The sequence below is a fragment of the Dreissena polymorpha genome, chromosome 7 (assembly GCF_020536995.1).
Source record: "Dreissena polymorpha isolate Duluth1 chromosome 7, UMN_Dpol_1.0, whole genome shotgun sequence".
NCBI classification, from domain to species: domain Eukaryota; kingdom Metazoa; phylum Mollusca; class Bivalvia; order Myida; family Dreissenidae; genus Dreissena; species Dreissena polymorpha.
The window spans coordinates 103,148,677-103,274,979 of NC_068361.1; the positions used below are offsets into that span (position 1 = coordinate 103,148,677).

Sequence of the window (126,303 nt, forward strand, 5' to 3'; positions counted from 1 at the left end):
TACACCACGAGAAAGGTGTTATTTGTATGGTAGACAGCGGATAGATAAAATAGGTTAGTGGAAAATCTATGCACAAAAATAAAAAATAAAAACGAATGAGAAAAATAAACGCAAGCCAACGAAACGATAGAAAACAGATACATTGAAACTTCAGCTTCATCAGCAGGAGAAAAAATCCTTTTTAAATGTGTCTTGTTCTGAGAAAGCTGGTTATAATGCATGTGCGTAAAGTGTCGTCCCAGATTAGCCTGTGCAGTCCGCACAGGCTTATCACGGACGACACTTTCCGCTTAAACTAGATTTTCGGTAAAAAGGGAATTCCTTTAAACGGAAAATACCATTTAAGCGGAAAGTGTCGTCCCTGATTAGCCTGTGCGCACTGCACAGGCTAATCTTCGACGACACTTTACGCACATGTATTATGACCAGCTTTCACAGTACAAGACACACATAATGTGGTCGTTTATTAATGGCAAGGAGACAATCGCTAAAGCAAGAAACAAAACAAAACCACTAGTTTAAAACACATGTTCGCTCAAACAGGAACAAACCTGGGATCACCTGATTGAAACAGTCAATGCAAAACAATGGGGGTTTAAACCGGTTTAAAGGAACCTCACACTGGGACGAGAATTATTCATTTAACATTTGAGATTAGATAAACAGTAACCTAATCACATCACAATTCAAACAGCAATACAAAATAATGCATTTTAATATAATTACTATTTGTGTTCATGTGCGTAAAGTGTCGTTCCACATTAGCATGTGCAGTCATCACAGGCTTTTTAGAGACCACACTTTTATAGTATTTTTCGTTAAAAAGAAGTCTCTTTTACACGAAAATCCATTTAAGGCGGAAAGTGTCTTTCCTGATTAGCCTGTGCATACTGCACAGGCTAATCTGGGAGACTCTTTACGCACATGCATTAAACCCAGTTTTCTCAGAACGCGACTCATTTAATCACTCATGGGTTAAATACAGACCAGAGCACCAGAACGATAGCTTTCTAAGGCACAATGAAATGAGACCAAACAATAATCAACTACATCTCGACCTTTCTTAAGTCTAATAAAACTATGCAATTTAATAGTGTCAAATAAGTTTAATTGTTTTAAATAGATCAAATTATTACATTATACCGTTAAAAAAATCCTTTTAAACATGTTTCATTAATATAAGTCAAAGTCATAGAAACCATAAATTTGTATTGTTCGCGAACATGCTGCAGTAGGATAAGAAAGCGCACATGATCATCTATCGACTACGACCCTCAAAGTAATGCTTTACACCATATAAAATAATATTTAAACACCCGAAAACAAGTAATTTAAAGGTACGTATTCACACATGAATACCAAACTTGTAATGGTGAAAAACATTCGCTGCCAAAACCCAATAATGTAGTTTAATAGCAACACATTATATCCTCTAGATAATAAAGAATGTAACAAATCTTTAAGTATTTGTTCTGTATTCATTCTGACATGTTATCATTTTCGGACACGTAAAAGAACATTATTTTAAATTGTGGGTGTGACAAGATCAAGAAAACTTGTTTATTTGTTCTTAATATTGTTGTTTTTTACATTTTTCGTAAAGAAATGTCAGGGATTTCAATACAGACAAATTCATGCATTTTGATGCAAACTCATTGAAATTTTTTTCTTCATTGCATCATTCTGACCCAACACAATCCTGACCAGAGAGTCAGCTTCAATAGTACACATCACACGTACAATGGTATAGGTCGCCGCAGTTTAATGGATATGGTGTCCGCCTAGCGACCGGGAGGTCACGGGTTCGATCCCCACTGTGAGAGCCTTCTTCAGATCTCTCCCAAAGACACCAGGTACATCCAGGAAACGGACTCGAGAGCGTTTGAATAAGCCTACGGCTTTCGATGCAATCGAGCTAAAATAAAGAGGTTTAAACTAAACTAAGTGCAATGGTAATGGCCAAGAAATGCTACTAATTGACATCATTGAATTGTATTAAAATCACCTTCTATCGATTAAAAGGACCCCTGGTTTGTCGTTTATCTGATCTCAATTCCATTGATGTCACGGTAATAAATGTTTTAATGGGACACGCACAATAACAGCGCTGTTTACATATTCTCTTAACTATACTTACGTCACACAATTGGTTTAGCTGCTACGATCCTTAAAGTTGATAAAATTGTTTAACCAGGTTTAGTTCAAATGAAAAATTATTCTATTGTTCATGATAACGTAAGAAATCTAAACAAACTCAAAACCTGTGAATATCCCCAAGATGAAATTGTACTCCCCATTGACATCGTTTACGTTAAATGGTCCCGATCAAATAAAGACACGCTTTGGTATTCAAATATGTTTACTATCTACACCTACGTTGTCAAATAATATATCAAAATATATTTGAGAATGGTCGCTATAGGGTAATAACCATTTTTAATGACATTATAAGAACATGATAAAGTAATATATTTTCTTAACTGCCCTATATCTCTTTGTGCAAATGTCGTGTCAGGGAATTGAAATTGTAACCCGTTGTTATTGTTATATTGTCACTTTTCCGGGCTATAATTAAAAAATAAATAAGATTTGCATATAAGAAAATTCCCATAACAAGCAATGTCTCATTTTGTCACAATGCTTTCAATGTTGATCATTCATGAAAATGATACTATGTGCATTTTGTTGTCTGATGCAAACCCGAGCATTTTGTTTCTCGTTAAATCTATTTTACCAAACCGCATGTAGCGTTGAAAGTTTGGCTATTGCTATAAGGAGCACTGTTTTTATGGGTTAATTTTATTTTACGAACTATTTTGCGAAGTATAAGTAGATTTTAAGTATCAAAGCTGTTGCCGTGGTGATGATTAAGTTAATGAAATAAAAAAGAACGTAAATCATTAATTTCTTTAATGTAATGTATAAAATAAGACAACATTTAACGTATTTAGAATTGTATGCGCAAATGCAACCACCAAAAAAGGATTCGCACCGAAGAAACAAATATGAGAGTTATCGGTAACCTTGACATGCAAATGCTCTTGTTTCATCAGTTAAATAAATCGATTAAACCGCTTTCCTTATTCAGCATTCTTTTCATGGAACAACGTTAATGATGGTATTCAGTTACTTTTATCACATCAAATTCACGGACAATTGTTTATTTGTAATTATTTACGTAGCAAAGGGTATCATTTCAGTGCAATATTGGTCCAGGTTATCGTCAAAAGGGATGCAAAAAGCTGCCTTTGGGAATTTATGTGACATGGAGATAATGTGGACAGTAACCCGCCCAATAATTTAATAGTTCATACGTTTTGCAGATATTACCTATTAATATGAAAAGGAACGCCTGATTTCTTATCTTTAATAACATTTTCGTGAACTATTTTACTCTAACCATCCCTAAACATTTTAGTAACAGAAATTTCAGCAGCAACGTTAACAAAATCAGATCCTGTATACAAGTTGCACCGAAATCAGCAACACCTCTAACTAATCCATTCGCACCAAAAACATCATCATAACCGTGATATCGTCACAATTTCACCATAACGAACAAAAACACCACACCTCCTACACCGACATCGTCACAAGCATCACAGACACCAGAAAACGCAACAGCTTTTGTATGCATCATCGATAACATCGCCATTACCAGCACCACAAACATCATTATTGACGCTGTGGGAATCATAAACACCACCGACATCAGAAGCCAACATCATCATCATCACCACCGTCGGCATAGGGCTAACCATCATCGGCTTAAGCATAACAACCACTGACTCCTTCATCACCACGACTGACCCAATAACGTTACGATCAACATCATTACCACCGATATCAGTAACATACCAGAATTTGGGCAACATCTCGAACAACCACTGTCATAAACATGACCACCATCGACATCTGCATCACCCTTAACTAACGTGGAAGCAACATTTCAAGGTTAAGCGATTAATAACAGTTAATTTCATAAACAAATATTATTTTAGTAAATTGCAGTCGACTGTAGACGACGTTAAACGGGCATCCAGTGCCTATTGGCATTCAGTTTTAGCATATCGCAGGTCGGAATTGACTTGGTGAGGGTTTGTTTTTGTTTTATTTTAGTTTAATTTTGTTTCATTTCCATCCAACTTCAATTTTGTTTGCATTCAAGTCACGAAATAAAGTTGCGATTATAGCCACCTCACGAAATTATCAATATAGGTATATACATTTAAAGAACGACATACACTTACAAAAATGTAAAAAGTGAAAATCTGATAATAAATATTGGTTCACATAATTATTCATTTCACCACAACATTGTATATATAAAGGTACTGCAAACCTGTTTTGGGGAAATATGTTAACTGAAATAGAACTTTTAGACATTAATGTATTAACAGTCGAAATTTATCTCGAAACTTGATCCCCTATATACTTATTTAGAGTGAATGCAGCCGCTCCGCCCAATTATATTCAAGAGGTTGTAAAATAATCTTTAGGGAAAAAGTTTGTCAATCTAGTGAGAAATGACTCAGGATTACAAGTAAAATGATATATAATTTTCCTTATATAAGTTATTTACGCCGTGTAAAGTACATGAACATTTTGCATATTGAAAAATGTATATCCTTTTTCATGATCAAGTGTCGATTCTGATCGAAAAAAAAAGTTCGTGTCGCTGAATATTTATAGACACACATTTTCAGATAATTTTTGTGTAGATATGAAGTTAAGAAATTTCTATAATTTACAGATAAATAATTGTCAATCGTCGTTATTTTCAATTATGTGTAAATGTATGTACAAAAAGTGACCATACCATTTTTGAAATCTTATTCGATAATTACTTTCATACTTGACTTTACTTTTGAAGTAATCAAGCAAAATATTTTACGTTGGAGGAAACACGTGTGCACGAAACAGCCAAGAACCCTAAACGTTTGGTAAATGACGTTTCATAATAATTCGCTTCTATTCGAAAAAAGTGTTAAGTATAATCAGTGGAAGAACAAGATTTTGTTTTTACAGTTTTATTGAAAAACACACCGAATGGGACGCACTATTTTCTTGATATCTACTATGTTTAATAAGTGGTCGTACGGAAAACAATGTAATGATAATTCAATGTAATTCAATAAAGTGATTTCTGTGTGAAACATATTTTAATGTTATTGATGTTTTAATCAACTGTTGTAGCTTTAACTGAAAAAAAAAGTCCTGCATAAAAATGTTTTTAGATGTGAGTCCTGACAGCTACAAGGATTTTGAAACTCGACTCAGTGGCACCATTGTGCTAAAGGACCATTGGGAAAAGCCAGATGCTTATAGACCGTATTGTCACACCTTTTTGATTTGACTACAATTAGTAAAAATACATTTGATAGTAGTGTTTTGCTCTTTCAAGCTATCCGATAGGGCTTTCTAAAATATTTGTTAAAATTCTCTGTACCAATCGGCTTGCGGCGATCGTATGAAGAGCTACAACGTATGATTTAATGATACATTATATCATGCTGTATTTTGCATTTCGACGTTCAGCACAACTAACGTAAATAATATGTCATAGAAACACGTATAAAACATTCTCCCATAAGTTAGGGTAATACTATCTCGGCTTGACTCAATTCGATTCTCTTATCTCATTCACATTGCCTGAGTTTGAAACACAATTCGCCGAGTGTGTTATACGTCATACTCCATGTCCATCGGCCCGCCATAACCTTTTTCATTCTGTCTTTCTATTACTTAGTTTTTAATTGAATGGATCCATAACCTGCCGATTTGACTTTGAACCACGTGACCAAATGTTTGCCTTAACATGATGGAGTGTCTCCGCCGGAATCCAAATAGGTCTGGTCAAGAACTTTTTAAAGTGGCATTAACATGTTTTATCGTTATATAATATTAATGTTTCCATTCTTACTTACTGTATGTACTTAAGTGTGATAAAAGAAAACATATATCCAAACCTACTGAAATAAATAAATGTATCGTTATAAATTACTTGTAAAATCGACAAATGTAACACCAAACGTCAATTGTAGATGCATTTGCCATTTCCAATCAAAGGGGTTGCTTTACTAATTTAACATATTCATTAGTAAGGAGTAATATTTAGTAAGGCGAATTGATGTTGAATATTTTCGTCTGGAATTTGAGATAACAACTTAAAATAAATGTTTGATAAATAAGCGAGTATCCTCTTCTTAATATTGGGTGAAAAATAACACCCACGTATGGATTATTATTTTTTAAATTTTGCCCTCATATTATACAAAGAAAAACGTTGTCTGTATGAATAGGTATTGTACAATTAGTGATTTAGATAAAGAAATTTTATTTTTAACAATCTCGTCGACATAATTAAAGATTACACATATTATTAAGACGTTTCATTTACCACATATGTAAAGTGGATAAAGCTTGTTTGTTATTTGATTACATCCTGCCATTCGGATCAAACCGGGTGGGCGAAAAAAAAGTGTATTGGGGTAAAAAAACAGAGCTAGTTGCATTGCTTTTGAAGTATATTACCTTCCTTATTCGCGAAATAACCACAGACTTCCAACGTTTCTTTTTTGTTCCAAATATTTTCTTTGTTTGATCTCCTGTCTTCAGCGAAGCAAAATTTGCATATCTACCAAGAAGACGCACGTACATGCTGGTATTTTGTACTCTTATCCTACGTCCTCAATTACAATACAGGTAGTTTCGTTCTTATTCGGAATTTATTTTCATAAGGATATATCAACATCAACACGATTTTTTAATTATTTCGTCAAAGATTTCGTAGAATTACCGAATATTTCCGTATTGTAAAGAATGTTTTATAGTGGACTCAATACACAATTACTTTCCAGTAAGTCAAATAGTTTTTCAAAAAAAAATGAGTTTCTTATTACAATAAGGAAAATTCTAGATAGAGTGTTTTTTATGTTTGTGTTCATTTAATTTTTTATACATAGGCGATTTTATTCAATTTAATTTGTAGTTTTGATTATTTCATAGTTGGTTCTGGGAATCTGTGAATGAGATTAGGCATTTAAATTCCTGAACTGTTAATAGCTTTGTTTTTTTAATCTTAATCTGTGGCAGCTTTACATGACCCTCAAATAAAGCAATATAGCATGAATTTGTAGAACAAAATAATATTCTCTTTTGATTTCTTTTGTCATTTTTCTACATAAAAACGGTGTACCAAGTCTGTAAACAGATGCAATCGTCATAAAATGAGAAAACTAAGGAACACTTTACAACATATGCATACCTCGGTAAATTTTAATTTCAAACATACATGTTAAAGGAATAAACAATACAAAAAATGAGAACAAAATACATGGTAAAACGAACACGTTTTTTTTAAAGAAAGCAAGTTCATTTAGCACATGTATAGTGATTGAATGTCCAAATTAAGTTAATAAAAAGTGCTTTAATATGTGTATTAGTACATAATTTTATTTTTCTTTGTAATGCGTATTATTGCAAGTAAACTGATATCCGACCAATCATAATTTCTGAAAATCAATTCTGAAAAACAAGAGTAGCAAATGGAAACTATATTATACATGCATATTCATTTTTTATTCTTTGGCATAAGTTATTTTATTAATTTATTCCATTAAGTAAAACTTACAGCATGGTATTATGTTGTAAATAGGATATATTTTAAAAGCATGCACAATAGATATTTGAGGTTGACTGGTAATGCGAATAAACGAGTTTACGGTGTAAATAAATTTTTCTATTAAGATTTAAAATGTTTTGTTAAATACGCTTTAAGTTTAAATAAAATATATGTATGCATAATTGCAAACCGACTGTTATGACCTTTAGAGTACTAAGCGGGCATGTTTTAAGTAACTTTATATAAAACCTGCAGTCGAATGAGTGTTTAATGGTTCAACGGGTAATGAATATTAGGGTGCTTATTAAGCACTATCACTTTGGTTTCAAATAATTTCACAATATACACGCAGTTGAAAACAGCATAATCACACAAAGCGCTGTTTTAACCAAATTGTAGAAACCTTAGATTAATGGACTGCCTTTTAACGGCTCGAGTTTGTGGTTGTCGTGTGGGTCTTGGTGGTGCGTGATCCATCAGGATTAACGATTGTCTCTTCCACGTAGGTTGTGGTTACACCATCTGCACATAAAATAGTTACTTAGTTTAGCCGAAACTACCTGCATTAAGTCTTTAACCATACAGTTTAACAGGAACCACCTGTACTATGTCTTTAAAAATAAATGATTTACAGAAACCACCGACATTATGTCTTAAACAATAATGTTTTACAGAAACTATCTAGATTATACGTTAAGCAATGCAGTTTAACCGAATTACCTGCATTATGCATTTTGAAATAAAGGTTTAACAAAAACCACATGCATTGTGCATTTAACAATTTAGTGTAATCGAAACCAACTACATTGCTTATTTAACAATAGCGTTTGAAAGAAGTTATCATCATAGAAGTAACCTAAACTACCCGAATCCTTTATTTTACACTTAAATCGAAACCACCTTCGAAAGTGTTAAACAATAAAACATAAACGACTCCAACTGCAGTATGTATTTAACAATGAAGTTGTTTGGCCGTTATTCAATGTATCCGTTTGCTATAATGTTTATTTATGCTGAAAACGCACAATATCAGATTGCTATGCAGGACTTGTTTAATGAGAATACAATATGAATACCCATTGTAATGGGAACGTATGCTCAAGCTTTGCTGGCTTATTGTAATCACAAATACAGGATTGTCATAAGATGCATTGTATGCAGGGTAAATTCGGGTTCAATTGAAGGTTCAGTTATATTCAGGTTCTTTATGCACTGTCTATATGCATCTAGTCATCAATGTAAACATGATCTTTTATCAGTTAAATAACAGTTGGAAGTTATCTTATGTGTGTCAATTAGCTAAGTTGACAGAGAGCTCGACCTCTAATCCGTGGATTGCGAGTTCGATCACCGGACCGGTAAAGTCACGTGTGCGGGGCATTGGACATAGAATCCCTTTCACGGATATTATCTCCCCTTTCCCTGTTTCCAGTGTGACATTGTTATTACCTGGTATAAATATTTTTTAAAGTATGGAATACATAACCAGGACGTGTGTGAGGTGGCTAAATGCACGCCTTATTATGACTGAACTACTGTTGAAAATGGCAACAACATCAGTTAAAAAAACAACAACAGTTGAACTATATTTAGACTAATGCAACCTTTAGTTCTGGTGTAGGATTTGGTTTGTCTCCCTCCACCTCCACCATGATGTTGAGTATTGCGAGCGTTGTCAGTCATCTCTGGAACTAATATGAAATATGTGCTTGCTCAGATGTATTATAGGCAACTGGCCTATGATGCCAGAAAATCAAACCAACTAAGTTATACAAATGACATATGCAATAGCAGTAGAATGGTTTCAGACCTTTCTTTGCTGGAATAATTATCTTGCCGTCCTTAGGTGGAAGAACATTCCTGGCAAAATCCCCCATCATGTTTCCGGCTGACTACTGCAATCCATTTTCCTTTACCATCTGTGGCTCTTGCCGCGCCGATTTCCTGGCTTCCTTTCCAAACAACTTGTGTGAAATGGCCTAAAAGAACAACATAAATTATTTTGACAATGTTTGCATACTTCTGCATAATATAGCTTGTCGGTTATTCTCGCACAGTTTCAATTATGAGGTAAAAATATTGTCTGGTATTTTGTTTCGAAAATTGCAGTTAGTGTGCACAACTCCTTAAGATTATCTTATAATTTTTCAAAACTGTTCATCCATTTTATGGTAGTTTGCGTGTTTTTGCAAAAATGTACACATTGTGTGGTAAATTTAAGACAAAGACATTTTCAAAACATTCGCGAACAATTTTGTCTTGTTTCATGAAAGTATTATCTGGTAAATAATACAAAGAAAGTAGTTTGTGCCCACTACTGCATAATACTCTGTTTTTCAATTGTGTTCGCGAAAAGATTTCAGGATACTTCGCTAGTTTTCGCGAATTATAGGAATTTCTAGAAAAGTTGTTTTCATATATATAATGACATATTTGTTACTTGTTCATGATATCAAAAACGTTTCTCCAAAACATATATGTGCATTATCGTATCTCGGTTGGGGTATTACGCGATTTATTCGAACTGGCGTATTAATATTTTCGAATGGCGCCAAAACGACAAATGAAGCGAGTGCATCTATTTCAGCGAATTATCCCCATCCGCCCAATCATTTTTCTGAATCCTCGTCTGAAATGAGACAAGAAAATTTATTTCGTAAGTATTGTATTTTTGGCCGGTGGCCTTTAACTACGAAATAAATTTTATTTTCTTTCTTGACTTGCCTCGTTTGAAATGTGCCATTAAATTATCGTCGAAAGTAAGTGTAAAAGTACATAACTGTACCATGTTTAAAACTCGCCTCGTTGAAGTCATACTTCTAAAATCTTCTAAAGGAAAATGTTAAAAAGGACGTGGGAAAGCAGAAATCCCAGGCGGACGCCCACTGATTTCCTTAAGTACCCCGGGTTCTCTTACGTATACCACAAACTTCCAACGGTAAGGAAAATATACTTAAAAGTACCCCGTAGTATGACAGGGTAGCTTTAAGAGTATTTTCCGTACCCGAGGTATATTGTTGCATATTCCGAGTACTCGGGGTACTTTTAAGTAGTTTCTGAGCCGACAATGACAAATAGAGTTTTCATTACACGGGGTTGGAATTGGTATATTGTAACCTAAAGCTCTCCAGAAATTAGTGGTTGTTATGAAATTTACAAACATCGGCTGTGATGATACGATTTTTTAGAAATATATTGCAAGATATCATCCAGAATTTAATTGCAGTATTTTGAAACATTATTACAAAGTGAGGTAAAAAGAACAAACGATGAAAACACAAACGGATTACTGTCACGCAGAACATTTCGAATTGTGTAACTGTCAGCCTTAAATTGACAGAACATGTTTCGACCTGTAATATTACTTTATTGAGATGGTTTTTGTGCACAGCTTTTTTCCTTTCATTTGAGAAAGCGCACTTGTGCGTGGTATAGTTCTCTATTATGTGTGAAAATGATCATGCAATAATTGACTGTGCATGTGTATTAACCATTAACTTTTGATAAAAATGTATAGGTACATGTATTATTGAAACATTTATAACAATTTAAAAAGATGTGGACTTTCTTAATTGTTTTTAAAAGAGTGAATGTTGAATTCATGCAGTTGTAATAATCAAATAATCCAAATTGAATGAAATAGAGTAGTGATGCTGATGTCGTTTTTGGTGCTTCTGATGTCAGTGGTGGTGTGCTAATATCGCATGTATCGCTTGTAGTGCAATGATATCTGTTGATGTCGGTGGTGTTTATGATGGCCATGGCGCCAATAGCTATGCTGATGGTGATGTCGATGTCAGCGTCAATGATGCAAATGCTGCCGTGCTTTCTGATATTTCTGATGCTTGTGTCCTTTGGTTGTCGATGCGGTATTGGGTGTGCGATGTTTATGTGCGTTTTGGTAAATAGTTACAATATAATGGTGATGTTGATGTTTCTGGTGTTTATGCCATACGTTATGGGTTAGATTGCTGATTTTTGTGTTACTTCTTTAGATCTGCTTTTGTGTGTATGGATGGTTTTCGTGCAGCATTTCATAAAATTATTATCAGGATAAGAGATCGGTTGCCCCATATCGTAACAATAGATAATGTATTCAAAACATAATACATATTAAACTATTAGGTGTGAAACTGTCCATAACATAAACATATCACATTAATTCTCAAAACCTGTTTTACGTCGCTTTTACTGCACTTAAATATACAACGAAAAATAAAATACAAATAAAATTTTCCGTGAATTCAATATAAACAAGTAACTGAATACCATTATTCACGAAGTTAAACGAAAGGAACGCTGACTACTGATACCGATTTCACCGATTAACAAAACTGACGCAACTAGAGCTTGCTTGCGTCTGTGAAGTTTACCGATATTTTTATCTTTTTATGTCCTTCTGTGTAAATATTTTTTATTGCGTTGTGATGCATTCCCACATTGACTACTGAATACGTTATTTGCATTTTCTTATCCTACATTCAATAATGCAAACTAATGATTTGCGTTCTTTTTTCGTTCCATCACCTCAGTCATAGCAGACATCACCACGTCAACAACGTTCTGTATTTAAATTTAAAGCTTTAACAACGGTGGTTATTCAGCACCATTGACTTGTTATGAGGACGATAACTTCTTTCACAAAGACTGTCAACCTCCGCGCAGACATTTTACGGGAACTAGCATAGCTGGATCAAATCCCTGCCTTCATAACCAAACACGTGATGATAAGGTAAATATTTTTTTAATGAACCTAAACGTAAACACTATTTTAAAAATGTAAAAGAAGATGATACTACATTTTTTAATACATAAAGCAATACAATAAAATCCTAACAAATTTGATAGGATTTTCTTGTGATAAGAGAGATTGTATGTGAGAGCAAGGAAAGACAACTCCGCGTGGAGATTGAAAGATTGTCGTCACCATCATCACAACAACAATAACGCAAAAATAACACTAAACCAACTGCAATTGTGTGAGAAGTCTGCCCAAGTTCCATAACTCTGCCATGCAATTTAGCTTTATTATATTTAGCCCCCTTTCAGACATAGAAATCTGGTAAACGTATATGTGCAACTTCTTAGAATCAATGCTTCTACTATACGTAATCAATTAAAACTTAACACATTTGTTCGGGGCTATTCTGTGATTTAACTGAAAAATAGTCACTGACAAAGATTCATAACTCTGACCTGTAATCAAGCGAATTATATTCCCTTTTTATAAGTAGAAATTGTGTTAATGTTATCGTGCCCACACCCCTGTAAATCTGTTCCTGTATCGCCACAACCTTACAACGTAATTTCGCGATCTCACATCATATTATCTTAATCTCAGATCGTCTTTTTGAATCTCTAACCTCAATGCGAGATTACGGGAATAAGAAGCGTGATCGCAATCTCTATTCGGCAATGCAAATTAAATATCGCGATTTCGTATAATGTTTTCAATATTTCGCGTGAGCATCATTCATTCGAGATTGCGAGATCACAAGCTTTATTTTGGCGATCTCGCCTTCCGGTTGAAAAAGCACAATCATGTCATTTGAATAAACTAAATTTACCATATATCAAATATCATCATTATTTCTGCGAAAAATAAAATATTTGTCGGGTTTCTAGCCGGGTGTGCAACGTAAGAACTTAATTGTATAGGAGTAAAAAACATACCAAATGGCATGGCTCGAGGAAGTTAAATTAACTTCCTTATTTTCGAAATTACCGCACAGGTACATCTTTGGTTTATATTCTTTGTTGGTATCATCTATCAACATATCAGTGTCGATCAAGTTTTTGTGCGGTTTGACCTCCTGTCTTAAGCCAAGCCAAATTTGATTTTCTTCCAAGAAGACGCACCTAAATGCTAATACATGTATTTTGTTATTCTACGCTACGTTTACAATTACAATACAATTGCACAGTTTCGTTTCAATTCAGCATTTATCCTCATATGGTATATCCCTATAACCACGAAGTTTATTATTAAATCGTCAAAGTTTTTGCAGAATAAACCCATGCTAATATTTCCTCGTAATGAGGAATGTTTTATAGTGGACCTCATACATAAGAACTTTCAAGTAAAAAAATACCTGTGCAAAAAAAGAGTTTCTATATACAATAAGGAAACTCATAGTAAGTGCTTTTTTAATTTCATGTTTTCGAAACATAGGCAAGTGCGTTTATTTTTTTTTACAATTAAGTTTATCTCGTTATTGGTTCTGTTAATTTGAATCTTCGAGAGCGAGTATGCATTTGAATTCGTCAAAAGTCGAAAAGACTGTTGTCCGCATCTTAATCTTTGGCAAAACCACGCTCTCGGGTTGTCAAAATGCAATAGGACCTTCAAATAACAGAGCGCAGCATCAAGATCTAGAGCAAAATAACATAAATCTTTTATATATTTTCTATTGTCACATATCTGACATTAAAATGGTGTAGCAACGACGTTAACAGAAGGACTCGTCAAGAAAATGAAATCTATGAAATGAATGCATATTCATTACCGATTAATTGACATAAGTTATTATATTAATTAATTCAATTTAGTTATGTGTACACCTGGGTAACTATGTTATAAAAAGGCGTCAATAAAAAAAGATTCACAATGGTTATTTTGGGTTTACTAGTCGTTATAGAATCTTGCTATAAAGATTTAAAATTTTTAACACACTTCAATTCAAGTATAAAACATGTTTGGATAATTGTATTTATCAGTTTACACTTTGATATACTACATGTTCTCATTAAGATACAAACAAACCGATAGTCATGACCTTTAGAGTACTTATTGGGCAGTACAACCATGGTTTTAAGTAATTTTATATAAAACCTGCAGTCGATTGAGTGTTTTTATGGATCAACGTGTAATTAATATTTGGTTGCTTATAGAGCAATTTAACCCTGGTTTAAAATAAGTTCACAATATACATGCAGTTGAAAACAACATAATGACAAAAAGTGCCATTTTTAACCAAATCGTAAAACACTAAGATTAATGGACAGCCTGTAAACGTCTCAAGTTTGTGTTTGTCGTATGAGTCCTGGTAGTACGTGATCGATCAGGGTTAACGATCGTCTTTTCCACGTAGGCTGTGGTTACACCATATGCACATGAAATAGTAAAGTTCAGCCGAAACCACGTGCTTTATGTCTTTAATAATACAGTTTAACAGAAATCACCAGCATTATGCCTTTAAAAATAAATTTTAACATGAATCACCAGCATTATTTCTTAAATATTTAAGTTTTACAGAAAACATCTAGATTGCATGTTTAACTATAAAGTTTAAACGAATCACCTGCATTACGCATTTTGCAATAAATGTTGACACAAAATGCATCGTGCGTTTAACAATATAGATTAACCGAAACGCCTGCGTTGCGTATTAAATAATAGCGTTTAGCAGAAGTTATCATAAGTAACCGAATCCTTCATTTTACACTTTAACCGAAACCACTTTCGTAGGTTTTAAACAATAAAACATAAACGACTCCAACTGCAGTATGTATTTAAAATTAAGTTGTTTTGCCGTTATGCAATGTATCCGTTTACTATTATGTTTATTCATGCAGGGTTAATTCGGCTTAAATTTTAGGTTAAATTATATTCAAGTTGTTTATGCACTGTCTATATGCTTCTAGTTATCAATGTAAACATGATCTTTTATCAGTTAAATAACAGTTATAAGTTAACTCATTTGTCTATTAGTTAAGTTGGTAGAGAGCACGACTTCTAATCCGTGGATTGCGAGTTCGATCCCCGGCACGACCAAGTCACGTGTGCGGGGAATTGGACATAAAATCCTTTTCACGGATATTCTCTCCCCTTCCACTGTATCCAGTGTGGCGTTGTTAGTTACTGGTATAAATACTTGTTTAAGTATGGCATAAATAATCAGGACATGAGTGAGGTGGCAAAACGCACGTCGTGATATGACTGAACTACTTTTGAAAAAGGCCACACAATCAAAGTTAAAAAAGAAACAACAGTTGAACTGTATTTAGTCTTATGCACCCTGTAGTTCTGATATAGGATTTTGGGTTTCTCCCTCCACCTCCACAATGCTGTTGCATATCATCGACTCCTTTGTGACCTTTGATAGTCATCTCTGGAACGAATATGAAAAATGTGCTTGTTCAGATTTATTATCGGCCACTGGCCTATGAAGACAAAAAAGCAAACCCTCTAGAACAAATGGAAAATGTAGTAGTAGTAGTAGTAGTAGTAGTAGTAGTAGTAGTAGTAGTAGTAGTAGTAGTAGTAGTAGAAGTAGTAGTAGTAGTAGTAGTACAAGTAGTAGTAGTAGAAGTAGTAATAGCAGTGATAGTAGTAGTAGTAGTAGTAGTAGTAGAAGTAGTAGTAGTAGCATTAGTAGTAGCAGTAGTAGTAGTAGTAGTAGAAGTAGTAGTAGTAGTAGTAGTAGTAGTCGTCGTCGTCGTAGTAGTAGTAGTAGTAGTAGTAGTAGTAGTAGTAGTAGTAGTAGTAGTAGTAGTAGTAGTAGTAGTAGTAGTAGTAGTAGTAGTAGTAGTAGTAGAAGTAGTAGTAATAATAGTAGTAGTAGTAGTAGTAGCAGCAGACGAAAAGTAGTAGTATTGTTGTAGTAGAAGTAGTAGTAGTAGTAGAAGAAGAAGTAGTAGTAGTAGTAGTAGTAGTAGTAGTAGTAGTAGTAGTAGTAGTAGTAGTAGTAGTAGTAGTAGTAGTAGTAGTAGTAGTAGAAGTAGTCTGTATTATTTATTTATAATGAATTGTGTTGTGTTGAGCATAAAACTGTTCATTAGTTTAAAGGGTTTCAGACCTTTTTGCGCTTGAATCATTATCTTGACGTCCATAGAACATTCCTGGCAAAATCCCCCATCATGTTTCCGGCTGGCCTATAGCTGGCTACTGCAATCCATTTTCCTTTACCATCTGTGGCTCGTTTCGCCCCGATTTCCTGGCTTCCTTTCCAAATAACTAGTGTGAAATGGCCTAGAAGAACAACAACAGACTCTTTTTACAATGTTGGCATACATTGCATAACCTGTCGGTTATTCTCACAAAGTTTCAATGACTCGTCAAAATATTGGCTGTTATTGTATTACGCAAATTGCAGTTAGTGTGCACAACTCCAAAATATTATCTTATAATTTTTCAAAACTGTTCATCCTTTTCATGGTAATTTACCGTGTTTTTGCAAAATATATACGGTTTTTGAAGAAGCATATTTTTAGGCAGAATACGAATAATGTTCCAAAATGTGAAACTTTCGCGAAACTTTTGTCTTGTTTCATGAACATATTTTCTGACAATAAACACAATCAGTAAAGTTGATGCACAATACTTCATAAGATACTCTGTTTTTAAATATGTAATTGCAAAAAAAAAGATTTCATTATACTTCGCTATAGTTTTCGCGAATTATACGATTATCACTAAAAGTTGTTATAATTTATATAATTTAGTATCTTTGCTTTTTCATGATATCGAAAATGTTTCTCCAAAACAATTGCGCAAAATATGTGTATTTTCGTATGCAGGTAGGGGCATTAACGCGATTAATTCAAACTGACGTATTGGCATATTTGAATGGCTCCAAAACGACAAATGAAGCGACTAAACCTATCTCAGCGAATTAACTCCACCAGCCCAATCATTATTCTGAATTCTCGTCTGAAATGAGACAAGACAATTTATTTCTTTAGTATTGTATTTTTTGCCGTCGGCCTTTAACTACGAAATACGTTTTCTTTCGTGTCTTGTCTCGTCTGAAATGTGCCATTAAATTATCGTCGAAAGTAAGGGTACAAGTACATACCTGTAACGTGTTTAAAACTAGCGTCGTTTAAGTCATACTTCGCGATTTCAGAGTGCCATGAGTCCTTTGGCTCCTGCCCTAGAAATAAGGGAGACAACTTGAAGAATAAGGGAGCAAACATGATGAGATGACAAGAATAAGGGAGCCAACTTTATGTGATGACAAGAATAAGGGAGCCAACTTAATGTTGCGAGAATAATACTGGGTACGTAATGTTATTTAATAATCTTCTTGAACATACACTAACTCATTATTTTATGGATTGCTAAAGATAAAAAACTTTTGGACTCTATATTTACGAAAATATTGTTCTTCCATTTAGTTTTATATTATTGTTGCGCATAACTCTGGCGATTCCTGATTTATTGGAATCTACACATTGAAATATTTAGAGCTAGGTGTAAAACATCCAAAATAGTTATATTAAAAAAGTATGTGACAGCTAAGAACGATAACATCGTGGCTTTTACTTATATTTGAATAGTTTGCGTGTTTGTATTGTAACACTCGCATTTTATAAAGGAAATAACTTACCCTCTGCAAATACCAGTAATCGAAAACGTTTTTATATCCTTAAATATAATTTTCTGTGAATCCTTTTGAACTTCGTTTGTCATGTTTTTATATTATATGGATTGTAGTTAATTAAATGTAGATAACTATTTATTGGGACCAATCCAAGAAGGCATGTTATTGATGCAATTGGAAATAATAGACACATTTAAAAAATTTGATTCTCGAAACCATTTAATCTGAGGACTTTTTCAAAATCTTCTATAATTTATATGCATTTATCAATATTGTACTTGTATGAAAAGAAACCTCATATTGAGCTTGCGTTCTTCAAATGAGTGTTGTCTTCTGCTATGGACTATTTGAAAGAGTTACTTATGTTCAATCATTTATGAAATTGTTGATTTTCGTTTAAAACAATACTTAAATTGATTACTAGTTTAAGATTTTCCTGGTAATATAAAAACATTATTGGTAACGAAATATGTTACATCATACGCAGTGAACATCTGTGAAAATATCATAAACATGTATTTTAAATAAAAGCTAAGCAACATTTACCCCTTACGTCGGCAGTTTTGATTTGTGATGATGAAGGTGGTAGTCATTATGATAATGAAGGTGGTTGTCATTGTGACGATGAAGGTGGTAGTCATTGTGATGATGAAAGTGGTAGTCATTGTGATGAGGGAAGTCGTAGTCATTGTGATGATGAAGGTGGTAGTCATTGTGATGATGAAGGTAGTAGTGAATGTGATGATGAAGGTGGTTGTCATTGTGATGATGAAGGTGGAAGTCATTATGATGATGAAGGTGGTAGTCATTTTGATGATGAATGTGGTAAGCATTGTGATGATGGAGGTGGTAGTCATTGTGATGAGGGAAGTCGTAGTCATTGTGATGATGAAGGTGGTAATCATTGTGATGATGAAGGTGGTAGTGAATGTGACGATGAAGGTGGTTGTCATCGTGATGATGAAGGTGGTAGTCATTATAATGATGAAGGTGGTAGTCATTGTGATGATGAAGATGGTTGGCATTATGATGATGAAGGTGGTAGTCATTGTGATTATGAAGTTGGTAGTCATTGTGATGATGAAGGTGGTAGTCATAGTGATGATGAAGGTGGTAGTCATTGTGATGATAAAGGTGGTATTCATTGTGATGATGAAGGTGGTAGTCATTGTGATGATGAAGGTGGTAGTCATTGTTGTGATGAAGGAGGCGGAGGTCATGGTAATGATTTAGGTGGTACTTGTGGAAGAAGTAAAGTTGTTTTTCGTTGTTATAATGAAGTTATACTTGTGGTTATGATGGTGATGGTGATATAAGGTCAGGCCTGGTAACAATGGAGCTGATTGTATTCTTATCTATTAATGATCGATATGAACGTAATGGAAATAACGAAACAATTAAAGGTTATCGTGGTGATGATGTAGGTGATTGAATAAAAAAGAAACGCAAATCATTACTTTGTTAAACGTTTTCATAGAATAAGACCACAATTTACGTATTTAGTAGTGTATGCGCGAATGCAACAAATATGAGAGATATCGGTCACCTTTACATACGAATGCTCATGTTGCGTAAGATTCATACATCGATAAACCGTTATCCTTATTCAGCATATTTTCATGGAACAGTGTCAATGATGGTATTAAGTTACCTGTATCACATTTAATTCACGGAAAATTGTATTTTTTTCTATTTTAAAAAGCAAAGGGTATACTTTTAGTGCACTATTGGTTCATGTTATCGTCAAAAGGGATGTAAAAAGCTGTGTTTTGAGAATTTATGTGACATGGACATATTATTGACATTTACACGCCTAGTATTTTAATAGTTCATACGTTTTGCAGAGATAACCTGTTAATATGATAAGGAACGCCTGATTTCTTATCTTTAATAATAATTTCGTGAACTTTTTTACTCAAACTATCCCCAAACATTCAGTGACAGGAATTTCAGCAGCAATGTTAACAAAAGCAGGTCCTGTATAAAAGTAACACCGAAATCAGCAACACGTCTAAATAATCCATACGCACCAAAAACATCATCATAACCGTGATATCGTCACAATTTCACCATAACGAACATAAACACCACACCTCCTACACCGACATCGACACAAGCATCACAAACACCAGAAAGCGCAACAGCTCTTGTATGCATCATCGATAACATCGCCATCACCAGCACCACAAGCATCATTATTGACGCTGTGGGAATCATAAACACCACCAACATCAGAAGCCAACATCATCATTATCACCACCGTCGGCATAGGGATAACAATCATCGGCTTAAGCATAACAACCACTGATTCCTGCATCACCACGACTGACATCAGCACCAATAACGTTACGATCAACATCATTACCACCGATATCAGTAACATACCAGAATTTTGAGCAACATCTCGAACCACCACTGTCATAAACATTACCACCATCGACATCTGCATCACCCTTAACTAACGTGGAAGCAACATTTCAAGGTAAAGCGATTAAAACCAGTACATTTCATTAACAATTATTATTTTAGTAAATTGCAGTCGACTGTAGACGACGTTAAACGGACATCCAGTGCCTATTGACACTCAGTTTTAGCACATCGCAGGTCGGAATTGATTTGGTGAGGGTTTTTTTTCTATTTTAGTTTAATTTCGTTTCATTTTCATCCAACTTCATTTTTGTTTGTATTCAAGTCACGAAATAAAGATGCGATTATAGCAACCTCACAAAATTATTAATATAAGTATATACATTTAAGGAACGACATACACCTACAAAACTGTCAAAAGTGAGAATCTGATAATAAATGTTGTTTCACATCATTATTCACTTAACCACAACATTTTACATATAAAGTACTGCAAACCTGTTTTGGGTAAATATGTTAACTGAAATAGAACTTTTAGACATTAATTTATTAACAGTGGAAATTTACCTCGAAACTTGATCCCCTATATACTTTTTTAGAGTGAATGCAGCCGCTCCGCCAATTATATTCAAGAGGTTGTAAAATAATCTTTAGGGGAAAAGTTTGTCAATCTAGTGAGAAATGACTCAGGATTACAAGTAAAATGGTATATAATTTTCCTTATATAAGGTATTTACGCCGTGTAAAGTACATGAACATTTTGCATATTGAAAAATGTATATCCTTTTTCATGATCAAGTGTCGATTGAGATCGAAAAAAAAAGTTCGTGTCGCTGAATATTTATAGACACACATTTTCAGATAATTTTTGTGTAGATATGAAGTTAAGAAATTTCTATAATTTACAGATAAATAATTGTCAATCGTCGTTGTTTTCAATTATGTGTAAATATATGTACAAAAAGTGACCACACCATTTTTGAAATCTTATTCGATAATTACTTTCATACTTGACTTTACTTTTGAAGTAATCAAGCAAAATATTTTACGTTGGAGGAAACACTTGTGCACGAAACAGCCAATAACCCTAAACGTTTGGTAAATGACGTTTCATAATAATTCGCTCCTATTCGAAAAAAGTGTTAAGTATAATCAGTGGAAGAACACGTTTTTGTTTTTACAGTTTTATTGAAAAACACACCAAATGGGGCGCACTATCTTCTTGATATCTACTATGTTTAATAAGTGGTCGTACGGAAAACAATGTAATGACGTCACGCTGTATGTATACAATTATATACACATAATTAAGGACGCACACACATGCAAAAAAAAGAAGAAATTGGTTTAAAAACAACAACCTCGCCGATTTATGGTTGTTTGGCAACCCTTAACGTCAAGTAAATTTCCTCGATACGTGCTTCCGATATTCCACTCTTTATAGGGTATGGCTTCCGGCGTCCCAATTATGTAAGTTGAAACAATCCTTTTTTTCTTCAACATTTGTGAGCCAGTGTGTGTGTAACGCCGGAAGTCATAATAGGAGAAGGGGGAGGCATCAATCCTTACCGATCTAAATCAATTTAGCGGGGTATTTGGTACACTATGGGCATACCTGTCCGCATTTAAAAACAAGTAGATCCTCAATGCTCATAGCTAACGCCTCTTTATGAACACCGTCGTGCTACCCATTGCTCGATTTGACTCGGCACTTTACTGTGCTTTCTTGTACAAATTTATCGTATAGAACACATTCGCGTCAAGGCTTTGCCCAAGAATAGTGCTTAGGCACAGGAGAAAAGACTTGCAGTTGTGGTTTGTGTCGCTTGCTGATATGGTACCATATGCAATGTATTTGTGCTCGTTTGATACGAAAACAAGAAGTGAAACAGTACTTCGATAACAAAATCACAACAGATAATTTCATTTCAATAAAGGGATTTCTGTGTGAAACATATTTTAATGTTATTGATGTTTAAATCAAATATTGTAGCTTTAACTGAAAGAAAAGTCATGCATAAAAATCTTTAAAGATGTGAGTCCTGACAGCAACAAGGATTTTGAAACTCGGCTTAGTGGCACCATTGTGCTAAAGGACCATTTGGAAAGGCCAGATGCTTATAGACCGTATTGTCACACCTTTTTGATTTGACTACAATTAGTAAAAATACATTTGATAGTAGTGTTTTACTCTTTTAAGCTATCCGAGAAGGCTTTCTAAAATATTCGTTAAAATTCTCTGGACCAATCGGCTTGCGGCGATCGTATGAAGAGCTACGTATGAATTAATGATACATTATATCATGCTGTATTTTGCATTTTGACGTTCATCACGACTAACGTAAATAATATGTCATAGAAACACGTATAAAACATTCTCCCATAAGTTTGGGTAATACTATCTCGGCTTGACTCGATTCGATTCTCTTATCTTATTCACATTGCCTGAGTTTGAAACACAATTCGCCGAGTGTGTTTCACGTCATACTCCATGTCCATCGGCCAGCCATAACTTTTTTATTCTGTCTTTCTATTACTTATTTTTTAATTGAATGGATCCATATCCTGCCGATTTGACTTTGAATAACGTGACCCAATGTTTGCCTTAACATGATGGAGTGTCTCCGCCGGAATCCAAATAGGTCTGGTCAAGAACTCAGTTTGTTTTTAAAGTGGCATTAACAGGTTTTATCGTTATTTAATATTAATGTTTACATTCTTACTTACTATATGTACTTAAGTGTGATAAAAACAAAACATATATTAAAAGAAATCATGAATCCAAACCTACTAAAATAAATAAATGTATCGTTATAAATTAATAGCAAAATCGACAAATGTAACACCAAACGTCAATTGCAGATACATTTGCCATTTCCAATCAAAGGGGTTGCTTTATTAATTTTAACATATTCATTAGTAAGGAGTAATATTTAGTATGGAGAATTGATGTTGAATATTTTCGTTTGGAATTTGAGATAACAACTTAATATAAAACATGCATGCCCCACATGTGGGCTGTCCGTTGTAGTGGCAGCCATTGTGTGAATACGTTTTTTGTCACTGTGACCTTGACCTTTGACCTAGTGACCTGAAAATCAATAGGGGTCATCTGCGAGTCACGATCAATGTACCTATGAAGTGTCATGTTCCTAGGCAAAAGCATTCTTGAGTTATCAACCGAAAATCATTTTACTATTTCGGGTCACTGTGACCTTGACCTTTGACCTTGTGACCACAAAATCAATAGGGGTCATCTGCGAGTCATGATCAATCTACCTGTGAAGTTTCATGATCCTAGGCATATGCGTTCTTGAGTTATCATCCGAAAACCATTTTACTATTTCGGGTCACCGTGACCTTGACCTTTGACCTAGTGACCTCAAAATCAATAGGGGTCATCTGCGAGTCATGATCAATCTACCCATGAAGTTTCATGATCCTAGGCGTATGCATTCTTGAGTTATCATCCGGAAACCATTTTACTATTTCGGGTCACTGTGACCTTGACCTTTGACCTTGTGACCTTAAAATCAATAGGGATCATCTGCGAGTCATGATCAATCTACCTGTGAAGTTTCATGATCCTAGGCATATGCGTTCCTGAGTTATCATCCGAAAACCATTTTACTATTTCGGGTCACCGTGACCTTTGACCTAGTGACCTCAAAATCAATAGGGGTCATCTGCGAGACATGATCAATCTACCCATGACGTTTCATGATCCTAGGCGTATGCATTCTTGAGTTATCATCCGGAAACCATTTTACTATTTCGGGTCACCGTGACCTTGACCTTTGACCATGTGACCTCAAAATCAATAGGGATCATCTGCGAGTCATGATCAATCTACCCATGAAGTTTCATGATCCTAGGCGTATGCGTTCTTGAGTTATCATTCAAAAACCATTTTACTATTTCGGGTCACCGTGACCTTGACCTTTGACCTAGTGACCTCAAAATCAATAGGGGTCATCTGCGAGTCATGATCAATGTACCTATGAAGTTTCATGATCCTAGGCCCAAGCGTTCTTGAGTTATCGTCTGACAACCACTTGGTGGACGGACCGACAGACCGACCGACCGACATGAGCAAAGCAATATACCCCCTCTTCTTCGAAGGGGGGGCATAATAAATATTTGATAAATAAGCGAGTACCCTCTTTTTAAATATTGGGTGAAAAATAACATCCACGTATGGATTATTATTTTTTAAATTGTGCCCTCATATTATAAAAAGAAAAACGTTGTCTGTATGAATAGGTATCTACAATTAGTGATTTAAATAAGGACATTTTATTTTTAACAATCTCGTCGACATAATTAAAGATTACACATATTATTAAGATGTTTCATTCACCAAATATGTAAAGCTTGTTTGATATTTGATTACATCCTGCCATTGGATCAAACCGGGTGGGCGAAAAAAAATAAGTTTTTTGGGGTAAAAAAAAAAGAGCTAGTTGCATTGCTTTTGAAGTATATTACCTTCCTTATTTGCGAAATAACCACAGACTTCCAATGTTTCTTTTCTGTTCCAAATATTTCTTTGTTTGATCTCCTGTCTTCAGCGAAGCAAAATTTGCATTTTTACCAAGAAGACGCACGTACATTCTGGTATTTTGCACTCTTATCCTACGTCCTAAATGACATTACACTAAGGTAGTTCCGTTCTTATTCGGCATTTATTTTCATAAGGATATATCAACATAAACACGATTTTTTTTTATTTCGTCAAAGTTTTCGTAGAATTACCGAATATTTCCGTATTGTAAAGAATGTTTTATAGTGGACTCAATACACAATTACTTTCCAGCAAGTAAAATAGTTTTTCAAAAAAGAGTTTCTCATTACAACAAGAGATTGCCAAGCATAATGGTCCCCTACCGGTGAAACTCCACTATTGTCAGCAAAAAAACAACATTTTTTACATATATTTGTTGCCATAGCAACCAGAATTTTTGACGTAGGAACAAAATGAAATGACGTGCATAATCTCCATATTGCCATCTATCCATGTTTCAAGTTTCATGAAAAAATATGAAGAACTTTTAAAGTTATCGCAGGATCAAGAAAAGTGTGACGGACTGACAGACAAACAAACTGACAGACGGAGTGCAAACCATAAGTCCCCTCCGGTTTCACTGGTAGGGGACAATAAGGGAAATTCTAAATAGAGTGCTTTTTTATGTTTGTGTTTATTTCATTTTTTTATACATAGGCGATTTTATTCAATTTAATCGGTATTTTTTATTATTTCCTAGTTGGTTCTGGGAATATGGGAGAAAGATTATGCACTTAAATTCCTGAACTGTCAATAGCTCTGTTTTTTTGCATCTTAATCTGTGGCAGTTTTACATGACCCTCAAATAAAGCAATAAAGCATAAAGTTGTAGAACAAAATAATATTCTTTTTTAATTTCTTTTGTCATATTTTTGACATAAAAACGGTGTGCCAAGTCTGTAAACATATGCAATCGTCATACAATGAGAAAACTTTGCCAAAATAAGGAACAAGTTACAACATATGCATACCTCGGTTAATTTTAATTACAAACATACATGTTAAAGGCATAAACAATACAAAACATTTGAGAAAAAAATACATGGTAAAACGAACAATTTTTCTTAAAAAGAAAGCAAGTTCATGTAGCACATGTATAATAGTGATTGAATGTCCAAATTATGTTAATAAAAAGTGCATTAATATGTGTATGTGTACATAATTTTATTTTTCTTTGTAATGCGTATTATTGCAAGTAAACTGATATCCGACGAATCATAATTTCTGAAAATCAATTGCAAATATATTTTATCAAACAAGAGTAGCAAATGGAAACTATGTTATGCATACATATTCATTATTTATTCATTGGCATAAGTTATTTTATTAATTTATTCCATTAAGTAAAACTTACAGCATAGTATTATGTTGTAAAAAAGGATATATTTTAAAAGCCTACACAATAGATATTTGAGGTTGACTGGTAATGCGAATAAACGAGTTTACGGTGTAAATAAATATTTCTATTAAGATTTAAAATGTTTTGTGAAATACGCTTCAAGTTAAAATAAAATATGTATGAACAAGAGATTGCCAAGCAATATGGTCCCCTACCGGTGAAACTTCACCATTGTCAGTAAAAAAAATATTTTTTTATATATTTGTTGCCATAGCAACCATAATTTTTGACGTAGGCACAAAATGAAATGACGTGCATAATCTCCATATTGTCATCTATCCATGTTTCAAGTTTCATGAAAAAAATAATAAGAACTTTTAAAGTTATCGCAGGATCCAGAAAAGTGTGACGGACTGACTGGCTGACAGACAGACTGACAAACTGACAGACAGACGGAGTGCAAACCATAAATTCCCTCCGGTTTCACCGGTAGGGGACAATAATTGCAAACCGACTGTTATGACCTTTAGAGTACTAGGCGGGCATGTTTTAAGTAACTTAATATAAAACCTGCAGTCGATTGAGTATTATAATGGTTCAACGGATAATGAATATTAGGGTGTTTATTAAGCACTATCACTTTGGTTTCAAATAATTTCACAATATACACGCAGTTGAAAACAGCATAATCACACAAAGCGCTGTTTTTAACCAAATTGTAGAAACCTTAGGTTAATGGACTGCCTTTTAACGGCTCGAGTTTGTGGTTGTCGTGTGGGTCTTGGTTGTGCGTGATCCATCAGGATTAACGATTGTCTCTTCCACGTAGGTTGAGGTTACACCATCTGCACATGAAATAGTATAGTTCAGCCGAAACCAACTGCATTAAGTCTTTCACCATACAGTTTAACAGAAACAACCTGTATTATGTCTTTAAAAATAAAAGATTTACAGAAACCACCGACATTATGTCTTAAACAATAAAGTTTTACAGAAACTATCTAGATTGTACGTTCAACAATACAGTTTAACCGAATTACCTTCATTACGCATTTTGAAATTTTAAAGGTTTAACAAACAACACATGCATTGTGCATTTAACAATCAGTGTAATCGAAACCAACTGCATTGTTTATTTAACAATAGCGTTTGACAGAAGTTACCATCATAGAAGTAACCGAAACTACATGAATATTTCATTTAACACTTAAACCGAAACCACCGTCGCAGGTGTTAAACATTAAAGCATAAACGACTCCAACTGCAGTATATATTTAACAATTAAGTTGTTTGGCCGTTATGCAATGTATCCGTTTACTAGTATGTTTATTTAGGCGGAAAACGCACAATATCAGATTGCTTAAAAGGACTTGTTTAATGAGAATACAATATGAATACCCATTGTAATGGGAACGTATATTCAAGCTTTGTTGCCTTATTGTAATCAGAAATACAGGATGGTCATAAGAAGCATTGTATGCAGGGTAAATTCGGATTCAATTTAAGGTTAAATTATATTCAGGTTCTTTATGCACTGTCATATCAATCTATTGATCAATTTAAACATTATCTTTTATGTTATAAGTTAACTCATGTGTCTATTAGCTAAGTTGGTAGAGAGCTGGACTTCTAATCCGTGGATTGCGAGTTCGATCCCCGGCCCGGCCACATCACTTGTCCGGGGGATTGAACATGAAATCATTTCCACGGATATTCTCTCCCCTTTCCCTGATTCAAGTAGATCATGTTTAGTTGCTGGTATAAATATATTTAAAAGTATGGAATAAATAACCAGGAAATGTATGAGATTGTTAAATTCTCGCCGTGATAAGACTGAACTGCTGTTGAAAATGACAAAAAAAATAAAGTTAGCAAAAGCAACAACAATTGAACTGTATTTTGACTTATGCAACCTTTCGTTCTGGTGTAGGATTTGGTTTGTCTCCCTCCACCTCCACCATGATGCTGCATATTCTCCACTCCTGTGTGACCTGTGTTAGTCATCTCTGGAACGAAGGTGAAAAATATGCTTGTTCAGATTTATTATCAGCAACTGGCCTATGAAGCCAAAAAAGCAAGCAGTAGCAGTAGCAGCAGCAGTAGTAGTGATAGTAGTAGTAGCAGTAGTAGTATTAGTAGTAAAAGTAGTAGTAGTAGTAGTGGTGGTAGTGGTAGTAGTAGTAGTAGTAGTAGTAGTAGTAGTAGTAGTAGTAGTAGTAGTAGTAGTAGAAGTAGTAGTAGTAGAAGTAGTAGTAGTAGTAGTAGAAGTAGTAGTAGTAGCAGTTGTAGTAGTAGTAGTAGTAGAAGTAGTAGTAGTAGTAGTAGTAGTAGTAGTAGTAGTAGTAGTAGTAGTAGTAGTAGTAGTAGAAGTAGTAGCAGCAGAAGTAGTAGCAGCAGTAGTAGAAGTAGTAGTACACCTTTTTTCGCTGGAATCATTATCTTGCCGTCCTTAGGTGGCAGAACATTCCTGGCAAAATCCCCCATCATGTTTCCGGCTGGCCTATAGCTGGCTACTGCAATCCATTTTCCTTTACCATCTGTGGCGCTTGCCGCCCCGATTTCCTGACTTCCTTTCCAAACAACTTGTGTGAAATGGCCTATAAGAACAACATAATTATTTTTTACAATGTTGGCATAATTCTGCATAAGATAACCTGTCGGTTATTCTCACAAAGTTTCAACTACTTGTCAAAATACTGGCTGGTATTTTATTACGAAACTTGCAGATTATCTTATAATTTTTCAAAACTTGTCTTCCTTTTTATGGTAATTTGCGGTGTTTTTGCAAAATATATACGGTTTTTGTGGAAGCATATTCTTGGACAGAAGACAAATAATGTTCTAAATTTTTTAACTTTCGCGAACGATTTGTCTTGTTTCATGAACATATTTTCTGGCAATAAACACAAACAGTAAAGTTGATGCCTAATACGACATAAGATACTCTGTTTTAAGATTGTAATTGCAAAAAAAAAGATTTAATTATACTTCGCTAGTTTTCGCGAGTTATACGATTTTCACAAAAAGTCATATATATAATTTAGTATTTTTACTTTATCATGATATCGGAAACGTCTCTGGAAAATATGTGAGCAATATATATGTATTATATTATGCAGGTTGGGGCACTGTCGCGAGTTATTCGAACTGGAGTGTTGGCGACAAAACGACAAATGAAGCGCGTGCATCTATCTCAGCGAATAAACCCCACCCACACAATCATTATTCTGTTTCCTCGTCTGAAATAAGACAAGACAATTTATTTCGTAAGTATTGTATTCTTAGCCGGTGGCCTTTAACAACGAAATCAATTTTATTTTCTTTCTTGACTTGCCTCGTCTGAAATGTGCCATTGAATTATCGTTGAAAGTAAGGGTACACGTACATACCTGTACCATTTTTAAAACTCGCCTCGTTGAAGTCATACTTCGCGATTTCAGAGTACCACGAGTCCGTTGGCTCCTGCCCTAAAAATAAGGGAGACAACTTCATGTGTTGACAAGAATAAGGGAGAAAACTTCATTTGTTGATAAGAATAAGGGAGCCAACTTTATGTGATCACAAATATAAGGGAGCCAACTTCATGTGATGACAAGAATAAGGGAACCAACTTCATAGTGCGAGAAGAATACTGGGGTACATGGTCTGAAGTAATGTAACTGAATTAGCTTCTTGAACTTACACTAACTCATTATTTTACGGATTGCTAAATATTTACGAAAATATTGTTCTTCCTAGTAGTATTATTTTATTGTTGCACATAACTCTTGCGAATCCTGATGTATTGGAGTCTAGACATTGAATAATTAGAGCTAGGTGTAAAAACATCAAAAATAGTATATTTAAAAATGATGTGACAGTAAGAACGACAATATCGTGGCTTTTACTTATATTTGAATAGTTTGCATGTCTGTATTGTAACATTTGATAAAGAAAATAACTTACCCTCTTTAAATACCAGTAATCGAAAACGTTTTTATATCCTTTAATATCATTTTCAGTGAATCCTTTGGAACTTCGTTTGTTATGTTTTTATATTATATGGATTGTAGTCATTTAAATGTAAATAACTATTTATTGGAACCAATCCAAGAAGACATAATATCATGCTCTTGATGCAATTGGAAATAATAGACACATTTAAAAATGTTGAATCTTGAAACCTTTCAATTTGAGGACTTTTTCCAAATCTTTTATAATTTATGCATTTATCAATATTGAACTTGTATGTAAATAAAACTCATATTGAGCTTGTGTTCTTCAATTAAGTGTTGTCTTCTGCTATGGATTATTCGAAAGAGTTACCTATGTTAAATCATTTATTAATTTGTTGATTTTCATTTAAATCAATAGTTAAATTGATTACTAGTTTATGATTTTCCTTGTAATATAGAATTTTATTAGTAAAGAAGATTCGATTCCAGTGAAAAATGTTACATCATGCGCAGTGAACATCTGTCAAAATATCATATACATGTATTTTAAATAAAAGTTAAGCAACATTTACCCCTTACGTAGGCAGTGTTGATTTGTACATTAATATTATTACTGAAGAAATTTTCAAGACGGAGAGTCAAAGTTGACGATACCGCAAAATATCAAAAGATTTGTTTAATTTACTTAGAAATAGCGCATAATAAAATATTGATGTAAATGGCAGATTAATCAAAGGCAATAACGATCTAATGGCATTCAATTTACCACTATAATTTGGGGTAACATGCATGGCGTTGACGGACGCAAATGCCTCTATTGATGTCCTCGTTCTTCCTCTATTTTCTTACGGACAATGTCGAATGATGGACCAAAATCAATGAGGACCATGTTAAAATACTGATAATACTGGTTTATTGATGTTTACTTTGTTAATTGCCACTTTATATTTTCTGTTTACATTGCATTTTTTAAGAAGAAAATAGCATTAATCGACATTAGAGCGTTAGAAATGAAAAATGTATTACATTTAATTCTATTCGATGAAAATTCATTTAATTTTTTTTTAACGTTGAAGTTAACCTTTTGTATAAACCGGGTCACCGATCGCACGGTAGATTAACCGGGTAATAAGCATTTTGTTGGCTTTCGGTGAATTTTCGTAGTGGTAATACAAAAAAAATCACGCTCCGACACACGCGGATATTTTTCTTTCAGCATACGTGAAATAAATTCGACAATACAACGAAATCAATAAATAACCTTTATATATGTATGCACATCATATATAACCCATATACCACATATACGACTACATAACTTAGTTACTATTCGGCTTAAACCTACCCGTATAATCAGTAGGGCCGGAAGACCACTTTGAGGCGATATTTTCTCCCAATCTTTGACCATTGAGGTCACAATCGCTGTGCTCAAAGGAGTTTGTTGCAATCAGGTGATTGGCCCAGTTTTGGGCGTAATCAGACAAATCTTGAGCATGCTTCAATGGCGAAGCATGAAATCAAACCGGTTAAATCAGGTAATACTCGTTTTACACCCCGTATGCATTCACAACGCACGTGCTTGAACCTGCAGTAGCAGCAGTAGTATTAGCAGTAGTAGTAGCAGTAGTAGTAGCAGCAGTACAAATAGTAGTAGTTGCTGTAGCAGCAGCAGCCGTAGCAGCAGTAGTAGATAAACAGTAGAAGTAGTAGTAGTAGTAGTAGTAGTAGTAGTAGTAGTAGTAGTAGTAGTAGTAGTAGTAGTAGTAGTAGTAGTAGTAGTAGTATCTTTTGTATGAAGTAGTAATAATTATGGTAATAGTATAAATAGTAAACCTGGTGTTTAGCCCTATACTCGTTGTGGGCCTTAATCAATTCTTCTATGAACTTGCTATTTGACATTGTCCTCTGAAAAAAAATGTGGAAGACAGTTTGCATATCTTTATCTTACTTATCTCAATAGCATATTATTATCGATGCAACTTACTTCCAAAAGGAATGATTTAAAAAATGTTCCTATTTTTATTCCAATAATATACATTCCAAGTGTAATTCCTTCACTGTAAGAAAATTACATTTTCCAATCTGAATATCTTAAAATAGTAGCTAAAATATTTCTGAAAATAAACTTTTAAAATGACGCAGTAAGAGTTATACTATTTCGTACTAAAACCTTTCTAAAATTTCAACCTTTTGCTAGTATTCAATCCAAATATTATTTTTTTGACTGTTTATATTATTTTTAATGTCCGAGAACGATGTACAATTTTAACAACGTTGTCTACCAAATTTAAAATATAAACTGTAAACATATAGCCCTTACGACGCTCGTTTATAGCTTATCAAAAATGTCGGGTAAGGTTTCTTCTTAAAAGAAAATATAACAATGCTCTTCTTAGTATTCCACGAAGACACTCGGTATTAAGTTTCAGAATAGCGGAAAATTTCAATAGCATGATTTGTTAATAAATTGTGCATGCTATTTAAGAATGGTTAAACGTATCAATATTGAACAATATGTATGTTGAATTGAATCACCATGAACTTTTAAGTCAAAACAATTATACATGCAACATCAATTAGCGAAATTATAAGTAGGTTAACGACGGTGTGTCAGTTTTTCGCAGAACAAGTATAGATGGCGTGTTTGGAAAATGGACGGTTAAAATCGCAATATGATTTAAACACATTTAAATTTCTTATATCTTTGATTTTCTTCAAAGTAAATAGCACGTTATTTCCTAATTATGGCTCTTAAAATTAACTTGATAGTCGTGAACAAAACAGTTATTAAGAGGTATTCTTTTATCTGAATTGCTCTTTTCGATCTTAAAATAGCTGAAAAGCACATGTAACCAGATGTCTAAAAAATTAATTAATTGGTTAACTGACAATCGGACTTCATAAACATTTTGGCAGGGATTAAATTTACGAAAACGACATAAACTGGTACATTCTGATGAAAATTATTAAACGTTTGACATAAGATTTACACATTAACAATATAATTATACCCGTTATAAGAACGTAATAACTACGACATAAAAAAATTTAATCGAAAATTTGCATTGTCTCCCATTGTTCGCGCATATTGATAAATACCGAAAGAAATCAAGGTAAAGAAAATATATGGAGCTGTGTGTGTTGTTAATGTAATATTTGGGTTATCATATTAATGTTCATATAAACATGCTCTTTAAATTTAATTTACTTACTGACTTATTATAGTGGTACTCTGGAAATTTACCATTTGGTTATGATATATTTTTTTGGGAGGGGGGGAGGGGGTACGTGCTGTTCAGTGTTACAGGTCAGGTTAACCCATTTATGCCCAGTGGACTCTCCCATCCTTCTAAATTGGATCAATTTATTTTCAAAATTAGGGATGTCTTGTATATTTATTTCTATATTTAGAACAATTCTTACAGAAATTCCTTTAAGCAAACAGCGTAGACCCAGATGAGACGCCGCATCATGCGTGAATGGGTTAATATAGGCAATTGCCTAGTCAAGTCTTTTATGAGCTGCTGAGAGTAATTCATCCATCCACGTTCACTCTTTAACATAGTCCGACCAGCTTTCTTCTGACGGCCTCGACGGCGACCACCCTCTATTGTGCCCTTGCATAGAGAGTCGTGATTGATGACTTGTCCAATAATTTAACTGTCGCTAGGCGGGGCTCTTGTGGGCCAACACTTGTCGCAGACATATTCCGGGCATACTCGTTAGTCTTGTGCTCCATGTAGGACATGTGGAGCAGTCTTCGGAGACACTCGCGCTGAACGGCCGGTCTATTTGGGATATGTTTCCGCGTGAAGCATCCAGGTCTCGCAGCCGTACAGAAAGGTGGAGACTACGATGTGACTTGCAGAGCATGTACTTGATGGGGAATCATATAGAGCTGCGTGTCCACAACCTGCTCAGTCTGGCCATCTCTTCGGTCGCCAGGGCAATTCTTATTCTTACATCAGCGGTACCAGAAACATCTTTATACTTTTAAGCTGTTCACTTCTTTCAGCTTCTGGCCGTTCATGGTTATGTCTTTACTGGTGTTTGTCGTGCTGTTCACATTGATAGTCGACACCTCTGTGCTGCTCCCCGCATGCTCTTTCATATAGTCTGTTAGTTTATACCTATTTATTTTAGCTCGATTGCGTCGAAAGCCTATGGCTTATATAAACGCTCTCGAGTCCGTTTCCTGGGCCTAGAACCAGTACTTTATAGTCTGTTGGTAGGGTCTTGGAGTTCACTGCTGATACAAACCATGTGTTCCGTGTCATCAGCGAATCTCAAGTCGGAGATGGGTCTACCACCGATGGAGATCCTGCATTATCTTCTCAATGAAAATGTTGGGAGAGCAGACGTCCCAGTCGAACGCCTAGTGATGCCCTGAAGTACCCCGGGTTCTCTTAAATATACCACAAAATACCCGGGGTAAGAAAAATATACTAAAAAGTACACCAGAGTATGGCAGGGAAGCTTTAAGAGTATTTTTCGTACACGGGGTACATTGTTGCATATTAAGAGTACTCGGTGTACTTTTAAGTAGTACCTGAGCCGACAACGAACAATTGAGCTTTAAGTACACGGTGTAGGAATTGGTGTACTGTAACCTACAGCTCTTCAGAAATTGGTGGTTGTTATGAAAATTTACCAACATTAGCTTCAATACGGTTTTTAGAAAGATTATGCAAGACATCGACCAGCATTTCATTTCAGTATTTTGAAAAATTATTTAAGAGTGAGGTAAGAAGTACAAACGACGGAAATACAACCGGGTTACTGTTATGCTGAACATTTCGAATTTTGTAACTGTCAACCTAAAATTGACAGAACATGTTTCGACCTGTAGTGTAGGCTGTAATATTTGTTCATTTAGATGGTTTGTGTGCACAGCTTTTTTCCATTAATTGGGGAAAGTGCACATAAGGATTTTGCCTGGTGAGGTTCTCGATATTGGGGAAAATGATCACACAATAACTTTTATTGTTAATAATAAAGGACTGTCCATGTGCACAGTCAAGTTACCATTACCGGATCATTACCCATAGCAGATCACTTTGATGTTCAAGACTGCGTATCGCAATAAATAGTTCACATTTTTAGATGATATTTTGCACTCAGCATCTTCAAGGCCTGTTCTGTAAAGCACATTGAGTTGTTATCGGAGCTACTCTTTGTCAAACATTTCGCTATGTTTTACCGACATGTAGATCTATATACGACTTTGTTGACTTCCATCTCGTTTCCAAATCGAGGTTGAACATTTTTCGCAGCCACATGCGATAACTCTGTTGGAAAGTAAGATGTTTACACATTAATTTAAAGGTCATTTAGTAGTCTTTCTGATTGCAAAAGTCCATTTCAGTTTTGATTCGTGTTTAAGATTTTGCAACACCTTAAATAAAATGAAGAAATGGCAATAACAGATCAAGCGTGATAATATGCATATTGATAATATATTATATTAAGATATATGCAAATCTTGTTGATTCTTACAATAAATGATCTCAATCTTAATGTTTTATTTATGTTCCATGTTTTATATCGATGATTAGATATGATTCAAACAATTTACATGGTTTTGAAGATGCCCATATTGTTTCCATCTTTTGAGGATTTTCAACAGATAATTCACACAAGAACACCATGCGTAAAGTGTGGATACAAGATAATATATAGAAAACAATTAATAACATAAAAATGAATATAATAACTGGCAATAGAACTTGGTCATTGTAAACAACACACTTCATGTTTCGACAGTTCAAATAGCGTGTTAGATGCCCCCGAGTGGTTTCAGTCACGTGATCTGTTATAGCTACATGTACAACTGATCCGTTAATGCATGAATTCTGCGGCGATTTTTTTTTATCACAAAAACATTTTGCCTGCGTTTAAAAAAAGACTATGTGCTGAATCAGTAAGCAAAGGTAATATTTAATCAAACTGGTGTAAAAGAAGTCTCAAAACATTATTTGCTTTTAACCAGAACAACTTAATTACGCTACTGATCCAGAAATGGTTACTTGACTGTATTATCTGTAAATTTTTTAGCTATCAGTATCATTGAAACAAAAAAAAACAATTTAAGAAGACATGGAATTTCTAAATTGTTTTTGAAAGAGTGAACGTTGAATTGATGCAGGTGTTATTATAAAGTTATGCAGAGGGAATGACATTAAGTGTTTATATACTATGGACCATTTAATTGTTATTGTTTACATTCATGATTTTCTGCTTATGCGAACTGACTTGTTACAGCAACGTAAAACTTATGCATACATAAAAATCTAAGCATAACAGTAGTCTAACTGAGATTCATTTTATTACTGGCAGTCTGCAAAATTAACCCATCGCCTGATCGCCAAAGCAATGAAGTCTCAGCTCTGGCGATAGAAAAATTGAATAAAGATTGCCTGAAAACGATGAAAAAAATCAGAGAAAATAAACCAATAAATAATTAACACATTTCAGGTGTAAATTCTTACAGATGGTTTTTATCATTTAAGTATAATTAAAATGTGTGTTATTAATAGCTTTGAAATTACGAAATAACCGTAACAGTGTTTGTCATTGATAGGATTAAGATAGATACCCGTGAGCACTGGCTTTGTATTTTTACTGTAAATTAATTCAAATTTTTTCGGGCTATACATTTTTTTTCTGGCCATGACATTTTCAAAAGTTCATAGCCACATTGGCTATGAAGACAAAAAAGTTACTTTCGCAGACTGATTACTGGTTGATGTATAGATCCATTTGATCACTTCAAAGTTTTTGTCCCAAGACCATGAGTGTCAGCATTACTGGCATAACGAGTTTATGCATACATGACTATCATCTGTCTTTAGTATTGGTCCTTATATAGGCCCCTTTCAAGGGAATTTGTATCATGCAATATTCCCCATAATTGAAGGCTTTTGTTGAATTTTTTTTCCTCTTTATTTCCACTCAGTTTTGTTTCTAAAATATTCCCCAACACAAAATGGAAAGGCCCTTTTCCAAAAATAAACTAGAAATGGTGTGGCAGAGGCCCACGCGTATCCCCACGCCGCATGTTTGACCCAGGGTGCACCCCAGGGTTGATAATTGGGCCATGCATACATGTAGTTGAGATTGACCGTATTGTCATAAGATATGTTCAGTATCAATTTGAAGTAAATCGGTGTAGAAATGAAGAATTTATAGTAAAAGGCAATTTTGGGTGGGCGTGGTCTATGTGGGCGAGGGCGGCCCAGGATTGGTAATGGGGCCATGCATAGTTGCGATTGATCGTATCGTCATAAGAGATGCTCAGTATCAATTTGAAGTCAATCGGTGTAGAAATGAAGAAGTTATTGTAAAAGGCAATTTTGGGTGGGCGTGGTCTATGTGGGCGGGGGCGCCCCAGGGTTGGTAATGGGGCCATACATAGTTGAGATTGACCGTATTGTCATAAGAGATGTTCAGTATCAATTTGAAGTAAATCAGTGTAGAAATGAAGAAGTTATAGTAAAAGGCAATTTTGGATGGGCGTGGTCTATTTGGGCGGGGCGCCCCAGGGTTGGTAATGGGGCCATGCATAGTTGAGATTGACCGTGAAGTCATAACAGATGTTCAGTATCAGTTTGAAGTAAATCGGTGTAGAAATGAAGAAGTAAATGTAAAATAACAAAAAAATGAGTGATAATCTCTGACCTGGCCACACCCCAACCCCCATAACTTTTGACCCAGGGGTCAGATCAAAATTCCAAATAGTGCAGGGTCGCACATATGCTCATTGCTACCATGTGTGTAAGTTTCAAGGTTCTAGTGCTTATAGTGTAGGAGGAGATAGTGGCCAGGACGGACGGCGGAGATAACCACAATATCCCCACGCTTTTCAAAAAGCGTGGGAATAAAAAGTCCAGATATATATGGCAGTTGTAATATTGTAACATATTGAGGGCAGTACCATGTTAGTGATGCATGGGTCAGGCAGGTTACTGTACAACAATCATGTTCTTCTTATGCTGTGAGTGTGTCACTTACCATTTGTGATTTCAGAAACACCACCATGTCATTCATGAGCAGCGCCAGTGACCTGAGTGCTCCTGATGTACCACCGCTTTCACCTGGCAGCAGTGTGTCAACACGTCTCCAGGTACAAATAAATTTTAGATCTTCCCTTGGACACCAGAGTAGATACATACGCATACACTTTATCAGTGCTTTCCACAGGATTTTTTCAGACGCCAAGAAGCCGTTGCGGGTTGGTAAGAGAGGGAAGCCCCCTCCATACTATTTATGACATCATTTGGTGCGTTATGACTCTTCAAAAAAAAATCCAGCTATATAGAGAATATTATGTGAGTTTTGGATAAAGATCAAGTTTATCATGCGAGGCTTAGAACCATGTTAGCGCGAGGCTTGCCGAGTGCTACCATGGTTCGATCCGAGCATGATAAACTTGATCTTTATCCAAAACTCACATAATATTCTATTTATCCTATTATTTCCTCCATTTTTCCATTAATAATTATAAAATATTGAATTTGTTTATGATTTTATCTTTCCGTAGTTGACAAAAATATATTCAGATTCTCCATTTTTTTGAAAAACCCAAATCTGATCTAAAAATAGCGATAGTATAAAACTAAAGTTTATACGATTGTTGTTATACTATCGATTTTCATCTGGTAATTGGATAAAAAGTTGTTGATAATGACTTTTTTAGTTGTTAAACCCTTTCATGCAGATATGCATAATCCCCACTCGATTAATCCCCCAATACATCCGTATCAAACCAACTGTCACTTACTGCATACTTACTTCTTTCCCATGGCTATTCATTACCGGATAATCCTGAATTTTCCATTTGTAATAGCAAATTCTTGTAAATATTGAGGTTAAAAGTGCTCAAGAATTTCAAAGGCACAAACATTTGCCATTTTTCTCAAGTATCAAATAAATTTTTGCATTTGTGAAAATTTTAATACTTAAAAAAAAATGTCCAATCAGGACATGGTTTTGCAACTGAACATATACTTTGTCATGTAAATATAAATTTGTTGAAACCAGAAATACCTGTGTCCTTTCATGAGAATACTGTTGCTTAGAGGATATGGTGTCCATCTAGTGATCAGGAGGTCTCAGGTTCGACTCTGGGAACCTTCTAAATTTCTTAACCAAAGACACCAAGTACCGATTCTACCCAGGAAATGGACTCAGTAGTGTCTCAACAAACTGAAGCAATCAATGTAATCCAGCTAAAATAAATATCTTTAAACTTAACTCCTTGGCTAACCAACAAAGCCTTGTTTTTTATTTCTAAAATACTCTTAAAAAATGACTAGGGTAAGATACTGTTTAGTAATATTGTCCAATCTGTCACCCAGGACAAGTATTGTTATAGTAATATTGTCCAATCTGTCACCCAGGACGAGTATCGTTATAGTAATTTTGTCCAATCTGTCACCCAGGACGAGTATCGTTATAGTATTTTTGTCCAATCTGTCACCCAGGACGAGTATGATGAGTTGTTGAAGTTTGCGGTGGTTGTGCCAAAGTATGACCCTCGCCAGCTGCCGGCCACATTGACAGACACTCGAGAGTCGTTCCTACAGAGCAGTCAGCACTCGATGCCTCGCAGGCAGCCTGTCTCTCAGTCCTGGAGGAGAGAGGATGACGGTAATTGTGCTTGGTTAAGTCACCGGTAAATTTGTCGGGCCATGGTTATATAGACTTGATTGCCAGTAAAATTTTAAGGACATGGTTATATAAATTGGATCACCAGTTAATTTGTAAGGCCTTGGTTATGTACATTTGATGGCCAACACATTTTGTAAGGCCATTGTTATACAAGTTTGATTGCCAGTGAATTTGTAAGGCCTTGGTTATGTACATGTACATTGGATTGCCAACGCATTTTGTAAGGCCATTGTTATACAAGTTTGATCACCAGTTAATTTGTAAGGCATTGGTTGTGTACATTGGATTGCCAATGCATTTTGTAAGGCCATTGTTATACAAGTTTGATTGTAAGGCCATTGTTATACAAGTTTGATCACCAGTTAATTTGTAAGGCATTGGTTGTGCACATTGGATTGCCAATGCATTTTGTAAGGCCATTGTTATACAAGTTTGATTGCCAGTGAATTTGTAAGGCCATGATTATGTACATTGTCAACGCATTTTGTAAGGCCGTGGTTATACAAGTTTGATTGCCAGTGAATGTGTAAGCCCATGGTTATATAGATTTGATCTCAAGTGAATTTGTAAAACAATGGTTTTGTAAATTTAATTCCATATTTAGCTTCCACAAAACCCTCCAACTAAATAAAGAATGAAATGGGCCAAGCAAAAAAGTATTGGTAAAATACCAAATGCGGTGCGAATTATTGAACTTTTAAAATGATTTCAAGTTTATTTTTTACATTGCCACAAAAAAATTCTTTTTGTTGTGGCTTATGGAAACAAAACAAGCCAATAATGTGTGCTTAATAATCAAATAAGTATGACCCAAACTTTGGACCTATTTCACCAATCTTTAAATGGATCCGCCCATTAATTTGGCTGCATATTGTTTTACTGACAAATCCCATTGTTCTATTTTGTGGAATGAAGCTGTCAGCACAAAATAATCTAAGATTAATTTGTCTCCATATTTTGGTATAATTTGTTGTTTAAAACAGTTGTCAGTCAAAGTTGTCACTATATGGCCTGGTATCAGTATCTCATTTTAGGATGTTTCTACAGTTTTTTGTAAAATGACCTGGTTAAAGGTTTTTTTATTTACTGTTAATTAAACGTGTATACTTCATACATCTATACATGATAAAGTCATTGTTTTCTTTCAGAAGTCTCTGATGCTACAGATGTGACCCCTATCAACACGGACAGGTCCCCAAGGGCCGAACCTCTGCCAGACTTTGGGGGTCAAAGTCCCATCGGGGCCCAGGGCCCTCCCGCTGACCCGGACCGGTCAGAAGATCGACCCCATGGTATACTGGAGCTTTCTATAAAATCATAATATTATAAAATCAGGGATGTAATTTGGCAGGAACTATAAGTGTTGTGGGGCTAAATTGTGTTTTTGGTCCATATTGAAAAAATCTAGGTCCTCTTTACAAGACATACTGAATAAAAGAAATATGAGCTGCTGTGTTTAATAATAAATATCTGGTTAATACAATTATAAACATTGTTATCATTTATGAAAATGATATCAGCTTCTATGACAGACAAAGAAAAGAAATTGCCTGTAAGTGTTATTCATAACTATTGATAAAATTATAATTTCAGTGAAATAATAACTTAATTTTGATTTTTATGCCCCCGGATCCAAAGATCGGGTTATATTGTTTTTGGCCTGTCTGTCTGTCATTCATTCATTGTGTGTGTCCCAAAACTTAAACGTATTTTACTTTCCTAAAACTTTAACCTTCGTTAAAGTTTGGTCATAACTTATTTAATATTGAAGCTAGCAACTTGATATTTGGCATGCATATGTATCTCATGAAACTGCGTGTTTTGAGAGATGAAAGGTCAAGGTCATCCTTCAAGGTCAAAGGTCAAATTTATGGTTTCAAAGCGGCGCAATAGGGGGCATTGTGTTTCTGACAAACACATCTCTTGTTTAAAATTAAATATGGCTCAATTTCAAAACAAAGCGTATTAAAACACTTGAGTCTGTTTATTTGGTAGAGCCAGTACTTGATGTCCTCAAGAGATCTTGAGGAAGCTCCCAGACTGGGGATTAATCAGGGACTTCCTTCCCGATCTCAAGCCGTCAGCACAAGCTAATATGCAATGACACTTTCCGCCTAAACTTGATTTTTTCTTAGAAGAGATTTTCTTGAAACGAAAAATATCATAAAAGCGGAAAGTGTTGTCCCTGATTAGCCTGTGCGGACTGCACAGGCAAATCTGAGAAGGCACTTAACGCACGTGCATAAAATCCCCTTTTCACAGTGCACACCTCATATATTATATACTTAGCCAGCACAATCTTCTATTCTTGTTCTTGATCTTAAGCTCTAATCCTATTACACTTGCAGTGCGTTCAGTTACAGTGAACAATTGCCAAATACCGTTGTTCATTTTGCAATTATCCCTATTGAATGATACGACCTCAAGGAACATTTAAAGATGGCATCCTCAATATCATTAAAATTGATTATAATCTTTTTATTCAATTTGGTTAAAACAAAATGAACAGTTGGTGGCAACTATTCATAGTAAAACTGATTTCACTGCTAGTTTTCTAGGGTTGGAGCTTACCTCGTACCTTCCAAGTGTGTTCACTATTGATTGTGAATATTTGCAGCTAATCGCCCATTTTGGTAATGAACGTTCCTGAATTATTTCGACCCTTCACCTCAACTAAACGTACTATAGGTTGTTAAATTGTTTGCTAAGGTTGCCGTGGTGTAATGGATATGGTGTCTGCCTTGCGAAATCATGGGTTCGATCTCCCCAAAGACACCAAACTTTGGTTCTCAGCCCAAGAGAAGCACTCGAAAGCGTTTCAATTAGCCTGAGGGTTTCAATGCAATCAAGCTAAAATAAATAGGTTTAAACTCATTGTTTGCTATGAAATGTATGCATTATGTGAATAACATGATTATTTGCTGTTTGATTACTTTCAGACCCTATTCCAAGCCACTATCTGTCCTCTAGACATACATCCAGAAGTTCTGTGGTGGAAAACAGGGAAAGGTTTACCGAGGTAAAGCTGTAATTTTTAGCTCTGCTGTTTTCGGAGAAAACCCGAGGTTTGTCATAGCCAGCGCGTCGTACGCCGTCTGCCGTGATAAAACCTCAACATTGACTCTAAAATCAAAGTGCTTCCACCTACAACTTTGAAACTTCATATGTAGATGCACCTTGATGAGTTCTACACGCCACACCCATTTTTGGGTCACTAGGTCAAAGGTCAAGGTCACTGTAACCTCTAAAAAAAAAATAAAAAAATTCGGACAAGCTTTCATTTATTCAAAACTGCATCAGCAGCCGAGCGTTGGCACCCGTTATGTGGTGCTCTTGTTTTATCATTATGATGGATGATCTTTAAGTTTCAAAACTTGGTATAAACTGCACAATTGTGAAACCTCAAGCTGTAACTTGAAGGTGTAATGAATAAAAGTGTATCATGGTCATGCATTTTTGTACATTTAATACCAGCGATTATAAAGAACCGGAGAAGGGCACTTTCCCAATTGGGAAAAACTACATATTTCCCAACTGCTATTCAAAAAATTCCAAATTGAAGGTTTAAAAAACCCTCTTTTTAATAGAAATAAAATGCAACATTTAGTTAGTTTCCCTATGCAGCTTTATGGCTTGAACCTAAGTAAATATAATATTGACAACTTGACATCACTAAGTTATCAATTTTAAAGTATTTGATAGCAAAAAAATCTAATCTTCTAATTTCCCATTGTTAAGACTTCACAACGCAAATTTTCCCAATTTCAGGGGTGTTTGCTAATATTTTTCCCGATTTGGGCTGGTATCGGTAATTTTCCTAATTGGGAAAAAACGCTGAATACATATATTGACTATAAACACTCTCAAATAGTTTAATATTGATAAGTACATTATACATAAAAAGTGTCATTCCAAAATGATTTGAATGCATATTATAGTGTTATACCTCCCAATACAAATAGAATGGTGGTACATGTATACTGGAATCACCATGAATGTCTCTGTCCGTTGACGCAAATTCCTTTGCAATTATTCTCCTACATTTTCAACCTGCAAAATTAAAACTTGTTAGGATTGTGCCATGTGATATGTGGGATTTTTATTGTCCTTTGTAAAAAATAACAAGATTTTTTTTAACAATATTACGGTTAATATAAACTTCATTTTCAAAAATATGCATCTTTGAAGCTGTTATTTCCATATGTCGAATATTTTGTATGTTAACATTTTATGTAAAAATTATACTTCATGTATGATAGCGCGTCATGATCCTCGTAGAAAGCATGGGCTCTTATATTTGATTACTGAATAAAAACTTTGTAGCGCAGAAAACTTTGGGATCTTTACTTTGTTTAAATAATTTTCAGTGCACTTTTTGAAAATTCTATCAATACATGTTTTAATAATGGCCAACCGGTTGTTAGTTTAAATAGATATTTCGGGAAAAAACTGTCTGTATTACAAATTATAGCCAGACAGGGATGTATAATGCTTAAAGATCATGATATTTTAAAATTATGCAGACATTGGTGTATGGAAATTTAACACTGGAAAGTCATGTGAGGTGTGTACAACGTCTAGTCACTACTCTTTAATCTTATTTTACTTTTTATGCTATACATTTTCGTCATCTTGTGTTATAAAATGTTGTTGATGCCAGTTTTAATTTCACTTATATAGTGAAAAGTTTAATAGAACTACACAAATGTTTGATAACCACCTCAAACACATAGCAATAGTCAGTCATATAAGTTGATTTTACTTTAAATTTGTGGAGTATCATTTAAAGTCTTGCTTCTTATACATGTAATTATTATGGATAAAGTTTAAGGATTGTTTTTTTGCATTGTTGTTCACAGGAGCAGTGTGACTTATTAAGTAAATGTAAAGGACATGATTTGAAGTAAAACTGACCATCAACTGTTTACAATATACACTTCCAATCATCCCATTTAGTAAATGTAGATAGTGTTGATTTTTTTGTAAATGTAGATAGTTTTGATTGTTTTGTAAATGTAGATAGTGTTGATTGTTTTGTAAATGTAGATAGTGTTGATTGTTTTGTAAATGTAGATAGTGTTGATTGTTTTGTAAATGTAGATTGTGTTGATTGTTTTTCAAAGTCTGAGCTGTTATATGGCAACTTTCCCAGAGGAAAGTGTTTATATTATTAGTAAATATACTATAGAAAACATTTTTATTCTCAACTTCAGAGTATTAGTTAGCTAAAACAGCAACACTTATTTCCCTATTTTAGTCAAAACAACGACAATTTTCCCAATCCAAACGGATCTGGCCCCATACCCAAATTGGTGGAGAAAAAAAACACTGGCATCAAATGGTAGTTTTAAATGTCATTACTGTGTTTGCCAGGTGCAGGGAGAGTATGAGAGGGTCTACACAGCCACAGTGGACCCTGATGTGGGCAAGATGGAGACAGTCATGGATCAGTGGTGCCTTGACCTCAAACGTAATATCCTGGTAAGATGCGGGGCATCAGACTCTGTGTGCATAATTGGCTGTGACATTGAACAAGTTGCTAAATTATAACTCTTGTTCTGGGAAAACTGGGCTTAATGCATGTGCATAAATTGTCATCACATATTAGCCTGTGCATTCCTCTTATTTATATTCACTTTCTGCCTACACTGGATTTTTGCTAGGAAAAAACCTCCTTTACATGAAAATTACCAGAAAAGCGGAAAGTTTCTTCCCTGATTAACCTATGTGTCCTGCACATGATAATATGGGATGATGCTTTTGCAAATGCATTTAGCCCAGTTTTATCAGAGCAAGACTCTATTAATAGATCCGCAAAATTGTGTAATTCTGCATAAAATGCACTTTTTGTTACTACAAACAAATGGCGGTGATAAAGTCCTACCTGATTGGCGGATAAGTTGTATGATTGATGGCTGGAGAGGAGTCAAATGCATTTGTTTTTAATCATTGTAATTCAAAATCAGTGTAAATAATGCTTTAACAAGTGAGCGATAGTCAATTCAAGTAAAACGTCACTTCCTTGTACACTATGTTACAAAAATTGTGTTTTTGTGAGTGGTCTAAAATATTTACTTGAAAATTCATGGTTACAAAATTTAAATGAATATGATAACATTGGTATTCCTTCTTATTATCTCTCTGTTTTTTCCAGGCTGAATTCAGTCAGTCCAAAATCAGAATAGTAGAGCAAGGGCGACAACAACTTGTGAGGGAACAAGAAAGGTAAAAATTACCCCGCCAAAGAGGTCTTGTGTGAATTGTTTTTTATTTACATTAATAATGCTGCTTTAAGTTTTGTATAAGAACTTCCATTGGCCTGATTTGTATACCCCAAAAATAACATCCAATTCTATCATGTATTCTTGTAAATCTTATTTTATAATGCCCCCGGTAGGGTGGCATATAGCAGTTGAACTGTCCGTCAGTCAGTCTGTCCGGCCGAAAACTTTAACAGAAAACTTTAACATTGGCCATAACTTTTGCAATATTGAAGATAGAAACTTGATATTTGGAATGCATGCGTATCTCATGAAGCTGCACATTTTGAGTAGTGAAAGGACAAGGTCATCCTATATGGTCAAAGGTCAAAAAAAACAAATCCAAGGGAAGTAACAAGCTTTAAAAGGAGATAAGTGATATTTAGCATTAGGCAGGTACAGATCATTTAGGGAAGTAATAATTTTTAAAGGGATAAAATAAAAATAAATGTTTTAATCAAAGCGGCGCAGTAGGGGCCTTGTGTTTCTGACATTTAATTGGGAATCTGAATCAAAACATCAAAATACCTAACAGACTTTCAAAGTTGAACATTTTAAGGCTTTAAAGATCTGTTAAAAGATTTCATTATTTGAACCCCCTCCCTTCAAATCCTTATAATTACATGTCTAGCCCTTAACTTAACTGAAACTTAACACAAATATTAGCCAACATATGAACTTGTTCATCCGGCCCCCCCCCCCCCCTATAAAAAAAGATTTATTTTTTGAAACATGGTTGAACAATTAGAAAATCATGTTATTCAGCATCTGAACCTGCACATCTTGATATTTGGGGTCAGTTTTTTCTGATATAACGATCAAAGTGGAATATGAGGGCATCCTAGTGTACAGACTCATTTCTAGTTGCACAGTACTTTGGAAAGTCTTGGAAGTATCCAAACCTACCAAAAATTCTTTAGGATTTCAATATCCATCAGTTGGAAGTGAGAGCTTCAAACCTTTTTTCCTTTAGGATGTAAAATGCATGAATAGTGTAAGAAAATAATGGCTATACTAAAGAGCAGTTATATATTCTTTAAAAGTGGCTAGTGTTTATCTCATTAATTAATGTCTGAAAGTCCAAATACTTTCAAAAAAACCTTTAAATGTACAGACCAGTCAGGCCATTAAACTTTCAGTTTACAAAGGTTGATGAAAGTGCTGGACCAGACATCACTTAACCTTTTTCTGCTCAGAAACAAAGTGAAAATGGCTTTATGCAACCAGTGAGGCAGGGGCGTTGTGGATATGGTGCCGGCTTATTGATCGGGAGTTCATGGGTTCGATTCCCACTGCGGGAATGTTCTTGAGATCTCCACCATAGACAACAAGTTACTGGTTTCACCCAAGAAACGGACTTGAGAGCGTGTCAATAAGCCTTAGGCTTTTGATGCAATCAAGCTAAAATATATTGGTTCAAACTTAATCTACCTGAAGCTCACCATTTAATCACATTGACATATGACATTTCTACAGACACGCCTCAGAGAAGATGAAGCTCCTGGACGAGATGAACAGCCTGAAGGAGCTGCTAGCAACTTATGAGAGGTCGATAGAGCGCAAGGACCAGGTGATCAGCAATCTGACAAACGCACTCCAGAAACAGAAGGATCGCACAGAGGTCGTGAAGACGTTCTGTGAGTGGAAGATGAGGCATAACGACCTGAAGAGAGAGGTGTGTTTGAAAAAGAAATCACATTCAATCATTTCTGAAGTCCTTAAACTTTATTCTGTTGCCTAATTGAAAAATGTCTGCATCTTGTTTATATTGTGATTTTGCTGAATTTATCATGAATCTTTTTATGATTATCTGAAACTATTATTAATCATCCTTGAATTTCCTACTAATTACACACTGACAATAGCCATTGGCAGACATAATTTTTGCAGTTGCACAATAATTTTAAAATGATGTACCTAGTTCTTCCATTACATGTCCACCATGTGACTGTAATGTCCCAGGTTTGATCCTATTGTTATAAGCCAGGGCTTACTCTGCCATTCGCAAAATTAGCCAATTGCTACAAATATGGAAATTTGGCTACAAAAAATACCATTTGGCTTCAAGGCTTTCTACATTATCACCCATAAAATATGCAAAATAATAAGAATTAAGACATAAAAAGGTAAATTTGGCTACAGAAAAATTTGAACCAGAGGGACCCTTTAAAGGGGCCTTTTCACAGATTTTGGCATTTTTTAACTTATTCATTAAATGCTTTATATTGATAAATGTAAACATTGGATCGTAAAAGCTCCAGTAAAAAATCAAGAATAAAATTTAAAAAAGGAAAAGAACATTGCCCGGAGCATGTTTCGAACCAGTGACCCCTGGAGTCCTGCCAGAGTCCTGAAGTAAAAACGCTTTAGCCTACTGAGCTATTCCGCCGAGTACACATATTTGAAGTATTTTATACCTTATATAAGCAATCTTCGTAGTTTCACAAAATTTAACGACAAAAACAGAACTCTCCAAATTATTCAATCGTTTCGCGTTGCAACGCTTTATAATTTTTAGGTTTTAAAATCGTCAAAAGATGCATATAATGGCTATATTAGACCATATTAAATGTTCAGTATTACTGTTTCCTCACAAATATCATAACTAAAACGAAAATGTGCGAATCTGAAACAACTTTTTTCAATTTTGTCAATTTACCAAAGCGTGAAAAGATCTCTTTAAGCCTTCTTAACAACTTCCCTTGGTGCTGGTACCAACTATACCCTGGAAGCTCAACAGTGCCTCAATAACCTCCCTAATTTATATGCACAAGGCTTTCAATACAATCAAGTGATCATTAATTAGTTTATAATTTGGTTTCAGATTTTTTGCATGATACTGAAAAACTAATATTTTAAGCAACACCATGTCGATGCTCAAAAGGCTTTTGTTTCTTAATGCTAAGGAGATGCAATAAAATTGATTTTAGTTAATACCTATCTTAAACTGAGTTTGTTTACAGGGAGAACTAAAAAATATTTGAAATATTTGTATATTAATATAGTTTTGTTTTAGAATTGCTTCATGATACACAATCAATTGAAGTTTGGTACAATGCAGATAATTGGATTAATTTAGTTTCAGAATGTCTGCAAAATGTAATCATAATGATATTAGATTTTTTGCACAACACTTTTTATGGGAGCATTTTTATCCCTCGCCATAGGCGGAGGGATATTGTTTTGGTGTAGTCCGTCCGTCCATCTTTCTTTCCGTCCGGCACTTTTGTGTCCGGAGCCATATCTTGGAAGTGCTTTGGCTGATTTCATTGAAACTTGGTATGAGTATATATATGGATAAGAGGATGATGCACACCAAATGGCATTGTACATCATCGGATAAGAACAGTGTTATGACCCTTTGTATCTTGGAAAATGCTTTTTTGTGTGTCCAGAGCCATATCTTTGACGGATTTCATTGAACCTTGGTATGAGTATATATATGGATAAGAGGATGATGCACATTTGCGTTGTCCATCCCTCCAGAAAACTTTTGTGTCCAGAAGTATAATGGCGGGGGATATCAATTCAACGAATTTGCTTGTTTATGAATTTTTGAAAGATAGAAAAAATATTTGAATGTTGCACAATACTGATAATGGGATTAATATTGTTTCAGAATTTCTGCACCAAGCTGGCCAAGAAGCACCATGAGCGCTGCCTGTCCCGGCGGGTGTGGGACGCCTGGCACTCTGTGATAGAGACCAAGTGGAGAGTGCGCATCGAGAAGGCGTGTCAGGCCAAGGCACAGGAGGTGTGTGTGCAGCTCACCGAGGACTACGAGGGCAGAATCTCAGCGGTAAGGACCTGGCTACAAACTAACAGGGCCAGAATTTACTAGCTGATTACATGTACCTTTTACCCCTCGTATACGCAGTTTTAGTCACTTAAAAAAACAAATTAAATTTAAGACCCTTCAGTAGAGTTAAATTTTAGAGCCTTCTTTTCAATACCTAAGACACTGATACAAAATTTAAAGGCTTCATTTCCAACCCTTAAATATTGATGAGCAGCAAAGAGTAGAAAACCTGACTATACTACGCCGTAATTGCAGGCTGTTCTACTTTAATGCTGGTTTGACAGAACCATTTTCACTTGGCTTCTGGGCACGAAAAGGTTTGGTCTATCTGTTGTAGGGGTATGATTTCACATTTTTTAGCTGATTACATCCTTTTGAATGTAATTATCATTTTAAAATTACTTGTATGCTTTACTACCTGATCTATTTACAAGTGGTTGTGTGAACCCAGTTAGGGTAGTTTGGTATATCTTTTGCTTGAGGTGTTTTCAAAATCATAACTCTTGCTCTGTATATCTATCTTTCATTGTACAAGTATTCAGTATCTCTTATTTAAGAATTGTTGAGAATATTAACATAAGTTTTAAACTTCAATGTATGTATGCACATTCAGAAGTCATGATGCCTCCCTGGAAGGAAGAGGGGGGTGGGGGGGTATTTTGCCTTTGTTGATTGGTAGGTTGGTAAGTCAGTGGGCAGAAAGACTTTCATTTTTCCATGACATCTAGAGAATACTTGGACATACAACCATGCCAAGTGGTGTAATTGTTACTTTGGAGGAAAGGAAGATGCCCACTGTATTGATTTTCAGGTCAAAGTCATAGGGGTTGTCACAGTTAATTTGTTTCCGCATACATTCTGGACAATGATTTTACCTAGGATCATGTTAATAAGTTTATTGATCTGATGTCACCAGGACTGTCAAAGGTCAAGATCGTTGGGCCTGTTACTGTGAATGTGTGTTCACCCTTTATTTAGAACACTTTTACTGACATTCATGCAAATATGTATAGCTTTATAAGCATTCATAGAAAACTCCTAAATTATTCTAAGGATCATTTATATAAATTCTTTCATCAATCTTGACAAAAGATGACCTCTAATGATTTTCATATTGAGAGATCTTAGATCACGGCGACAAGTTTATCTGAAAGTTTGGGGCATACCTGTTTTAAAAACGTCTCTTGTTTTCATTGAGTCAAATATGCATTCCTTGTTCTGAAGTTTGAACAATAAGTATGTTAAGTCTAGTGTTTTGGCATAATTCAGAAAAATGATGTTTGTGATTTAATTTGTTTTAATGACCCTTTTCATTAGCTTTCTAAATTAACCTTTTACTAATTAGTGATTTGCATGATTTAGCAGCTTTTTCTGGTTAAAAAAGTTCACTTTCATCTTGATGCAGGGTTGATTTACACACAAAAAAGTCACTAAACAAGTTACATTATGCAGTCAAGATTTAAGAAAGCCATGTAATTCTCACATTTTAATCACACTCAGGCTTTGACCCATATTTGGGGGCGTCTTTTAAGGACTTCAAGAAGGTCTACAATAAGTAGTGTGTGATTTTTCCTCAAAAATTAGTTCCTCTACTTGATCTATTAAATTGAAGATTTTTTTTATGAAGTAGTGCTGGGTATTTTCTGTTTGGGGGTGTCTGTGTATTTTATGGACTTCAGAAAGGTCTACAATTAGGAGTGTGAGATTTTTCACCAAAAATTTGTTCCTAACTTTACTTGATCTATTAAAGTGAAGATTTTTTATGAAGTAATGCAGGGTATTTTCTTACCCATGTAATTGGCCCATGCTGTATGAAAAAGGGGTGTAATGCATGTGCGTAAATTGTTGTCCCAGTCTGCACAGGCTAATAAGGGACAACACTTCACGCCAAAACTGGATTTTTGCTAAGAAGAGACATATAGTAAACAAAAAATTCCTTAGAAGCGGAAAGTGTCCTGCCTGATTAGCTTGTGCAGACTGCACAGGCTAATCTGGATGACACTTAACGCTCATGCATTGAACCCCCTGTCAGCTTTGCAAGGCCAAATTCTATTTTTTAGCTCATCTATTTTTTGAAAAAAAAAATGAGCTATTGTCATCACCTTGGCGTCGGCGTCCGGTTAAGTTTTGCGTTTAGGTCCAATTTTCTCATAAAGTATCAATGCTATTGCATTCAAACTTGGTACACTTACTAACTATCATGAGGGGACTGGGCAGGCAGAGTTAGATAATTCTGGCTTGCATTTTGACAGAATTATGTGCCCTTTTTATACTTAGAAAATTGAAAATTTTGCTTAAGTTTTGTGTTTAGGTCCATTTTATTCCTTAAGTATCAAAGCTATTGCTTTCATACTTGCAACACTTACTAACTATCATAAGGGGACTGTGCAGGCAAAGTAATGTAACTCTGACTGGCATTTTGACGGAATTATGCGCCCTTTTTATACTTAAAAAATTGAAAATTTGGTTAAGTTTTGTGTTTAGGTCCACTTTTTTCCTAAAGTATCAAAGACATTGCTTTCATACTTGCAACACTTACTAAATATCGTAAGGGGACTGTGCAGGCAAAGTTATGTAACTCTGACTGGGATTTTGACAGAATTATGTGCCCTTTTCATACTTAGAAAATTGAAAATTTGGTTAAGTTTTTGTGTTTAGGTCCACTTTTTTCCTAAAGTATCAAAGCCATTGCTTTCATACTTGCAACACTTACTAAATATCATAAGGGGACTGTGCAGGCAAAGTTATGTAACTCTGACTGGCATTTAGACGGAATTATGGGCCCTTTATACTTGAAAATTTGGTTACGTTTTGTGTTTTGGTCCACTTTACCCCTAAAGTATCATAGATATTGCTTTCATACTTGGAACACTCGCAAACTATCATAAGGGGACAGTAAAGGACAAGTTGCATAACTCTGGTTGTCATTTTTACGGAATTATGGCATTTTTTTGACTTAGTTACTTTGAATATATGGTTACTTTTTGTGTTTAGATCCACTGAACTTCTAAAGTATCAAGGCTATTGCTTTTAAACTTTAAATACTTTCATTCTATCATGAGGGTACTGTACCTGGCAAGTTGAATTTTACCTTGACCTTTGAATGACATTGACTCTCAAGGTCAAATTATTAAATTTTGCTAAAATTGCCATAACTTCTTTATTTATGATAAGATTCGATTGATACTTTGACAAAACAACTCTTACCTGACATACCACTCCTTCCAAACCATCCCCCATACCAACCCCATCCCCCCCGAATCCCCCCTCAATCCCTCCCATTTTTCTATTAAAGATCATCTAATAAATGACTACCACACCCTTACACTATACCCCCCACCCCCACCCCAAATTTTTTTTATGCCCACCGGAAGGGTGGCATATAGCAGTTGAACTGTCAGTCAATGTCAGTCAGTCTGTCTGTCCGTTCGAATAAAACTTTAACATTGGCCATAACCTTTTCGCTTTTTAAGATAGCAACTTGATATTTGGCATGCATGTGTATCTCATGGAGCTGCACATTTTGAGTGGTGAAAGGTCAAGGTCATCCTTCAAGGTCAAATGTCAAATTTATGGTGTCTTTGTCTGAAAACTTTAACATTGGCCATAACTTTTTCAATATTGAAGATAGCAACTTGATATTTGGCATGCATGTGTATCTCATGGAGCTGAACGTTTTGAGTGGTGAAAGGTCAAGGTGAAGGTCATCCTTCAAGGTCAAATGTCAAATATATGGCGTCTGTCCGTCCGAAAACTTTAACATTGGCCATAACTTTTTTAATATTGAAGATAGCAACTTGATATTTGGCATGCATGTGTATCTCATGAAGCTGCACATTTTGAGTGGTGGAAGTTTAAGGTCAAGGTCATCCTTCAAGGTCAAAAAATATAAAATTCAAAGTGGTGTTCTCATGAAGTTGCACATTTTGAGTGGTGGAAGTTCATGGTCATCCTTCAAGGTCAAGGTCATCCTTCAAGGTCAAAGGTCAAAAAATAAATAACAAATTTCAAAGCGGCATTATCATGAAGCTGCACATGTTGAGTGGTGGAAGTTCAAGGTCAAGGTCATTATTCAAGGTCAAGGTCATCCTTCAAGGTCAACGGTCAAAAAATAATAATTCAAAGCGGTGTTATCATGAAGCTGCACATTTTGAGTAAGGTAGGTTCAAGGTCAAGGTCATCCTTCAAGGTCAAGGTCATCCTTCAAGGTCAAAGGTCAAACAAAATAAAAAAAAAATAATAAGTGGCGTTATCATGAAGCTGCACATTTTGAGTGGTGGAAGTTGAAGGTGAAGGTCATCCTTCAAGGTAAAAAAAACTTTCTAAGTGGCGTTAACATGAAGCTGCACATTTTGAGTGGTGGAAGTTCAAGGTCAAGGTCATCCTTCAAGGTCAAGGTAATCCTTCAAGGTCAAAGGTCAATTTTTTTCATAAAAATTCAAAGCGGCGTTCACATGAAGCTGCACATTTTGAGTGGTGGAAGTTCAAGGTCAAGGTCATCCTTCAAGGTCAAAGGTAAAAAAAAAAAAAAAAAAAAAATCAAAGCGGCACAATAGGGGGCATTGTGTTTCTGACAAACACATCCCTTGTTTTTTTCAAACATGGTTAAAAAATCACAAATATTTATTTTTATTATTTTATTTTTGAAATACCGTCCAACCATCCCACCCAAGAATCCCCCCCCAAAAAAAAATAATATTTATATAATTTTGTTTGCATTTGTTTGGCATGTTTGGAAGAAAATGTAATAAATGACCACACCCCCACACTATACACCCCTCTCCACTCCACCCCTCCCTCCTTTGTGATTGAAATTGAGATAGGTCCCTACACCTTTAAAAAGAAAAATAGATCAGCGGTCTGCACCCGCAAGGCGGTGCTCTTGTATAATTCTAGCCCTACTCTTGCTTTAAAACATTTTCAGGGGGCATTTTTAGCTCGGCTGTTTTCGGAGAACACCCGAGATATTGTCATAGCCAGCATGTCTGTCTCGTCCGCAAAACCTTAACTAAACCTCTAAAATCAAAGTTCTTCAACCTACAACTTTGAAACTTCATATGTAGCTGAACCTTGATGAGTTCTACATGTCACACCAAATTTTGGGTTACTAGGTCAAATGTCAAGGTCACTGTGACCTCTAAAAAAAAAATTTGACAAGCTTTCGCAGTCGAGCGTGACACCCGTTATGCGGTGCTCTTGTTGAAAGCTAATGACCTCAATCAGATGTTCCGAGGCTTTTAATCAGCTGAACGCAGAGCTAGTAGCATTTAATTTTTGAACTGAAACCCTTTTTTGGCTAAAACTCATTTCTGGGTCATCCTTGAAAGATGGAAGACCACATTCTGATATTCTTATTCTTTTTCACAGCTGAATGCTGAGCTATCCTCATGTCGCCAGGAGGTAGGGAGGATGCAGCTGGAGCGAGAACGCTACGAGGAGATGATGAAGAAGGCGTTCATGCGTGGAGTGTGTGCGCTCAACCTTGAGGCAATGTCCATCTTCCATAACCAGGAGGAGAAGGAGAACAGGGATATAGGTCAGTAGACTTGTTACTGTTAGCTATTTTTAGCACAAAGTGAGGAGTATCATAAAAAGAATAAACCTAATAGCAGATATTATGATCCAAAGTCATTTAGCATATCAGGGCTGTTTTATTTGCTGTATGTTATACACAGAAATACTATAAAACTGTGAACAGTTAGCTAGGAATATCTGTAATTGTTTCCTGGTGTGGCTTATAACCTGGAGACCATGTCAATCTTCCATAACAATGAGCAGAAAGTGAACTTAGATATAGGTCAGTGGATCTGAAGGTGCAGGAGTACTAGAAACAAAAAAAAACAAAAGAAAAAAAGAAAATAAAAAGAGTCAGCTCGGAAAATAGTGTAATCATGGTCAGGTGTTGGTTATAAGCTTGAGGTAATGTCCATTGTCCATAACATGGAGTAGAAAGAGAACAGGTATATAAGTATGTGGATTTGTTACTTTTTTTTAAAAATGCTAGAAATAACAAATATGTACATGCAGGTTACTTTTGTTTATTAATTATTAATTTTTATAATACTAAACATGTTTGGCCATAGCCTTCATTAGTAGTAATGATGTTAACAAAAACATTTAAAAAAAAAATAGAAAAAAATTTTTAATCTTAAAAATATATCAGAAAGAGTCAGCTAGGAATTGTGTGTAATTGTTGTCACATACGGCTTATAAGCTTTAGGCTACGCCCATCATCTGTTACAATGTGGAGAAACAGAACAGTGATATAGATGTGTATTGTAAGGGTCAGAACAAAATGCAGATGTTTTTTTCAATTAAGTTCAGCTGTAAGTTTACTGATGTTTGTCTTCTTTAGCAGCTAGGATCATGTCTGTCCTTCATTTTGTGGTTTTTATGTCCAAATTCATTATCTGTGAGACAGATAAATCTTAATCTTTAAACATAGCACTCATATATAATATGGCATTGAGGATCAATATAGGTAAACAGGCAAATATATGAATAGGAAATTCTGATAAGAAAATTAGCTCCCCTGAGCACAAAGTGCACTTGATTAACTATTGTAATACCCTATATCCGGCATCTGTCTAAAATTGTCAATTGTTAGCTTGCTATCAAACAAGGGGCCGCATTCTATGCTGACCTATGCAAATAGTGAGCTTTTGTGATTACCTTTTGCTTTATGAAAACTTTTTTATTGCCCAATCTTCATGAAACTTGCTCAGAATATTTGTCCCAATGAAATATATCAGGCAAGTTTAACCGGTTGCAAAACTTGGTCAGATTAAAGATAAGATTTTGCACATTTATTGCCAGGCTGTCACAAAACTTGTTCAGACCATTTGTTTCAATTTTATCTTGACGGAGTTTAAAAGTGGGTAAAGTAGGGTCATAATACAGGGCTTAACACTAAAGCACGTCCGAACGACATTCACTGCCTGTACATAGGTCCGGGATAGCCAATGTCCCAGCAACATGCCCGACCGGTCGTGTGTATTTTGGGAGGAATTATGTGTTCTATATCAATAAAATGCATTTAAAATAAGCTTTTCAAAGATGCAACAATCTTAATACAGTACGATCAGATGACAATTAAATCCCAGAGTGAAGTCGGAGACAACAAATGGATCGTATCTCAAAATAGATTTTGAACCCCCTGATTGCAATCAAAAAGAGGCCGATAATTCAGAAAATCCCCGGCAGTTTTCCTGGTAAAACACGTCAGTACCTATTTTTAAACGGAATTCTGCTAGATACGGTTTTTTATTGGTTTGCTCTTAGTGACGTGTTTTCTCAATAAAAATACATTATCATCTAAAAGCCGGGATCGCCCAGGATCGTCCGGGGTGGATGAAGGCAACTCGACATTAACACAAAGTTACTATAAAATTAGAAGTTATTTATCAATTTTAAATAATTGTAATTTGTTTGATCAATTAGAAGTGTTTTGACAATCTTTTTTACGCAATCCAATTAGCAAAACTAATATTAATGGTCGATCCCGGCTTTTAGTAGAGAGTTTACCCTGTACAATTGTTACGACTACCGTAACACGTTATTTTGCAAAACCTAAGATTCACTTACCATTTGTTGGCAGACGGTAACTGCGGCAATCTATGTAAAAAAAAGTTTGGCTTTACGGGTGGGGATGGGGGTTCCTCAGATAAGAAAAGAAAAGGGAAGGAGGAAAGTAAGAGAAAGTATGAGGGAAAAAAAGGAAATTTCTCCCGAAATGGCGTGAAGATTACAAAAAGATGTCTTAAGTAGATGAATATTGAATTCATTAGCATAAGAAAGGCAAGCTAATAAGAATTATTGAATCATAATTGCGCATCTCTACGCACAAGAAAATACAAGTTGAATGATAAATATAAAGGTTTTGATATACTTGGGTCAGGGCACATGAAAGATTGGTCAGGGCTAGTAGGTTCTGCATTTACAAGCCCGAATGGGATAGTTGAAAAAAAGTTAGTGTTAAGCCCTGTAATATTGAATTAAAGAAAGAGATTTTGAACAATCTTGATGCCTCGCTATTAATTTTTAGCTCATCTATTTTTTGAAAAAAAATTATGAGCTATTGTCATCACCTTGGCGTCGGCGTCGGCGTCGGCGTCGGCGTTGGCGTTGGCGTTGGCGTCGGCGTCCGGTTAAGTTTTGCGTTTAGGTCCACTTTTCTCAGAAAGTATCAATGCTATTGCATTCAAACTTGGTACACTTACTTACTATCATGAGGGGGACTGGGCAGGCAAAGTTAGATAACTCTGGCGTGCATTTTGACAGAATTATGTGCCCTTTTTATACTTAAAAAATTGAAAATTTTGGTTAAGTTTTGCGTTTAGTTCCACTTTTCTCAGTAAGTATCAATGCTATTGCATTCAAACTTGGTACACTTACTTACTATCATGAGGGGACTGGGCAGGCAAAGTTAGATAACTCTGGCGTGCATTTTGACAGAATTATGTGCCCTTTTTATACTTAAAAAATTGAAAATTTTGGTTAAGTTTTGCGTTTAGTTCCACTTTTCTCAGTAAGTATCAATGCTATTGCATTCAAACTTGGTACACTTACTTACTATCATGAGGGGACTGGGCAGGCAAAGTTAGATAACTCTGGCATGCATTTTGACAGAATTATGTGCCCTTTTTATACTTAGAAAATTGACAATTTTGGTTAAGTTTTGTGTTTAGGTCCATTTTATTCCTTAAGCATCAAAGCTATTGCTTTCATACTTGCAACACTTACTAACTATCATAAGGGGACTGTGCAGGCAAAGTAATGTAACTCTGACTGGCATTTTGACAGAATTATGTGCCCTTTTTATACTTAGAAAATTGAAAATTTGATTAAGTTTTGTGTTTAGGTCCACTTTATTCCTACAGTATCAAAGCTATTGCTTTCATACTTGCAAGATTTATGAACTATCATAAGGGGACGGTGCAGGCAAAGTTATGTAACTCTGACTGGCATTTGGACGGAATTATGGGCCCTTTATACTTAGAAAATTGAAAATTTGGTTAAGATTTATGTTTTGGTCCACTTTACCCCTAAAGTATCATAGATATTGCTTTCATACTTGGAACACTCACAAACTATCATAAGGGTACAGTAAAAGGACAAGTTGCATAACTCTGGTTGTCATTGTTACGGAATTATGGCCCTTTTTTGACTTAGTAACTTTTAATATATGGTTAAATTTTGTGTTTCGATCCACTCGAAGTATCAAGGCTATTGCTTTCAAACTTCAAATACTTACATGCTATCATGAGGTTACTGTACCTGGCAACTTGAATTTTACTTTGACCTTTGAATGACCTTGACTCTCAAGGTCAAATTATTAAATTTTGCTAAAATTGCCATAACTTCTTTATTTATGATTAGATTTGATTGATACTTTGATGAAACTACTCTTACCTGACATACCACAATAGACTTCACCCAAACCATCCCCCGTGCCCTCCCCCCCTCCCCCGTGCCCTCCCCCCTCCCCCCCCCTAATTTTTTTTTTTTTTTTTTTTTTTTTTTTAAGATCATCTCACAAATGACCACCACACCCTCACACTATACCCCCCCCCCCCCCACCCCCCACCCCACCCCCCCCCCCCCCAATTTTTTTTTTTTTTTTTTTTTTTTTTTTTTTTTTAAGATCATCTCACAAATTATCACCACACCCTCACACTATACCCCCCCCCCCCAATTTTTTTTTTAAACGGTTATGTTTGAAATACCGTCCAACCATCGCACCCAACCCCCCCCCCCCCCCCCCCCCCCCCCCCGATTTTTTTTTTTTTTTTTTCGCTTTTTTGGAAGATAATGTAATAAATGTCCACAACCCCACACTATACACCCCTCTTCACTCCACTCCTCCCTCCTTTGTGATTGAAAATGAGAGTCCCTTCACCTTTAAAAAGAAAATAGATGAGCGGTCTGCACCCGCAAGGCGGTGCTCTTGTTAGTTCTGGGGTGGTATTCCAGAAACATCTCAAGTCATTTCTTACTTAATCACAAGTATTGTGATTGATAATGTGATTAATTATAGAGGTTGACAAAAGAAGTGAATCAACCTCAACAACAGAATATGAAAAGTAAAAAATCACACTGAGAATAGGTATATTGAGTTTGTGAGTCATTCGATCTTCTCAGCATACCACAGATCGCGCTATAATACTGTCAAAAGAGATTGCAACAAGTTATCTCATACCTGGTCTTATTAAAAATTCTTAAAAATGGTGAAGCTATATAACTGACTTATAACCCTTTTACATGTTGACATATAATATTTCTACATTTAGTCATATAAAATTTCTACATTTTGACATCCAATATTTTTACATATTGACATGGAACATTTCTACATGTTGACATAACATTTCTACACGTTGACATATATGTATACTATTTCTACATGTTGACATATAATATTTCTACACGTTGACATATAATATTTCTACACGTTGACATATAACATTTCTACACGTTGACATATAATATTTCTACACATTGACATATAACATTTCTACATGTTGACATATAATATTTCTACACGTTGACATATAATATTCCTACACGTTGACATATAACATTTCTACACGTTGGCATATAATATTTCTGCAAGTTGACATATAATATTTCTACACGTTGACATATAACATTTCTACACGTTGACATATAATATTTCTACACTTTGACATATAACATTTCTACATGTTGACATATAATATTTCTACATGTTGACATATAATATTTCTACACGTTGACAAAAAACATTTCTACACGTTGACATATAATATTTCTACACGTTGACATATAACATTTCTACATGTTGACATATAATATTTCTACATGTTGACATATAATATTTCTACACGTTGACATATAACATTTCTACACGTTGACATATAATATTTCTACACATTGACATATAACATTTCTACATGTTGACATATAATATGTCTACACGTTGACATATAACATTTCTACATGTATACATATAATATTTCTACATGTTGACATATAATATTTCTACACGTTGACATATAACATTTCTACATGTTGACATATAATATTTCTACATGTTGACATATAACATTTCTACATGTTGACATATAATATTTCTAAACGTTGACATATAACATTTCTACATGTTGACATATAACATTTCTACACTTTAACATATAACAGTTTCTACACGATGACATATGTTATATGTCAAGGATTTTAAGAGAAAAAGCAAAAATGCTGCCCACAATTATCGAAAAAAGGGCAGGTCTTGTGCACTTGAGTTGATAATGTGTGCAGAAAAAACACCAAAAAACAATGTGTAAATGGTAATAAAAGAAAGTGTTGAAAATAGCAAACAATGTCAAAGTAAACTGCTGATAGACGATTAGGAAGCCATTGGTATTTTGGAGTATTCTGAGGACAATATTGACATTGTGTACCAAATACATACAAGTTCAAGCGTTTTTTTATGCCCCCCTTGGAAGAAGAGGGGGTATCTTGTTTTGCACATGTCGGTCCGTCCACCAGATGGTTTCCAGATGATAACTCAAGAACGCTTAGGCCTAGGATCATGAAACTTCATAGGTACATTGATCATGACTGGCAGATGACCCCTATTGATTTTCAGGTCACTAGGTCTAAGGTCAAGGTCACAGTGACTCGAAATAGTAAAAAGGTTTCCGGATGATAACTCAAGTTTGCTTCGGTCTAGGATCATGAAACTTCATAGGTACATTGATCATGACTGGCAAATGACCCCTATTGATTTTCAGGTCACTAGGTCAAAAGTCAAGGTCACAGTGACTCGAAATAGTAAAATGGTTTCTGGATCATAACTCAAGAGTGCTTACGCCTAGGATCATTAAACTTCATATGAACATTGATCATGACTGGCAGAGGACCCCTATTGATTTTCAGGTCACTAGCTCAAAGGTCAAGGTCACAGTGACTCGAAACAGTAAAATGGTTTAAGGATGATAAATCAAGAATGCTTACGCCTCGGATCATGAAACTTCATAGGTACATTGATCATGACTGGTCGATGACCCCTATTGATTTTCATGTATCTAGGTCAAAGGTCAAGGTCACAGTAACTCCAAACAGTAAAATGGTTTCCGAATGATAACTCAATAATGCTTACGCCTAGGATCATGAAACTTTATAGGTACATTGATCATGACTGGCAGATGACCCCTATCAATTTTTAGGTCACTAGGTCAAAGGACAAGGTCACAGTGATTCAAAACAGTTAAATGGTTTCCTGATGATAACTCAAGAATAATTAGGCCTAGGATCATGAAACTTCATAAGAACATTTATCATGACTGGCAGATGACCCCTACTGATTTTTAGATCACTAGGTCAAATGTCAAGGTCACGGTGACTTGAAATAGTAAAATGGTTTCTGGATCATGACTCAAGAGTGCATACGCCTAGGATCATTAAACTTCATAGGAACATTGATCATGACTGGCAGATGACCCCTATTGATTTTCAGGTCACTAGGTCAAAGGTCAAGATCACAGTGACTTGAAACAGTAAAATGGTTTCAGGATGATAAATCAAGAATGCTTACGCCTAGGATCATGAAACTTCATAGGTACATTGATCATGAATGGCAGATGACCCCTATTTATTTTCAGGTCACTAGGTCAAAGGTCAAGGTCACAGTAAGTCGAAACAGTAAAATGGTTTCAGGATGATAAATCAAGAATGCTTGCGCCTCGGATCATGAAACTTCATAGGTACATTGATCATGACTGGTCGATGACCCCTATTGATTTTCAGGTCACTAGGTCAAATGTCAAGGTCACAGTAACTCTAAACAGTAAAATGGTTTCCGGATGATAACTCAAGAATGCTCACGCCTAGGATCATGAAACTTCATAGGTACATTGTTCATGACTGGCAGATTACCCCTATCAATTTTTAGGTCACTAGGTCAAAGGTCAAGGTCACAGTGATTCAAAACAGTTAAATGGTTTCCTGATGATAACTCAAAAATAATTAGGCCTAGGATCATGAAACTTCATAAGAACATTGATCATGACTGGCAGATGACCCCTACTGATTTTCAGATCACTAGGTCAAAGGTCAAGGTCACAGTGACTTGAAATAGTAAAATGGTTTCTGGATCATAACTCAAGAGTGCTTACGCCTAGGATCATTAAACTTCATAGGAACATTGATCATGACTGGCAGATGACCCCTATTGGTTTTCAGGTCACTAGATCAAAGGTCAAGGTCACAGTGACTTGAAACAGTAAAATGGTTTCAGGATGATAAATCAAGAATGCTTACGCCTAGGATCATGAAACTTCATAGGTACATTGATTATGACTGGCAGACAACCCCTATTGATTTTTAGGTCAAAGGTCAAGGTCACAGTAAGTCGAAACAGTAAAATGGTTTCCGGATGATAACTCAAGAATGCTTACGCCTAGGATCATGAAACTTCATAGGTACATTGATCATGACTGGCAGATTACCCCTATTAATTTTTAGGTCACTAGGTCAAAGGTCAAGGTCACAGTGATTCAAAACAGTTAAATGGTTTCCTGATGATAACTCGAGAATAATTAGGCCTAGGATCATGAAACTTCATAAGAACATTGATCATGACTGGCAGATGACCCCTATTGATTTTCAGGTCACTAGGTAAAAGGTCAAGGTCACAGTGACAAAAAACATATTCACACAATGGCTGCCCCTACAACTGACAGCCCATTTAGGGGGCATGCATGTTTTTAAACAGCCCTTGTTCATATTTTGTCTGGTCAGTGTATTTATTAGGGATTGACTACATCAGTTTTGTAAGGTGCAAAATTTACCTGACTTTGTTCTATTTGAGTCAAAACCTTGTTATACGCCTGTTTTTCAAAATGGGACGTTTTATAGTTTCACCCTTGCCGGGAGGGTGGGCGGCGTCCACAGCAGTTTCCGCTCTTTATTATGCCCCTCTTTGAAGAAGAGGAGGTATATTGCTTTGCTCATGTCGGTCGTTCAGTCTGTCTGTCGGTCGGTCCGTCCACCAGGTGGTTGTCAGATGATAACTCAAGAACGCTTGGGCCTAGGATCATGAAACTTCATAGGTACATTGATCATGACTCACCGGTGACCCCTATTGATTTTGAGGTCACTAGGTCAAAGGTCAAGGTCACGGTGACTCGAAATAGTAAAATGGTTTTTGAATGATAACTCAAGAATGCATGCGCGGCCAACAGGGCAAACTCTGAACAATATTACTGAAGCAACTGGTCTGTAATTCTAAATCTATAATTATCAGTCCAATGAAACATCATCCTTTTAGTAAAATACAGTCGATCAGTAAAAATATTATTAGAATATGAGATTTTTGGTATATTTTGTATATTAAATATTGTGTTAATGTTTAATTTTGTTGATTAATATAAATATAAGCAGGACAAGGGAGGTAAAACACTATTATATCTTTCTTATATACAGGGGAAACAAATGCAATAAGTTTAAATTTCATGCTTTATGAATAGAGGATATCACCCCCCCCAATTTTTTTTTTAAACATCATCTAATAAATAACCCCACCCCACATTAAACCCCCTCTCACCCCCCTACCCCCCACCCCCCCTACCCCCACCCCCACATTATACCCCCCTCTCAACCCCACCTCCCCTACCCCCCCTACCCCCCATCCCCACCCCCCCTAATAAATTACCACACCCCACATTATACCCCCCTCTCACTCCCCCCACCCCCCACTGCCCCACCCACCCACCCCCCTACCCCCCCCCCAATTTTTTTTAACATCTAATAAATAACCACACCCAACATTATTACCCCCTCTCACCCCCACCTCCCTACCCCCCACCCCCCTCCCCATCCCCACCCCCTCCAAATTTTTTTTTATGTCCCCCACTATAGTAGTGGGGGACATATTGTTTTTGCCCTGTCTGTTGGTTGGTTGGTTGGTTGGTTTGCGCCAACTTTAACATTTGCAATAACTTTTGCAATATTGAAGATAGCAACTTGATATTTGGCATGCATATGTATCTCATGGAGCTGCACATTTTTAGTGGTGAAAGGTCAAGGTCAAGGTCATCCTTCAAGGTCAAAGGTCAAATATATGGGTCAAAATCACTCATTTAATGTACACTTTTGCAGTATTTAAATATTCAAGATAGCAACTTGATATTTGGCATGCATGTGTATCTCATGGAGCTGCACAATTTGAGTGGTGAAAGGTCAAGGTCAAGGTCATCCTTCAAGGTCAGAGGTCAAATATATGTGGCCAAAATCGCTCATTTTATGAGTACTTTTGCAATATTGAAGATAGCAACTTGATATTTAGCATGCATGTGTATCTCATGGAGCTGCACATTTTGAGTGGTGAAAGGTCAAGTTCAAGGTCATTCTTCAAGGTCAGAGGTCAAATATATGTGGCCCAAATTGCTAATTTTATGAATACTTTTGCAATATTGAAGATTGCAACTTGATATTCGGCATGCATTTGTATCTCATGGAGCTGCACATTTTGAGTGGTGAAAGGTCAAAGTCAAGGTCATCCTTCAAGGTCAAATATATGGGTCAAAATTGCTCATGTAATGTCACTTCTTCAATATTGAAGCTAGCAATTTTATATTTGAAATGCATGTGTATCTCATGGAGCTGCACATTTTGAGTGGTAAAGGGTCAAGATCAAGGTCATCCTACAAGGTCAAACGTCATATAGGGGGACATTGTGTTTCACAAACACATCTTGTTTTTTTTTCATCTAATAAATAACCACACCCCACATTATTACCCTCCTCTCACCCCAACCCCCCTACCCCCTCACCCCCACCCCCCCCCCCCCCATTTTTTTTTTAAACATCTAATAAATTATCACACACCCCACCCCCCCAACCCCCGGCCCCAATTTTTTTTTTAAAAACATCTTATAAATAACACACACCCACCTTATAACCCCCCTCTCACCCCCCCACCCCCCCTACCCCCCACCCCCCACCCCCCCAAAAAAAAATAATATTTTTTTTTAAACATCTAATAAATTACCCCCGCCCCACATTATACCCCCCCTCCTCACTCCCCCCACCCCCCGCGCCAATTTTTTTTTAAACATCTTATAAATTACCACACCCCACATTAGATACCCCCCTACCCCCCACCCCCCTACCCCTAACCCCCCACCCCCCCTACCCCCCCCCCCCACAATTTTTTTTATTTTTTTTAAACATATAATTAATTAACCACACCCCTCATTGTACCCCCCCTACCCCCCACCACCCTACCCCCCACCCCGACCCCCCTACCCCCCCCTACCCCCCCCTACCCCCCTCAACAATTTTTTTATTTTTTTTAAAACATTTAATTAACTACCACACCCCACATTATACCCCCCTCTCACTCCCCCTCCCCCTAACCCCCAACCCCCACCCCCCCCCCCCATTTTTTTTAAAACATCTAATAAATTACCACACCCCACATTATACCACCCCCTCTCACCCCCACCCCCCCCCCATTTTTTTTTAAACATCTTATAATTACCACACCCCACATTATAACCCCCCTCTCACCCCCCCCCTAACCCCCCCTACCCCCCCCCCCCCCCCCAATTTTTTTAAACATCTAATAAATTACCACACCCCACATTATAACCCCCCTCTCACCCCCCACCCCCCCCCCCACCCCCCACCCCCAATTTTTTTTTTAAACATCTAATAAATTACCACACACCACATTTATCCCCCCCCCTCTCACTCCCCCTGATTATTAGGTCACTAGGTCAAAGGTCAAGGTCACAGTGACTCGAAATAGTACAATGGTTTCCGGATGATAACTTACATTAGGTCAAAGGTCAAGGTCACAGTGACAAAAAAACGTATTCACACAATGGCTGCCACTACAACTGACAGCCCATATGGGGGGCATGCATGTTTTACAAACAGCCCTTGTTTCGAATAGTTTTCATCTGATCTTCACCAAACTTGGTCAGAAGTTGTATCTAGACAATATCTAGGTCAAGTTCGAAAATTGGTCATGCCGGGTTAAAAAATAGGTCACGGGGTCACTTAGTGCATTTCAAGGATTAAGCATGGTTTCTGCTCTCTAACTGAAAAAATTTTCATCCGATCTTCACCAACTTTGGTCAGAAGTTGTATCTAGACAATATCTAGGTCAAGTTCAAATATGGTTCATGCCGAGTCAAAAACTAGGTCACGGGGTCACTTAGTGCATTTCAAGGATAAAGCATGGTTTCTGCTCTCTTACTGAAGAAGTTTCCTTCTGATCTTCACCAAATTAGGTCAGAAGTTTTACCTAGAGAATATCTAGGTCAAGTTGAAATATGGGTTATGCCGGGTTAAAAATAACGTCATGGGGTCACCAAGTGCTTTTCAAGGATTTATCATTGTGTCTGCTGTCTAATTGAAGTAGTTTTCATCTGATCTTCATCAAATTTGGTTAGGAGTTGTGTCTAAATGATATCTAGTTCAAGTTCAAATATGGGTCATGCAGGTTCAAAAACTAGGTCACAAGGTCACTTAGTGCATTTCAAGCATTTAGCATGGTGTCCGCTCTCTAATTGAAATAGTTTTTATCGGATCTTCACCAAATTTGGTCAGAAGTTGTGTGTACATGATATTTAGGTCAAGGTCAAATATGGGTCATGCAGGGTCAAAAACTAGGTCTTGAGGTCACTTAGTGCATGTCAAGCATTTAGCATGGTGTCCACTCCCTAATTGAAGTAGTTTCCTCTGATCTTCACCAAATTTGGTCAGAAGTTGTCTAGATGATGTCCAAAACCTTCAAAAGGGCGTATCTTGTGACAGTTTGGCACTCTTGTTTCCATTTATTTCTAGAATTGGGCCTATTTGTATGTGCATTATGCGCCTATCTCAATATCACCAGCACTCCTCTCTAACTATAGCCTTTTTTTATTATATTGGCAAATTTTGGGAAGCTTGAATTGTTGAATTACAAAGTTAAATTTGTGTTATTCAAAATATTGAATTGTAATTCAATATTGACTTTATAAGTATCTCTCAATTCATATTGAAATGATATTCATATCAATACATTGATAGTGGCCGTACTCTGTGAAAAGGGGGTTCAATGCATGTGCGTAAAGTGTTGCCCCAGATTAAACAGTGAAGTCTGCATAGGCTATTCAGGGACGAACTTTCCGCTTTAACCCCTTTAGAACAGAGCACGGCTCATATAAAGCTGAGATGCAGACGTGTATTCAATGTGGTTTAGACAGACCTAGATAAAAGTCCATGGTGTGAGTTGAAGGTTCAACTCTGGAGTGGACACTATCTTGACAGTTTACCACTTAGATACTATCATCCCGCATTTGTAGTCTCTTAGAAAGATATATTTAATGTAAGACCTTTCTTACTAGATTCAAGTTTTAAAGGCTTCATTTCCAACTCTTAGATACTGATGAACAGCATAAAACCCAAACAGACCATGAGTTACTTGCAGGCTGTTCTTGCACATGTTTAGCCATTTTCACTTTGCTTCTGGAGTGGAAACTTTATCATAAATTAAGTGAATTTCATGGGTTTCAAGCTTGCAAGTTTGTCTTATCTGTTCTGGTCTGATCATTTGGTAAATAACTAATACAATCATGGAAAATTCAGCACACTTAAAGGTATTTTAAATCAGAGATTTTTAACTACCAATTTCATAAGCCTTATTGTTCACTGAAAATCATGTTTCACCATATTTTTAGAAAATTGTTTGTCCCTAAGTTATCAGATAAACTGATACACAACTATGATATACATAGTACATGTATTTGTGTAATGTCACTATGGACTTTGTATTATAATAAGGTGGTGAGCTAAAACAACCAATATCATTCAGCTATTGCACTTTTTAAGTTTAGCACATGGGTTGATTTACTACCTAAATGCTGTGTGTTTCTTCATGAATACTCATTCTTTTCACCGGCAACAGATCATAATAGTAGTGAATACAGTTTAACATAATATAATATAAAAAAATATAGTATTTCCAAAAATGGACAGTTCACAAAATTAATTGGAAAATGGAAACCTCTGTAGTTCAAGTTCATAACCGTTCAGATTTAGTCAGAGATTATGTTTGCGGCGCCTGCGAAAGTAAAAATATTCAAGAAATTGCTGATTATTTTTGTGCATCGTGCACAAAGTTTTTCTGCGGAAAATGTGTTTATTTCCATGATCAATTATATGCAAACCATCCCAAATATGGAAGAGAGGAAACATATAAATGGCCTCTTACAAAGACAATGGAGGATTTACTACTAAAATGTGATGTCCACAAAGACAACAAACTGACAATGTTTTGCCAGGACCATGGTCAGCTGTGTTGCACTGATTGTGCTTTTCTAAAACACAGGTAAGTCACACGGTTGACCGGTTGTGCAATACATGGGGAAAACTCAACCGATCTCAGAATATTTTTTTTCTATTTAGGTCATTTAAGTGTTTAGGTTGATATCTTCACCAAAAAGTCCAAGCTTTACTACTCACCCATATGTCTGTGTTGTTGTCGGCATTTGTGCAATGCTCTAGTTAATATGAACATGCAGGTTCTTCATAGCACTGTTTATTTCTACAGGTGTGCATTGAAACTTCACACATGTGTTTGGGGTCATTTGTGAGGTCACTAAGCAAGTTCCATACCTCATACCTTTAATTTTGAAGAATTACGTCCCTTTTTGTAGATAAAAAATGTGTAAAGGTAAATGAACAAAATCTGCATATCACTGATTCTACCAACAGGGTATTCAATTAAAATTTCACACATGTGTTAAGGGACATTGTGTGAGGTCACTGACCAAGTTCGATAACTCTTTCCTACAATTTAGCAGATTTTTTTTTCGAGAAGTATGCCCCTTTTTATGCATCCAAAATAAGTGAAGGTAAGAAAGCAACATCTCCATATCAGTGTTCCTACTGAGTTTTATTAATGGCCTATTTGTTCTTTTATGCACTTTAGCAGGATTATGCCTGTTTTTGTACTCGAAGATTCAGGATAACTTTGTATGCAACAACCCATGTCTCTTTATCTACTATAGATACTTGGGGACACAGTGGGGTGAAAGTTAATGTTACTTAAATAGAAAAAAAAAATCACTAAAAAACTTGAATCGCTTTGAGTTACAGTGCTAAATTTGTCTTCACAGTTATTATGTCAGGAAATGTACATTGGATTTAGATTCAAGATATGTCCTATTTTAAATAATATTTATTCGATACTTTTTAGTGTTTTATTTTAGTTAGATATATCATATGAGTAAATTACATATAAATAATATGTGTGGAATTAATTATTCATGTTGCTGTTTCAGGCATTGTGCCAATGTGACTGCAATTTGTGATTCAGTAAAAAAGATGGCAGTGGATATGCAACAGTTGTCAAACAGTATTCAAACTAGTCTTGATGAACTCAATACGTTTAAGAGTACACATGAGGCCAGCATTCAGTCTGTGGAGGAATCATATAGTGAAAGACTGAAAGAAATCCAAGACCTGCGAAAGAAATTGAATGCTGCTTTGGATGCACTAGAAAATACAACCATGAAAGAACTGGATGAAATTAGGGTCACATTGCAAACTGCTCTTAAAAAAGATGTTGACAACTGCAACAGACTGAAGGATGAACTTAAACAGCTCAGTGAAGCTGTTAATGTCCTTTTTGACAAGAGCAAGACAGAAATTGAGTTTATAGCCAGCAGAAAATGTCTGGACAAAATAGAAGAGTGCAAGACATATCTGAAGGAGAACCCTGTGAAGTTGCAGAGGTCACTGATATTCCAGGCAAGCATTGACATTGAGCAGTACCTGACTCAACAGGCAAGTCTAAGGAGGATTGTAGTCAGTATGCAGTCTCTCACAGTCAAGATGAATCCAGACTGGATCTTGACTGTGAAGAGAAATGTGTATTTGATGAGCATATCAAGTGACCCACGTCAGACTTGCCGCATCACTGGCATTTGCTGTCTTCCTAGTGGCCAATTCGTCGTTACGGATGAATGTAATCGCAAAGTGATGCTGTTGGATTAGCATTACAACGTGTCCAGTCACTGTGATGTGTCTGGTTTACCAGGGGACGTTTGCCAAATCACATCCAGTGAGGTGGCTGTAGTTGTTCGAAATTATGTGCAGTTTATCTCTGTGAGCAATGGACAGCTGGTGAATGGAAGGAAGTTCCATTTATCACCTGATGGTCATAGTATCGCCCACCATCAGGGAGCGTTGTATGTCACCTCTGACACGGCTCTGTGCCACTATACTCTGACTGGATCACTTGTAAAAAATACTGTACAAGGATATGAATTACTCTTGTTCAGGTATTGTATTTTTGTATACAAATAAAATTTAATCTCTATTACATGTCTTCAGACTTAAAAATACTTATGAACATTTTTAAAACTTTGTGCGAAAAGAAAAACATAAGAAAGGTGCAATATTTTATCCCACTTTTACAGCGAATTCGGTTGATTAAAGCCCTGTTGATTAAATTTCTGCAATAAACAACGGCACAAAATGACGTCAACTATTCAACACAATGGCGTCATAAATCCAGCAAAATTATCCAGTTAAACTAATTTTGTTTAAATAAAAAGGTTTACTGAATAAAAAGTGGGATAAATAGAATAATAGGTTAGTGTTGTTTATAGATCAGTTTTATCATGCTCGGCTTATGCTTTTTGTTTTCTAAGCCTTGCATGATAAACCTATTATTCTCTATGTTAACCCATTTATTATAATTCTCTTCTACTTGTTCATAACTTGTGTCATGTTTTGCAGTGTGGAAATGTGCAGTGAGTCCTGCTGGAGACAGGATCTATGTCACCAACTTATTTCAGAACAAGCTCATCACTCTGGCTTCAGATGGCGCCCTGATATCCACCTTCATGGACCCTGAACTACAAAACCCATGGGGTGTCCATGTAACATCATCAGGACAAGTCCTTGTCTGTGGACGCGACTCTAATACAGTCATACAGGTGGATCATCAGGGAAGAAAGAAACTGGCAACTCTGGTATCACAGGAAGATGCTGTGAAATTTCCAGTGTCTGTATGCTACAATACCAACCTTCGCCAGATCATTATTGGACTTAATGATAACAATGAAATGATGTGTGTGGATATAAAATAGCTTTTCATGTTGAAAAAGACCAGCAATGATATAAAGACAGTTATAAATGTTATTTCCAATTGTTTTCTGTTACATATTTTATTATAAATGTTAATGTCTCTGAAGGACAAGCAAACTCATACAGTTTATCTTTTGTTAACAATTAGCTAATCTTTATTTTGAAAAGGAGTGTTGATAATTTTCTCTAGATTGTACCATTTAAGATAAGCCTGATATGATGACAATCTATAATGTTGATGCTGATTAGATCTTCAGTCCTGCTCCATATTAGGCCAACATCAAAAATATCTTTGTTTGCCATGACCTTTCTTATCAAACAAGTTGACCCTACTCAAAGTATTAAATGGGGTAAAAAAAAAAAAAATCTTGATTACCCAGTAATCTATCATTTGTCATTGACCTTTAATTAATGATATCGACTGCAAACCAACTTATAATTGGTCAAATAGACATTTACTGCCTTGTGTCATAGAGTACCCTTTCAAAATGTTCAAGACTGCACATGCAGTTCTGGTTGCAAACAATTATTTTACTACCTACCTACCCGTTGCCAGCAATCTTGGCTTGGCAATAGCAAGTAAACAATCAATTGTTAGGCTTGGCCTTAGGTATTGTTTGTTACAAAACAAATGAGTCGTGCTCTGTGAAAAGGGGGTGCTATGCATGTGCTTAAAGTGTCGTCCCAGATTAGCCTGTGTAGTCTGCACAGGCTGATCGGGGACAGCAGTTTCCGCTTTTATGGTATTTTCTGGATAGGGCTTAACAAAAATCCAGTTTAGGCGGAAAGTGTTGTCCCTGATTAGCCTGTGCACAAGCTAATCTGGGACGACACTTTATGCACATGCATTAAACCCCATTTTCACACAGTATGGCTCAAATGTTATAATTTATATATGGCAATACATGTACCAGTATTGTATTCCAATTATTATTTGTATGTATTAATATTTTATCATTTGTATATTTTTAGATTTTTTTTTCTTAATCCATTATATTTAAGAGAAAAATATGTTTCTGTTATTTATTATTCTTTTATGAAATTTCTGGTATTCTGAATTTGTGCCACATTTTGTGTATGTGTGCCTATGGTAACGTATTGCAGTCATTATACTACAAAACCTATGTTTTCGTAAAAACTACACTCCGCAATTCAATAAAATGTTACAATTAGTTGCCTTGACTATATAACTATTTCAATATCACATTTTAGTGTGTTCCAAATAAAAGCCTACTGAAGTTTATTTTATCACTGATATAATATTCCCCCTCTGGTGGATCTTACTTTTCGCAGAATTATACACTAATTGCTGCTAACTGCAAAATGTGGAATAGTTGTAAGGACTATGATATGATATGACTGCAAAGTTGCATTTCAACTTATCAGCCAAAGACTGCTATGTAGTAGACCATAGTTGATAACAGCAGTCATTATAATAATAATGCAATTCACACGAGGCTTGTTTTTATAATTGGCATATAGGAGACATGTAAATTGGCTGTTTTGATCATTTGTATACAAAAGTCTCGTAAATCTGAGGTTTTGATAATTTGTATACAATAGGCTTGTAAATTTACTGTATTGATCATTGGCATACAAGAAGCTAGTTAATTTACTGAATAGATAGTTTGCATAAAAGAGGCTAGTAAATTTGCTATATTGATAGTTTGCATACAATAGGCTTGTAAATTTACTATATTGATAGTTTGCATACAATAGGCTTGTAAATTTACTGTATTAATAGTTTGCATACAAGAGGCTAGTAAATTTACTGTATTAATAGTTTGCATACAAGAGGCTAATAAATTTACTGTATTAATAGTTTGCATACAAGAGGCTAGTAAATTTACTGTATTAATAGTTTGCATACAAGAGGCTAATAAATTTACTGTGTTGATAGTTTGCATTCAAGAGGCTTGTAAATTTGCTGTTTTGTTAAATTGGCATACATGAAGGTCGTTAATTTGGTTTCAGTTTGTGTCTCACTGAGATTCAATTTGTCTGGGTCAATTACAAAAAATCGATGAAAGTTACAATGATGCAACAATTAACTGCACAGTGTTTATCCATAAATTGAATCTTATGACAAAACACATGCATGTCACCGAGGTGTTGTAATCATACAGAAAAATATTAATAAATCACACTTATCTGCAGTCACTTATGTTTCAAAGCATCAGAATGTAGGGTTGTCCCTTACTCTGTCAGGGCTGGCAAAAAACTTATCAATAACAAAGTAGAATATTGTGCATGCTACAAGTGCCAGGAGGCATATAGCAACTGACCTTTCCATTATTTATTTTTTTCTCCTGCCCCTCAAGGTTAACCAAAATGACAAACTTTTTATGACATCAATAATGCATCTTACATGCTTTGACACTGAAACGGATGATGTATTTTTTTCACACCCATATCACCTGACCTCAATTTTATCTTGAAATTTACCTCCTTTTGGACTTAATTGGAAAGTCCACATTCTTGGTTAGCCCAAAATAAGGCATCTAGCTTCAAAACTGCGTGCAACCAAGCTGTGATGTTAGCATGGATGTTATCTATGAACACTTTTAACACAGCCATAAAACCTGGCAGCATTTAGACTGACAGCGATCTACTTTTGGACTTTGATTTATTCAGTTGGATATTGAATCAACACTTACAAGGAATCCACTGGGGACATGTTTTTTTTATAGAACGAAGCATCTTGTTTTGAAATATAATTTTCTTGTCAATATAATCACCCATAATGATTTCCAACACATGTAGCATAATAACACGCTGTCAACTGAGAAGTGTATACAGAGCAGACCTATATAAAACAATGTTATCTGTTAGGCATTACAATTTCTATTTTAAAGAAAAAAAGATGTACTGCACATTATTTCCACTAAAGATACTGTATGTTGTTTTAAGGCGCTATAAAACTTGTATACAAAAGTAAAGATCTCCTAGTTCAATGCGCTACAAATTTTACATCTGCAATCAAAATGACCTCTTTGCATGAATATTTTGCAGGTACCAATGGCCAACACATGGATGACGTGAACCTTGAAAGAAGTCTACCTGAAAAAGACTACAGCTCTGGGAAGTCTATACCAGCCTCGGAGTCTAGCACAGGAAAGTCTATATCGCCAAGGGAGAGAATCGTCACCAGCGAGGGGTCTAGACCCTCATCTGTCACACAGTCCAACCCAATGGTATTCCACTTCAAATAATTATGTAATTGTTGGGAAGAATGCAATGAACTAAGACCTTAGTGTAGTTGTGTAAGGCATAAATAAATTATTTACTGATTAAATGATTTTAACCTGGTTTTCAATGAAGTTTAAAACCCAGGTTATTACATTGGCGAGTGTGTGTACGGGGGGGGGGGGGGGGGGGGGGGGGGGGGGGGGAGATGCTGTCCAACAGTCATTGTTATTTCTTAAAAGGACTTAGGCTCAACAACTTGACTTTTGATGGAGGTACTGTTCTGAATGTGTGTGTGTACATATAGGAAGCTCGCTTGTAGACCTAACTTTTAGAATTTGTTTGAAGCCAGGTATATCATGGTCAAGGTCACTGTATCTACAAATAGACAACCTGGTTTTGTAATGTTGTCATGATTTTTTTATGAATGTTAATTAGCTAATTAATGATTTGGAGTTAAGATGCACAGCAATTCAACCATTATGGTATCATGATCAACTTTTGCCTTCTCCACTAAGTAACAGCAATTCTTTCTTTCTTTTTACCTACAGGACGATTTGTGAGTACATAAGCAGTTAAAGTCTTCAAATTAAATTTCTTAGTTTTTTGTATACATTAAACCTTGTTAAACTACCATGTTTCAGGTTCTGACGGGCAAGTCCAAAGCCCCAATGGTCACCACATCCAAGGTTTTAAGCCACAAGGTCACGTCCCGAGTGGACTCTGGGAAGCCCAAGGGCGGCGGTGCGGGCTCTCAACCTCTGGCCCCACCCATGAGCTCCGTAGTGGTAGAGAGGCACCAACCAGTCAACAAGGTTAGATACAGCCCTAGGCCCTTCCTAACCCTTTACCACTTAGATACGTATTTTGACACATTTGTAGGCCCTCAGAAAGTTAAATTTATTAAAGACCTTTCTTACTAGATTCAAGTTTTAAAGGCTTCATTTCCATCCTCTATATACTGGTGAGCAGTAAGCAGCATAAAACCTGAACAGACTGTGAGTTACTCGCAGGTTGTTCTGTTTTTATGCTGTTTGAACATAGCCGTTTTCACTTTGCTTCTGAATGGGAAAGGGTTTATTCTGAGATGTTATTTCACATCCATTGCAAAAAGTAGTTTTACAAAATTTTCCTTTTTTATGTCCCCCACTATAGTAGTGGGGGACATATTGTTTTTGCCCTGTCTGTTGGTCTGTTGGTCTGTCTGTTGGTCTGTTTGCGCCAACTTTAACATTTTGCAATAACTTTTGCTATAATGAAGATAGCAACTTCATATTTGGCATGCATGTGTATCTCATGAAGCTGCACATTTTGAGTGGTGAAAGGTCAAGGTCAAGGTCATCCTTCAAGGTCAGAGGTCAAATATATGTGGCCAAAATCGCTCATTTTATGAAGACTTTTGCAATATTGAAGATAGCAACTTGATATTTGGCATGCATGTGTATCTCATGGAGCTGCACATTTTGAGTGGTGAAAGGTCAAGGTCATCCTTCAAGGTCAGAGGTCAAATATATGTGGCCCAAATCACTTATTTTATAAATACTTTTGCAATATTGAAGATAGCAACTTGATATTTGGCATGCATGTGCATCTCATGGAGCTGCACATTTTGAGTGGTGAAAGGTCAAGGTCATCCTTCAAGGTCAGAGGTCAAATATATGTGGCCCAAATCACTTATTTTATGAATCCTTTTGCAATATTGAAGATAGCAACTTGATATTTGGCATGCATGCGTATCTCATTGAGCTGCACATTTTGAGTGGTGAAAGGTCAAGGTCAAGGTCATCCTTCACAAGGTCAAGGTCATCCTACAAGGTCAAACATCATATAGGAGGACATTGTGTTTCACAAACACATCTTGTTTTAAATATATATAAAAATGATGAATTGCTGTGAAGAAGTCTCTTAAAGCTAAAGAGTCTGCTGAGTGTTTTCACAATCATTTTTATGGAATGACTAGCCTGTCCATGTTGGCCATGTTTTTTAAATACACCATTATTTTATATTGGCAATAATATCTCTCAGCTTACTGAGCAATGTTTGAGTGAACTTCAGTACGTGTGTATGAAAATGTATATGTTCTCTTCTTCTATGTGAAATTGTAGTACCTGCTTCGATTTGGATAAAAGTTAACATAAATATTCCCAATCACAGTCAAGGCGTCAGTTATGACTGCATAGTTGTAGTTGTGGGTCAAAGGCCGTAAATTTACATTAGGCTCTTAACCTTTCAATTGACGAATTGATATGTATATAACTGGAATTTGGTATGATCCATTTAAATGATAATTATGCCCCCCTTCGAAGAAGAAGGGGTATATTGTTTTGCACATGTCGGTCCGTCCACCAGATGGATGTCCGTCCGTCCATCAGATGGTTTCCAGATGATAACTCAAGAACACTTAGGCCTAGGATCACGAAACTTCATTGGTACATTGATCATGACTGGCAGATGACCGCTATTGATTTTAAGGCCACTAGGTCAAAGGTCAAGGTCACAGTGACTCGAAATAGTTAAATGGTTTCCAGATGATAAATCAAGAACGCTTAGGCCTAGGATCATGAAACTTCATAGGTACATTGATCATGACTGGCAAATGACCCCTATTGATTTTCAGGTCACTAGGTCAAAAGTCAAGGTCACAGTGACTCGAAATGATTTTCTAGTAAAATGGTTTCCGGATGATAACTCAAGAATGTTTACGCCTAGTATCATGAAACTTCATAGGAACATTGATCATGACTGGCAAATGACCCCTATTGATTTTCAGGTCACTAGGTCAAAGGTCAAGGTCACAGTTACTTGAAATAGTAAAATGGTTTCTGGGTGATAACTCAAGAAGGCTTTGGCCTAGGATCATGAAACTTCATTGGTACATTGATCATGACTGGCAGATGACCCCTATTGATTTTCAAGGCATTAGTTCAAAGGTCATGGTCACAGTGACTCGAAATAGTAAAATGGTTTCTGGATGATAACTCAAGAAGGCTTAGGCCTTGGATCATGAAACTTCATAGGTACAGAGATCATGACTGGCAGGTGACCCCTATTGATTTTCAAGGCACTAGTTCAAAGGTCAAGGTCACAGTGACTCGAAATAGTAAAATGGTTTCCGGATGATAACTCAAGAATGCTTTGGCCTAGGATCATGAAACTTCATAGGTATATTGATCATGACTGGCAGATGACCCCTATGGATTTTGAGGTCACTAGGTCAAGGTCACAGTGACTCAAAATACTAAAATGGCTTCCGGATGATTACTCAAGAATGCTTATGCCTAGGATCATGAAACTTCATAGGTACATTGATCATGACTGGCAGATGACCCCTATTAATTTTCAGGTCACTAGGTCAAAGGTCAAGGTCACAGTAACTTGAAACAGTAAAATGGTTTTCTGATGATAACTCAAGAATAATTAGGCCTAGGATCATGAAACTTCATAGGTACAATGATTATGACTGGCAGATGACCCCTATTGATTTTCAGGTCACTATGTCAAAGGTAAAGATCACAGTGACAAAAAACGTATTCACACAATAGCTGCCACTACAACTGACAGTACATATGGGGGGCATGCATGTTTTACAAACAGCCCTTGTTAGTTTTCTATTGGCGTCTTGTGTACTTGATGCTTCGGTCTGCTTTCAGCAAACAATGCCCCATGCAGTAGCTGGCAAATATCCCCGTCCATCAACTGCCCCCTCTGGTGACAGATCACGGAAGATTGCTGGTCAAGGGCAGATAAATGTGCAGACTGTCAAACATGTAGAATAGTCGATCATTGCAGAAAGCATGTACCAAGAAGAAAAGTACACCATTGCAGTAGCCTTAAAGCAACTGGATCGTGGTTGAGTCTCAATGAACAGGATAATTTTGTGATTAATTCTATCTAATAAGAGTTGATGTTTAGAGCAGGTTGGCTTAATAACATGGCAGTACTATGAAAGAAGAACATAAATAAATGAATATTGTAAAAGGTACACATATATATTTTTTTTTATATTGACAGTTAAGAAGTGGTTAGCAGCAAATTAGCAATAAATCAAAAGCACACAGACATGTGATTTACATAGTGAAAGGAGAATATTAATTTAAAATATACAAACATAATATTATATTCGTTTCATATTAATGTTCAGTGTATAACTGCAAATAAGGAGCAAATAAACAGCCCAGTGTTTAATACTGTTAAAAAACAAGCCTGATAATCATAAAATTAATGTAAAATAGTTACACTTTTTAAGAATTATTCAACAGTATTATGGATTCTGTGGTACTGCTGGGGTTTATATTGTATATATTTAAATTAATCGATCATACTTTTTTAACAAGGTTTTCAGAAGGAAAAAACTGGTTATTAGATTGGCAAATGACGGCTGGCGGGCCGGCGGAACAAGCTTGTCCGGGCCATAACTTTGTCGTTCATTGTGAGCTTTTAAAATCATTTGGCACATTTGTTCACCATCATTGGACGGTGTGTCGTGCAAAAAAATTATGTTGATATCTCCAAGGTCAAGGTCACACTTTGATTTCAAAGGTCAAAAATGGCCATAAATGAGCTTGTCCGGGCCATAACTATGTCGTTCATTGTGAGATTTTAAAATCATTTGGCACATTTGTTCACCATCATTGGACGGTGTGTCGCGTGAAAGAATTACGTCGATATCTCCAAGGTTAAGGTTGCCACAACTAAAAATAGATTGATTTTGAAACAAGGGGGTAACTATGCAAAATCAGTAACAATGCACATTTTGAGTTGTCTCCCTTTATCAGAACTTTTTTTTTCAAATTGAAATCAAGGTCGTCTCAAGTAAAAATAGATTAAATTTGAAACAAGGGGGTAACAATACACATTTTGAATTGTCTCCCTTTATCAGACTTTTTTTTTATATTGAAAACCTGGTTTTGTGACAATTTTGTCCCTTGTTTGTGATTGTAATTTAATGTATTTATACTTCAAAACCTGAACAGATTTGGAGCTCACACAAATCTCAGGCGGGTTTAAATACAAGCATTTACAATGTACGAGTCTCAAGCCTTTGCAGTGGGTAGAACTAATGATGTTAGAGATATAAAGAGTGTTTCACCGTTTGGTTGGGAATAAGTGTCTCCTTAATTCATGTTTTAAATCTGAATGTGTTATATAGTTAAATGTGTTGTCTTTGATGCTATCTCACTTGATCAAAAATGTTCAGGTTATAAGTCATTGTGTTATTTATTATCACCCCCTTCAAAAAAGAGGGAGTTTATTGTTTTGCAGGATGTCGGTGTGTCTGTCGGTAGACCATTTCGTTTCTGATCAAGAACTATATAACAAATTGACCGATTGGCTTGATACTTTACACGTGCATTGGCTTTGGACAGTAGATGAGCCCTATTGAAATTGGGGTCAATAGGTCAAAGTCACAATAAATATCAAAATCGTTTCCGATCAATAACTTGTCAACATATTGACCAAATGGCTTGATACTTCCAATGTGCATTTTCCTTGGACAGTAGATGACCCCTATGGAAATTGGGGTCACTAGTTCAAAGCCCTATTTGAGGGCCAATGTCTCTGAACGCGGAACTCATTTTTGTTTTCTTGTAATTAGAAATAATAAATCCATTGTATATATTAGATATTCAGATATTATATTTTAAAACCAAGTGTACTACCTACTTGTGAAGTATGAAGTGAATGTTTTATGATATCATGTTTTATTATTTTATATTTATTTATGAGAATCCTATTTAAACAATATACATTTCTAATTTATTCATACTGTTCAATTTTGTTTCTTCTTTTATTTTTTCTAACTCATGATTTGACTTTTACAACTGAAATGCATTTGAAGTTCTGTTGTACAGCTCATTTATTATTTACTCTGTTTAATTTGTTTGTGATGAATCGCATTTTAAATTCGTTAGCTAGTCTAGATTTATGTTTTACCGATGTAAAATGTGGAGAGTCATTGCTTGTTGTGGTTTTTATTTCTTTTTCAATCCCAGTTAAGAAAATCGGTAGCAAACACAGCTCGGGGTTACCCTGCATAATCCAAAAGATCTATAAACAATGTTTAAATAAATAAATAATGGGTCACCCGGCATTGATCAATCTTTGAAAGACTGAAGAACTGTTAACTAGTTCTCCATGAAATCGAACTCGCATTATTTATAATAATAATTTTAAAATGATTGTAATCGGTCACTTTAAGTGATGTACGAGTTAGTTCCCTTTTGATGTTAGGTGGCGTTGTCGTGCTTTCCTTTTGAGAAATGTGCACAATTTAATGACAGTGGTTTGTTGCGCTTTAAAGAGAACGGTTGAAGAGGAGAGAACGGTAGGGCAAAGGTCAAGGGCGTATTTAGGGGTCAAAATGTTTACAATTATTTGTGGTTCTGTATCTTTCACGAATAGAGTCGCGACTTGAACCAAATTATACAAACACTATCGAATGACTATCGACTTCATTTATCATAGACAGCTTAACATTTTCTTGCATAAGATAGAAGTTGTGAATACCACGATATGGTACTACGAATATATAAGATTTGTCACGTTGTGTTACGATTTGATAGGAACATTCCAATTTACAAAGGCGATGTTGATCGTATTCATGGTAGTAATGTTTTGCTTGTTCAGAACGTTTCCGCTATTAGCGTGATTATCAAAGTGTGTGTGTAATTCAGAGTTTATTTACAGGTTGTCGCAGAGTCTTCACGACTACATTGTGTGCGACCTGGAAGCATGATTATCAAAATTGATATCACGATCTTTTAAGGCCCAATGTGATCAACACGATATTTTCACGATTACGACAATGACTGCAATGGTGGCATTAATCGTGACAGTGGGAAGGTAGCATTAACGACAGGCTGACATACCACGCGCGTGAACCAGAATTTCATGCTGGTTATTCAATGCCATGTTCAAGGGAAAACGTCTTGATTGCCTTAGACGTATACACTGGTATTTTTTAGATTAATAATTTCCAATTGTGTGCAAACATTTCATCAATACATTAGCTTGACTATGTATGAATCGATAAGGTGCTTATGGTAAACGTAGTGGCTAACATTTGGAAGTAAAATCGGCGTTGGATACCATACATTGGTTAAACCGGAAATCATCTTAGTTTAATTTGATTACCTTTGCAATACTGCATTATTTGTTAAGACTTTGTACTTGGAACGAAAGTGCAATCAAATCATTAGTGTTGTGCAAAAACTAAACAACCAGAGATGATGTTACGTACGACTGTAGTTTTATCTGCTTATCTACGCCAACATGCTCTTTAAGACTTCATATGAGTGGTAACAAAAACTAAAATAATGAACCATTTTTTGATAAACTGTATTACTTTTATTTGGTCAGGGCGAAAAAGCGGACCATAACCGCTAGAACCATGCCATATTTAAACACATTAATACAAATCATTGATGTGTAATATATTTAATGTTAACGAAACTATGTATGATCATCGTCATGCGATAATGGGTCTTATGCCATGTGCGGCCAGCGTATCTTCTGACCAACCTGCGCAGTCTGGTCAGGACTTACCCTGTCGTGTTGTAAGAGAACTAAACCTCGCGTGAATTATAGCGGACATGGTAGCTCCTGACCAGACTGTCGGAATGTGCATACTGTTCTGGACCGACGCTGGCGGCATATGTCATATGACGTATTTTTGCAGGACGTGTCTCATATGGTGCCAGTTTAATAAATAGTGTCAGAAACAGTAACTACAAAATATTATATTTGTAACAATGCACTCTTGTTCAGATTGACGCTTATTTGTAATGTAACTATCGCAGATATAAAATTGAACATTAAAATATGTTTTATTTTTGTAATTGAAATCTGCCTGTATATATATATTCCTGTTAATGTTGGTCAGTAAACTTCACTCTAAAGGTACCGTCCGTTTGCTTGTGCAAGTACAGTGACAAGGAAATTGGTATCAATCAATGGTAATAATCAATTGGTATAGGTGTTTTGATTCTATTTTGAATGCAATACTTAAATGCGGAGATTGTCAAAAAACGCCACTTTACACGTGCATTTACTTTATGATTCTTTTTATAGAAAACTATAATACTGTAACGTTGGTCTAACACTACAGACTTATAAGTTTAGGCACTCATACGTATTACAATAGTGTTGAAGTACTGAACAACACTTAAGGAATCTAAACAAACGATGCAACTTTGTTGATCAGGTCGCGTTGCCAATAGTGTACATTTTCCTCGTCGGTAAAAACGGAAATCGTGTCATTTCCGCAATATCGGTCAAACGTGTATTCCAAAGTCAGACGAAGCACTGGGCGTCATAGAGCACGGACATTGTGTCACTGCCGCTCTGTTGACCAATAGTGAATTCGACAGTCCCACGAAGGCCTGGACGCCATTCTGCACAGACATCGTTTCACTGCCGCTGTTGGTCAACAGGTTATTCCAAAGTCAGATGTAGCCCTGAGCAGCACGGATATCGTTTCACTGCCGCTATGTTGGTCAACAGTGCGTTCTAAGGAAAGACAAAACCTTAGCGCAATACTTTACGGATAGCATGTCATTACCGCTGGTTATTAACAATGCGTACCAAGTACATTCAAAGCTCTGAGCTCCATACTGCAAAGTATGTATGACTGCCGCTGTGTGGCAGTGTGTTTCCAAGTTCAGAGGAAGCCCTATGCACCAGTGATGTCGTGTCACTGTCGCTCTGTTAATCAACAGTGTGGTCAAAGGTAAGACGTAACTCTAAGCGCCATTCTCATAAAGCATGTTACTGCTCTGATGGCCAACAATGCATTCCAAGGACTGACGGAGCTCTAAGCGTCAAACTACATGTACACGAATATCACTGTTGCTGTTTGTAAACACTTTCAATGACAGACAAAACTCGGAGCGCCACACTCTGATATCTTGTGCCGCTGGTTGTCAACAGTGTGTTCAAAGGTCAGACGTAGTTCTAAGCGCCATACTCGTCGTATATCATGCCACTGCTTCTGATGGTCAACAGTGCGTTCCAAGGACTGACGAAACTCTGAGCGCAACACTCGAAGAATCAATTGTAACTGCCACAGTTAGTCATTAGTGTGTTCCAAGGTCAGAGGAAGCCCTGAGCGCAATGCTAAAAGGATATCGTGTCACTGCCAATCGGGTGGTCACCAGTGTTCAAGGTCAGACGAAGCTCTGAGCGGCATACTCCACGGATATCGTATCACTTCCGCTGCTACGAGACCCCATTCCGCCTAGCTCGCGCTCGAGCCTAAAAACATTAAACACTATTTTCAGAATTATAAACCGCGTGAAATGTTTTAGTTAATTTTTACAATATAGTATGTATGAGATAAATACAGTATAGTTATACTATTCTGGCATCGGTAATTAGATCAGTGTGAAAGACTATTTGAAATCAGTATATAGTATTACAAGCAGTCTCAAAGCAAGCATTAACCAAAAGTCAAGTACAAAAGAAACTCGTGCACATAATTCAAGTACAATACAAACTCATGCGCATACTTCAAGTACATTACAAACTTATTTACTAACAATTAATATACAATACAAACCTGTGCACACAATTTAAGTACCATACACACTTGTGCGCAAAATTTAAGTTTAATACACACTGGTACTCACAATCCAAGAACAATACAAACTTGTGCGTACAATTCAATTACAATACAAACTTGCGCGCACAGTTTAAGTACCATAACAACTTGTGCGCACAATGTAAGTACCAAACAAAAATTGTACGCACAATTCAAGAACCATACAAACTTGTGCGCACAATTCTCGAACCATACAAACGTGCGCGCACAATTCAAGTACCATACAAACTTGAGCGCACAATTCAAGTGCTATTCCAACTTATGCGCATAATTCAAGTACAATACAAACATGTACGCACATTTCGTGTACAACAAAGTTTGTGCGCAAACTGCATGTATTATACAACATTTGCGCATTAATCACGTACAATACAAACCTGTGCGCACAGTTCAATTACAATACAAAATTGTGCTAACAGTTCATGTACAATAACAACGTGTGCGCAAAATTAATGTATAAAACACACTGTGCGCACTATTCACGCACAATAAACTTTATGTGTACTGTTCAAGTACAATACAAACTTGTGCGCACAATTCAAGTACAATTATAACTTGAAGTACACGAGATTTGTATTTCGCTTGATTCAACGTCAAAAGATTTGTGCCTGATTAAATGTCAAAATCGTTGTGCTGGATTCAATGTCAAAAGGTTTGTTCTTGATGTAATGTAAAAAAGATTTGTGCTTGATTTGATGGTGGAAAATAATGTCGATGTAGGCAAGACCAACATTATAACAAGTATAAAAAACAGTTCCATCGATAGATAGATTGATGGATAGAAGTATGGAAGGACGGAAGGAAGGAAGGATTGATGGATCGTTTGATGAATGAATGAATGAATAGATGGGTGGATGGATGGATGGATGGATGGATGGATGGATGGATGGATGGATGGATGGATGGATGGATGGATGGATGGATGGATGGATGGATGGATGGATGGATGGATGGATGGATGGATGGATGGATGGATGGATGGGTAGATGGATGGATGGATGGATGGATGGATGGATGGATGGATGGATGGGCCGACGAACGGATGGATTTGTGCTTGTGTCCGACGTACGAACGGATGGGCTCTAGATGGTTATATGTTGGTTATATGTTGTCATCGTCTCTAAGTTTCAACCTACCATGAAAGCGGACCGCGATCATCGTCGTCCTTAAAATATAAATGTAACATCAAGAATATTTGACAAAACCATGAATATTCCAATTTTACACATGGGTTACACACAATAGATGACCTTTCAAACATCTTTAAATAATAATTAAAAAAAAACGATGACACTGTACTATGAAAATTTTGGTGATATAACATGATGACAGTTTATATTGACACTATTTACGATCTTGAGCATAAAAATAATCATACAATCATTGAACCGTCAAATAAAATTCCGCTTGCTAAATCTAGTCAACATATTCGTTTGACCGTTACAAAACTGCTAAAACCAAATGTTCAAAACCCTGGTAGATTATACATACATATACTTCATAGTTTCTCGGACATACAAAACATGTGAAGATTTGGAATTGTAATAATAAAATATTATATTGACAAATAAAAAAGTGAATGTCTGTTAGTTAAATCATAAACATTACGCAGAAACATAATACCGGTAATAACTATTTTGTAAATTAACTTCAGCTATCAAGCAACCCTGTCGTTATGGTGCTGTCCTATTAAATAATGAGGGTTAAAGCATCGTGCAATAATTCAAAACCCAAACCGTTGTTTATATTTCTATATACAAAAAAAAACATCTATACATCTAAAAACGTTTGTTTTTTTCAATTTAAATATTCACCGTCATCGACATGTCCTCCCATCGAACACTGAGCACTTGATCTCGTGGACGCTTGTATCTATACCGGAAGTCAGCCTCGCTCTCAGATGTTGCGTCTATGGCGTCCTCCAATGTAAACAAACGGGGTTTACCCGGCTTCCGGTTTCCCCTAGCTTGTTTCGATTCTGAAAACAGTATGCACAACGTTTTAACTAGTTTAAATTATCCCAACCTCCGCGAAAATATTTTACTGGTTCCGAGCAAATAAGCGATATCAAATTCCTTCCGTTTAAACCAACCATGTGATAATAGCCGAGCCACGTTGTACAATAATGGCGACTTGCAGTTTCAAAGTCATGGATAAACAATATCCCGTTTTATTTGTACTGTTTTAATTTAGGTAATTTATTTATTATCAACCTAAACTTACACGCTATTTTCAAAATATAAAAGAAAATGATACTACTTTTCATAATATCATACTTATACATACAAAAATCGTTTGCTGGCATAAGTTATCGCCAGTAGCCGTGGGGAGAAAACAGCTGCGTGGAGTTAAAAATTATCCCTATACAAAGCAGCGCGTTGTCGACATACATAACTTTATCTCGCCATACATTTTTAAATTGATTTTATTGGTAAATTAAAGATTGGTAACTTAAAGTAGTGTTCAACATGCACCGTATAATAAAGACAACATAACACACAGTGTTTCGAACGGATATCACTGACCATAATACAATCTTCGTGGTCGAACTAAATAGAAAATAGATACACATAGATCTATGCATACAGATGTTTCTGATATAACGAGAGCTTTGTCACAGACGTGACGTATACCCCCACGTGCCGCATTGACACATACTTTTGCATGCTGTCTTCACAAAACAAAAGAATCTAATTTATGGCGATTTTTAAGAATTATTATGCCATTATTATTTATGGCTATTTTGACATTCAAACTCTTGAATGCTTTCGCATGACACGCCGTCCAATGACTGTGAACAAAATTAATGTACAGAGGCATTTTAAAATATCACAATGAACGACATAGTTATGGCATGGACAAGCTCATGTATGGCCATTTTTACGTTTGAACTCAAAGTGTGACCTTGACCTTGGAGAAATCGACGTAATTCTTTCGCATTTCACATCGCCCAATGATTGTGAACAATGTACCGAGTAATTATAAAATCTCACAATGAATGACATGGTTATGGCCCGGACAAGATCATTTATGGCCATTTTTGACCTTTGAACTCACAGTGTGTCCTTGACGTTGCAGATATCGATGTAATCCTTTCGCGAGACACACCGTCCAATTATGGTTAACACATGTGCCGAATGATTTTAAAATCTCACAATGAACGACATAGTAATGGCCCGAACAAGGTCATTTATGGCCATTTTTTACCTTTGATATCAGAGTGTGACCTTGACCTCGGTGATATCGACGTAATTCTTTCGCCGTCCAATGATGATGAACAGATGTGCCAAGTAATTTTAAAATATCACAATGACCGACATAGTAAGGCTCGGACAAGCTCATTTATGGCCATTTTTGACCTTTGAACTCACAGTGTGTCCTTGACGTTGCAGATATCGATGTAATCCTTTCGCGAGACACACCGTCCAAATGATTGTTAACAAATGTGCCAAATGATTTTAAAATCTCACAATGAACGACATAGTTATGGCCCGAACAAGCTCATTTATGGCCATTTTTTACCTTTGAACCCACATTGAGCCCAAAGATATCGACGTAATTCTTTCTCGCGACACACTGTCCAATGATGGTGAACAAATGTGCAAAATGGTTTTTAGTCTCACAATGAAAGAAATAGTTATGATCAGGACAAGCTCATTTATGGCCGTGTTTGACCTTTGAACTAAAAGTGTGACATTGTCCTTGGAGATATCGGCGTAATTCTTTCGCGCGACATACCGTCCAATGATGGTGAACAAATGTGGCAAATGATTTTAAAGTCTGACAAAAAAACAATAAAATTATAGCCCGATAAAGCATTTGACCTTTGAACTCAAAGTGTGACCTTGACCTTGGAGGTATCGAAGTAATTCTTTCGCGCGACACACCGTTTAATAATGGTGAACAAATGTATCAAGTCATTTTAAATCCAAAGATATATTACATAGTTATGGTCTGGACATACTTTCGTTTAAAAACGCACTAAGTGATCTCGTAACCTAGTTTTTGACCCGGCATGACCCGTATTCAAACTTGACCTAGACATCATCTAGATACAACTTCTGACCAAGTTCGGTGAAGATCGGATGTAATTTTCAAGAACCGAAAGACGGACTGACAGACCGACAGACCGACTGACAGACCGACAGACAGACAGACAAAGTGACTCCTATATAGCCCCCTTTACCAATGGTCATGGGGGTGTAATTATTCAGGTTAGACAAAAAGTAATCGAACTTACGGTCTCTGTTTCTCAAAGCACCAGTGACGTCGACATGAACACGGCGCTGCGGTCCCACTTCCGGTGGAGTGTCGAAGCCTCCCATGACCTCACCTGATGACGTAGTTATCCTTTCGCGGTAGTTGTCCGATGTAAACCTGACGCCAAAAAGCATTGTAACTATATCAGGGTTCGTATTCCAAAAACAATAACCGATAGGAACTCGTATCCTTTATTAATATTCCGTTTTCCTTAAGTAATGTTTTCTACTACAATATGGTCAAACATGAATTACAGTGCTTGCCAATATAATATCGACTGACTTTTTTTTACTTCAGTGCTACTTTTTAACGTTATTGGATCATTTAATTCATAAGAAGATTATCATAATACTAGAGATCAATTTAAAATTAAAATTAACAGACACATTTGTTTAACTCAAATAAATACCGAAATTTTGTGTTGGACTTGAAAATACTTGTCAATCAGATGTGCTAAGTTGGGAAATCAAGACTAACCTGTTCACTACCCTGTGTTATCGAAACCAAGACTAACCTGTTCACTACCCTGTGTTATCGAAATCAAGACTAACCTGTTCACTACCCTGTGTTATCGAAACCAAGACTAACCTGTTCACTACCCTGTGTTATCGAAATCAAGACTAACCTGTTCACTACCCTGTGTTATCGAAATCAAGACTAACCTGTTCACTACCCTGTGTTATCGAAACCAAGACTAACCTGTTCACTACCCTGTGTTATCGAAATCAAGACTAACCTGTTCACTACCCTGTGTTATCGAAACCAAGACTAACCTGTTCACTACCCTGTGTTATCGAAATCAAGAATCACCTGTTCACTACCCTGTGTTATCGAAATCAAGACTAACCTGTTCACTACCCTGTGTTATCGAAACCAAGACTAACCTGTTCACTACCCTGTGTTATCGAAATAAAGACTAACCTGTTCACTACCCTGTGTTATCGAAATAAAAACTAACATGTTCACGAACCTGTGTTATAGAAATCAAGACTAACCTGTCCACTACCCTGTGTTATCAAAATCAAGACTTACCTGTTCACTACCCTGTGTTATCGAAATCAAGACTAACCTGTTCACTACCCTGTGTTATCGAAATCAAGACTAACCTGTTCACTACCCTGTGTTATCGAAACCAAGACTAACCTGTTCACTACCCTGTGTTATCGAAATCAAGACTAACCTGTTCACTACCCTGTGTTATCGAAATAAAAACTAACATGTTCACGAACCTGTGTTATAGAAATCAAGACTAACCTGTCCACTACCCTGTGTTATCAAAATCAAGACTAACCTGTTCACTACCCTGTGTTATCGAAATCAAGACTAACCCGTTCACTACCCTGTGTTATAGAAATCAAGACTTACCTGTCCACTACCCTGTGTTATCAAAATCAAGACTTACCTGTTCACTACCCTGTGTTATCGAAATCAAGACTTACCTGTTCACTACCCTGTGTTATCGAAATCAAGACTAACCTGTTCACTACCCTGTGTTATCGAAGTCAAGACTAACCTGTTCACTACCCTGTGTTATCGAAATCAAGACTAACCTGTTCACTACTCTGTGTTATCGAAATCAAGACTAACCTGTTCACTACTCTGTGTTATCAAAATCAAGACTTACCTGTTCACTACCATGTGTTATCGAAATCAAGACTTACCTGTTCACTACCCTGTGTTATCGAAATCAAGACTAACCTGTTCAATACCCTGTGTTATCGAAATCAAGACTAACCTGTTCACTACCCTGTGTTATCGAAATCAAGACTAACCTGTTCACTACCCTGTGTTATCGAAATCAAGACTAACCTGTTCACTACCCTGTGTTATCGAAATCAAGACTAACCTGTTCACTACCCTGTGTTATCGAAATCAAGACTAACCTGTTCACTACCCTGTGTTATCGAAATCAAGACTAACCTGTTCACTACCCTGTGTTATCGAAATCAAGACTAACCTGTTCACGAACCTGTGTTATCGAAATCAAGACAAACCTGTTCACTACTCTGTGTTATCGAAATCAAGACTAACCTGTTCACTACCCTGTGTTATCGAAATCAAGACTAACCTGTTCACGAACCTGTGTTATCGAAATCAAGACTAACCTGTTTACGAACCTGTGTTATAGAAATCAAGACTAACCTGTTCACTACTCTGTGTTATCGAAATCAAGACTAACCTGTTCACGAACCTGTGTTATCGAAATCAAGACTAACCTGTTCACTACTCTGTGTTATCGAAATCAAGACTAACCTGTTCACTAACCTGTGTTATCGAAATCAAGACTAACCTGTTCACTACACTGTGTTTTCGAAATCAAGACTAACCTGTTCACTACCCTGTGTTATCGAAATCAAGACTAACCTGTTCACTACTCTGTGTTATCGAAATCAAGACTAAACTGTTCACTAACCTGTATTATCGAAATAAAGACTAACCTGTTCACTACCCTGTATTATCAAAATCAAGACTAACCTGTTCACGAACCTGTGTTATCGAAATCAAATCTAACCTGTTCACTACCCTGTGTTATCGAAATAAAGACTAACATGTTTACGAACCTGTGTTATCGAAATCAAGACAAACCTCTTCACTACTCTGTGTTATCGGAATCAAGACTAACCTGTTCACTACCCTGTGTTATCAAAATCAAGACTAACCTGTTCACGAACCTGTGTTATCGAAATCAAATCTAACCTGTTCACTACCCTGTGTTATCGAAATATTCAAATTTTACGTCTTGTTTTTAAAACATCAATTCTTCGATTTTCAACATTGAAATAAATATAGTGTGTCAAGCCGAAGATTACCAATTTTACATATGAGCCGCATTCTTTGAATACCGGGCTCAATGCATGTGGTAAACAGTAGTCCCAAGATTAGCCTGTGAAGTCCGCATAGGTTAATCAGGGACGATACATTCCGCCGAAAACAGGATATTCATAAAGAAGGTACCGGTAATTTCTTTAAAAATACTTAAAAGCGGATATTGCGGATTGCACAGGCTAATCTTGGACTACGCACATGCATTAAGACCAGTTTTCATAGAGCGCGGCTAATGTAGGAGTCATTTTACAGGAGCGTCGATTAGCTCAGAGAGTTGTATTAGACATGATTAACATAATTCAATGATGTGCCAAGCTCTTCGTTACGATTAATTTCCATAAGGGGTCAAGAGAACTCATCAAGATAACTTACCTAGTTTGCTGGACGGCTTTAAGGTGACTAGCGATCCTCTGTCGACGGAGATCGTCGTATGACGAAGAGGCGTTGTCACAATGCACGTGTACACGTCGACGGATGTTGTCGGCGTACATCGCTGACAGCATACCGTCTTCGTTTGCGTATCCTCTTTCCTCCACATCCCACCAGTACGATGTCGTGTCACTCGTCGCGTCACGTGACACCTCGTTGTTGGTGACGTAATCGTTCGCTGCGGTCTCCAGACTGGTTAACGCGAGCTTGTTGTACCAGTCTGATGCCCCGGATGTGTGTGAGGTCACCGACGTAAACGTGGACGGCGGATCCATGGAGTGCGACGACTGCAGGCTTCCGCTCGACGTGTGAATGCTCCCGTCAATTTCTCGCTCCTTCCTTCTTTCGCCAGCTATCAAAAGATCGATTCTTTCGTCCAGGGAAAGGAGCTTCGTGAAAGGTCTCTCCGTTGGGTCATTGAGTAGGTCTGTCGCATAGCCTTCGCCATTCTGATTTTTATCGTCACTTTTGTCCAATTTATTTATATCAACTTCTTCATGATCGATGTCCTCCTTCGTATCGTTTTTGAACTGTTTATACGAATTCTGGTCCTTTGTATGCGTTCTTCTCACACAATCTTCGGGAGCATCGCGTTTTGTTGAATGAACTGCTGACGCCGAGTTTTCAAACGTACCAGAATCAGTATTAGCAGTCTGTTTCTTTCGCGCTGAATCACATTTTTCTAATGACTTAGATAAATCTGTGTTCTTTTTTGCTGCCTTGACACTTTGTTCTTCTGCCTGTCCTGATTTGGTGGAACATGCTTCAGCTGGATTCTCAAAAGTGTTTGATGCATCTTTTGATGACGTTACATTAAATGATTTCACGTTTGATGACGTAAAGTTTGACGTTGCACCCACGTCAAAGAAGCCCGGGACGCCAAGACCGGTGTTCGAAAGATATTTCTCGTACAAATGTTCCGTGTTCCAGTTCTCCAAAATGTATTCTCTGTGGATGTCCTTCAAAAGCCCGCTGTCGTAAAAAACTACCACATTTAAAAAAGTTTCTGTAGAAAACCCCGAAAATAAATAATGCTAAATTGATCAATCATAGATCCTTTTGTAAGCATAAACATGGGATTTCGCAAAGAAAGTTTGATCGGGAATATCTTTTAAACGTAATAGGTACACAAGACAGTTATGCCCACCGGCGCTTGGCGACGCTTTACATGTGTTAATACATTGCTGTGTATGGCACGTGTATACATGAGTAAAAACGAATGGATATGTTTAATACGCATATCAATGCACATGTACTCAAACACAAAGGTATGGGCGTAAGAAGGAAACAGGTATGTAATTTCGCCGCTCGCAAATCTATTTTTCTAAGCGCATGTCTGTCCGTTGGTACTAAGAATGTCCGTGGTATGGCATTCATTCACAAAAACACCATTTAAATCAAATTTCTTAAACATTTAACATCATACGAAATGCTTTTCAAGAAAAAAGCACAACATCATCTTACCATAAGGTTTGTGTTGCCACCTCGTCAGTGGTGGGCGGGTAAGTCCGGTCGTTTGACGTCCTCTCGGTGACGCTGGATAACGCTTCCACCAGTGAGGCGTCCAACTTCCGTAAGGTGGCGTGCAGATCGGCGAGCGGCGAGAAATCAAACGTATCCTCGATGAGCTCAATCTCTGACGTCAGTTCCGCCAACTGGCCCCTGTCATGAATAATATAAATCGCTGTCTGAGAAAACGGTGTTAAATGAATGTGCGTAAAGTGTCGTCCAAGATTTTCGTCAAGAAGAGTCATCCTTGAAATGAAAAATACTTAGGATTCGGCAGATATATAATATGGAGAATATTTTTGGTCGCAATTATTTTATCTTGTCTTTAAATAAATATTAAAGCAGCTTATTTGCATTGAATGTTTAGGTTTCGAATAATTAATAACAGCGTTTACATATTCAAATATTCATGTATGGTACTTTTCTTATTGTATATGTATGTTGGTGTTTAATTGGTTTTCAGTTTTGTTGTTGATCTTTTTACGGGGGAGGGGGTAGCTTATATGTGTTGGTCTGGGACTTGCGGGAGAGAATGGTTACTAGGGACAGATGATTACCTGAGTTGTTCACCCGCGCCCAGCGTTGTGACGTCAGAAAGTGACGTCAAACGTTCGTGTAAACCTCGCAAGGTATGAAGGACGTCCTGTTTAGTGTCTGACAGACTCTGTTCAGTGTCTGGATAGCAACACATATATCATTTTATGTGCAACAACATAATAAATACTAAGAAAACAGTGGTCCAGATTTATCATCTGTTTGAAAGATAATTGATTGAAGACATTTTATTTAGTGATTCGTAAAACTATTTCTTTTCTGATGGTTCTATACACAAGAGTTTTTTTTCTATTTTAGATATAATGTTCTTTCAAAGCCGTCTGTAGTTATGGTATAACAAATGTCACACTTTATAGCAATATGAATATTTGAGTTAAACCTGTTCAAACATGTTTATTGAATGAGCCTCGCTATGGGAAAACGTTGCTTAATGCGTGTGCGTACAGTGTCGTCCAAGATCGGCCTGTCTTGTCTGAACAGGCTTTTCTGGGACGTAACTTTCCGCCTGAACAGGTTTTCGTAAATAGAAGAGACTTGCTTATAACGAAAAATACTTAAAAAAAACGGAAAAATTCGCCCCGGATTAGCATGTGTGGACTTCGCAGGCTAATCACGGACGACACTTTAGGCACATTCATTAAGTCCGTTTTCCCAATAAGATTAAATTACATGTGAGAGATCGGGCCCTATATATAATGAATAACTTAAATTGAGTGATAAATATGTATTTACTAAATCAATTTAAGTAATTCATTTAAGTATCAGTTATAATTTCCTTTTTCATTCATGAATTCATACCTTTACAAAAGTGTTCGTATTTTCTCAGACACTTTGTCACGTTGTCTATAGAAGCTCGACAGCTGGCGTTCTGTTCCAGAAGACTGAGAAAAAGATACATTTTACCAAGTGCGTTATTATTTCATTTGTCAACAGCCAAATACTCAGTCAGTATTTAAACATTGCGACCGGTAAACTAATATGAAAACCGTCATTCACACGATATTTCAATACATCATATAGCCTGTTGGTGCAAAGAGGTACCGTGCGCCTCCTTATTTCAATGTCACGTGGTACCATGCGCCTCCTTATTTCAATGTCACGTGGTACCTTTTTGCACCTATGGGGCGATATTTCTTCTCACAAAACCAATTTGCTTCCTGAATGGCTTAACGTTGTGTCAAAAATTTAACAAAATTGTTAGGTCAATTAAGGACGTAAATTCGAATATTCGGAGACACACCTGGCGTTGAGTCTCGTCTGCGCGTGCAATAAAGCCCACATGCGTGCGCACATGTTCAGCAGTAGTAGGTATTCGAAGCACACATGACTTCTGCTCTGATGGGCCACGTGCAGGGGGCGCTGCTGGAGAAGGTTCTCGGAAGTGACGTCATAGCCGCATGCCACGAGAGTCTGTTTAAGATCATGATGAAGACTGAGAGTTCAGTACAACTCCCTCCATCAGACATACTCATTCTGAACAGGACGATTCGATAAGTGACTAGTGAAATACTTATTCGTCGAGAAACTTAGATGTATACGGTCGGCCAGAACGAACGTTCCTTTCAAAGAATCGTTTTTATACTACACATACTTTATCGAAAGGAACAGGCGTATAGCTTCCGCTACAAATGTTTGATATTTTTAGATACCTCGATTCTGGTTTGTATGTTTAGCAAAGACAAGTCGCTTATAACAGTAAGTTCTTATACAAAGTGTTTAATATCGGTTTACATCTTACAGATTGTGTATACATTGTGTGATTCAATGAAACAAACTTACTTTACATTCACTTAATGTTACTTCAACTAACATAACATGAAAGCAAGGATCTGAAAATCCGACAAAAATCTTTTAAGAAGGTGGCATTCTACTTGTCGTTCTCAATTCATAGCGTGTAATGTATTTTAAGATTTTATCATAGTTTGCCATAGCGAGTCTCTTCATTTCTTAATACTTGAAACATGCCTGTCTAGAAGCGTAATGATAAGCAAACGATAAAGAATACTAACGTGTAAACACTGGACATGTCCATGTTTTGCCGCCAGATGCGCGGCAGTGTTACCGCGCACGTCACCCGGAAGTGCGCATGCGCTGTGTGGCTCACGTGTCACAGAATTCAGCAGAAGATATAAACACTCCGCCTGAAAAAATGCAGAACACATTTTTTGAATATTTATTGCTCGATTAAAATGAGGCATTATTGTTCAATAGACAAGTTCTTTGTGGACACAACATAACGCAAATAATTAAAACCAAACTTAGTTGGAAAAATAAAAATATAATTAAAAAACAAAGCACAAATTAAGACGAAAATATAAGTCCAATTCACTGTGGTAATTTTTCATCTATGCCTAGGAATTCTCTCCATGATGAAATCAGCTCCGAAAAAAGTCCTAGGGACTATTTCATTAAGTCATAATAAGCTACTTACGGCTTATAAACCATTTGCGAGTTTGGCAAATAATAAGTATGTTGCGTCTTAGAAAATCATGGCGACTGGTTTACGAGATGTTATTAATGCAAAATTCCACCAAAAAGTTTTGTATCACTTCATGGTCCATCAAAGTAGTGCCTATTTATAAGTAGTTCCTTTACTCTTCTTGTTTAAAACCCATTTGGCGATCTCACCCAAGCTATGTGTGGTCATTTCCTGTCTCAAATGTGTGATACACATGTATATTTAATTAGGGACTAGGTCGACATATGAACGTTAGGTGTGCGTTTCTTGAAGTGCTGTAATTTTGTCGAAATCTCTCTGTCGAAACACTGTTTTCCGAGGGTGTTTGGATTTGGGCGAATTTTATTTTCTTAGAAGTGGCGGTTATGTATTTTTATTGCAATTATTATATTAGAACAGAGTTAGAAAGTAGGAGGGTTTATAAAGGGAACATTTTGGAATTGGATTTCGTGTAAACTAACCATCAATCAACTATGGTTTATAGAAATGGTCTTCTGTTTTCAGTGCGGGTGGTTTGCGCATAAGTCACATCAAACATACCAATACTAACATAAGCGGATTCGTATACCTGTCCGTGCTGCGCGCAGACGTTGAGCAGACGATTCAACATGGCGGGACCGAGCGCGTGACGTCTATGAGACCGCTCCAACATCACCTTGAGACAGTCAAACTGACCATGCTGCAATATATTATAAATTACATTGAACTTGAATGTATTTAGGAACTGTGTGAATTGCAACTACCTTATCTTAAAAGTTGTTTGCCGAAGACAGAGTTGCCATTACCTTCGCTGCCATTTCCACCGCTGTCTCGTTTTCGGCGTTGATATCCGACGTCATTTCCGGGAATTTTTCCAAGACATATTTGACTAGATCCGGATTTCCTACGAGCATGCTGCGATGAAGTAGCGTGTTACCACGTTGGTCGCGAAGTTTGAGAACTTGATCGGGCGGAAGATCCTCTATTCTTGAAATCTGAAACAAGTAAGGTTTCTTTAGCACTCGTTGATGAGGGCCTTACTTAAGAGGAAATTTAAAGTAATTTGTGGCATTTTGATGCCAATCCTTCAAATAAGGGGTTTTAACATTAGTAAAAATCATTTTAAGGAGAAAACAGTATTTAAAATTATTCAAACACACACTGATAAATGCGCGTATTTCTTTCTATAGGGATGGCTTGTAATTAGATTAACGTATTTACTAACGTATGTTTTCGTAAAAATACCTTCACCTTACTATAGATCGGATTATGATGAAACGTAACTGACCTATCCATGAAATGAAAGTAATATTTAAAACAATAAACATCCTGGTACTTCTATTATTAAAATAATTCTTATGACACTGACTCGTGTGAACATAATCAATAGTTGTTTTAACTTCCTGTACAAGTGTACCATGTCTGTGGTGTTGCCGTGCAGCAGAGCATCAAACTCGTCCTCGAAGACGCTGCCCGATGTCGTCGATTCTGCCTCTAGCTCGTTAGTATTTGTTCCAGACGACAAACTGTGCGCATGCGCTAGAGTTTCCGAAAATGACGTTATCTGCGAATCACTCGCGGAACTGTCAATGTGGTGAACCTCGGCATTTATCGTTGAGGATGAACTACGAACTTGCATGTCCGCTTTAGAAAAGTCTTCCGTATGTCTTGTATGATGTGGTGCTTGTTTGCTTATTGAACTTGTATTCTTATTTGTTGACGATACAAAACCCCGCCATTTATGACGTTTGCTAAAAACACCGCCATATTTCTTGGATCGTTTCAAATCACGTGATCTTGGATCTTCTTCTGACATAAGACTGATGTCGTCTGCTGACTTTTTACCGAACCGTTTCTTCATTTTGCTGTACTTTGTGGAGATCTGAGGTCGTTTACCTCCCTTGAAAGAATGAAAACACAAACGGATACTTGCTGCCTCAAACATATTTACAAAATGAGCTTATGAATTATATAAATGGGATATACGAGGAAGTCACTTAAGGAAATAAGGACATTTTTTATCAAAACTTAGTTGCGTTCATAAACAAACTTCATTAATTTTATCAAAAATACTTGAAAACTCTTATCTTATAATAATACGACCTAAAAGATATTTTCTTTGACAATATGATCTCATAATGTTTACATAGGAGAGAAAAATGATCAGCGAAAAAATGAGGTCATTTAAAGCATTACATTTGACGAAAAAGAATGGTTTGCATACATTTGAGATTGATTGATAAAACTAAATGCAATAACAGCAAGTACAACACATGCTTACAGAAACGTATTTGTTATCTAGTTTATCCGCGTCTCCGTCCGTTGTGGCAAAACATTCTGCTATCGAGTCATCGATGGGGAACTGCTGAACAAAAGTTTCGAATTCCGCCTCGTTTTGGTAGATAGCCTCGTTTTCATAAGTGGTCCTGTCATGGCGGCCGATTTTTCCGCGTGGAGTTTCAATATTTCCATAGCGTTCATGCATGGATCGAATGGTGATGAAGTCTAAATCATACATACAAAATACGATTTTTCTTTGAACATTCTTATATAAAACAGAATTATTTAACAAGGGCGTTAATCAATGCTTCTTTAATAAACGAAAATGCGAAATAATATTGACATAATAAAAGCGCTGAAGATTCTTCAGTTGTTCTCTAACCCTTGAGGCTCAAGAAAGTGTTAAGTTACCATTTTGACATGCTAGAATGGACGCTAATACGCATGCACATACAGTTAGGCTGCTCGATCGAACTCACTGTAAACGGACTTCATACAATTCTGTTTCTCGTGTAGCTTTTCAAAAACATTATATATTATTTTAGTCTGTTAGAAAATGCGTATTAGTAAATTCATATGAACGTCATCTTTTTTTAAAAACTTAAAATATGAAAAAATGTCCTTAGACCAATACATTTTTTGTCATTTTTTTTTATAGTTTTGAGAAGACATTATATTCATATTTATAAAGTATAACATTATAAGTGGCGAGTCGAAAGCCTTAAAGCCTGCATGCATTCAAAAAAAAAATTTCTTTGTTTTTTGAATAAGCGTTCTAGCGTACTCATTTTTTTTCTCCGTTTGTGAGTGTTTTTGTTGTTATGTGTTTGTTGTTGTTGTTTAGTTAATGCTGTGTTGATGTTGTTTTTCAAGGAAAAAGTCTCACCGAATATTGCTTCCGGGTCAGAGCCGCCAAAGATTCCGGCTGTTTCGTTGCTAGGCAACATTACGTCCGCCATATAACCGGGGCCGTTGTCGAACGATGGTGAGTGGAGAAACCTGAAAATGGCGTAGTTTATACATGAATTGCCTATGAATTAGATTTCCTTTAGTTTTATAACAAACTTTATTTACTTGTAAACGTGAATTTTTTCTCACTTGCATATCACGTGACGAAAAAAAAAACATTTATAAGAAATACTCGTCGAATACCCAAGTCCGCTTTGCCGTTTCCCCCAATGCGATAAATGTAGAATCTGTAATGAATCAACACTGGGTTTCGAGAATGCTCTTCCATAAATTTGTTTAAAAGAAATGAAAGAAACGAATAATAAGGCTTAGTGTGGTTTATTTACTCACTAAAACATTTGTAAAAGTAACTTCGCTACGCATTTAATTAATGTATGTATGTCTGTATTGTGCATACAATTAATATAAGCTATACATACTGTTCTAAGTTCATATGTACAGTATATGTTTGTATTGGTGCGAATTATATACCGATGCTTGATACTTATTTGCTGTTGTTATATACTTATATCACAATTGTTTAGAAGAAATAGTTTTGCATCTATAACAGTATTTTATTTTGATTAGTCTTCCGCTGACTTTTCACAATGTTTAAATTTTTAATTAATAAATTCAGTTTTATTTGTTTTATGTTGCACAGAGGGTTTTTAATTTGGTATAAATTATATATTTATAACCCTGAGACTTAAACAGCCACACAAATTTAAGAACGTGCACATCAAATCCGTGAGACCGATACTTTACAAATATATAACACGGCCCTTTACCTCACAACTAACAAGGAGCACGCCATACAAAGGGAGTGAATTTTATTTGTGAAAATTACTTATCAAAGACGTATATGCCGTTACATTATATTTGAGCCGCGGTCTGGGAACACGGGGCTTAATGCATGTGCGTAATGTGTCGTCCAGAATTAGCCTACGCAGTTTGTCAGGGACGACACTTTCCGCTTGTTTGGAATTTTCCATTTATAGGAAGTCTTTTCTTAACGGAGAGCCGTTTAAGTCGGAAATTGTCGTCCCTTATTAGTCTGTGCGGGCTGCACAATCTAATCTGGGACGACACTTTACGCACAGGCAAAGAGCCCCTTATAAAATGTTAACTTAATCGAAATACCTTTCTATGTATTCCATATTTTTACGTTCGCCGTCAGTAATCGGTAACCACGGTGATTTGTTTTCCACAACAGTAAGGTCCCCTGACATGCATATGTTTTTAAGGATGGTCAACATTTTTTTCGCAACACTATCTCTTCTTCAGTATAATATAAACATTCGTCCGCGTCTCTTATGACGGTTACTGGTACTATACCATTCCTCTCGCTGTCTTTTCATCAAATTGGTTCTTTAAAAAAAGCTTAAATGCACGTGTCCATGCTTACAACATGTTTTCGTTTCATTTATTTCATAAAATAATTGGTTTACATGCGATATACGTTCGACATCGTACATGCAGCAAAAAGCAAGAAATACACAAAATTACAAATTAAAAAGTTACACATAATCGGCTTTCAAACACGAAAATATTCCGATAGAAAACTGAATTTTCAAAATAAAACAACTCCCACTATTTGCTATAACACAAATTTTGAAGTTATCACTAAGTGTATTTTAGATATTTAGTCGCACCCGTTTGTAAATGTCCTCGCACGTAAAGGAGATGGTTATTAAATCATTAAACATTGAGTCCTTGGTTGATATTGAAACCCACTCGATGACAACATCGGTACTTCTTCAAACATACATGTGTGTTAGTCGGATAATGTTTCACTGAATGTCAGCGATTCTATACTTGTATCAATGGTTTAGATGTTTCACAAGTCGATATTTATTGGGAAAAAAATAAACAAACATTATTTTACTTTTAGTGGAGTTTCAGCATTTATGTTTATGCGTTTAGCAACAGTTCTAATATCGAGATTTTTCGATTTCGAATGTATTTAAAAAATACTCATATATTTACTTTAAACGATTCTTCAGTAAATAGTTTTGTAATGTACGACTTTTATTCATGTTAACGTAATTAGCATGTTGTTCATCTATTCGATTTCAAGGAAGTCTACAATGCACACTTTTATTTCATTTCAAATTCTGAACAATTGCCATATACCCATAATGTTTTAGCTCGGCGTTTTCGGAGAAAACCCGAGGTATTGTCATAGCCAGCTCGTCGTGTCGTCCGCCGTCCGCCGTCCAACGTCCGTCGTCTGAGGTCCGCCGTCCGCGTCGTGCTAAAACCTTAACATTTTGTTAAGGTTTTGAACATTGGCTCAAAAATCAAATTGCTTCCACCTTCAACTTTGAAACTTCATATTTAGATGCACCTTGATGAGTTCTACACGCCACACCCATTTTTGGGTCACTAGGTCAAAGGTCAAGGTCACTGTGACCTTTAAAAAAACATTCTGACAAGCTTTCATTTATTCAAAACTGCACCCGTAGCCGAGAGTGGCACCCGTTTTGCGGTGCTCTTTTTTTTCCAATTACTTTGCACTATTCCTACCCAGCTGATTTTTAACGTTTAAAAAAAACAGTCGCCACTTATTGAACATTAACTATTCCAGGCATTTTACAATGTCCGCCCAGGGTTGATTTTTCAGCATTTGCGACGACTTCGTCAATTATAATTACTCAACGTAACTAACCATTGATACTGTGATCAAACGTATTTCCTTTGATGTCTTATTAAATCATTTAAGAATCTCATAAAAAAAATATTAAAAATAAAAAAGATTTAAACACGATTTTTTTCGTTTAATGGCACACCACATACATCCCATTAATTATAAATTTACAGCTGTTTGTACTGCGATTATTAACGTAATGACTGTAATTATTTACTGCCTTTTTGCGTAGTGCTGATATTTGTAACATGTAATGAAATATCGACGGTTCCTAGATCATATCAATTTAACACAATATGCGGAACCACTGTGCATGTCGAATTAATCACCCATCAACGTAATGAATTAAAAGCGTATTACGTGACAAATTTAAATACATTCAGATCAGCTCATTCAAAATCATTAACTATATCTTCAAAAGTTGATGACTATTTATGATATTATTTAATTTTTGTACGAGGTTATGTTCGCTTCCCCGACACTAAAGGACAATACTTTATTATGTACCGTTTGCATGGGTTTAAAGAATAAAGTCACTGCAGTATGTGTTGTTTGCTTTTTTCATATAATTACTTCATTGATATCATACAGGATATTTGTTGGATCCGGTGGATTATCGATTTTAATTCACGAGTGATCATAGAAAAATAATATTTCACGAGTGGCGCAGCCACGAGTGAAAATATTTGTTTTCTCTGATCACGAGTGAATTAAAATCGATAATCCACCGAATCCAACAAATTTTCTTTTTATTTAGTGCATTTTTCACAGTTTATATACATTGTTCAAGAGTTCAGCTAACGAATTTTGCTGGGATAATGACGTCATTTCGTCAAAAAAATGACGTCATTTCACAGTAAACAATGAAAATTATCGATAATTCTCACTGATAATTTTCACTGTTTGAAACAGTGAAATTATCAGTTTTAAATCACTGATATTTCTCTATAAACCACCGGAAAGCATTAAATAAAAATGTATAATCTAAACGGATTTTTGTAATGACGTCAACATCACATGCGATTTTTTATTATCATTTATTAACGATCTGACTTTGGTTTGTAATTGTTTCATCCTGTTTTTTTTACAAGAATCTGTAATATATGCATACGTTTACGTAATGACGTCACTACTGTACGTTTTTGTCTGCTTGAGGAATATACTGAGGTGAAACCCATCGAATTTAATGAGGTTACCAAAGCCTTGCTTTTTAATGGCTTTATTTATATTATTGATGATGATTGTATGAAATGTTTTGATTTATAAAATAACGTGATTATGATATATATTATGTAAAGTTTGCATGTATTTATATTTCATGACGTAAATATTTTGTGTATGATCTGTTGTTTGAGTGGCTATTTAATGACGTTGATGTAGTCTGCACAGTTCTATAGGCTGATGCCCATAAAGCAACAAAAGCTTGTTTCCACTTTTGTTTCTCTAAAAAACAGAATAAGTCGGGCGGCAAAAGGTTGTATTGTTTCTTATTTTAGTTGTTCACTAGCGAACAACTTAAGTTACTTGTGAATTTTGCCGAAGCAAGATATTTTAAACACCAAACAAAATAGAAATGTGGAATAATCTAAGTGAGAAATGTGAAATTATTTAAGTTAGAAATGTGAAATAATTTACGTGAGAAATGTGAAATAATTTAAATGAGAAATGTGAAATAATTAAAGTGAAAAATGTGAAATAATTTAAGTGAGAGATTTCAGTTTGTGAATTTTATCATTTTTATAGTGATGATGATTGTGATTTTTATGATAATGATTATGTTGAACAATGATAATGACAACATCGATAATGATTCCCTGTGCAACACTTATATAAATAATTGAGGTTTAGACTATGTTCGTGTTAATATATGATATATTTTTAATTCCTTTAAATCTGGTAAGTTGGCATAAAACGAAAAAACTTAAAAATATAAGCTGACTCATCTGTCGAATCCAATTTAAAATAACACTTATTTTATGAAATGCGGCTTAAATTGTATAGCAAATTGGGAGAACAGCAGCGAAATTTTTCTTTTGTGTTGATTGTATAATACTATTTTTATTTAAATTACTTCTTTAAAATATTTAAATTCATTAGAATACCATTAACAGCAATATTGTATGGCATAAACTCGCAATTTAAGCGATTTGCAATTTTGTGAATGTATTGTCAATATTTAAACGCACCTCGATTCAATCAAAACCGCTTATTCTAAAGGGGATGTCAGCCGAAAAACCAACGGCATAGAACATACACTTTAATTGGTTAAACACGATAAAAATCTAAAATACTTCAGTCGGGGGTATTGAACGTGTGGCGCGGTATTAACCACAAATCTTGAATTATTAATGTGTAACGATAATTCACCTGTATGGTCCGCGTGCTTTTGATACCTGGCAGTAATATGTAGACACAACTTTAGAACGAGCATACAAGCGTATCAAGCAACAAACTAAAATTCAAAACTTGCTTTAACTTCATAATTGTCAGGAACAACTGATAAAAACAGCAATGCACTTTAGCTTTAACATTTATTTAATTAAACGTGTGTTATTGTTTTTGATGTTTTTAATTTAAGACTTAAATAAATTAACTGAACTTTATACCTATCAATGGACGTTGATACCTCAATCGGAGTTGCGATTTAAATTAATAAACTATATACAATATAAACAATATACGCTTCATGCAAAAAGGCCTTTATGTTACACAAGAAACAAAGACTTTGTTAAAATTACAGAATGAATCGATCCTCAAAATTAATAACAGGAAGCAATTAATCATCCATTCGATTTACGACTTAATGGTTTCAAGTATTCTGAGTGCAGCAATAACTCATATTAAAGTCGATTCATTATTTCTTATGGTTGGCAAATCAAATCATCGATATTAGTAACACAAATCTTAATGAGCATTCAATCGTGCGTGTTTATGCAGATCAGTTTGAAACATTCCTATATGTGAATAGAAAATAAGAATTTAAACATGTTTGATTAGACATCGTTTTTACATACAATATTTAAAACAAAAATATTCTTAAATCTTCTTAAGTCCGCATTAAACATGCAGCTTGTTGGGAAAAGATATGAACAGATGAAGAAAATACACAAATAAATGCAAAAAATACCCACCTCAAGTTTGTGCAAACGCATTAATTCAATAATCAACATCACACATTTATGTCATAAATATTCCCAACATGTTACTGGAGTATTCAAGTTGAAAATGAAAGGTGTCAAGTGCGCTTCAATTTAATTCCTGTACACTTCCCCACAGCCTTGACGGAAATCCGGCCTATCAATATTAGTGTTGACTTTTCACCGCGAATTGTTTGAGAATCAGCTGGATTAGAATTGTAAAAGACGGCCATCAAAGTATATTCCCATAATGTATTGACCGTAAAGGTGATTTGACGAATGGGTATTTTATGAATTTGCGTTAACGTTACACTTTAAAGCTGCTTTCTCTCACACATGTTTTGTATGCCGTGAATCATATTTTACGATTCGTTTGAGAGAAAAAAACGGCAATTGTCTTATAGGTATCTTTTCACCGTTTGGTAAATTGACAAAATTGAAAAAAGTTGTTTCAGATTCGCAAATTTTCGTTTTAGTTATGATATTTGTGAGGAAACAGTAATACTGAACATTTACCATAGTCTAATATAGCCATTATATGCATCTTTTGACGATTTAAAAACCTGAAAATTATAAAGCGTTGAAACGCGAAACGATTGAATAATTTGGAGAGTTCAGTTGTTGTCGTTTAATATTGTGAAACCACGAAGATTTCTTATATAAAGTATAAAATACGTCTGACATGCATTCTTTGCAGGATGGCCTAGCGGTCTAATTTGTTTTTACTCCAGGACTCGGGGGGTCACTGGTTCGAGCCATGATGCGGGTAACTTTTTTCCTTTTTTAAATTTTATTCTTGATTTTTTACTTGAGCTTTTTAGATCCAATGTTTACATTTATCAATATAAAGCATTTAATGACAAACTTCAAGACATGCCAAAATCTGTGAAAAGGCCCCTATATACTCTGTAGGAACAGAAGTGATTATGACAATGAAATAAATGTTGTTTTTTAATTAATCATATCTATGCCCATACTGGATATCAGACTTTTATGTATGTTGTATTTAGTCTCAAACTTGTGCTTCACTGGAATATGAGAGATATTTTTTCCAGAGGTTGCATGTCAGGTTATTGTAATCCGATTTACCGAAAGATTATCCCTTTGAAGTCCGCCCCTTACACTCGTTGTCTGTTTGTCCGTCCCTTATTATGAAACAAAAATCATCTATATACAATATAATTTGGTTCAATTCTATGCTAAATAACCATCTTTGAAGATAATGTTTTGCGATCAAACATCTTTAAAGTGTACAAACATGTTTATTTAAACTTTAAAGGGCTTTTGACATGAATAACGTTTGTCAACGCAATAAAGATGAATGGAAATATTTCATATAATCTTTGAGATCGATGCCCGCTGACTGTGAACAATTTATAGGCAAATTGCGTTTTATTTGAGTCAAATGAAAGGTGTCTTTATGCCCATTGTTGTTGCATTCGCAAAGCGGCAATGGGTATCAGGCTTTGACACAGACAACAAATAAGAAATCAGCCGTAGTTATTGTGTGCCGGTTATAATTCAAGTAGCACCTATGAAATAAAAATGCCGCATACATGTAATTGCATTTGATTGAGATAAATTGTCCCGAGGTTGCTATTCTTTGGTCTTATTTCAACGGGTTGTCGCGTGAAGAAAACTGATGGTAGTGGGCAATGATTTTTTAAAACTGAATTATCGAATAGATGTATGATGTAATTCTAAACTTTCAATGAGTATTTAAGTATACGCCTTAAGATAAACAATCAACTGTTGAACTTCACTGCTACATGTAGCAATTGATCAAGCAAATGTGTCTGGCACACTAACAGCATCTCGAAATTAAAGGAGTCTCGTTCTGAGAAAACTGGGCATAATGCTTGTGCTTAAATTGTCATCCCAGATTAGCCTGTGCAATCCGCACAGGCTAATCAGGTACGACTCTTTCCGCTTTTATGACATTTTTCGTTAAAATGAAGTCTCTTCTTAGCAAAAATCCAATGTAGGCGGAAAGTGCTGTCCCTGATTAGCCTGTGAGGACTGCACAGGCTAATCTAGGACGACACTTTACGCACATGCATTATGCCCAGTTTTCTCAGAACGCGACTCAAATATACATGTGATTGATGAAAAGTCTAACAAAATGAATTTGTCTTAATCCCGTTTTTGTTCTTTATTATGCATTTATAGCCGAACTATATGTAAATGAATTTGACATCCGATTGATAAAAAAAGAAGAGTGATAAGTTAAGTTTAATCGATTTACCTGTACTTTAAAGAGTAATATTGACGGTCTTGCATTTAACAAGAATTATAACAAGAATTTATATAATGATTGCTTTCACCGTACGCCTCTTTTTTATGCACCCTCAATAAAATAATCAGTTTTATGATTACAAAAACGTTCCCGTAGGACACGGTTCGCGGGAGCGAGAAAAAGTATCAGCATAGTAATAGTAGTTGAATGTTAATGAATGAAATGTTAATAAAGAATCGTAAAACGCATACGAACTCTGTATAAAACTCTCTGAAAAAGTATAAGCATAGTAATTGTAGTTGAATGTGAATGAATGAAATGCTAATAAAGAATCGCAATACGCATGCGAACTCTGTATAAAACTCTCTGAAAAAGTATTAGCATAGTAATTGTAGTTGAATGAAATGTTAAAGTGATTTTATGGGCATTTTTCACTGTTGAATTGAGCTGAAAAGAATTAACAGGTCAAAAAAGTTAGTTAAAATGTGGTTACTGACCAATTATCTGCAACTCATCTTGCTACCAGTTGTTTATAAATTTTTTTATATTATATTCGATATTTTACGTGACTCACCCAGTCCTCTAAGCCGAAATGAAACGTATAACAAAATAGTATCTTTGTGTCGTATGAACGAATCTGCACTAAAACTAGATTTAGATTCACATCGTAAATCGAATCATTTCTGTCGTCAGTCATCTAAACGAAAGTACGGTTAATATTCAAATGCATTATTTTTCTCTTTTCGGGATATTGTTTTAGTATGTTGATGCTGCATTAACAACTTTACGTGTATATGGAATGAAAACACCGAAATAAACAACGGTTGCGATAGACACCTATAAACTGTTAGATTCCCATAATATCACTTTAATAAATCGCAATGCGCATGCGAACTCTGTATAACGGTATCATAGTCTCATATATATATTGTACGACTGCTGCACGTGTGAGTTCGATTCCATTTTTTTGGACATGACATTCATGTATTTATAAACATAATTCAACATAACATTTTCGATAGTTATATTAAAGTGACACAGCGGGAATAATCTTCGTTTTTATAGGTGTCTTTATGCCGGAAAAAACACGTTGATATGCTAGTTAATATGACCCACCTCGAAAAATATTATTGTAGTTTGCAAAAATATTATTTAAAAATTGCAAAAAATGGGTTTACTTTCGCATGATCCTAAAGGATTTTGAAATTATTATTGATATTTGCTGCACATGTACCTTTAAAACGTCAACAGATATCGCTCTCGATTGTTTAAGCGTACATTTCAGATGCTATGACTTCATTACAATCAATACTTCCTTTAAATCTTTTATAATCGTGAACATTTTGTAATGGCTTACATAATCAAAATTTTAAAAAGTTATCTTGCTAGGTTAATTATTTGTAAAACGAAGCTTATATCATTGTTAAAACGGACAGGTCAAACACGGAAAACATTATGAGAATCTTATAAAGCATATACCATTTATGCACATGCGATATTATACAACTTCCTTTATGTAAGAAAGATTCTCGCGTTCATGAATATGAATATTTGCATAACATCAAACAACATCTCTCGGATCGTCTGCTCTTAACCACTTGCTGTTCTTTCATTCAGACGTTCTTTCATCCTGACTTTCTTTTATTTAGAAGTTTTTTATTCTAACGTTCTTTAATTTAAACGTTCTTTCATTCTAGCGTTTTCATCCAGACGTACTTTTATGCGGACGTTCCTCTATTCTGACGTCCTTTCTATAAGCTCTTTATAGTGAAAGTAAACAGCATACAATGTGACAATACTTATAGTTTTCCAGTGTATTTTCAGAAAAAAACACGTGAAAACTTGAAAATGTACAAACCTTTAAAATCCAACATTACACTTCCAAAATATCACTCAGGCAAAACAGAGTCTTGATATCTGTATCAATAATCCGTTTTCCTTCCTGTCACAAGCTGTTTTAAACATGAACCTTTATCGCTAACTGTGGCAGGTCTTATCTTTAAAACGTTGACATAGCTTATCGAGCTTATTAATGTTTTAAACAAATTCACGCAACACGCTCAGTTGGGCATTGAAACTTAACCCACATCCACCGCGTTGACATCCTATATGTAGCGAGGGATGATTAAAAATTTAATAACCTGACGCGGTCGGTGTAGCAGAAAAGTATGTTTTGAAAAATAAATAACTTAAGCTATGAGTCAATTCACAGGCAATGTGTTTGCACAATGTAGTTTTGTATCGTTTTAATGTGTGCGGGCCATGATGGAAAACGTATTATTAATAAGACTGACATTGTCATAAAAATTGGTTTGCTTTCAGGAGAAGAAAAGGAAAAGGCTCAAGTGATATTAATTTGTTTGACCTTGAAGTAGACGTGTGACCTTGAACATCGACCTTGATGTTCGGGTGTTGACCGGGACACTCCATCCAATGATAAAGTGTTACAGATTGGTTTACTATTTTTCGACATAATTATTACCTTGAACTTTGACCTTTTTGTCATCCCAAATATTGGAATTTACCTTAGACCGATTAACCAGACTTAAGTGTGTGTCATATCATTACATAATTCTTGCCAATAATTCCAAGTTGTTTGAACATCCATCCATCATGGATACGGCTGTGATTAGCTGATAATCCACCCATGCTGGATAGAGTTAGAGTTATTATATAGATAGTGTATTTGGAGTACATGTCGAAATTTGACCGTGAACTGTGGCCTTGACCTGGTTCTTTTGCTTGAGCTTGATGTGTTTGACAACAAGCATTCGCAAAACTATATGACACGTTTTCACAGAACTTGAAGAATTTTTTACAGAATTGAACAACTGCTTTAAATGCTTGTGCAACGTGCGTTTAGAAACTAAGGATACGTTTTATGACTTTTTTTCTCAAACAAGTAACACTTCGTGCCTTATATTAGTCTCAACAACACGTTTTTCAACCCAAATTTCAGTTTCATGTCGAATACTGAGGAATAATGAACCTATTTGTCTCGAGACTTACATGTTTATATTTTATTTTCAAATCACTGAAATGCATCAATATTAATGTTTTTGAACTAATGTAAAGCCAACCTGACTTTACGGTCCCTGTGCTAAAAAACGCTCATGTCACATATGAAGCATGTGAGTTATTGGAATAGACAGATATGATTTGACGGAGCCAGTTTTAATGCAAGTATTCATTAAAGACTCACCTTAGTGTAAAATGTACGTTCAATATTTCAATACCACAAATTCATGTTATAAATATTCCGGACAGATTACTCGAGTATTCAAGTTCAACATGAAATGTGTCGAGTTAGCTCCAAATTAATCATTGTGCCCATCAACGGAGCTTAATCGAATATCCGGCATATCAATAGTTGTGTTCTCTTTTCATCGCATATTGAAAATCAAATAGATAAGAATTGTGAAAGACGGCTATAAAATATTTTCTTATTTTTCAGTGACCGTAAAGGTTATTTATCGATTGGATATTTTATGAATTAGACTTTAACGCTGCGTTTTAAAGTAAATATTATTGTGGCGAGTAACAGTATTATTAATCTTCTATAAAACAATGGAACCTTATTCATGTATAGAAAATGGACATTATGAAGGATTAGAAACGCACTTTTAAATTGACCCGCGCAATGCGAAAATGGGTCTAACGCCATATGTCGAGTCTGGTAAGGCGCTACCATGTCCGCTAATGAGGCTTCGAAACCTACTCCATAGGCTGGTCTGTCTGGAATAAGACCCATATTTGCATGACGCGTCTTAATTGATTTCTCTTCGATTTATGTACATGTGCATTTTATTAAAACCTTCTTTTGCGTAATACACACGTATAGACTGATTTTGACCCAATAAATGACCAAACGTTATTTCGGACAATTCAGTCGTTGGAGATGCTTATTCGTCAGAACTTTCTATCATAACAAATCAAGTTGATTAATACTGACAATACAACTACAACACATCGAGTCGTTAAAACATATTTGGACGGCCAAAAAAAAACACTTATGTATTATATCAACCATATCGTTATATGGTAAATGATTAAGGTAATGAACTATCTTTGCTGATTATATTTTGTAATCAACATCTTTAAAGCTCAAAAACGCATTTATTTAAATTGTAAAGGGCTTTTGACGTAAGCAACTATTTTGAATGCATTAAAGATCAATAGAGCATATTGCAAATGCTCTTTGAGATCGATGCCCGCTTCATTTGAAAAGTGTTTAGGCGCATCGCGTTTTATTAATGAATGGTACCTTTATTTCCATTGTTGTTACATTATCAATGCGACACTGAATGTCTGTGTATGGTAGAAGCAATAGATCATAAAATAAGCCCATATATAGTGTGCCGATATAATTGAATATCGAAGTAACCTCGCTCAATCGAATCCTTAATAGCGTGCTTGAAGCGTTATTTTGATAAATTGGTTATAGGTTGTTAAATTGTTGGTCCGGGTGTGACATGGAATTATAAGTATGTCATTATACTTCTCTAAGTTACTGTCCCCATACACGAATTACACAATTGTACTTTTTATATTTATTTTTTAAACTAATCCTTCACATACAAGAATGTTTAAGTAATCAGCTGTGATTGTTTAAAGTTGTCAGTCTACAAGACCAGTGACCTATACCTTTAACGTATGAGGCAATTGATAACTTTGAAGAATTGAGCGGCGTAATTCGAACAATTGGCTTAATGCATGTGCGTAAATATTAAAACTGATAATTTCACTGTTTCAAACAGTGAACAATATCAGTAAAAATTATCGATAATTTTCATTGTTTACTGTGAAATGACGTCATTTTTTTAACGAAATGACGTCATTATCCCAGCGAAATTCTTAGTTAAACTCTTAAACAATGTATATAAAAGGTGAAAAAAGCAAAAACTAACAATAAAATCTGTTGGATTCGGTGGAATATCGGTTTTAATTTACTCGTGATCATAGAAAAAATATATTTTCACTCGTGGCTGCGCCACTCGTGAAAATTATATTTCCTATGATCACTCGTGAATTAAAATCGATAATCCACCGAATCCAAAAAACATCCTCTATGTCTTACGTTTCTGTCAAAATAAGTTAAATAACCCATCCGACTTGTTTACGAACGAATTATTTGATTGATAAATATAAGAACAAATTAAACGTTACTCACATTCCAGTTGTTTGGTATGAACTTTATTACATGTATTTTAAACGTAGTCATCCACGGACTGATTGACATACTTATAGTAAAATGCCGTTTCATGGTGTGTTCAATCGATTTAATTTTGCAGTTTATCGACCAGTCGAAACAATATATCTGTGAACATGACAATCACCAGTTTATCGATTGGAAAAACAACAATACCAAATATCGACTTCACATCACATGTTCTTTCAGCAACTTGCAATTAAATTTCTATATTTCCAGCACAAGTTTAGAACACTGTGGCACAACAACACAATGAAGTACGTTATGCATTTCCCCTATATATAATTTGGTCTCTTTGAGTCCTTTAACATCGTGACTGATCATGATGGCTACAATTCTCAAAATATAATTATGATTGTATATTCAGATATCGTAGTTTATTTATTTTTTTAAGAATATTTGTATAAAAACCTCTGACATCACAGTTTATATTTGCTTAAGCAAATCAAAGCAATTATGACTGAAACAATCGGTTTAGTGTCTTCAACAACTTATTAAAACATACACAAAGGTGATATATGAGCCTCATCATGCGAAAATAGGTCTTATACGTTATGCGGCCAGGGAATCCCCAGAAGAGCCCGCGGCGCATTCAAGCAGTCTGGTCAGAGGTTTCCCCGTTCACTCATGAGACAAAGAAACCTTGCGCTACTTCAAAGAAACCTTGCGCTACTTCATCGCGGAGAAGATAGCTCCTGACGACACTGCGAGAACGCGCATACATAAGAAACGCTGGCCGAACAAGGTATAAGACCCATTTCCGTATGGCGTGACTCATGTAGTCTTTGTGCATTTTTCTTTTTATCTATTCTTTAACATTAATATTAACGCACTATAACGTAGAATGTATTCGTGAATAGGAATCTGAACAAAATGTTATGTATTAATAAATAGGGATCTGGGGTCGTATTCCAGAAACTTCTTAGGTCAATTCTTAAATATAATCACTTAAGTTCAAAATGACAATGTTTTGTATTTCTTAACTAAAAAATGAAATGCATGCTGCTTTTTGGGTATTCCTTAAATAATATTGACATAATGATGCTATTTTGATGTATTTTTTGATGCCGAACTATTGCAGTACCAAATGAAACAGTTAAAACAATTTACAATTTAAGGAAAAAAATAAAATTTGACTCAAGATGCTTCTGGAATACCACCCCTGAATAAAATGTAATGTATTCATAAATAGAATCTTGACGAAATGTAATGTATTCATGAAAATGATTTTTAACGCAAATCAATCTATTGATGAATAGAAATGTAATCGCAATTTAATGCATTCGTGGAGGGAAATATTAATCTTATGTTAGGAAAGAATGCTTAAATAAAATTGTTATATAATTGTCTCTAAACAACATGTTTATACAACTTCATGAAGGCTTTCCTAGTAAAAGTTTCCTACTGCATTGTTAAGTGCAAGTTTAAATATTAATAAAAGCACAAACTGTGTTAAAAATATAGTAGACAAGTGCATACATATATAATTATTTGGTCTACAACCACGTCAGACTTTAGCTATTTAAAAACCTGTACACTGGAAATTAAACTCCCAACATATATCTCAAGCAAAGATTTCTTGATATCACTATCAATAATCCGTTTTCCTTCGTGTCACAAGCTGTTTTTAACATGAACCTTTATCGCTCACTGTGACAGGTCTTATCTTTTAAACGTTGACACAGCTTATCGAGCTTGTTAATGTTTTAAACTAATTCACGCAACACGCTCAGTTGATCATTGAAACTCAAGTCCACATCCACCGCGTTGACATCCTATATATATATATTGCCTTCTTGTTATTAAAATATGCAGTAGAAATTTAAATATCTTTAACATGATGCTCTAGTTGCAGTAATGGACTATAAACATTCCAAATTATTCAATACCTTGGGTTTGTAATGCTTTATAATTTTATCAGTTTGAAATGATCATTATACGTAGATATTTGTATTTTCTTTAAAAGTCTACTACATAAGTATTATTTCACTTCCCGCCAAACATGTCCCTTTAAGGTATAATAGTTGTATGAAGTTTCATCCCCCTTATAGATCACTATGCTTTGATTTAAAGCTACGTAATCTTGATCGGATGAGCGCAAAGTTTACTGATAAGCATACAGCTTCATTGTGTCACAGTTACTTTAAGCTATTAGTTTTTAATAATTTCAGTTGCCAAAAGTGACAATTGCTTTTGACTTTGAATTCATTGTTTGCATACATTTATACAGACTATGTAGGGTTACTTGGATAGACTCTTGAACAAGATGTAGAACGTTGACCAGTTGAATGCTCTTGTCAGGTTTCTGTGGTCATCACTTTCCACAGACACTGTGTTTGTGTTCTGCTTATCTGATAGTACATGACTTAAAGTTAGTTTTGAAGGTGATTGCCTAAATCATGTTGTGGTTTATGTGTATGACAATATACGTAGTGAATTGTCCCATTCATGTTAATGTTTATGTTGAATAATTTTGTACATATTCTTCCATGAACTTTCATTTATGTTTATGACGATGGGTTACGACGACATCGTGTATTCGTACCATACTTATATAACTACCAAGCGATACTTTGTTGTTATGTTTAATTTTCCTTTGTGGTCGTATCCACAAATATCCGTATTAAAAACTTGATTTGTATCATAAACAAAAACTAAATGGTCGTGATTCAATCCAAAGATGCTTCGTATTTTATCAAGCTAAGAATCGAATAATGTTTTTTTTTAATGGGATTATTATCATAAATGTTTCACTCAAATTAGAAATGAACCGAACGTGATTATCATTTTCTGCCAACTGACACTTCCTTTGAGAATTACCATGAGTGCCCAAAAGCGACCCACGTTATTGTCTACACAGGTACGTGTATTTCGAAATTTAGGAGGTACTTCCGAGCCTAAGGATGAGTTATACGAGGATCCGAACTGCTATCATAACTTTCTACACTAACGAAAGTTTGGATCCATTTGGAATTAAAACCTGCAGTTTCCAGCTGTCAAGTATTTCGCCCCCCCCCCCCTGGGTGCAAAAAGGTACCATGTGACATTGAAATTAGAAAGCACATGGTGCCTTATTGCACCCATGGGGCGATTTATTGAAACACATTCGATTTTAGTGTTCCACCAGTTCGGTATATGACCATGTGCCGGAAGCCGGGATTGAACACTCCTTGGTGAGAATTGAGTGTACAGACTTATTGTCACTTGATTAATTAAACAAAATACCTAAGTGGCATTGGTCGCTCACCGGAATATAATTATTGTTTAATGATATATTTTAAAAGATATCTTTAGAAAGAAAGAAAGTTTGTTTTTTTAATTTAATTAATTATTATTTTCTACTGCTCTCTATTATGCATCGACAGGCGACACACGAGACTCTGAATTTTAGTTTTGCTAGTCTAGTATTTCGTTTCGATTTTTATATTACGCATGTTGTGATTGAACTGTGCTTTCGCAAATTGAAAGCTTGTAAAAGCACTTAGAATAAAGATCGCACGCGGTCAACACGTGTTTATGTAGCACTTGTCGAGCGATTTCGCATACTAGTATACAGCACGGACGCACAAAACAAAAGGAAATTTTAACATAACCATCGGGCCAATGAAAACCAATAAATTTTAACACAATCCCCTTTCAAAATAAGCATTAAGTTTGCAAACAACCCGCGGATTTTTGTATGCATAACATTGAATGTTCGAGCGCAACGAGTTGCATTACTAAGGATACCCAGTAAATCTAAAAAATGTATTTTAAGAATTGAGTCTTGACCTCTCTCGGGGCAAGCACATGCGTAATTGGTTTCCTTTTTTTTCAAACTTCACCTTCATTGGTACTTGCATCAATCAAGCGTCATTACAATTGCATTTAATTAAGTCAAATAATGACATTGTTATTTTTTCGTCGTATCTTCATAGTACCTTAGCAATTAATTCACGCCATTTATTTATTGGAAGAAATTCAACAAACAGGCGATGATTAGCGGCGTTCTCCGATCTTTCCACAATGCTTCTTCGGTCCAGGATTAAAACAACCGTAGTTACATACAGGGACATACACAAATATTGTTTGTATAAGTCCCTGTTACATAGCAAATAATCCATAATTAAAACAACATATGATTAGCTAAAGCATCATGTTTCAGTAAAGGCTGCATAAGTCAATCAAATCAATCAAATTCTTTATTCCCCCCCCCCAGAATGGAGATTTTGAACATGTTATAATAACAGTTATCTACAAATTATGATATAAGTGCGTTATAAATATACATCTGCATGTGATACAATTGAAATGTATGATATATACATAGTGCGTTTTTTTAAAGTCCATGAATACTATTTACAAAAATAAGCACTTGTTACAGGATGTTTAATATTTTACAAGCAATATCTTATACATTTTACAATAAAAATGTATGACAGTTTCAGAAATACATTGTTCTCTCTTACTCCGAGTATTGGTTCTATTGGAGCCCCGAGCATTCTCAAGCTCATGTCTATACTGTCCATAGATTCGAGTTGATGTTTAACGTCATTTCCGAGTGCTGTGTCTATCTGGTCGAAGTAACTGTGTCTCAACGAGGACGACACTTCACATGCACACAAAACATGTGCCAGATGGTCGTAATTGGGGACGCAAAAGGATATACAAGGAAGTTATACGCTATAACATCAGATTTTCTGGGTAGATCGAAGGAACCCACTCCCATTACATACAAGTGCAGTATCCTTAGCTAATGACTTCATGAAATCTTTTTCAGATAAGAGAATGAAAATAAGAAATGAACAATATGCCAATTGAAACAACATGCAACAGTAATATGTTATGCTCAAGTCCACCTGTGATCATAAATCCACTTACTGTTTTTAAACCACTCTCACAAAGAGATATTCTTAAACTTGTAAATACATCCAAACCAACAACATGTGAACTTGATGCAATCCCAACTGTGAGACTATAATAACATCTTTCAGAATTGACACCTATATTGAAAGAAATATTAAATAGGTCGTTGCTATCTGGTGTATTCCCTGACGCATGGAAAAGCGCTGTGATTAAACCATTGTTGAAGAAGGAAGGTCTCCCTTTGGAATTACCGAACTAACGTCCGGTTTCAAATTTTAAATTTCTTTCTAAAATTCTTGAAAAAGCTGCTTTAAACCAAATAAATTATCATTATATACAACAACTAACGAAAACAGTTAACAATTGGATTTTTTACTTTAACAAAACTGACAAACAATGAATAAAAAGGTACGCCATAGTTTATTTAAGACGCGTATGAATACAGTTTATGTAAATTAATGTGTAACCATTCGAACCGGGAAAACACAGGTTTCCGACACGCTTACCTTAATGGCATCGTTAATCCAATGTTTATAACAATTAAGTTGATAACTTTGATCCGATGTTTATAACAAAAACGTTGAAACAATATGCACTTCCACTTCTATCTTCCATGTCTTTATCAAAACTGAGTTTAAACCACACTATTTTATTGTAATTCTATCGAAATATACATTTATGCATGATAAACAGACACTCCAAAATACGTTTTGAATTCGTTCGATGTTTTTAACAAATAGTTTACTGTTACAAAACACCACGTCCGACAGGTCCTTAAATTCCATATAGTTTAGATAAAATTATTGTGTTTCGTCACAGAAATGACGTCACACGACACACTACGTAATATATTTCATAATATAAAATATTTCTATTTTCGGGTCGCGTAATGTGACGTCATTAAATGGGTCGAAGTAGTCCGGCTAGTATGGTAATACGGAATTGAAAACAGCGAGTAGCGTAATACGGGATTTTTTTATTTCAGCGGTTGATACAACCTGTATTTTGTTAAAAGCATTAAACAGGTATATAATAAAAAAAGGAATATTACGCTAGCCAATTGTTCCAAGAGTTTGTATCACTCTCGTGGCTTGTGCTATTTCGCATCACACGAGAGGCGGAGCCTCTCGTGTGATACGTCATCACACAAGCCACTCGAGTGATACAAACTCTTGGACCACTTAACTAGCGTAATACTCCGTATATATTGAGGCTAATAATCTCCTTCCACCTTACCAAAGTGCCTATAGAAAACATCACGGAGTCGAAACGGCAATGTTAAGGATGTATAATGACCTTCTAGGAAATATTGATGAAGGTAAACTCACCATCGTGGTCATGCTTGTTTTGAGTGCAGCGTTTGACACCATTGACATCCCAATATTTATTCGTATTCTTCAAGACGAGTTTGGTATTCATGGCATTCCCTTAAAATGGATAAACTCCTATCTAACCAACAGAACAATGAAAGTATAAGTCGAACAGTCAACATCTGAAACTGAGCAATTACTTTTCGGTGTTCCTCAGGGTTCCTGTGCCGGGCCGGTTATATTTACCTTGTATTTATCGGCTCTTATCAGAGTGGTTCGAAAATACCCGGCTGATCTTTATGGATATGCGGATGACCATAAGCTAGCATTCAAAATTCAAACAGGTAAATCCGAAAATTAATAGTTGCCTGGACGACGTTATTAAGTGGATGTCAACCTTCAAACTTAAAATAAATGAATCAAAAAATGAAATTATTGTATATGGAACCAGGCAACAGTTGGCGAAATTGAGTACTTCAAGCGTGGCTGTCGGTGGTTGCGAAGTGAAATTTGTCAATCACGTAAGAGATCTTGGTGTAATCATGACCAACACACTCAACTTTGACAAACACATCCAGAAGAAGTGTCAGGTCACACATGCACAGCTACGCAATAACAAAGCTATACGAAAACATCTTACAAAAGACTCTACGGCATCATTAGCACATGGATCAGTTCATTCGCATATTGACTTTTGCAATGATATTTTTACGGAAGTTCCCGCTCATCAAATCAAGAAGCTACAGGGAGTTCAAAATCATGCCGCAAGAGTAGTTCTGCACGCTTCTTGTGAAGAACCTATCACTGATCTCCTAAAACAAGTTACACTGGCTCCCTGTAGAGGCCTATGATGTTTAAAGTTTTAGTTGTAGTATTTCAGGTAATCAAAGGTACAGCTCCAGTTTACATAAGAGAATTGTTTGTACCTGCTCGAGGACAATACAAATTAAGGTCAAACAAAGACACACAATTCTACATCCCTAGACACGCCGGGTATGCGAATACTTCGTTGACGGATGGCACTTCACTAACAGAGAACAACAAAAGCCACGCGCGAGAGGTGAGTTCTTCAGCTTTTTTGTATTTATGGCCTGTTTATTTGGTTTTTAGACACAGAACATTGTTTGGGTGATTAATGATATTGCACTTCGTATTGCGAAGAAAAAAATTCGCGGAAAAACGGTGAATTATTATAAAAACCGATAAAATTCCATCGATAATCAGCATGAATTGAATGATCAGTACATATTTTAACAAAATAAACATACTTGGAAATAAATCAAGAACGTGCTTACTATTCGAAATAAAAGATCAATATATCCAGTAATGTTACAACATGTTACATTTTAGTTTACTAATGTATTTGAGAAAATTCAAATGTTTTAAGAGTCGCATGCACATTTTTCATCTGCACTTCGTTTACCGATCATCTAAAAAAACAATGGCACTTCGTTTCCCGACATCTAGACACTTTTTTCCAGATATAACACACTCGTTTTTTTGTGAATCAAAAATGCAGAATTCGCTGTGGAATACTGTTAAAGTAAGCAGGCAATAAAAAAAATGTATGTACTTTGTACGCAAATAAAGCATTGAAGTACATGTATATTCAAAGTTAATAGTGCAGTCTCGGGTTATTTAATGTTGTTTGCCTTTGTTTTACAGACTATATTGTGATTTATATTGCGATCTATTTGTTAAATTGCTCGGTAGACGATGATCATTGGGCATATTATTTCATAATTGTATGTTACTGTTTGTAATCAACATTCACTGATTGGTGTTAGCTGGTTCGTTTTGAAAGTTGCGCATACAGCACCTGTGTATATTTAAATGAAATGATTAATCAGGATCATTGGATGTCGTCAATTGATAATTGTTATCCGTTAAACGTGTTCAATGTTAAATAAAACAAAAATCACTGTAACATTTGTTTAATTTCTTCTCATTGGATGTATAAAGCCTTTTACATATTCATTCGGGTAGGTCTTTTAGTCCAAGGCGTCGATGTGCTGGTATTTTCGAGTCATCTCTTGAGTGATACTGACGCACCCCCTTTTCGCCGTGTGCTGGCTGCCCAGGCTTACTTATTAGTCCTTTTTTGCGTCTCTGCTTTCTAGAGGCTCGATTTGGATGATCGAAAGCGTGATCCCTGTAGTAAAATTGAACACATTCAAAGAAAGCGAGTCATGATCTTGACCATACAAAGTTAGAGCTGAGAAGCCAAACGTTTTGACCCGTCATGACCAATATTCAAACTTGACATAGACATCATCTAGATACCACTTCTGACCAAGTTTGGTGAAGATCGGATGAAAACGGAGAGAGCGGACACTTAATACGGACCGACTGACCGACAGACCGACAGACAGACAAGTTCTATCCTATATAGCACCCTAAACTTCGTTTGTGGGGGTATACTAAGTACTGACTGCATAATATGACATTTAAACATTTTATGTACGCATTCCTTTTTTTCCAGAATCAGTTGTTTTTACGATTTCATTTTACCCGTGTTTCTTTAAACTCAACCAATACAGTGATTTAGGGTCAGGTGAATCGCACTTCGAGCAAACGTTAGCGTTGCATAAAGGGAAGTGCTCCCTATAAGCAGGGCTCAAAATTAAGGGAGTTTTACCATTCTCTTTTTAATTTTGTTGCTACGCATAAGTATCGTCTTGATGATGCGAATCAAATAAGCACAACCGACATAGGATTTTATGAAGAACAAATGTGTATTTGCCACATAAACACCCCTTCACTACCGTTATCTAGAGCCCTGCTATAAGTAAAATTAAACACGATTGTGTTGATCCGCATTATCCGTTGTATTTTCATTTCTCTGAATCTCAAGTTACCAATAAAAAACAAGTTCATTATGTACACATTTATTTAATAATAAATATTATCTTATTTGAAAATTGCAATTATAGTAAACATAGTATAAATTAATAGTAATGTGATTTTTGAAAAATATATTTTCAAAATGTTTCGTATGAATAGCCATAATATAAATAAGTGCATTTAAGGTAGAAGATAAAACACAGTTATTAGAGTGCCCGCTTTGTTGGAAGTCTCCGTAATCTGAAGTGCCCTTTATCGGTAAACAAAGTGCCTGCAACTTTATGTATGCCACCTATTACAACATGCACTATCTTTGTTTATATTTCATTGAATACTATCAAAATTTCAGTATTTGAAGCACAGTGATTACTCTACATGCTGGAAAAGCAAACAATTTCTTGCAATAATTCTAAGTAGTTTTATTTTGTTAAAATGTTTACTGTTCATCCAGTTTATGCTGTTTTCCGATCGAATTTTCTAATTTTTGGGCAAAACTGTACCATTCTTCCGTAAAATTGTGTATTCCCAATACAAAAGGATACACCATTTATCAACTCGACCATGGGTCTTGTCTTAAAAGCTAATCTTTAGGATATAACTTTAAATAAAACAGAGGAACTTACCTCTCGCGCGTGGCGTTTGTTGTTCTCTGTTAGTGAAGTGCCATCCGTCAACGAAGTATTCGCATACCCGGCGTGAGACGACGAACAAAACTTGCTGACAGATCTCTTGCCGTCGTCGGTCCAAAATGGTGGAACAATCTACCGGAGTATCTTAAAGCTTGTCAATCTGAAGCCAGTTTTAGATCAAGGCTGAAAACACATCTCTTTGGACAATTTTACAAACAATGATTGTACTTGTAGGATTAGTATGAAATCTGCAATTTTACTAACCAAAATAGCAATTGTTTATTGATTGTTTTTACGTTCTCGAACATAAATGTATATCGTTAACAAGTTTTGGTCTTAATGCTGATTATGTAATATTGTGAAGCGCAATGGAATATGTAAATAATTTTTGCGCTATATAAATGCTATGTATTTGTAATATTATTTGATTGAATACAACAAATTGTTGGTATACATCGTAAAATATGTTTTATTCATGTTGGTTACTTCTTAATTGAGTTGATCACGTATATATGTAAAAAAAACTACATCTTATTTATTAAAGATTGCGTTTATGTTCTGTAAAGATTTGGACCTTCGTATGTATGTTGAAAAAAATTAATTTAATATAACAAATAACATTATCTATCGAATCTACGTCATGTGATAATGTCATTGCGATACGACTGTTAATTTAAATATCCTGCATTGGCGCAACCTCCTATCATTAGCGCCACATCCAAAGCATTGGCTCCATCTCTTTTGGAAAAATGCAAAATTATCAACTACGTCGAAAGGAAGCCAATATTTTTGTGCACGTAGCATCTAATCGTTTGATGCAGTTAGCGATTTAATTGGGTGGACATTTTCTCGTCAAACAGGAAAAACTCATCGAAATGCTTTTTAAAACTCCACCATGCCACAACTTATAAAGGTTCTAACGTTTTTAAATGGGTTGAGAATGTACGTGTCTGTACAAGTTTGGACGAATCAATCTTCGCTAAATCGCACTACATTGCCCGATTTAAAAAATAATGCGAACTATGTTAAAAACATATAAAACCTAATCACCCTGTAGAATTGTCCATGAAATTTCAAAACATCCGGGCCTGAGCGCCACCTCGGAAGTTGTATTGGCTCATTATTAATGCGTCGCTAAAAAGAGGTGGCGCGCGTGATGACCGGTCGTGTGTTGGCTTTATGTACCTGTGAGCCTCGCTCTGTGAAGAGGGGTTTAATGCATGTGTGTCAATAGTCATCCCAGATAAGCCTGTGCAGTACGCACAGGGTAATCAGTGACTACACGTTCCGCTATTAATGTATTCTTCTCATTGAAAAAACCTCTTATTGACGAAAATCTGGGACGGCACTTAACTCACATTTATTTAACCCCGTTTTCTCAAGGCGCGATTCATATTATTCATGACAGGGGCCAGTTGGCGGAACTGACGTCAGAGATTGAGCTCATCGAGGATTCGATTTCTCGCCGCTCGCCGATCTGCACGCCACCTTGGGAAAGTTGGATGTCTAACTGTTGGAAGCGTTATACAGCGTCACCGAGAGGACGTCAAACGACCGGACGTACCCGCCCACCACTGACGAGGTGCATGGCAACACAAACGCTATGGTAAGATGACGTTGTGATTATTGCTTGCAGATCATTAAGTATGATATAAAATTTAAAAGAAATTTGATTTCAATGGTGTTTTTGTGAGTGAACTCGATACCACGGAAATTCTATCTACCAACGTACAGACTTGTGCATAGAAAAATACACTTGCGAACGGCAAATTGACATACCTGTTTCCTTCCGCCCATACCTCTGTGTTTGAGTAAGTGCACATTGATGTGCGTATAAAACATATCCATTCGTTTTTACGCACTTACACTCGTGCCATACACAGCCAGGCATTTACATATGTAAAGCGTCGCCCAGCGCCGGTGGGCATAATCTTCTTATGTAAATATAAAGTTTAAGAGATATTCCAGATCAAACTTTCAAACTTATTCCAAATCCAATTTGTATGTTATTAACGGATCTATGATTGGCCAATTTAGCAATATTTATTTGCGTTTTTTTTCTACAATAAACTTAACAAATTTGATCGTTTTGACAACAGCGGGCTTTTGAAAGACATCCACAGAGAATACATTTTGGAGAACAGGAACACGGACCATTTGTACGAGAAATATCTTACAAACACCAGTCTTGGCGTCCCGGGCTCCTTTGACGTGGGTGCAACGTCAAACTTGACGTCATCAAACGTGGTATCATTTAATGTAACGTCATCGAAAGTTGCATCAAACAATTTTAGGAATTCAGCTGAAGCATGTTCCACAAAATCGGGGCAGGCAGTAGAACAAAGTGCAAAGGCAGCAAAAACGGACACAAATTTATCTAAGTCATTAGAACAATGTGATTCAAGGCGAAGGAAACAGACTGCTGATACTGATTCTGGTACGTCTGGAAACTCGGCGTCAGCAGTTAAATCAACAAAACGCGAGGCTCCCGAAGATTGTGGGAGCAGAACGCATTAAAAGGACCAGAATATGTATAAACAATTCACAAACATCAACTGTACGAAAGAAGACATCGATTCTGAAGAAGTTGATATAACTAAATTGGACAAAAGTGACGATAAAAATCAGAGTGACGAAGGCAGTGCGACAGACCTACCCGTTGACCCAATGGAGAGACATTTCACCAAGCTCCTGGACGAAAGAATCGATCTTTTGATAGCTGGCGAAAGAGGGAAGGAGCGAGAAATTGACGGGAGCATTCACACGTCGAGCGGAAGCCTTCAGTCGTCGCATTCCATGGATCCGCCGTCCACGTTTACGTCGGTGACCTCACACACATCCGGGACATCAGACTGGTACAACCGGCTTGCGTTGACCCGTCTGGAGTCCACAGCGAACGATTACGTCAACAACAACGACGTGTCACGTGACGCGACGATTTAAACTACGTCGTACTGGTGGGATGTGGAGGAAAGGGAATACGCCAACGCAGACGGTAAGCTGTGAGCGCTCTACGCCGACGACATCCGTCGGTGTGTACACGTGCATTGTGACAACACCGCTTCGTCCTACGACGATCTCCGTCGACAGAGAATCGCTAGTCACCTGAAAGCCGCCCAGCAAACAAGGCAAGTAATCCAAATGCGCACTCTTAAACCCCTATGGCAATTAATTGTTGCGAAGATTTGGCTCATTATTGATCTTTTACATAGTTGATCTTAGTTAATCATGTCTTATACAATTCTCTTAGCTAATCAACGTTCTTGTGAAATGAACCTTGAGCCTCGTTCTTTAGAAACTGGGCTCTATGCATGTGCACGTGCAGCCCGATATCTCCGCTTTTAAGTTTGTTTTAAAGGAAGTCCCTTCTTTACGAATATCCAGTTTTGGGCGGAATGTATCTTCCTTG

The 126,303-nt window shown here is 35.9% G+C and overlaps 4 protein-coding genes and 1 long non-coding RNA gene across 5 annotated transcripts; 2 read left to right on the plus strand and 3 right to left on the minus strand.

Annotated features, from left to right (window-relative positions):
* Window positions 1-7,819: 7,819 nt before the first annotated feature.
* Window positions 7,820-32,474, minus strand: LOC127839994 (Golgi-associated plant pathogenesis-related protein 1-like). Its single transcript, XM_052368383.1, has 7 exons — window positions 32,342-32,474; window positions 31,988-32,059; window positions 31,500-31,668; window positions 29,609-29,686; window positions 28,637-28,816; window positions 28,133-28,225; window positions 7,820-8,146 (listed from the first exon to the last, which is right to left on the minus strand). Exons 2-7 carry the CDS (start codon window positions 32,051-32,053, stop codon window positions 8,049-8,051), a joined length of 684 nt encoding a protein of 227 aa, XP_052224343.1. The 5' UTR covers window positions 32,054-32,059; window positions 32,342-32,474; the 3' UTR covers window positions 7,820-8,048.
* Window positions 32,475-34,757: 2,283 nt separating this feature from the next.
* Window positions 34,758-81,153, plus strand: LOC127838723 (centrosomal protein POC5-like). The gene is made up of 13 exons (XM_052366697.1): window positions 34,758-34,897; window positions 38,180-38,276; window positions 39,637-39,802; window positions 40,972-41,115; window positions 42,763-42,842; window positions 45,197-45,304; window positions 45,978-46,048; window positions 47,560-47,758; window positions 49,703-49,882; window positions 55,250-55,418; window positions 75,022-75,203; window positions 75,840-76,010; window positions 78,846-81,153. The coding sequence occupies exons 2-13, from the start codon at window positions 38,190-38,192 to the stop codon at window positions 78,969-78,971; spliced, it is 1,683 nt and encodes a 560-aa protein (XP_052222657.1). The 5' UTR covers window positions 34,758-34,897; window positions 38,180-38,189; the 3' UTR covers window positions 78,972-81,153.
* Window positions 68,690-73,181, plus strand: LOC127838728 (transcription intermediary factor 1-beta-like). Its single transcript, XM_052366705.1, has 3 exons — window positions 68,690-69,241; window positions 70,197-71,198; window positions 71,659-73,181. The coding sequence occupies exons 1-2, from the start codon at window positions 68,910-68,912 to the stop codon at window positions 70,909-70,911; spliced, it is 1,047 nt and encodes a 348-aa protein (XP_052222665.1). The 5' UTR covers window positions 68,690-68,909; the 3' UTR covers window positions 70,912-71,198; window positions 71,659-73,181.
* Window positions 81,154-83,002: 1,849 nt separating the features above from the next.
* Window positions 83,003-98,613, minus strand: LOC127838722 (uncharacterized). The gene is made up of 13 exons (XM_052366696.1): window positions 98,227-98,613; window positions 97,616-97,804; window positions 97,399-97,509; window positions 96,382-96,513; window positions 95,613-95,782; window positions 95,171-95,253; window positions 94,375-94,492; window positions 93,773-93,970; window positions 92,252-93,280; window positions 89,034-89,170; window positions 86,608-86,771; window positions 85,930-85,958; window positions 83,003-84,447 (listed from the first exon to the last, which is right to left on the minus strand). Exons 1-13 carry the CDS (start codon window positions 98,446-98,448, stop codon window positions 84,360-84,362), a joined length of 2,670 nt encoding a protein of 889 aa, XP_052222656.1. The 5' UTR covers window positions 98,449-98,613; the 3' UTR covers window positions 83,003-84,359.
* Window positions 98,614-99,101: 488 nt separating this feature from the next.
* On the minus strand, window positions 99,102-110,197 carry LOC127838736 (uncharacterized). The gene is made up of 3 exons (XR_008029931.1): window positions 109,916-110,197; window positions 99,976-100,088; window positions 99,102-99,314 (listed from the first exon to the last, which is right to left on the minus strand). It is a non-coding gene; the product is annotated as an uncharacterized LOC127838736 (long non-coding RNA).
* Window positions 110,198-126,303: the final 16,106 nt, after the last annotated feature.

Bases quoted from the DNA above. Each gene is read 5' to 3' on its own strand.
- LOC127838722 (XM_052366696.1), bottom strand. From the start codon at position 98,448: ATGCAAGTTCGTAGTTCATCCTCAACGATAAATGCCGAGGTTCACCAC. The intron at 93,971-94,374 runs GTAATCATCTGT...TATTCATGACAG, and splicing joins GGCGCGGGTGAACAACTCAG to GGGCCAGTTGGCGGAACTGA. The intron at 84,448-85,929 runs GTAGGTTGAAAC...TAATGTTTTTAG, and splicing joins GATCGCGGTCCGCTTTCATG to GCTCGAGCGCGAGCTAGGCG.
- LOC127838723 (XM_052366697.1), top strand. From the start codon at position 38,190: ATGTCATTCATGAGCAGCGCCAGTGACCTGAGTGCTCCTGATGTACCA. The intron at 55,419-75,021 runs GTCAGTAGACTT...AATATTTTGCAG, and splicing joins GAAGGAGAACAGGGATATAG to GTACCAATGGCCAACACATG. The intron at 76,011-78,845 runs GTTAGATACAGC...GTCTGCTTTCAG, and splicing joins GGCACCAACCAGTCAACAAG to CAAACAATGCCCCATGCAGT.
- LOC127838728 (XM_052366705.1), top strand. From the start codon at position 68,910: ATGGAAACCTCTGTAGTTCAAGTTCATAACCGTTCAGATTTAGTCAGA. The intron at 69,242-70,196 runs GTAAGTCACACG...TTGCTGTTTCAG, and splicing joins TGTGCTTTTCTAAAACACAG to GCATTGTGCCAATGTGACTG.
- LOC127839994 (XM_052368383.1), bottom strand. From the start codon at position 32,053: ATGTCAAATAGCAAGTTCATAGAAGAATTGATTAAGGCCCACAACGAG. The intron at 28,226-28,636 runs GTGTACTACTAC...CCTTCGTTCCAG, and splicing joins AATGATTCCAGCGAAAAAAG to AGATGACTAACACAGGTCAC. The intron at 8,147-28,132 runs GTTGCATAAGTC...TTTTATGTGCAG, and splicing joins ATCCTACACCAGAACGAAAG to ATGGTGTAACCACAACCTAC.